We start from the raw sequence: 124,067 nt of genomic DNA, 5'->3' as shown, positions 1-124,067 counted from the left end.
ACACAGCCTCTAGGGCGCAATGTGGAATTGTAAGAGATGCAATTAAGTCTCTACGTAGAGCCTAGCCCTCTACCGGTTCTGAAGGATTCATCGAGTGAGGGCCTGACGCCTGACGTTCCGCTACGTCGGCTGTCAAGCTCGGCGGAGGAGCTCGACAGAGCTACTCTTAGGTTACTCTGGAGCAATATAGCAAGCCGACCCGAGGCCTCTCTGTGCCTACCCGTTTGAGGTGAGAACACAGGAGGAGACTGTGTCTACACGAAGGCTATAGAACCTTGTGAACGTGTTAGGGGTCGCCCAGCCCGCCGCTCTACAAATGTCATTTAGCGAGGCGCCACGAGCCAATGCCCAGGAGGATGCAACACTCCTAGTCGAGTGTGCTCTCAGCCTGAGGGGGCAGGGCACACCCTGAACCTGATAGGCCAGGGTAATTGCATCCACTATCCAGTGGGCCATCCTCTGCTTGGAGACGGCATTCCCCTTCTGCCTGCCTCCATGACACACAAAGAGCTGGTCTGAGGTCCTGAAGCTTTGTGTCCGGTCAACGTAGCATCTTAGTGCTCGGACGGGACAAAGCAAAGCCAGGGCTGGGTCTGCCTCCTCCGAGGGCAGCGCTTGCAGGCTCACCACTTGGTCCCTGAAGGGAGTCGTGGGAACCTTGGGCACATAACCAGGCCGGGGCCTCAGTGTTACCTGGGAATCCGCCGGGCCAAACTCTAGGCACGAATCGTCGACCGAAAATGCGTGCAGGTCTCCTACCCTCTTGATGGAAGCCAATGCAAGCAGGAGCAGGGTTTCCATTGAGAGAAATTTCAGCTCTACTGACTGCAAGGGCTCAAAGGGAGCCTGCTGCAGTGCTGTAAGCACTAGCGACAGGTCCCAAGAGGGCACGGAAGGGGGCCTAGTGGGATTCAACCTCCTGGCGCCCCTAAGAAACCTGGTGATCAGGTCGTGCTTCCCCACCGACCTTCCTTCTATGAGGTCGTGGTTAGCGGATATGGCAGCCACGTAGACTTTCAGGGTTGAGGGGGACAGCCTACGCTCCAACCCTTGCTGCAAAAAGGAGAGCACGACTCTGATCGGGCATCTTCGGGGGTCCTCTCCACAGGAGGAACACCAATCAACGAACAGGTTCCATTTTAGGGCGTAGGCATGTCTAGTAGACTGCGCTCGCGCCGAAGTGATAGTGTCAACTACCCCTTGGGGTAGGTCACTTAGAACCTCCGCGTCCCGTCCAGGGACCAGACATGTAATTTCCAGAGGTCTGGACGCGGGTGCCATAGGGTGCCCCGTCTCTGAGTCAGAAGATCCTTCCTCAGAGGAATTTGCCAGGGAGGGGCTGTCGCGAGGAGCATGAGTTCGGGGAACCAGGTCAGAGTGGGCCAATAGGGGGCTACCAGAAGGACCTGCTCCTCGTCCTCCCTGATCTTGCACAGTACCTGTGCGAGAAGGCTCACTGGGGGAAATGCATATTTGCGGAGGCCCTGCGGCCAGCTGCATGCCAGTGCGTCCGTGCCGAGTGTGCCCTCGGTCAGGGAGAAAAAGAGCTGGCAATGGGCTGTCTCCGGGGAGGCGAACAGATCTACTTGAGCCTCGCCGAAGCGTCTCCAAATCAGCTGAACCGACTGGGGGTGGAGTCTCCACTCTCCGGGAAGCGCAGCTCGTGAGAGCTCGTCGGCCGCACGGTTGAGCAACCCGGGAATGTGAATGGCACGAAGCGACCTCAGATGCTTCTGACTCCACAAGAGGAGATGACGGGCGAGTTGCGACATGCGACGGGAGCGTAGACCGCCTTGCCGGTTGATGTACGCAACGGTCGCAATATTGTCCGTACGGACCAGCACGTGTTTGCCACGTAGGTGCCCCTTGAGGCGGAGCAGGGCGAGATGTACTGCAAGCAACTCGAGGCAGTTGATGTGCCAAGTCAGCTGGGGGCCCGTCCAAACCCCTGAAACTGCCTGTCCGTCGTACGTGGCTCCCCACCCGGTGGTGGAGGCATCTGTGTGTACCACAGCATGCCTGGAGACCTGTTCCATGGGTACTCCTGCCCGTAGAAATGAGAGGTCTGACCACGGGGTGAAAGTCTGGCGGCAAGCCGGTGTTATCTGAACCCGGTGAGAGCCGCGAAGCCACGCTCTCCTCGGGACTCGGCCATGAAGCCAGTGTTGAAGCGGTCTCATATGGAGTAGCCCCAGCGGTGTAACCGCCGCTGCTGCTGCCATATGCCCCAGGAGCCTCTGAAATTGTTTCAGTGGGACCGCTGTCCTGCTCTTGAACGTATCTAGGCAGTTCAACACTGACTGAGCACGTTCCTGCGTGAGGTGTGCTGTCTGGCTGACCGAGTCCAGTTCCATACCGAGAAAAGAGATTCTCTGTGTTGGAGAGAGTTTGCTCTTTTCCCAGTTGACCCGAAGACCCAACTGGCTGAGGTGTGCGAGCACCAGGTCGTGTTCGCATAACTGAACCCGAGACTGTGCTAGGATGAGCCAGTCGTCGAGGTAGTTGAGAATGCGAATGCCCTGTTCTCTGAGGGGAACAAGGGCCGCCTCCGCGACCTTTGTGAAGACACGGGGGGAGAGGGACAGCCCGAAGGGCAGGACTGTGTACTGATATGCCCTGCCTTCGAACGCGAACCGCAGAAAGGGTCTGTGGCGCGGAAGGATTGAGACATGAAAGTACGCGTCCTTCAGGTCGATCGCTGCAAACCAATCTTGGGAACGGACACATCTGAAAATGTGTTTCTGAGAGAGCATTTTGAACGATAGCCTGTGAAGGGCTCGGTTCAAGACGCGTAGATCCAAGATCGGCCGAAGCCCGCCGCTTTTCTTGGGTACTATGAAGTACGGGCTGTAAAAGCCCGTCCTCATGTCGGCTGGAGGGACCGGCTGTATCGCTTCCTTCGCCAGCAAGAAAGCGATCTCTGCACGCAAGATGGGAGCATCTGCGGCCCTGACAGAGGTGAAGTGGATACCTCTGAACTTGGGAGGGCGCCGGGCAAACTGAATCGCATAGCCGGAAGTGATGGTCCGAAGGAGCCAGCAAGATGGGCTGGGAAGCTCTTTCCAGGCTCCCAGAAAGTGAACAAGCGGCACAAGGGGGACCACCGACGTACCCGCGGGGGAGCAGCGAAGAGGGGGGCAGGGGCCCCGCCTCGCAGTCTCGTTGCCGGACCGGGGCGGGGTCAGAGCGTCTGTATGTTGAGTGTGTGAGACGCTTACCTGCGCATGAGCCGATGGTGCGTGAGTAGTCCGTCTCGCCGTGCTCTCGAACCGCCCATCGTCGCTCGCTGGCGAGGGTGGAGGACGGGTGAGGCGCAGGGGTGACCTGCGCATTCCCCGCAGTCCCACTTGGGGACCCAGAGATAGAGAAATTTGCTCTTTTGTCGAGTATTTGGCGGGGACAAATAAACAAAAGATTCCCCGCCCGGCCCTCCTCCGGGGGAGGGAGTGGTGCGGTCACCATCTCCCGAAGAGCAGCATCCTCCATCTCTGGGTCGCCCGTCTCAGGGTCTCTTGTTCTTACGTTTCCCACTGGTCTTTGTGTGCGTGGCCATCACCCGGCGCCAGGAAACGGCCGCACCCAGAAACGCACGGGGAGAAAGGCATGTTGCCTCGTCTTTAAAAAGACGCTCAACCCGTGGAGCTCCTTTAGAAATTCACTCTTTTCGGAAATTGCTCTTATAGGAATTTGCTCTTTTAGTGCTGAGGCGCACAGGGGAGATGGCCGCAGCAACACAGAAGGTGGATGGTGAAGACCAGCTGTGTGCTTCCACTCGACACGGAAGACCACGCCGCTGAAGCGCCGTGCCGCCAACGCAAAAGAGGAAAAAGGAGGTAAGTGTTGCTTCTTGACTCGTCCCACAAAGAATGGTCCAGCTCCGAAGCGAAAGCTTGATGATGCATGCACCTGCTGCGCATTATATGCTCACGCTGTGATCAGCCGCAACTGGCTGCAATCATGCATGCCAATATTCATTGGCTCGTTTGTATACACACAAAGTAGATTGGTCTATCCAGGCGATATCCCAATTCGTCGGTCTCGACGAGACGTCGAAGGAACCGACTGATAGGGAACCCCCAGTTGCTCCCCGGGTGCTGGAGCAATGGCTGCCCACTGCTCCGGCATGTGTTCACAGTGTGTGTGTGTGTGTGTGTGTGTGTGTGTGTGTGTGTGTGTGTGTGTGTGTGTGTTCACTTCTCACTGCTGTGTGTGTGCACTTGGATGGGTTAAATGCAGAGGACCAATTTAGAGTATGAGTGACCATACTTGACAATACGTCACGACTTTCTCACTTTCACAACTTTCATTATATTATAAATAACTTTGCAAGTACATGAACCTTTTACCTAGGCTAACCTTAACCTACGTCTACTAATACTCTAAGGAGTGTTAGTTGACATGTAGTTGGAAAGTTTAAGCTTATAGTAAATAGACTAAGTGGACCATCAAAATAAAACATTATATAATGTAAAAAATAAATGTAATTTGATGTAGTCCATTATAAAATAAGTAGATTTAATATGGTGGCCATTGTGTGTTATAAATAATCATAATCTTAAAAGTTATAACTTCAAATACTCAAGTATTATAACGTATTATAATTGTTGTTATGATTATTCATGAGATGATATAACATAGTATAAGGCTTTTTATAATGCATTATGCATTCATTATAATGCCTTAGAAATACCCTTATAATGTATTATTAATAAGGGCTTCATAGAAATGTTTTTTTTTTAAATTGAGTTACAGAGATACAGTTGAGGTATAACTATTTGAAAATCTGCAACCTGAGAGTACAAAAAGTCTGAATATTAAAAAATCACCATTAATGTTGTCCAAATTAAAGGAGTAGTTCACTTACAGAACAATAATTTACAGATAATGTACTCATCCCCTTGTCATCCAAGATGTTCATGTCTTTTCTTTCTTCAGTTGTAAAGAAATTGTGTTTTTTCAGGATTTCTCTCCATATAATGGACTTCTATGGTGCCCTCGGGTTTGAACTTCCAAAATACAGTTTAAATGCAGCTTCAAAGGGCTCTAAATGATCCCAGCCAAGGAAGAAGGGTCTTATCTAGCGAAACAATGGGTTATTTTCTAAAAACATTTACAACTTATATACTTTTTAATCTCAAAGGCTCATCTTGTCTAGCTCGGCATTTGCGGTTTAAAAGTATATTTAAAAAGTAAAAAAAAAGTATATTTAACCATATTGATACATTTACAGTAGGAAATTTACAAAACTATCTTTATGAAACATGATGTTTACTTAATATCCTAATGATTTTTGGCATAAAAGATAATTTGATAAAATCATTTATTTTGACCCAGACAGTGTATTTTTGGCTATTGCTACAAATATACCTATGCTACTTAAAGTGTTTTTTTTTTTTTTTTTTGGTCCAGGGTCACATATGATGTTGTTCCTGTGGATGATTGTTACAGTTGTTAAAGCAATGGATATATTTTATTTATTTTTAATTTTCTCTGTGGAGTACCAGAGGAGATATTTTGAATAATTTTCATGCATTTCTTTGCAAATTGTTTCCTCTTGTGTTGCAAACAATACCATACGTGTTTGAAACGACATGAGGGTGAGTAAAAGACTGTTGTAGGGTGAACTATTCTTTTAAAATGTGTTTAATATCATGTGAAGACCAGGGTTGGGCAAAATTCTGAATTGAAGTTCATGAGTTGGAATTTGAATTTATTTGGCCACACCTAAAAACACTACGAATAGGAATTTGAATTGTAATGAGAGAAAGAGCAATATATTGAATTACAAATACTATCTATCTATCTATCTATCTATCTATCTATCTATCTATCTATCTATCTATCTATCTATCTATCTATCTATCTATCTATCTATCTATCTATCTATCTATAAATATTTTTTGACATAGCATGAGTGTGGACATGAATTGACATCATTTTTGCACATTATTTCTTTCATGGCAAAGCTGAATTTTCAACAACCATTTCTCCAGTTTTCATCTATCCATCTATCTATCTATCTATCTATCTATCTATCTATCTATCTATCTATCTATCTATCTATCTATCTATCTATCTATCTTAAAATGTATCTATGTCTTAAAATGTTTTATGAACTTTTCCAATAAAATTATCATGAATAACAACACTTTTTGCAATAATCTTTCCATTATAGTTAATTTAAATGTGTCTCCTATAATATTTATACTGGAACAGCATCCTGTTTTTTTGTTTTTGTTTTTTACCACAATTTGATTTCTGTTCAAATTCATGAATGAGAAAAAACAAATCATACACATATACGCACACAAGTACTTTATAGACTTTCTTCTTCAAATATGAGTTCACATTATGCAAAAGCGTTCCACAGAATGCTTTGGAATGTTAAAAGTGATGGAAGATTGATGGACATGGAATACTTCATGTTCTGAATTGTGAGGTGTTGAGTTCTGACAACCATCATTTTACCTCAAATTATTATAATTAGAGTCTATAACAGACTGTTCTGTCACCAAGGTCCTTGTTTTTCTCTACTTTGTATGTTTATATTATCCATGAACATTTACATAAGAAAGTTATGTTTTTAAGAAACGGCTGGATTATTTTTTTTTTTTTTTAGTAGAGCTTGACTGGATTTTATATGAAATGAAGTGTTGGTTTTTTTTGGCATTACATAATGTATATTATATAATTTTGGCGTACTCCATTGAGATCAGTGAATCTTTGCATCATGAAACTATTATGATGCAATGCCACTTAAATCCAGGAACAGGTGTTTTCACCTTGTCTGACCTCTCTGACAACAACAGTTCCCTCCGAATTGGCCCTAAACAGTGACACCTGCAGTGGCCACATCTGTTTTTGACTGACCCCGTCTGTCCTCAGGCTCTTTGATAAAACAGGAGGAATGCAGACAGTCCAGTTTCCGACCCATCTCATCCTTGTTCCACATTGCTGCGTCTAGAAATTCATGGAGCAGTGAAATGGCTGCTCTAAATCTGTACATCAAGATAAATAAAACTGGTCGGTTTGGTGCTTCGTGTGAGGCATCTGATGGAAACTGATTCATGCTCAGATTTGTTTCAGCGTGCGATGTGCTGCAGACAAAGACAAAAACAGCTTACAGGTTGAGGTGGGATTTAGAGATTTTCATTTGTAAGTTAGTCTACTTTAATGTTGCCACTATACATGGGCATGTTACAATATGCACTAATGCCTTATGTAATGTCTGTGTGGGAGCTATGGAATTATGTTATTATGATTGAGATAGCCAGACACTGAAGTAATAGATTTATTTCTTGGCTGAAACTCACATATGTTGTTTTTAAATAATTCAATTAAAATTATGTTTATTTATGAATTATGCCAAATAAGTAATTTATATTTAATACTAAAATAAGTTTACTTGCAACTAGTCACCTGTAATGAAATGGTTAAATTCATTTGACGAACGTTATATATTTGAGGCCTGCTAAGAACTCCTCTAATTTTAAAATATTTGTTCAGGTTATTAGGATAAGCAGGGGCGTCGCTGTGTCGTTCTGGGCCCTGTGCACTGACTCAGCTAAGGGGCCCCCGCTGTACTACGTTCCGGGGGGGGGGGTTGATCCTCGGGGGCCCTCCCCACACTTGGGGCCCTGGTAATTTAGTCCCCCTTTTCCCCCAACTACGACGCCCCTGAGGATAAGTTGTGACTGTGGCTTATAATAGTAGCTATATTTTGGTTCATAATCTAAACAGGGTTCTCACCACAAAGAAAAACGGTCGTTTTCATCGTGAGCGAAGAAATAAATTGTTTACAATACGATAGCCTCAGTATAATTCTCCTGATGGATGTACAGAAAAGTAACGCCTCCATCTCTCAGGTGAGCCACGCCTTCCTGCTTTGTGATTGGAGAAGGCGCTCTTTCCTTCGCTGTGAATGGCTAACGCAGCTGTCACTCATGTGCTACGTGTCCACAATGTGATACTTTACAACAGGTAAGGCTACCTGAGTGACACAGGGAGGGTTTTGGATACACCGCACGTCTGGATGTACCGACAAGGACGTTTATAATAAACCCGCATATGTGTATTCGTGAATAAAAATAAACTTAAAATATAAGATTCGATATTTGCATAAAGAAATGGCAAGTGTAGGACTGGCCGTTGGCGCTCCGAATACAGAAGAGAGAGCGGTTTTCACGCAGCTTAAACCCGTGCGGATGTGTAGCGCGGATGGGCCGGAGGACTCGTCTGTGTTTGAGGACGTCAAACCCGCGGTGAGACTAGAAATAAACCCTGTTGAAATGGCTCAGGTATGACAGACGCTTTGTGGTGTCTGGCTTTAACTAGGAAAAAATATTTAAATATCTAAACACCCCAAAAATATTGTAGAACAGATGCACTGTAAGAGAAAGCACTTGCTCAGTAAGAGAAAATAATCTGTCTTGTTCATTTTTATTAGTAGCCTAGTTGTATTCGTATTATTTATTTAAAGGTATTAAATATTAGTATTGTTAATAAATTCCTGGAAATATTATATTACATGCATCGCTGTCAGATAGTGTTCTTGGTGAAGTGTGCAATGCATCTTCACATAAAGGTCGACTAAATTGCTGTATGTTTGCTGTAGCATTGCGTTTAGATGTATTCATTTAGCATTATATGTATGAAAAATTACTACTACAATTTTTTATTAGTATTAGTATTGTTTATTATTACTATTAAGATCAAAAACAATAAATCTTATAGTATGTTTAATCATATATATTTTTACATAATTTCAGTCATTTAAGGAATCAGGATTAGATTACTTGTCTTTAACACAATTCGTTATTTTATGCAATAACACATTTTTCTTTAAATTTGCATGTCGGTTTTGCAATAAACACTGATGTCATATTGTTCTCTTGAATAGTCTAGTTTATCCTTAACTCTGACTTTACTTGATTTCGAATATATTATTACAGAAGAATGAGAGATTAAAACCTTTTACTTTTTTCAATACTATGATTTTAGCACAAGGCCTTTAAACTACATTTTAAGAGCAAATTATATGTAATATAGAGTGTGCTTGAAAGCAAAGGAATCATAGACCATTTACTTTACTACATCGTTGTTTTTCTGGGGTACAATGATATACAAATGCTCGCAACTTCAGTGCACAGCTTGAAGTTAAGTAGAAAATCATGGTGTCATTTAACACAGGGTCAGTTTTACTCAAAAGTATAATATTAAGGTTGCCCACAGAGAAAATTCAGATTAGAATTTATTTATTGAAAAGAATTCTCTATAGTTTGCTTTTTGACTTTGGCCGGAGTGCCTTTAAGGTATCACAATGGCCATAAGTATCTGCTAGACATTTCAATGATGTTTTATCTTGTTTTAATGATCATACTAAGCCCACAATGACAAATGGTTGGGTCTGAAAGGTAAATGTGCTCTGTTGGATAGTATGGCTTCCTAACTAGAGCACTTGTTTATGACTGGCTGAGCCAATGACTGATGACCTTGTTGCACTCCTTCGAAAGTTCGTATGGCCAAAGGGATCATGCAGGTTGTCGGCTACATTGAAGGAAACAGCCTGGACCTTCGCATGGCGTCTGGTCCCTTGTTGGTGACGAAAAGCACAGACCCATAGTAATTCTTGGGAAAAGTACCTGTTATTAAAGGAGTCATAATCATCAAATGAATTAATTAATCAAATTAAATTAGATTGCTAAAATAATCTGAAACCAGCAAAAGTCACGATTATAAATACAGATTATCTTAATTGCATGATTGATGTGGCACATCTAATCATAAGATATGTCTCTGCGTCACCTCATTTTGCGGTGTCACGCATCTAATTTTCTGTCGCAAAACCAGCAGTTTTGCTGTGAAGAGCAGTCAAGATGGTTCCTCCACTAGTCATGGTCCTGAAAAGCCAAAACAACTGTTATCTATTTCCCCCAAAGCCATAAAACATCATTTTCGTCTCAAAGGTTTTGTTTTCTCTCGCTGCTGCCCTCGGATGATTTGTGCTGTTATGGCTCCAGTAAACAGACAAGAAGCCTATCACTCTAGTTTTATGGGGATCTGTGGACAAATCTCCATCTTTCTGAATTCCTTCTAGGTCATAAAGGGCGATTATTTCAAAGGGAAAGACCTTTTGTGTTGTAATTAGGAAAAAGGTCTTTGGGCTAACAGGCTAATTGGCAAGCTACGAAATCTAACGTCGGAGAAAGAGTTCGGGAAGACTCGTTTGCCGTTTCCCGAGTTTTATGTGCTTTTTTAGGAAAAATACGATTGTTATTATTATTATTTTAATGAGTAGGATATTTGATGATTTATTAATTGACAAGCACGCATTCTAAAAGGAATTTTTCAGCTAAGAATAAAAATTCTATCATCATTTACTCACCCTCGTGTCATACTTTTAAAGCTTATTTAAAATAAATGATGATTTTTTTTAACTTTTATTATTATATGGACCAAACGTTCACTTTTTATTTAGTTATCCTTTGGCTGAAGAAATAAAGTCATAGAGGTTTGGAACAACATGTGGGTGAGAGAACTGATGGAGAATTGTCATTTTTAGGTAAACTATTCCTTTAAAGAGTAAATGAGATTTTAAGAGCCGTATTTTTAACGAACGTTAATACTGAGCAATGCGGAAAGCTCCGGCTTATTTATCTCAAAGATTATATTTATGCCTAACTCGGCTCCCAGCCGTTATCGGTCTCTAAAATACATAACTTAGAAGTTGTAAATGTTCTCCAATCATTAACTCAGTTCTTGGGCCAGGGTTCAGCTGCTGTTCATTCTCCTCACACAAACCCAGTGAACAGAACCGGGTCTCTGAGGCCAACGGAAGCCATAGCCAAGGGCGCTTGCCTCTCTGCCAGTACCGCACAACACAAGGCCTGTTTGTGCCCAGGACTAAGGGCAAGGGCGGTACGCTTGCCAGGTCTGGAGATAAATCGAAAGCTATTTTCCATTAATTACCTGGTTTTAACTTTCCAAAGCTGGCCTGATGGGGATGAAGGTGGAATTGTTGACGTTAACGTATCTGCGGCGATATGAAAAGCTGCAGAAGCGTCAGCATTCATTGTACATTCCCCGAGAGTACATGACCTCACATGTTAGGGTATGAGTTACCTGAAAGGATGAAGATATTTGTACATGAAACCACATCAGTGGGTTGTCAAGGAAATGCTTTTTGACAATACATGCCTTATTGTTGACATAGCTGCCACTTCAGACAGCTGGACATTACAGTGCCTTTGAAATGTTTATTGTCAAATATAATGACTGCAATAAGGTCCACAATAAAGGCAGCTGTGTGTTTTAAAAGGGGTCCGAATGTCTGCAATGGCATTACAATTCTTAAAAAAGAGGACTTATATGCTTAGTTCTTGGAAACATTAACAAAACCACTTGTGATTAGCACTGCAGTCAAATAAAATAATAAAACATAATTTGCTGTGTAATATGTGTATTAGAAATATGCTTGGGTAGCACATGCTGCAGTCATTGCAGATTGTGTAAACACGGAACGTTTTGTTCATGTTTTTGCATGTGCTAACCATTTCATCATCACACATTTGACTTGCCAATTGACTGGTTTGGTAAATCTGGTTCTTCATTATCGCACAAATGCTCTCATTTATCAGTCTCGGGTGTTTACGGCACCGTTGCACCTGAATGGCTCTCTAGGGTGCACTCGTTTTTAGACTTCTATTTTTGTACATTGTTTGTGCCCATATCTGCTCTTGCTATCACATGTCACTGTTTTGGTTTTGCTTTGTGTTCCAGTCCTTCATGGCCGCCACACCTATGAGGTTTCTGTTTACTCTGTGCTGCATTGGACCACTGTGCAGAGCTGCTCCATTGAACTTGGCTTTGTGTGCACGGTTAAAACAGGGAATGATCTCCCACTGCTTGTACCAGGCGCTGCAATCACAAATCAACTGTGAAAGATTGTATTTGAAAAGAGATCTGGCAAGAATATAGTATCTTTTTAACAGCTGTGGTGAAGTGAAAAGGGTAAAATGGCAGAGCAGACATCTCAGTTTGACGGCAGCTAATGCAATTAACAAAACGCACAGAAAACCTATCCACGTGGACTGTGTGCAATTAAAAATAAAAACATTCAGTGAACTTAATGAAATTCAGAAAATCATTTGCTTGCAATTAAACTAATGCAACATTTGGATTTCAGTTTCATTTCTGGTCTTGTTTTACTGGACGTGAAGAAAATTAAAATAAATTGCTGCAACAAACTGTTTTTAGGTTTCAGGTGGTTAGAGAGGCTATTTTCTGGCATACAAGAAGTTATAAACAACTTATATTTATTAAAGGTGCCAAATTAATTAAAGGAAAATAAATGCATTTAATTGAAATAAAGTAACTTTCAACTTCCAAGGCCAACGTCCTTTTTACAAATTTAATTTGATTGCACAAAATAACATTCAATTTTGATCAAATATGTGACCCAGGACCACAAAACCAGTCAATTTCCAAAACTGAGATTTAAACTTCATCTGAAAGTTGATAGATAAGCTTTCCGTTGATGTATGGTTTGTTAGGATAGGACAATATTTGGCCGAGATGGAACTATTTGAAAATCTGGAATCTGAGGGTCAAAATATCAAAATATTGAGAAAATTGCCTTTAAAGTCTAAATGAAGTTCTTAGCAATGCATATTACTAATCAAGTAAACTAAGTTTTGATATATTTACAGTAGGAAATTTACAAAATTATATTAATGGAACATGACGTTTACTTAATATCCTAATGATTTTTGGCATAAAAGATAATTCGATAAAATCGATAATTTTGACTCATACAGTGTATTTTTGGCTATTGCTACGAATATACCCGTGCTATTTGAGACTGGTTTTGTGGTCCAGGGTCACATATTAAACTGAACAAGCCAAAAAAAAAGTATGTGCAAATCTTAACAGTTTTTAAATACACTGTACTGTATCATAATCATCTTCTGTTTTTTTTTTTTCAGACACGTTTGGAGATGGATAAATATTTGCCTCAGAACATTCCGCTGGTCACCCCAAACATCACGGATAAGAAGTACCGTCGGGAAAGTGCCTCAGTGGTGGATGAGTATTTTGCTGATGAGAAGCCAGCCCCTTACAGTCTCAACATCAACGTTATCCTCCCCAATACCACACACCTTCGCACAGGCCTGTATCGTCCAAACAAACCTCAGGTGCATCACATCAAAACTGAGCCAGGGGTGGATGAACCCTGTGGCATTCAGGCGCTCCCTGAATTCACCTCCGTCTTCAGCGTGCCCCAGACGGTCAACAGCCTCTTCATCAAACCCGACATAAGCGTCACAGACGAGCTCCACATCGGCCCTCAGCAGCCGGCGGTCTACCAGATGCCCGTCAGCAGTAGCGACCTCACCACAATGACCTTCTCCCAGAGTCATTCGATAAACGGAATCGGTGCATCCGGCAGGACCATGCTCAACCTGAACACAGTGGCCTTGACGACGCAATCCGGCGAATTTGTCATGCCCGAGCCGTTCACACACTACACTTCACCCCAGCCGCACAGTTTGCCTCCGTCGCCCCCCAACTCCCAACCCGGCAGTCCTGAGAACCAGGCAGAGCTCATTACCTCTGTTCCCCCTCCCCCGCCGTACCAAGCTAGAATTGGAATGAAGGTTGGACAGATGACCCCTCACTCCATGCTAATGGCCCACGGTCAGGGCGTCCTCACGGGACCCAGATACAACCGACGGAACAACCCTGAGCTGGAGAAGAGAAGGATTCACCATTGTGACTTCCCAGGTTAGTGTGCCATTCCAGTATATTATTTTGGATTACATGTGCCATGCCATCTTGAAGTTGGGTAGAGATTATCTACTAACATCTGGGCAATTTTTCTCTGTGTCAGGATGCACCAAAGTTTACACAAAGAGCTCTCACTTGAAAGCACATCAGAGGACTCATACAGGTAAGAAATCGAATCAACCTCTAAGGCGGATGATGCATGGCGCAACTTTTTGAGCAATGCTGCTGAGCTACTTTTTGGCAATGTTGCCAAACGATGTTGCTTGGGCACTTTACCATTGAAAATGAACATGGGAATCTGGATGCTTTAGGTCTGTTGTAGGCCCTCTGTCTCAACTCACCTGCAACATTGCTAAAAAGGTTGCCCTGTGTATCATCAGATTAACACCCTGAAATGAAAATGATGTCTTTAATTATTCACCCAAATGTCATTCCAACTCAGTATGACTTTCTTTCTTCTGCTGAACACACAAAGGGGAATTTTTTAAGAACTTTTCCATGCAGTTACAAATGCACTGTGTAAAAGTCTTCTGATGTTATACAATAGCTTTGCGTGAGGAACAAACAAAATATACTGATGTAATCTTGATATTCTATGTCTGATTTGTGAGCCAACGGTTAATTTGAGTGATTGATATGGTTTGCAAAAACCAGTCAAAATTATTAGTTTGTGAATTAATCCAAATTGCACTCTATGTGCACTAGTTTTGTTCATCCGTATTGAATCTAAATTCAGATTCTGAAAGTTCTCTTTATTTGAACCCTTATTGTTAAACTCTTACATATTCGTTTACATGTGCAATACATGTTTTCTGAAGAACATTTCCGCACATGTGTATCGTCCAGTCTGCTTGAATGTAAGCTTACGCATTACGGCACTGTTTTTTAATCGGATAGTTTCAGAAGGAAATATAGTGCATTGAGAGCTGGGGGTGAAAACTTTTGAATATTTCAAACTTTTTTTTTTTTTAAATTTTAGAATTTGAAGATCAGGGTAAATTTAATTCATTTTGTCTTCTGGGAAACATGTAAGTATCTTCTGCAGCTTCTGAATGGCAGTCAATTTTGTTCAAAAGTTTACATCCCTGGCTCTTAATACATTGTGTTTCCTTCTGAAGCATCAGTGAGCGTTTGAACTTTCTGTAATAATTGCATATAAGTCCCTTAGTTTTCTTTAGTGTGAAAAGATAGATCTCAAAATCATACAGTTATTGCTGGAAAGGGTTCAAATACACAAATGCTGAAAAACCAAGGAACTTGTGGGACCTAAAGGATTTTTCTGAAGAACAGTAGGCAGTTTAACTGTTCAGGACAAACAAGGGACTCATAAAAAAACTTTTAATAACTAAAAAAAAAAGGGAAGTAAACTTTTGAATGGAATCAAGGGTATGTAAACTTTTGGATGGGGTCATTTTTATAAATTCTATTATTTTCTGTTGTGAACTATATGTTAATGTCTTTTATGTGAAATATCTTATTCAGATCAGTACTAAGTAAAAGTTAACATGCATTTTATATGATCCCTCTTATTTTGGTAAAATAATGAAATTTTGCAGATTATGCAAGGTGTATGTAAACTTTCGACTTCAACTGTAAAGAATTAAGCCATCAATCCAATTATAAACAAATTATTCATGTGCATATAAACTTTGCTAGTTATCCAGTTGAAGGGAAATAGATTGGATTAATTAATAATGACTTACATTTGGTTTCACACGCAAAGCTATTTTAAGCCTTCAGACGACTTGGAATATAGTTATTCATAGCTCTTCTGAATCATTTTTTGATACTTAATTGTAATGATACTGCATGTAAACGGATGACAGGCACATTATTCAAACATTCTACTTTTGTGTTCTACAGAAGACAGAAAGTACAGGTTTGGAATAACAAAGTCGAGGTAGCTATTGTTCTAAAGTTAGAAGCAGTTGTTACAGCTTGACCAGTTGCAGTGTACCATCAACACAAAAACTACAAATGCAGCAACAGCTCGCCCAGGGATGACAGCCTAAGGACAAGAGATGTAGAAAGACAGAGAACAGGGCGGAGGGAGAGATTAATTGACTCCCTTTTCATGCTTTTATACACATTGTGTCTGCGTGCCTGTACAAGCCCTGCATGCTTTCCCGAGGGGGAAATCGCCAAGTGTTGGAGGAAAAACCTGTTCCTCCTGCTTTTTCTGTCTGCGTTCAGGGGGGGGAGGAGCGCACCGCCGGGAGAAAAGAACTTGGCAGTTTCAGTGTGTTCAGCTCGGCGTAAGATGAGACCCACTGCAATTCCACCGCACTTTAGAATGAAACCGAAATCTTACCTCCCAACACCAACGGGGTGTAATTTTGTTCACATGACGTTAAGCTGATTAAAGCACCTTTTCCGCCTAGTTACCGCTTTCTTTATTCTTTTCTGAGTATTTCGAGGTGGTCACAGAGAATGTAGAGGGATTCCCTGTAGCCTGAGGTATCATCATTGTTGTAGTCTCACTCACAGGCACCCTAGAGGTATTTTCGTAACTCTTTAGGCTTGTACGAAACGTATGTTCCCTTGTGGTATATGGGGAAATCAAGTTGATGTTGCAGCTGTGCCAAAAGTGTTAACATGGGCCTTACGTTAATTTTATAACAGTCAAGGCACATTTTTAGGCAACCAGAATTGTGGTAAAATCACTGTAAAATGTGGCCTTGTGTGGCTATGATAAAAGACACCAGTGTTTAAGAAAATTTACACAACTTCATAATCTTCATAAAGTTTTCAACCCCTGGCTCTTAATGCGTTGTGTTTCCCTCTGAAGCATTAGTGAGCGTTTGAACCTTCTGTAATAGTTGCATATGAGTCCCTCAGTTGTCCTCAGTGTGAAAAGATGGTCTCAAAATCAATTTCCATTGTTGGAAAGGGTTCAAATACACAAAAATGCTGAAAAACCAAAGAATTTGTGGGACCTGAAGAATTTTTCTGAAGAACAGCAGACAGTTTAACTGTTAAACAATAATTTGATCAAAGTCAGGGGACATTTTCAGGCATGACCCAAGTTGCAAGTATATAATAAATTGGGCTGTCAATCATCAGATGATTATCACAGTAAATTAATTGCAGTTATATATAAAAATTTACTGAGAAAAGCTCGCCAAATTAAAGTAATTCAAATAAATAGAATATTTTGTGGGACCTGAAGGATTTTCCTGAAGAACAGCGGACAGTTTAACTGCTCAACAGTAATTTGATCAAAGTGACAAATTAAAGTCATTCAAATAAATGACATTATTTTGGCAAACAAAAGCATTGAATATGTCACACATCACTATTTTTCATCTCAGACTATAAAAAGCACTTTTGTAACAAGACTTATACATTTTTAAAAATGCATTTGAGATTTTTATTTTCCAATTTTTATAGGTTTTTTTTATAATGAATTCCATTAAATTGAAACATAAAATTCACAGAATACCTAATAAAAATCATTTGTAGCAATAGCCAAAAATAAATTGTATGGGTCAAAATTATCGATTTTTCTTTTATGCCAAAAATCATTAGAATATTAAGTAAAGCTCATGTTCCATGAAGTTATTTTGTAAATTTCCTACCATAAATATATCAAAACTTAATTTTTGATTCTAAGAACTTAATTTGGTCAATTTTAAAGGCAATTTTTCTCTATATTTAGATTTTTTTTTTTTTTTTTTTGCACCCTCAGATTCTAGATTTTCAAGTAGTTGTATCTCAGTCAAATATTGTCCTATCCTAACAAACTATACATCAATAGAAAGCTTTGTAAAGGGTAAAAATGGGTTTTGTGGTCACTTTTGAGAAAGAAAAGGTTTAATGAAAATGTCCTGTAGTCCACCTGGCTTTTTAATATAGACTGTAGTAATATAAAATATCCAATCAGAATTTAGATTGAGAACTGTTTTCTGTAGGTTTTTTTTTTTTTTTTGCATTTTTCTCAAACATGATATAACTAACAACCAACATAATATCATTTTACCGTGATTCAAAAAGCTATTTTTTTTTCTGATGAGCTTGTGGTGTTTCACCCTCAGTCCATCTGCATGCTATGTTTATGTTGTCACAGGTCAGGTAGTCATTCCTCAGGTGGACGTGGTGTGGAGTTGTATTTCAAAAGATGCTGGGGGTTGGGAATGATCCCGCCGCACTGAAAGCTGTCAAACAACCGTTTAAGAGCTCTAGAACATTCCGTGCTGACAGATGAAAGTCAGAACAGGTCGATAACACTTGTAATTTTGATGTCTGCAGGAATGATCTGTTCTATTCATGTTGAAAAAGTATGTCAGGATGTACTCACTGTGCTCTGACAAAGCAATTAAATACAAGCCGGCAAAACTTGTTGTTAGCTTTGTAATCTAAGCAGCTAGCTTGCGTTATGCTAGCGGCTCTTCAAAAAAAAAACTGTTTGGTGGAGCATATCTAAACATGCTTTACAGGAATGTTATAGAATATATTCTAGAAGCCTCACCCTATGTTCACTACCTAAATCACTAGCTTTCACAACATTCGTGATGATTTTTCAACTAACTGCTTCGAGAGCAATTGGTGCGTTTGTGAAAGCCCTGCATTATCTTAGTAATGGAACTTGTTGCCCACCTTCCTCAAACAGAAAGCCAGTGATAAAGCCTTGCAATGATGATTTTATGGGTATCCTTGTAAGGTGATTATTAGCGATTGTCGTTATTGATTAGCATTCCTAGTGGTTTTAAGTGAATCTGGTTAATACTGATTGTTGTTCTTAATATGTTTATAATGGTGAAATAGGTGATGTGTGCACGTGTGCAGTAAAATGCTTTAGCAATATCAGGTTAGCCGTTGCACAACCTCCAGCTAACCAAATAATATCTGTTGTTTGAGCTTGTAGCCCTTAATTCCACAAGCTTAAGTGTTTAATGGGGGGCATTCACTTGTTCAAGACCCTGAGCTATTGGAGACCTTTGTCAGATTGTTAAGAGTAGCTATGTTTGTTCATCTCCTTTTGAATTTTGGTTTCACGTATTGAAAAAGGAGAGGGATGAGCGCTAAGCTAATAGAGCCTGCTTTCAGCGCCATTCGGAAAACTAAATTTGGGCTCTCTGGTTATTTCTGAACACTGTGTAGTTTCACTGTGGTGAAATTAGTAGGTTGAACTGAAGCATTGTGCTTCAAAACAACAATTATTGTTTGATGTTATGTGGTTAAACATCTCTTGTAGAAAACTAGTGTTTATTGGACTATAATCAGAGTCCAAAGTGGCAAATGAAAGTTAAAAATGTCTTTGTCGAGTAAATAAAACGTCATTGGCTGGCAGCTTTATAAACTTCATGAGAAACTGCCACTTTCTACATAGAAATTAGTAGTTTTATTTAGAAAGGATGCATTAAATTGATCAAAAGTGACTGTAAAGACATTTAAAAATGTTTCAAATGATTTCTACTTCAATCCTGTTCTTTTGAATTTTTTATTTATTAAAATGTATTTTTTTAAAAACAGTATCATTTCGTTTCGGCAAAAATATTTAGCAGCGTGACAATTTACCATTGATTATAAGAAGATGTTTCTTGAACACCAAATCAGAATAATTTATAAGAAATTTTGTGACACTGATGGCTAAAATTATATTTGTAGCAATAGCCAACAATACATTGTATGGGTCAAAAGTATCAGTTTTTGTTTTATGCCAAAAATCATTAGGATATTAAGTGGAGATCATGTTCCATTAAGATATTTTGTAAATTTTCTATCATAAATATATAAAAAACTTAATTTTTATTTAGTAATATGCAATCCTAAGTACTTCTTTAGGACAACTTTAAAGGCAATTTTCTCAGTATTTGGATTTTTTTGCACCCTCAGATTCCAGATTTTCAAATAGTGATATCTCCACCAAATATTGTCTTATCCTAACTGGTTTCCTGGTTTTGTCTGGTCTATGGTCACATATTGAATGTCACTGTGTGCAATCAAATTAAATTTGTGAAATGGAAGTTGGCTTTGGAAATTGAAAGTTAATATATTTCAATTAAATGTATTTGTTTTTCTTTAACTAATTTGGCACTTTAATAAATATAAGTTATTTATAACTTCTTATATACCTCTCTATTTTGGCAAAATACCTAAAAATAGTTTGTTGCAGCAATTTATTTTCATTTTCTATGCATCTGGTAAAGCAAGACCAGAAATGAAACTGAAATCCAAATGTTGCATTAATTCAGTTGCATGGAAAAGATTTTCTCAATTTAATTAAGTTCGCTAAATGTTTTATTTTTGATTCCATGCAATCCAAGTTGATAGATTTTGGAATGGAAAGCTTATTTATTCAGCTTTCAGATGATTATAAAAATCTATTTGCTCCATATGACTGGTTTTGTGGTCCAGGGTCACATATGGATTTTTTAAGTCGTGGATGATAAAAATAGATACTATTGCAAGGCGGGGTTTTGAAAAAGGCTCGTCTCATGTTAATTCAGGACAACAACATAGCTATACTAAATTAAGATTTATTTAAAGCATTGAACTCAAACTATTGCACATGAAAAGCAAGCGAACAAAAGCACCTGCTTACATGTGTCAGTCAAACTCTAGTTGTCATGAAATAACATGTTACCAAAAGAAAGGCTGGGATTTTAGTTTGACAGTTGCTGATGGAACGCATAAAAGATTTGAATGATAACTTAAAAATGTGTCATAAACAAGTTCTCTGTTATGATGTTTCTCTTTACTCTTTTCATCACGCACAATCATACAGATGCACATTACTGGTACCGTATTTGGTATAAATTTTGCAGTGGTAGTTTAGGGTCGTATGTGTTGAATGACCATTATCGGTTCACTCCGTACGTGGCTTTTCAGGATTCAATGCTGTGGCAAACCTCACAATGTCAGATCTTATCAGTGTGTTAAGCACCATGGAAATGACTTCCGTGTTTACACATGGGAGTTGTATTACTCTCCAAACCACAAGCGCATACACGTCTAATTCCTCTATAACTGCCATTTAAAAATGTCACGATACACACTGTAACATGTTCAAGCTGGACTTTGTATGAGCCTGGTCTTTAAAACGTCACCTTGGGTTAAATTTAATGACATGATTTAGTTTGGTGAAGCTTTCTGTTTGCCATAAGTTTGTAATAATAATAAAAAAAATATAGTTTTTTTATATTTAATCCTAAAGCTGAATTTTCAGCATCATTACTCCAGTCTTATGTGTGACATAATTCTTTAGAAATCATTCTAATATGCTGATTTGCTGTTCTAATGAAATCAAATGTAGCACAGTTTCCACAAACACATTAAGCAGCAAAAACTAAGCATCGAATCAGTCATTAGAATGATTTCTGAAGGATCATGTGACACTGAAGACTGCAGTAATGACTGCTGAAAATTCAGGGAGAAATTACATTGTATGTCAAAAGTGTGTACACCCCTCACATTTCGGCAACCATTTTGGTACATCTTCTCATGGGACAATATTATAGAAATTTATATGACTTGGATATATTTTAGAGTAGTCAATGTGCAGCTTCGACAGGTTGTCTTCAGCAAAAAGTTTGCAGGCTTTCTTGTGAGCCAGCTTCAGATGAGGCTTACTTCAGGGACGATGCCTATGCAAACCGACTTGTTGCAGTGTGCGGCGTATGGTCTGAGCACTGACAAGCTGACCTTCTACTTCTGCAACCTTTAAAGCAAAGCTGGCAGCACTCATGCATCTGTTTTTTGAAGCCAGGTTCTGCACCTGACGCACAGAACGAGTGCTCCGCTTAGTTGATCGCCCCTTGCATGGCCTGTTCCGAATGAAACCCATCTTGGAAAACCTCTGTATGACCCTGACCACTGTAGTGTAACTCAGTTTCAGGGTGTTACTGAACCTCTAATAGCCTTGGCCATCTTTGTGGAGAGCAACAATTCTAATTCTCAAATCCTAAAAGAGTTCTTTGCCATGAGATGCCATGTTGAACATCCAGTGGTCAGTATGAGAGAATTGTACTTAAAGCACCTAATTTGAACTGCTCTAATACAAGATACACAACTTTGTATGGTCCTGTCAAGCAGAAAAAAACAAACATGATGAATAGAACATGTGGCTTTGCATGGTTAAACATCATACTGCTGTTATCACTTAGGGTGTACTTACTTTTGGTGCCAGCTATTTTGACAATAATGGCTGTATGTTGAGTAACTTTCAGAGGACAGTAAATCTATACTCCAAAATATATCCAAGTTTCATTTCTATAGTATTGTCCCTTGAGAAGATATACTAAAATGGTTGCTGAAATGTGAGGGATGTACTCACTTTTTCTGGTGAGATACTGTATCTTTTATAGCTAGATCAACATGATCTAACTTTCTTTTGTGGTTTTCTATAGGTGAGAAGCCTTACCGGTGCAGTTGGGAAGGATGCGACTGGCGTTTTGCCCGCTCTGACGAACTGACGCGGCATTACCGCAAACACACCGGCGCAAAACCCTTCAAATGTGTCGCCTGCAGTCGCTGCTTCTCTCGTTCGGACCACCTGGCGCTGCACATGAAGCGCCATCAAAACTAACGAACTTCGCATCCTTACTTTTTCAATTTTTGTACCGGTTTTATTGTTCTAAATATTTCACATTTATGTACGAAGATCAAACTATCGCAAGCTCTGCCGTACCAGCACTCCAAGCATTTTACATTGTCATGAAGAGGACTGGACATCACAACAAAGAGCTCCAACAGAATGTATACTACTGTACATATGTTTTGTATGTGTGTATGTCTGTAGATTAATGTGAAAAGATGTTATGAGGTTTATACTTGACTTCCATCCACTTTGACTAAATTGTTGCTTTAGGACTGTCTTCCTAATAACTTGAAATGTAAAGTCTGATTAATGTAAGTCTTAATTCCAAGGTTATAGTTGATTGTTAATTTTAGATGAACAGTAACACCCTATTTATGTGGAATTTCCCCCTCACAAAAAGGTTGTTTGCTTTTGTGTAAGATGCTACGATAAAAAAAGTAGTAATCTTAATGTTTGCTGTTCTCACAGTTGTGTATCCATGGATACAGATCTTTATGAGACTGTGTAAAAAAAAATAAAAAAAAGCGCTCTCAGATCAGTCATCTGTTTGACATTTCGGCTCTTTGAATGACAGAAAAAAGCTGATGAATGAGACAAACAAGCTCACAGAAGCATGTGAGTATGTGTGCCAAATTTCCAGAAGAATATTAACTACTCATGTGTATTTCACAAGACAGTTGATTGTTTTATGCAAACCGAAATGCAGCATTGTCATCTAAAACTTACAAGAAATGAAGTTTCCCAAGAACAAATTATTCATGTTAGTTGTGGACATTGTAGCATTTGCTTTTTGTAATTCCCTTTAGACCCGTCTTGGGTTCTATGCAGCATAGTGGAGCGCAGTTCATAAATGCTTAAAAGTTCTCAAGTTCCCTTTATTTGTCCTTCACTTCTGAGGGGAACTCTTGTGGATCAAAATACTGTACATACTGTAGTTAACGTTAAACTACTTGTAAATACCTTACTCTTTGAAGATAATTGTTTTTGTTAGGAACAAATGGGATTGTTTTGTCTTGAACGTTGGTGAATTGAGTTTGTAGATCTTGCGTACTAAGTGATCAGTTTAACATTTTGTATGTACTTGTTTGAATACAGAATTTTGGAAAATAAAAGAATAATTACATTTCATGTTGTAGTTTTTTGTCAAACAGTTACGGTCAAAAGTTTACATCCTCCTTTCAGTTGCAAAATGTTAATTATTTTACCAACATAGGAGGGATCATACAAATTGCATGTTATTGTTTATTCAGTACTGAGCTGAATAAGATATTTTACATAAAAGATGTTTACATATAGTCCACAAGAGAAAATAATAGTTGGATTTATAAAAACGACCCCGTTCAAAAGTTTACATCCCCTTGATTCTTAATACTATGTTGTTGATCCACAGCTGTTTTTTTTTTTTTTTTGTTTAGTGATGGTTGTTCATGAGTCCCTTGTTTGTCCTGAACAGTTAAACTGCCTGCTGTTCTTTACAAAAATCATTCAGGTCCCATAAATTCTTTGGTTTTCCAGCATTTTCCAACAATGACTGTATGATTTTGAGATCCATCTTTTTACACTGAGGACAACTGAGGGAAGAAAGAAGGTTCAAATGCTCAATGTGCCAGAAGATCAGGGTAAATTTAACTTATTTTGTCTTCTGGGAAACATGGAACTATCTTCTGTAGTCACTTGACTTCCATCCACTTTGGAACAGAAGAGCATCCAATTTGACGTTAGAATTCATAATGGCGGTACTCATCGTTTACTCAGACAAAAAGGTCTATAAAAATAAAAATTGGATATATTTTAGAGTAGTCAGTGTGCAAGCTTGGACAGTTTGTCTTCAGCAAACTGTTTGCGGGCTTTCTTATGAGCCAGCTTCAGATGAGGCTTCCTTCTGGGACGATGCCAACTTAATCAAATGAAAAAAAAATATGATATTTAGGAAAAATAAGAAAAATGAACACATCTCCATTCTGTTTAAAAGTTTTCACCCCCCGGCTCTTCATGCATCGTTTTTCTTCTGGAGCATCAGTGAGCGTTTAAACCTTCTGTAATACTTGCATATGAGTCCTTCAGTTGTCCTCAGTGTGGAAAAAATGGATCTCAAAATTATACAGTCATTGTTGGAAAGGGTTAAAATACACTAAAATGCTCGAAAAACCGAAGAATTTGTGGGACCTGAAGGATTTTTCTGAAGATTCTGAAGAAAAGCAGGCTGTTTAACTGTTCAGGACAAACAAGGGACTCATGAACAAATATCACTAAACAAAAAAACACAGCTGTGGAACTTTTGAACAGGGTCATTTTTATAAATTAAATTATAATTTTCTCTTGTGGACTATCTAGACATCTTTTATCTGAAAAGTCAATACTAAACAAACAATAACATGCATTTTGTATCATCTCTCTTATTTTGGTCAAATTAACATTTTTCAGATTCTAAAAGGGGAATGTAAACTTTTGACCTCAACTGTATGTTGTATATGATATGAATATACCATATGTTTCTTGGAATCTAGGCTAAGAAGGTGACTTTTGCTTAAGCGTCTATGTATATCATATTGTAGAAGACAAATTAAATCTATTTTTAAAACTAGTAAGGTATTTAAAGATTGATTATCTTTAGTCTTCAAACCATTGTAGTTAATTATTGTTCTAACCTTGACTTAGTCATAACTGCTGAGAGAGTCGGCCTAGGGCCTAAGCTATATAACAAGGAGTTTTTAAACTGTTTAACTGTGAAAACTGTGAAAGCAAAACATGTTTCCAAAATTCGCCAACTTTTCTCTTAAACAGACACGCCTGTTTTGTTAAGTATTAACTTTCAACTTATATTGTTAAACGTTGCATTGTTAAAGCAGTGAGTCAGCTCACAAAATAATCGTACTAACAATTGCAGTTAGCGAAGGACTAAAATTGGGTGGGGAGCGACTTTTAGCTGAAATTGATGCTAATTACAGTCTGACAAGATAATTTACTGAATGAAATCCAGTCTACAATAACAGACGATGACTTATGAGGGGAACACCCATTTTACTATAGTACAGCATGTGTTCTGTGGAAATGAAAATATGTAAACCATTAAAAACATAGTGAGAGCTACTGCTCGGAAGAAAAGTAAACCCGCTGTTGAGAATATGTTTAAAGCCTATAGCTCATTCCTGAGGTGTTAACTGTGCTTAGCGCCGCAGCGAGAATCTAGTTAAAACTTGCCCTGCTTCTTTAAGCCTTGAGAAGAGAGAGCTGGTCAGATAGTCTTTCACGTGTTTTTAAATATAAAATAATAATATTTCAAATGGGTTAAATGTCATATGTGACTTTTGTTTGCTAAAATTGCTCAAGTACGATCAATAAAAATGCACAGCTCAAAAAGCCAAGTCTAAACCTTGTAATTGTGTATGTCAGGGTCAGTGACGTGTTAATCATTATTGCACCAGTTGAGAAGTGAGTGTCATAAAGATTGTGTTTTGACCATAATTTATCCCCCCAGACACTGAGGTAATATAATTTCAGGAACAAACAAAAGGCTAGCACCACTTAATGTGAACTTTAAAGTCCTGACCGAGTTACAACGTTGGACTTTGACTTGGTTAGACCATGCCGGGCAATTTTATTGACAAAACGATAAAATATTTCACCATAATACATATATGCCTACTTGATATAAGTGGAATGTTAAAGGGTTACGAAACCCCCCTGTTTCAGCACTGGCTACTCTCACCACAGTTTTGAAAAATGCTGCAGAAGTGGGCGTGGCGCGCTCACAGCGCTGCGTGGAGTAGAGGGGAGATCGGGGAGAGAGACCACACAGACAACTTTGGGTTCAGACAGTTTCATTTCGCTCCCCACGAGTTTAAAACACAAATAAATGTGCATTCTTTTGCACTATGCATCGAAAACCTATATATGAACACACTGTTGAACCACTAATAACTGTTAAGGCTTATTTTGGCGCGTTTATATAAGCCTTTTGATGGGTTGCGTCAAAGAAAAACCGCTTACACTTACTTTGTGAATGAATCGTGTGTGCCGGACTCCTTCACTCATGAACGTTCCTCTCAGTTAATGTAAGCGATCTCAGAGCCATAGAGAAACAAACGGCTCTGGGCGATCTCATAGACTGAGACTGAAGCGCCTGCCACAGCAAATCAGCAAGCGCTGTCGTGGATAATTAAGCGAATCGACTTCGCATAGGATAAGAACACGCAGCGACATGGATATTTACGAGACACCGACGCGTCATCGATGTACTATAGTCCATCGCCACGTCACAAAAGCTGACGTCAGGACAATGTAGATTTTAAACCCGGAAGATGAAAATAGCGCAAAAAAGCTCAAAATTAACCAGTTATCTCTAACAATTAATATTAGCAGATGCCAACGTTGCTTTCTATGATGTGCAACACAAACACTTCTGCTAAAATCTCAGAAAAAGTTGCCTGGGGTTTCATAACCCTTTAAGGCACTAAAAGAGGACACTCACATTTTGTGAGGCAGTACCACGCACTTCATTTGCACCACTAGAGGGCGCCACACGAATTCAAGACGGCTGTTGCAACTGAACCTGAAACAACAGCAGGACATCTCACTACCGCCACATGGTTGCACAGTTGTGGAAGTCATTGAAAACCGATTTGTTTTATTTAAATCATTTATGCATTTGAAAAAAAAAAAAAAAGAGTATGGGTTATTTCTGGCGTATACACGTGGAATATACATTTAAATATACATGTCAAACCTCCTAAAAATTATTTTCCAACCTAAGGTTTTAAGTACTTTTTCTGATTTTCAGGTTGTTGTTTTTTGTTTTGTTTTTTGTTTTCAGATTGAGACACTTTTGTTTCTCAACCCTGGACAAAATGGGATTGGTTTACAAAGGATTTTACACAGAACTTGTTATAAAGCAAACATCTACTGCTCATGTGTCCCTGATAAAAAATTGAATGATAACAAATGTAACATTTATCATATTTTTCACATTTTTACAGGACTGAAGCTAAAATACACAAATTGTGTGTTTATGGTCTCTTTATTTTTGTAAAAAAAAAAATAGTCTATTGTCCACAATTCTGTTGTTTTAGTCCTTAACATGTTAGACAGTAATCAGCAAGAAATGTCTTCCCTATATTTGTCCCAAATATATTAATGTGACAAAAAGTGTGTGACAGGGTTGAAGACTGTAACACATTTGAAAGGATGCATTGCCTTTAATTTTAATTTTTGGGTTTGTTTCTCTCTCATGTCGTCCTCTTATTTCTGGGTCAACATATCTGCATGCCCAACACTGTCTTTCTGATGCAAATGTGGGTGCAATTTCTGATGTAGGATGCTTTCAAAGTTAAAGTGGACATATTGAATCACATATTCTATTTATGATAAAATATATGATTTTGTTAAGTATATAGTAGTCAGCATTTGAAGTGGATCAAAAAAGCCCATCAAAGTTGTCCTAAGACAAAAAAAGGGTATTGTTTTGGTTTTAGGACAACTTTGATGAAAAGTTTTGATCCACTTCAAATGTTGACTACTGTATATTTGCTAAAACCATGAGTATTTTATATTTTTTCATTAAAATTATTAATAAGTGAAGTAAGTAACCCAGATTTTCACAAGTTTACAACCCCGTAGCAACGAGAAATATATATATTTGTGACGGGGTTGAGGTTTTTCACTCAAAATGGCCACTGCTCCTCATCTAGTTAGGACAGTAGACCATATATGGCAGCAATAAAACAAGTACATTGTATATACTTATAGATTAAAATAAATTATTAGTAAAATAATTTAATTTTATATAGTATATGATTTTGGTAAGTATATGGTAGTCAACATTTGAAGTGGATCAAAAAAGTCCATCAAAGTTGTCCTAAGACAAAAAAGGGTATTGTTTTGGTTTTAGGACAACTTTGATGAAAAGTTTTAATCCACTTCAAATGTTGACTACTTTATATTTGCTGAAACCATGAGTATTTTATATTTTTTTAATTGAAATTATCAATAAATTAAGTAAATAACTCGACCCCGTAACAATGAGAAATACATATATTTGTGACGGGGTTGAGGTTTTTCACTCAAAATGGCCCCTGCTCCTCATGTAGTTAGGACAGTACACCATATATGGCAGCAATGGATTAAAATAAAATGTTGAAAAATAATTTAATTTTATGTGACGGGGTTGAGTTGTTAAGCTTGACAGTACCCTCCCATGCCTCAAAAATATGAATCCAAAGTATGATACTACTAACCATTTTCTGCAACACTAATAAAGAGACTTAAATGATGTCATTTCTGGTAAATAATGTCACATATGAGCAGAGTCTAAATTATTATGGGTGTAGAATGGTTAGTGTGATGGGGTTGAGTTTTTATAAAATATCTTGCAGTTTTTTAGAAACATATTTTTCACAAGAAAGGAACACAAATAAATGCTTACATTATTGCCAAAAATCAGACACAATTTGTTAAAGGGGTCATCGGATGCAAAACTCACTTTTACATGTTGTTTGAACATTAATGTGTGTTGGCAGTTTGTGTACACAACCACCCTACAATGATAAAAATCCACCTAGTGGTATTTTTTAATCTTTAAAAGTAATATCCCCTTTTTAAAATCAGGTCATTCTCAGCTTCTTGGCGGTGTGACGAAACACCGTCAGAGGCCACTCCCACGATAGTTGATTGACATGAGCGCCTTACCTTAGACCCGCCCTCACCAAGCTGAAACAGTCCGACTCCGATCGCCATTGTGTCGACTCAGGTGCAGGGGAAGACAAGAATGTCTCAGATTGAGCGATTGAGGTGTTCTGTTGTTGAATGTAATAATGAACATAGCAGTCGTCATTTACTCCCAACATCTGAGCCGCTGAAGACTGACGTAAAGATTAACGTTACTTCCGTTTTCTGAAGGAAAGCGCCGATCCCGATCTACATATGCGATCTACTATGTTCGTGTGAACCATTCGTGATGCAGCTTCACACACAGCAGAAGTGAGTATAAGGGTTTTTATGTATCTTTGCAAATAGCATTTCTTAATAATGTGCTAGTTAGCAAGTTTTGCAGCTAAATGCAGCTAAAGTAAACATTGCGGCTCATCATCCCGCTGCAGAGAGGGGCGGGGAGAGCAGAGCTCATTAGCATTTCGCAACAAAATAGCTTGCTTTAAAAAGGGCTGATTTTGACAAAGTAAAAAGAGTGTTTTTTACACTACCATTGAGAAATTTTAACCAATGTTGTAGACTTTTCATTAAGACCCTAAAGAATCATAGTGGAAATTGGGCATCCGATGACCCCTTTATTAATTTTTTTAAGTACAAAATCAGCAAAGTGCCTTAGGGACATGACAAAATGCTTGGTTTTAGGTAGATAGTACATTATTTTATGCTAAAAAAATATATTTTTATTCATAATAATGGGCATACCAAAGTACTTTGAAAAGCTTTGAACAATTAATTTTGGTGAACCACCACTTTAGAAACTCTAAAGATTATATGTGAGAATATATGTGACCCTGGACCACAAAACCAGTCTTAAGTAGCAGAGGTATATTTGTAGCAATAGCCAACAATACATCGTATGGGTCAAAATTATCTTTTTTTTTTTTTTGGCAAAAATCATTAGGATATTAAAGATCATGTTCAATGAAGATATTTTGTACATTTCCCACCATAAATATATCAAAACTCAATTTTGATTAATAATATGCATTGCTAAGAACTTAGTTTGGACGTTTCTCTATATACATTTTTTTTTTTTTTTTTTTTTTTTTTTTTTTCAAATTGTATCTCAGGAAATATTGGTCTTTCCCCAACAAATCATCAAATGGAAAGCTTATTTATTCAGCTCAGTTTAAAAAAAATGTTCACTGGAAGTTCATACAGGAACTTTACGTCCTAAATTATAGTGATCTTCATAGGATAGAGATCCGTTTTTTTTAAATCAGTTACAAAACAATTAGACAAAATAGGCCAATCCTGAATTACACCACACAAGACATCTTGCTGCACCAAAAACATTTTATTCTATAAAAGGAGTGGGTAATCACAACTGTACAGGGGGAAACTGACTTTTAACACCATTCCTCACAGTATCAAAAAGCTCACGTTTTCCTCACTGATCTTTACACACTTGTTCTGTACAAATACAAAAGAAATAACATTAATTACTTGTTTTGTTATAATGATAACTGCATTGCACTGAGTAATATAGTACTGGCCCATAAGTTACTGCATTCAATATAAAATACCTATGATTCTGAAAGTTTAAAAGAGAATTTAAATGATAAATCACACTTGCACACATAACACTCACACGAAAACCAAACCCTTTCATGATTCGAGCACAAAGTCGCACACTATTTTAAACAAATCAGATACGAGTGATGAATGCAAACGTGCTCAAACAAATGAGGATGTTAGAAATTTCAGTCGTGGGCACTTAAACATTGATAAGGGGCCTAATCTTACAATCGCACGCCAACTTATTGACAATTTAGGATGATATGAAGGTTGTCTTTTACCAGCATGTCTTATAGTAGTTAGAAATAGGCCATGCATGTGCTACGAATGGCCATGGTTGCACACATTTCATGTGGATTATCAGTGCTTATAGGCCACGTCTGTCAGGGCACCAACGCTTTGACATGCTCACCGACTTTACAAAAAAAAGAAAAAAAAGAAAACTACTCTTCATGCAACACTTTAGGGGTGTACAACACATAGGGGATTCATTTCAAGCGATTAAAAAAAACGCAAAAATTACATTTCAAATAAAATGAAAACAAGTATTTCACATTATCTAGTCAGTGTTAAAAATAGAAATCCACCCGTTACATTTATTCAAGAACTTTGTAGATTATATACAGTATGTACATTAACTATTTAATTATTCATTGTCTGTATGTCTATGAACAGTTTTCTTTAAAAAAAAAAAAAAAAAAAAGGATCGCAATCGAATGCATATACTCTTCTAGAAAGATGTGCTTAGTAACGTTTTCGAGAAGCGAGAGAGCGATACAAAATCTTACGAATGCATTGCTCTCTGAAGGTCGTGCAGCTGCTGCGGACATGCACTTAACTCTCAAAGGCTGGAATCGAACAAGCGTTGCTTCTGAACAAAAAGGCTTAACGCGCACTTAATCGGGTGCTAGCGATTGAAATTATGACCATGGTTATGAGTGTTAGCTAGAGGGAACAAATGCGTCAAAGATACCCTCTCCTCACAGATTTATGTGGACTGTGCCCGTTTTCTTGACATTAAAGTAACATCAACAGCATTTTAGAAAAAAATTAGGGGTGTTTTGCATATCATGCATATCAGGGCAGGAGCTGTTAAGTTTTGTCACTGTGAACCAGGTGCAAATAGGGATTTTCAGGGTGTCCGCAAAAATAGGGGTCCCAATATCGAACCCTGAGGAACTCTGAAAACCTGTTGCGCAAATCACATTTGCACGTTACTTCAATTAAGGCTCTGATGGGCTAGAAGTACGAATGCATCTAGACATCTCTACTATTATATCTCTGATTATGTCTTCTTTACAAATATGCAAACAAGTGTGCTTATACACAGACAAACAGACACACACACACACGCGCGCACACACACACACAGCCCAATTTAGTAAGCTCCCATTACCCTGCGAGTTATGTTTCTTTTTTCGAACTTTTTTCACAGCCTTATGAAATAATATCTGAAGGTTAGATAAAGATAAAGAACACCTTTGATGGGTGTTAATTCTGTTAGACGCCATTAATGGCCATAAAAAGAAGAAGAACAACAAGAAAAAATACTGTTTTTTGCGCCAAACTATTTTTGGGAAGATGCTTAGACGACACATACTAATCAAGAAACAAAATGTACAAAAATTCACAGTCTTGTCAGCTCCCTGCCTCTACTTCTCATTCGGGTTAGGGTAGATATCAGAAAAGGACCCCAAATGATTTGTTAAAAAACAAACAAACACTAAAAGAGGGCATGGTACATCTTCAGCTGTCTTTACACCAATTTCCATCCCCACAGAAACGATGTGTATACAAATTTAGTACAACAAAAAGTGGATAAAATGTAAGAATTCAACAAGGCAGCTGTAGATGCATCTCCAACCCACCCATCTCATTATCTCATTAAAACGATCAAATTTATTACATACTCTACTTTATCCCCTCTCCATCTTGCATTCATCTTGCATAAAATCCTTAACTTTCTGTACTCGTTTTAAGAGAATCACCTCAATGAGGGGTAGCTTCCCCAGTCATCATTCTCTGTTATAGTTATAGCAGTGCTGCGTGCAGTTTGCCTTTCTTACAGTCCCTTCAAGTAACGGCTAATGATCAGGCATTGAGATGGCGGTGGAGGTCATCAGTGGACGGGTGGTTTGCGGCTTCTGGAAGCATGGCAGAAAACTGCAGCCATGTTCTGACCAGGAGGGGTAACCAATATGGATGTGCCACCCCTTGTACCTCCATATTTAACACATAGGTTCACTTCTGGAGACTGGGGAGGTGATGTCAACAGCATTTGGAACCCCCGGATGGGCGTGCATGTCTCCTGAGGAGCAGGCAGGGAGGTGAGGGCTGGGGAGGGAGGGGCACAAAGAGTTTCACATCATGACGTGGCGCCGCCGGTGAAGTGCCAGGTGGTCCGAGCGGGAGAAGCTGCGGTCGCAGTCGGTGCAGCGAAAGGGTTTGATGCCGGTGTGCTTGCGAAAGTGCCGGGTCAGCTCGTCAGAGCGGGCAAAGCGCCAGGTACAGCCCTCCCATGTGCACTGGTATGGCTTTTCACCTGCGAAGTCATCAACCATGTCAATCAACATGATATATACTAATGCCTAGCATTTATTTAATCAAAGATATAGAAACACTGTGAAATACTATTACAATTCAAATAAATGTATGTTTCCCATGTAGTTGACTTCAATGGTGCCCATGAGTTTGAGCTTCCAAAATGGTTTCAATGCAGCATCAAAGGGCTCGAAATGATCTCAGCCGAGGAAGAAGGATCTTATCTAGCAAAACGATTGGTTATTTTCTAAAAAAATGTACAAACCTCAAATTCTTGTCTTGTCTAGCTCTGCCATGTGTATGCATACTTTGTGTAATCCGGGTTAATACAATTAGAGTATGTTGAAAAACTCCCATCTCATTGTCTTCTCCAACTTTAAAGTCATCCTACATCACAGAGCTACACAAGACGAGCATTTGAGGTTAAAAAAAAGTATATAATTTGTTTTTTTTTGTTGTTGTTTTTTAAATGACCAATCGCTTCGCTAGATTAGACTCTTATTCCTCGGCTGGGATCGTTTAGAGCCCAGCATTTAAACTACATTTTGGAAGTTAGGGATGTTAACCGATGACCGTTTGACCGGTGGTTGACCGTATCAACGTTAACCGGTCAAAGTTGTCGGTAGTCGGTTAAAAAAAAAGTGCCGGTGCGTCTTTTACGCATTCTGAAGGTGCCCGTTTTATCCATTGGTTTTATCATGTTGCAGTCTATTAGGCAACATTCCGCATAAGATGGGCTTAGATTTGGAAATACATTACATCTACATTTCAGTGGTAACCGATAAGGTGATGATGATCATCATCTTTCTTTATTATGGTTAGCACTGTTACCTCAACTAATGCGGCGTCTCTTCGGAGCTGTCATTTTCTTAAATGAGCCGTGGCAATGTTTCAAATGAGCTTCTAACCTAGACAAACGCCTTTATTTTCAAAGCGATCACCTTGTACCCAAACCATTTGAAACTAAGGAGCCATTTGTCCTACGATTACATACAACAAGCTCTTCGGCGCCGCGTTTGCGGGACTCATGTTTCGCGCTGTCGGGGATTTTAAAAAAGTGACGTGAGTGGCAGTGTGTGCGGGAGGCAGAGCGGCAGAGAGATGCGACAGAGTTGCGAAATTGCAGGCGCGGCTCGAAATGGCTGTTATTTCAAATAGCGTACCATATTTTAAACTAATCGGTTAACCGGTTTCAACCGGCTAATGAGGCTCGGTGGTCGGTCAAGAAATTTTTTAGTTTTCGCCAACCCTAGTTCAAACTCATGGGCACCATTGAAGTTTACTATATGGAGATCATTGCTGAAATGTTTTCCTTAAAAAACATAATTTCTTTACGAATGAAGAAAGAAAGGCATGAACATCTTGGATGACAATGGGGTGAGCACATTCTCTGTAATTCCAGTCTTCAGTGTCACATGATCCTTCAGAAATTTGCTGATTTGGTTTATCATCTTAACATTTCTTATTATTATCAATGTTGCAATTAGCTGTGCTGCTTAAAATGTTTGTAGAAACGTACACATTTTTCCACGATTGTTTGATATATGGGCCATTCTACAGAATTGGTGCAACAACAAAAAAAAACATTTAAGTATTAAAATCTTAGATGTTCACTAAGATCCTTCTATTGTCTATTGAAACCCACAATAATATGTGACCCTGGACCACAAAACCAGTCTTAAGTCGCTGGGGTACGTTTGTAGCAATAGCCAAAAATACATGGTATGGGTCAAAATTATTGATTTTTCTTTTATGCCAAAAATCATTAGGAAATTAAGTAAAGATCATGTTCCATGAAGTTTTTTTGTAAAATTCCTAATATAAATATATCAAAATGTGATTTTTGATTAGTAATATGCATTGTTAAGAACTTAATTTGGAGAACTTTAAAGGTGATTTTCTCAGTGTTTTGATTTTTTTGCACCCTCAGATTCCAGATTTTCAAATAGTTGTATCTCGGCCAAATATTGTCCTATCCTAACAAACCATATATCAATAGAAAGCTTATTTATTGAGCTTTCATATGATGTAAACATCTCAGTTTTGTAAAATTTAACCTTATGACTGGTTTTGTGGTCCAGGGTTACATATTTAAAATCTTAGTAAGTTCTATATATTTAAAACCATAATTTATTGGGTACTTTCAACTGGGAGGTGGCTGCCCCAAACCCAGATTTTTGTATTTTTTTTCCATTGTTGTTTTTAAAAGAAACTTTTTGATTCTCTTAAAAGTAAAGTTAAAAATATATATTTATTTTACATTTTCTTTGTAAATTAGGAAACTTAAATGTAAAAAAAGTGTGTCACATTTTCATGTCACTACCAAACAGACTGATTTTAACTAGACCCCTACATTTATGATCAGGAAATATTCCTGTCTCACTCTCTCTCATAGCTACAAGGTGTATAGATAGGTCCCATCATTTTGAGGTAAATGTGTTCAAAAGTCTAAAAAAAGGTGTTTAACTTTAAGGAAATGCCACTACCAAACACTATTTTTCTATATTTAAACACTTTTTTGGAAGTTATTCCATATAATTTAGTTTTATATGTGTACAACTGTTCAGAACTGTGCTAGCTAACCATGTGCTGATTAGCATCTTTGAGCTAGGTTCAAAAGTATCTCAAATTGTCACTACCGAAACAGTCATGACTGAAACGTTTGGAAGAGTTTCAGTAGTGACATCTTTGGTTTTTTGGGTGTTATTCTATAAAATTGTCACTGCCAAAACAGTCACAGCCGAAACATGTCATCATTGTTTCGGTAGTGACGAAAGGGAACACATAATCATCATATTTGGAGGAAATAAACTAAATTTTACTACAGTTGTGCACATTTTTTTGTATTTTAGTATCTTTTAGTAGTGCTTTAGTTTGCAAGTTAAATTCTGTAATGTGACGTGGTCACAACCAAAGCATTACTGCCACTACCAAAAATTTATGTTTTGTCAAAAATAAAGTATACAGAATTATCTACTGAGATGTTATCTTGGTTTTTGGTTTAATGAATCCTTAACTTTGAAATCAGTATGATCAACTTTTTCTCTTTTACAAAGAAAATTGGATTTAAAGTACAACAAATCTCATTAATCAAACTTGAAATATTGTTAAAAATGTAATTGTTATTGATTTACCACTGAAAAAAAAATTATAAAATAGCAAAAATACATATATTTACATTCTAGATGTAAGTGAAATCTTAATAGGCCAGTATAACCCTTCTAATTAAATTATTATTACTGTGTTTCGGTAGTGACAGATTTGGGGAAAGGACAAATATTCCAAAATTTTCTGAAAATACAATATGTGACCCTGGACCACAAAACTAGTCTTAAGTCGCTGGGGTATATTTGTAGCAATAGCCAAAAATACATTGTATGGGTAAAAATTTTAGATTTTTCTTTTATGCCAAAAATCATTAGGAAATTAAGTAAAGATCATGTTCCATGAAGATTTTTTGTAAAATTCCTACTGTAAATATATCAAAATGTAATTTTTGTTTTGTAAAATGCATTGTTAAGAACCTAATTTGGACAACTTTAAAGGTGATTTTCTCAGTATTTAGATTTTTTTGCACCCTCAGATTCCAGATCTTCAAATAGATGTATCTCGGCCAAATATTGTCCTATCCTAACAAACCATGCATCAATAGAAAGCTTATTATATAGAAAGCTTTCATATTAAATCTCAGTTTTGTAAAAATTTTACCTTATGACTGGTTTTGTGGTCCAGGGCCACATATAGGAATTAACTGCACAATTACTAGAAATGTGTACCTTGGATATTATAAAATATGCATACATACAAAACTTGTGGGAAAAGACCCTTTTTTTTCAAGATGTAACTCTGACTTTGGACCAATTCTGTAGAATGGCCCATATAGAAAAGGCTAAAATAAGAGCAGATTTAAAATATATATATTTTTTTAACATTATACATTGTATGCGCCCTTGCTAAATAAAAATAAAAATTTCTGTTACTGAGCCCAAACTTTTGAAAACTTTATATTATTTAAAAGTTTGTGTATTATTTGTGTATTACACATATTTATTTGAGCTGGATAATGGCATTACTGCTTTCCCCACAGCTGATTTTTAGATTAATTAAATACACTTTGCTCTTTCACAGAGTCACGCAGTTATTGAACTAACTGAATCAACAGTGAACTGATTTCAACTGAAAAATAACCTTTTACTATTGACTTGTTTAGAGCTGCTTCACAGAAGAATTGAATTCTGTTTGCATCACTGAATCACTATGTTCTTGTTCATCACTGTAAAGCTGCTTTGAAATAGCCTTGTATTGTATACAGTGCTATACAAATAAAAGTGATTCGGCTATATATACACAAGGAATAAAGTATACCTGTGTGTATTCTGCGATGGGCTTTCAGATGCGAGCTCTTGGTGTAGACTTTGTTGCAGCCGTCATAATCGCACATGTGTACGCGCCTTCTCTTCATGTCTGGTGAGTCAGGGTCAACTTGGATGTCAACATCTGTATTCATGCTGAGAACAAAATGACACGTTTTAAGTTATTAGGGTGTGGCGAGCAGTTCAAGTCATACATAAACCTATCCGATAATCTAAGGATTAAGAGAGCATTTTTGCATGTGAAGGCAAGTACAAACATCTTCATGAGTACAACTGATTAATCTCACAAACATCCTTGGGTTTACAGAGATCAAATTAGACGAGTGACACAATAGAAACATGTATTGCGACACTCTTAAAGGAGAAGCGTGGCATTTCTGCAGCACTAACGGCACCATAACAATAATAACAACTTTTCAAAAAAGTTTCCCGAGCATTCCTCACAAGAATCTAGAGGTTAAGTATCACTGCATGGTGTGCCACACAAGTCCTGAAAGGTGAAGCCAAAACATTTCGATCGCCCCCAGGTGGCTGGACCCAGTATAGGTCACAAACGAAATTATCAAATTACACTTTGTCATTTTAGATGGTTCTTATCATGCTGATGTATGTTCAAGTATTTGTTTTTCTAATAAGTTTGCTTTAGTTAGTTATTTGATGCAAAAAAAAACAGGGTGTGGTGCCATGATTGTGAGTTTGGGCAGGACTTTCTTATACCACGTTTTCACCTCACGATCACTGCGCAGACTCTGGCTCCAAATGATGGCATTTTCACAAGATCACAGCTGCCATACTAAGAAGTTTAGGCTTCATTTTTCTATAGTGGAAGGACGTGGAGACGCATCGTCCATCTTTTTTTTTTTTTACAGTCTATGAGTGATACCAATGGGTTTCCAGATTAATCACCCCTTCTTGGGTGTTTCATTTACTAGCCTACATGCCCTTATGTTTTAGTAATTTATGCAATATTTCAAGGTACAGTGTGTTTGACAATAATAATCAAAACGCACAAAAAAGCTGATGAAAAATAAAAAAGTTCCACTTTAAAAAAGCTTTTTTGAATTTTTATTTGATTTTATGTCTCATTCCTATGTTATGTGTCCAAAATTACATTTCTGGAACTAAATATTCCAAGTTTTGTCAGATACATTAGACATTCCGATTTAACCAGATCCTATATTCTTTATATTTGGAGTTTCTGAAGAATTTTTGAGACTTTTGCAACTTTTGAGTTTGTTTCATATGGTTTGATCTCGGCCAAAAACTTATCCTTTTGTTTTGGAAGACAAAAGAAGTTCCAACTCTTAAATTATGGCTGACAGAGTTGACGGATACACTACATCTGAAAAGAATCAGGTATACCCTAATAGACAAGATTTTGTTATTTGAAAAAATTTGGTCTCTTTTTATTTCCTTTCTGCAAACTTGTGATTAATATGTTTACTATGCCTTTAGTACCTACTGGTGGGTGGTTGGGTGGGGGAAAGTGTATTTAATTTTTATTTTTATGACTATTGGTTGTTTTGTTTTTTCTTTTTTTGAATGTTTAAGTTTTATATGTTTGTATTTAAAAAAAAAAAAGTGTATTTACAAGTGAATGTTTGCTAAAATTTCTAATAATATAAATATTTAAATCAAATACATATAATTTTATGTTAAATGTTAATTTTGTGTTCATTTAGTAAAATGCTGTAAGTAGTCACTGACTTTATTTCTTTATTCATTTTTATTTAGTGCTGATTTTGCAGTAAAAAATTGTGCTTTGTAACACTTTTAAATCCATACCACTTCTATTTAAAAATATATAGATATACACTACCAAATGTTTTACCAAAAAGAAAATTTTAATGCCTTTTTTATTCAAAGTACAGCATGAACAGTAAAATTTTGAAATATTTTTACTATTTAAAACAACTGATTTCTATTTGAATATATTTTCAAATGTAATTTGTTCCTGTGATTTCAAAGCTGATTTTTTTTTTGTGTCATTACTCAGAAATCATTCTACTATTCTGATTCGCTACTCAAAAAACTTTTTTTTAATTCTTATTATGTTGATTTTTTTCAGGATTCTTTGATGAATAGAAAGCTCAGAAGGACAAAATTGATCTGAAATAGAAATCTTCTGTAACACAAATGTCTTTATAATCACTTTAGATTAATTTAAAGCATCCTTGCAAAATAAAAGTATGAATTTCTATCATTTCTTTAGAAATCATATCATATTCTTTAAAAATGATACAGAATCCAAGCTTGTATAATGTTTCAAAGGCTTTTTATTTCAGATAAATGCTAATCTTTGGATCTTTCTATTCATCAAGGAATCCAGAAAAAAAGTACTCAACTGTTTTAAATACTGATAATAATAAGAATAATAATAAAAATCTCTCTTAAACAGCAAATCAGCATATTAGAATGATTTCTCAAGGATGATGTGACACTGAAGAATGGAAAATGATGCTGAAAATTTAGCTTTGATCACAGGAATAAATTACATTTTAAAATATATTTAAATAGAAAACAAGTGATTTCACAATTTTACCTTTTTTGCTGTATTTTGGATCAAATAAATGCAAGCTTGGTAAGCAGAAGAGACTTCTTTAAACAACATGTGTTCATTTTATTTTTTTTTGTCATTTTATTTCAAATATGCAAGAAACATGTCAACAAGACAGCAACAAAACAACGATCTTCCTATATATATTCTTTTCCTTTCTTTTTTTCTTAGCATATTTGAAAAGGAGTGGAAAAAAGTTTACACTTAACATCTTACGGTTCATTTTTGAACATCTTACGGTTCAAAAACTTTTGACTGGTAGTGACCAAGCCATAGTCTGAACAATTACAGATGGGGTTTGAGAAACCTGTTTGGAAACGACCATTATTTCATTTACAATTCAATTTAAAAGTACACATTGGTTAATGCTTGGTTTTACATAAAAACCTATAAAAAGTGCGCAGGATGCCAGGTAACATCTGTTCTAAAAATCTAATTTTATCTGATTTTAAATGATAAAAACAATAGAATCAAATTCTACCCTCTAAATACTATGCATGCATCTGGCAGTGTAGAAACGTAACTCAAAATGATTCTGGGGCATCACAAAAGTATGACAAATATATTTAAATAGCACCATGACAAGACCCCCTGGTGCAACAATCCTAACTGTCCACCAGGGAGGGCTGAAGAGCAGGCATGTATGTGTACCTAAATTCCATACAGCTGGAGAGCTTCCAGTTCAATGCCGATCTCTCTCCCTTTCCCTTCCCGCTCCAGTCCCCCCTCCCCCTGCAATGTTTTTTTTTTTCAGCCTGTGTCTCTCTCCCCTCCTTTCCTTCCTCTCTCTTTCTCTTTCTCAGCCTCTTCCTTTCCCCTCCCTGGCTGCGAACCAGTTCACTCCCTTTCCCCTCTTTCTCCCAACTCATTTCCATCGAATTTTCTCTTTGCCAGCAATCATCTGACCGCATGTCCGAACAATTATACACACACACCGGCAAAAGACCCTCTTGTTCTCCATCCTGCCCATTACCCTGGCTCTTCTGTCTGCCCTTCTTTGCATTTTACTCCCTCTTTCAAAGGTGTGACGACATTGCAAGTTATGTAACACTGTTTACACCCAGTTTAGAGAGAACCCTGCCCAGCAACACACACTCACACACACCCAACTGAAGAGGATGCATCCAGCTTATAATCAACGCAAAAAGAGCCATGGGCCTCCAGTGTGCTGAAGGTTACATAAGGGTACAGAGGAGTGGTGCAGTGATGCCATTAGACCAGGATGCCAGACATTCGTCTACCATATCTCCCAACAAAGAGATATACAGATACAGAATGGATATGCAGATACACTCTTTCTCACCTGGGTTCCATCCCTTGTGTACTGAAAGAGGCTGATCCAGACTCTGTGCCACTCTCAGCATCACTTTCAGACTGATACTCGACTGGAGAGGTTGAGCCAGGCTTTATACGCACTGAAAAAGAAAAGAACAATACATTTTAGTGAATTTCAGCATTTTTCACCAGTCAAAAGTTTTTGAACAGTAAGATTTTTAATGTTTTTTTTTTAAAGTCTCTTCTGCTCACCAGCCTGCATTTATTTGATCCAAAATACAGCAAAAGCAGTAATACTGTGAAATATTTTTTTACTGCTTTCTATTTGAATACTTCATAGATTCCTGTGATCAAAGCAAAATTTTTAGCATCATTACTCCAGTCTTCAGTTCAATTCAATTCAAGTTTATTTGTATAGCACTTTTCATGATGCAGATGTACAGAAAATGTAGGATCCTACAATATATTTAGTGCCACATGATGCTTCAGATATCATTCTAATATGTTGATTTTCTGTTTACATTTTTTATTATTATTATCAATATTTAAAACATTTTTCAGGATTCTTTGATGAATAGAATGATCAAAAGATCCACATTTATCTGAAATAAAAATCTTTTGTAACATTATACACTACACCATTCAAAAGCTTTTGGAGTCAGTATATATATATATATATAAATTTTTTTTTTTTTGGTGAAAGTAATTATAGAAATGAATACTTTTATTTAGCAAGGATGTGTTAAATTGATCAAAAGTGATAATAAAGACAGTTACAAAAGATTTCTATTTCAGATAAATGCTGTTCTTCTACACTTTTCTGCACTATTCATCAAAGAAACCTGAAAAAAAAAAATACTCAGCTGCTTTCAACATAATAATATTAATAAATCACAATTTTACAATGATTTCTGAAGAATGATGTGAGTGATTTTCAGCTTTGAAATAACAGGAATAAATTACATTTTGAAATATATTCAAATAGAAAACAGCCATTTTAAATAGTAAAAATATTTTTATTTTTTTACTGTAGTTTGAATCAAAAGAAAAGCAGGCTTGGTGAGCAGAAGAGACTTTAAAAGGCCAAAAAAAACAACATAAGAAATCTTACTGTTCAAATACTTTTGACTGGTAGTGCATTTTCAAATTTTAATTTTAAATTTGTACATATTTTTATTTTGTTGTTGTTTTTGTCTTTTACCAGGTTTTTAATATGCTTTTTGTTTTTTTCCATTTAAGTTACTTTAGTAAACCAAGTTAAAGTAAATGAAAATTAGACATGCTGCCTCTGCAACTAGCCCAAATGAATACTTTTTTTTTTTTTTTCAGTTAACTTTTTTTTCTGGTTTTAGTTTAAGTTATCCAAATATAGATTAGCTAACAAGATTATTTTTGTAATATACAACTGACATTTTCAATGCATCTAACTGCATGTTGTCACAAGAACACCGTGTTAACAACACTAATTTAAAGTCTCACAATATAACACAGGAACTTAAGCTGTATGCAAAAGAGTCATTCATTTGGCAATCAGTTGGACTATACTAGTCACACTATTGTTCTGATCCACTAAAAAGAATCATTTTGTGGGGAAAATAGATTTAATAGTATTGTATGCATGTAAGAATGCACATCATTAACATTGCTGACCTACATTTGGCTCTTTTTATTTTTTTTTAATTGAAGTGGTTCTGAATAAGTTGTGGTAAAATAAAATGTTTCAGACCCTACCAATGAGCGTCTTTCGTACATCATTAAAAGGTAGGGATGCACCGAATGTTCGGCAACCGAAATTATTTGGCCGAAAATACCAATAAGTGAAAAGGCCTAATAAATTATACTTAACAATGACGTGACATGATCAAATAAAGGCGCGCACTAATGCAGCCAATATGTCGGCAGTTTGGAAGCATTTAAAACTGTCAAAGAAAGACGCAAAAATCATTACAAGCACCGACCGCAAGAGACCGTTTAGTATCGCATCGCATGTCTTCCATGAGAAGAGAAAGGGGTGCTGGTTACTGTATGCTGACTTAATGGCCTTAAACCATTAGTAAATAAACTAAAAAACATTGTCTAATACACTCACAAATTATATTTATTCTGACAGCGCTGCACAAGTTTGTTAGCCAGGGTTCAAAGTCCAAAGCGCAAGGAAAACCTGCGTGATGAGAATCATTCATAAATCTGCTACTGTCAGCAAAAAGTTGTACTGAGGTCTTCTTGCGGGTTTCCACCAAAATAAAAGTCAACATTCATAAATTTTAGTATTGTAATTTTACTGTTGTTCTGCAAAATATAAAATAAAAAGTAAGACAAAAATAATGATAATACATTTATTATAACATTCTTCTTTGCTCAGCAAGGCTGCATTTATTTGTACATTAAAAACACATGCCTGATTCAAGAAGGGTGTCTTAAAAATTGGCAAATAATATTATTTTACTAACTTACTAATTTTACATTAAATTGTGCTTTGTTGGTAGGCTATAATGTCTACTAGAATGTTAAAAATGTTCAGTGTTAAATATTTTTAAATTGTTGTTTTGTAATAGATTTTTGTTCTTTGAAAAGCAAGATATTGGGTTTAATTTATGCAATGGTGAAAAAAAATGGCAAAAAAAAAAAAAACACGAAAAACCACAGCTCAACCTTGTGTGTAATTTTGTTCGGCTTCGGCCAAGAATTTTCATTTCGGTACATCCCTTTTAAAAGCAATTAAATTTGGTTGAAATGCTGGTTGAAACTTGTTTTTAAATCCCAGATCTTCAATGTGGTCTCTTACTTTAGAACCCCACTAGTGTTAATTTCGTCAGACGAGACGAGACGAAATATGTTCGTCAACGACCTTTTTTTTCATGACTAAGACGAGACGATGACAAGACTGCACCACTGTCCAAAAACGCTGACTAAGACTAAATTAACATGCCTTATTGTTGACGAAAAAAGACGAGACGAAAATGTTTTGCATAAAATAAAAACTAAGATAAAATCTCTCTTCATTTTCGTCTACAATCGTCTCTGCTTTTTCATCAGCTGTTACGGCTTTAAAATATTCAAACTGGCTGGCGCTGAGCCAGAGACGGACGAGCTCTGCGCTTGTCATATAATCACAACTATGCAGTGTTTTTAACCACATAACGCTTATTTTAGGTTTCAGACATTTAAATACACATAAGTACTAGTAAAAGGAGACATTTAGAGTTTGTAAAATACACACATAGGTCTATGGAAGCAGCAAATAACAATCTATTCAAATATAATTTGCCGATGTGTTTTATTCATATCACATACACATAGGCTAAGTAACTAAAAAGTTCACTCTATTCCTCTTCTAGTTCACCAGCCACCTACTTGCATGTATTTCGGGAGAAACGGATGAATGAATATGTGCTGTAAAAACGGCTGACAGGACTTTCTGAACAGCAGCGCGAACAAACATGGCCGCGCCCATCTCACGTTACAGATTACGATCCAGATCATTTATATAGGGTTTTAAACGACGAAACATACTAATTCACACATATTTGTGAATCGTAATATTAGATAGTTCATGGCATGGTAAGCAAGTGTGTGAGTATTCTGGATAAAAAAGGAAAAAACGAAATAAAAGCGATCTATCTGTCATACAGTGTTATTGTGTCTGTGTTGTGTCACGTGACAAGCTTGATGCGTCGCCATGGAAACAATAAGGACGAAAGTTCTAAAATAACGGTCGCTTAAAAAAAACTCACTCTCAGGGGTCCGCTAGAATATTTTAAACTCACCACTGAAAGGGTTAATCATTTGTGAATGTGTCTCCTAAATCAGAAATTGAAAACCAGACACGTTTAACATTTGCATTCAACAAAAATCATTCAACAAATGTATTTTGTCAGGTAATTATGACATTTAACCAATGTTTGAGATATGTGAAACACTTTTTTTACTGAAATGTGTATCAGTAATAATCTCAGTAATAATGTGTTATTTTAAAAAAAGACTACAATTTTTTGACTAAACCTAGACTAAATATATATTGAGTTCTTTTTTGACTAAAACTAGACTAAAATTAAAAGACTTTTAGTCGACTAAAACTTGACTAAGATACCTTGAGTTTTCTTTTGACTAAAACTAGACTAAAATGACGAGACTTTTAGTCGACTAAAACTTGACTAACAAAAAAAGATATGTGAATGACTAAATATGACTAAAACTAACAAGGACATTTGGCACAAGACTAAGACTAAGAATAAATTAAAAATAGGTGACGAAATTAACACTAAACCCCACTGTATATGTTGTTCTTCCAAGGCTCAAAATGAAATAAGGTGTGAGTAGAGCACTGGGTCCATTTCTCAAACAAGCCATTAAATCAAATACAGAAAACCCTTCCTGCCTAAAGTTGAATTCAAACAACATCACTTCCAGGACCTAATATGATTCAGACCATTATTTTAAATTCGTGAGAAGTCTTCTTTGTGTTTTTTGGCAACCAGACAGTTCTCAAATCCACAGGACAAAGAAAAAAAGAAAAAAAAAATTACAAGTTAAATTCATGTTATATTGACAAAGGGTGTGGATAGTTAAGTGCTGGCCTGAGATCTCTGGACGTGACCTTTAACCCGCCACAGACTAGATGATTTGTAGAAGCCCTGGAGTATTCAAAGATTACCTTCTGAATGAAAGGGGGAAGGGTGCTGCCCATTCATTAATCGTCTCATTTCTCCAACCCCAACTGCCTCACATTACTCAAAAGACAAAAAAAAGCCTATATACAGAGATACTTCATGTACAACCTCTCACTGGAGACATTTTGGGGTGCTGTTTAATAAAGCACACTGCGTCCTCCACCTTGGTAGGTTTCCCATAAAGTAAGTCCAAAAGAAACTGATCTACTTTGCGGTCTCTTTGAAGATGGTCCCCACCCAAATAACACAATTCACTGACCTTCATAATCTTCCCATTACGTTCAACTGGGCTTCAACCAGTGGAGCTACACACAAAGTTAATAACTGAAAAAAACAGCCAAACACAACTCCTCCCTGAGTTCAGATTTTGGGTTGTATAGTGTGTTAAACAAGCATTAGTTTTTTTTTCATAGTTTTATTTGGGTGGGGTTCTCCTATTAAAAAACATTCAACGCATTTCATTCAGCACTTTTTTGTCTTTTAATGTTCTTATTACGGTCCAAGACCTGCATGGTGTCTTTCAGAGGAGGTTGAAAGCCGTGAGATTAAAAGGGCAATGGGAAGAAAAAGACTCAAGTGGACCAAACCAATTGGCTTTTGAGAGGGGTGAAGGATGGAAAGATCCAAGTTTTGGGGAAGAAACCCAAATGTCAATGGTTCCTTTCTCAAAAATTTTCATAGTAACCAGTTTCATCTTGGGGCAAAATATGCACCAAAGTTTAATACTTGGGGTTAGGCATTTAAAACAAACCTCTATGACTGAAATTTTTTCAATATTTTGATTTTTTTGCTCCTTCAGATTCCAGATTATCAAATAGTTTTCCTATCCCAACAAACCATACATCACTGGAAAGCTTTCAGATGACGTATAAATCTCAATTAAAAAAGGTTTTGTAGTCCAGGGTCACATATATATTGTATTTCCATTTCTTATGTACTTTGATACAGGTTGAGAAATATTTAGTGGAATATTTGCTTTTTTTTTTTTTTTTTTTAAACGCAATTTTTTTTTTTTCATTCTTTACTGCTGAATGATCCTTAAAAATATTTCCAATATGGTGATTTGGTGATATATTTTTTTCGGTATTCTTTGATGAACAGAAAGTTCAGAAAAACACTGATTTAAAACAGAAATAGACAGTTGATCAAATTAATGCATCCTTACTGAAAGATTTTTATTTTTTTCCTTTAGAAACTTTCAAATGGTAGCACATTGTATGGTTGTCTTTCATTTAAGTGGACCAAACCAAATTGGCTTTTGAGAGGGGTGAAGGATGGAAAGATCCAAGTTTTAGGGAAGAAACCCAAATGTCAATGGTTCCTTTCTCAAAAATTTTCATAGTAACCAGTTTCATCTTGGGGCAAAATATGCACCAAACTTTAATACTTGGGGTTAGGCATTTAAAACAAACCTCTATGACTGAAATTTTTTCAATATTTTGATTTTTTTGCTCCTTCAGATTCCAGATTATCAAATAGTTTTCCTATCCCAACAAACCATACATCACTGGAAAGCTTTCAGATGACGTATAAATCTCAATTAAAAAAAATTTTAAGCCTTATGAGCGGTTTTGTAGTCCAGGGTCACATATATATTGTATTTCCATTTCTTATGTAATTTGATACAGGTTGAGAAATATTTAGTGTAATATTTGCTTTTTTTTTTTAAATGCAATTTTTTTTTTCATTCTTTATTGCTGAATGATCCTTAAAAATATTTCCAATATGGTGATTTGGTGATATATTTTTTTCGGTATTCTTTGATGAACAGAAAGTTCAGAAAAACACTGATTTAAAACAGAAATAGACAGTTGATCAAATTAATGCATCCTTACTGAAAGATTTTTATTTTTTTCCTTTAGAAACTTTCAAATGGTAGCACATTGTATGGTTGTCTTTCATTTAAGTGGACCAAACCAAATTGGCTTTTGAGAGGGGTGAAGGATGGAAAGATCCAAGTTTTAGGGAAGAATCCCAAATGTCAGTGGTTCCTTTCTCAAAAATGTTCACAGTAACCACAGTTTCATTTTGGGGCAAAATATGCACCAAAGTTTAATACTTGGGGTTAGACATTTAAAACAAACCTCTATGACTGAGAAACACTAATAGTCCCTAGCAAGACCACTAATAACCACAGTAACTATGGCATTTGTGGGAAACACTGGCTACTAGAGAGAAGTTTTATAATTTGTCCTGCTTAAAAGTTAAACACCATGTCAAAAGCTGTTTGTTTAAAAACGGACAGGCTTCAGAAACCTCAAAAAACCTGTTTCATATTGAAACTGAAACACAGCGTGTACTCTTACTTAGCAATTTCTACTTAATAACACCTTTTTAATACAGACCGGTAAGATTTGCTTGATTATCTCCTTTAATTAAAAGTTTAAGCTTGCATCTGCCTCGCCCTGAAATCATCTTTTGTGTCTTTTATATGTACGTCCATATGTGTGGGATGAAGCCGCGTCTGTTTGCTGATAACTAAATGCCAATGGCACGAAACTGCAAGAGGGCGAGACCAAGGGTGTGACCGCCTCAAGGAAACGGGCGGTAGAACTGAAGGACAGATGATCAGCAGTGCCATATGAACAGTTTGAAAAAAATGGAGACCCATCCCAGGCTCAAATTTGCTTTCTTGCTTTTGACCCACTTTGTATGCACAATGCCTACAAAAACATTCCTACTCAATAAGAGCATGCCACTCTATTGACCATGGATGGGATTGTAAAGTAATTAATAATGGTTTCAAAAAACTGATCTTGAGCTTTTACATCTTAACACATGCAAGATTACATGTCTTAAGTACCATGGGAATATTTGTAGCAATAGCCAAAAATACATTGTATGGGGTCAAAATTATCGTTTTTTCTTTTATGCCAAAAATCATTAGGATATTAAGGAAAGATCATGTTCGATTAAGATATTCTACCGTAAATATATCAAAACTTAATTTTTGATTGGTAATATGCATTGCTAAGAAGTTCATTTGGACAACTTTAAAGGCGATTTTCTCAATTTTTTTTTTTTTTTTTTTTTTTTGCACCTTCAGATTCAAATTGTTGTCCTATCCTAACAAACCATACATCACTGGAAAGCTTTCAGATGATTTATAAATCCAATTTTAAAAAAAATTAAGCCTTGTGACTGGTTTTGTAGTCCAGAGTCACATATATAAAGTGTATAGAAAGTTTTATCATTGAATTAAAGCAGATTTGTATTTCCATTTCTTATGCATTTTGATACAGGTTGAGAAATATTTTGTGGAATTTGTTTTTCCATTCTTTATTGCTGAATGATCCTTAAAAATATCCTTAAAATATTTCTAATATGGTGATTTGGTGATAATTTTTTTTCAGGATTCTTTGATGAACAGAAAGTTCAGAAAAACACTGATTTAAAACAGAAATAGACATTTGATCAATTTAATACATCCTTACTGATTTTTCTTTTCCTTTAAAACTTTCAAATAGTAGCACATTGTATGATTGTCTTTCATTTAAAAAAATACAAAATCATTAAGACATTAATAAATGAATTTAAACATTTAATGTTTAATCATTTTATATTGATTAATATTTAATAATTCAATACATTTTGTTAAATATTTAATTGACTCACAATTAAGTGGTTTGATGCACTAATGTTGTGTCATGTCTTTTAATTTTCCATTTTTCATTGCTGCACGATCCTCCAAAATATACTTCAAAATACATATTTTTTCAAATTTTCTCAACAAACATTCCTTATTATAATCAATGCCAAATATTTTTGTGGAAACACACATACATACATACATACATACATACATACATACATACATACATACATACATACATACATACATACATACATACATACATACATACATACATACATACATACATACATACATACATACATATATTTTTTTTTTAACAGACATTTGATCAATTCAATGCATACTTACTAAAAAAAGAGGGTTTTTTTCTTTAAACTTTCAAATGGTAGCAAATAATTTTTGGTAGTCTTTCAACATAAACTAGGAAAAAAAAAACTACAAAATCATTAAGAAATTAATACATTTAATGTTTAATCATTTTATATTGATTAATATTTAATATTTCAATACATTTAATTAAACATTTCACAGACTCTCAGCTAAATGGTTCTGATGCACTAATGTTGTGTAATTTATTTCAATTTTCCATTTTTTATTGCTATTGCATGATCCTCAAAAATATCCTTAAAATATATATTTTAGTTTCTAATATGCTGAAGAAACATTTCTTATTATAATCAATACTGAAAATGGTTGTGCTGCCAAATATTTTTGTGGAAACACATTTTTTTTAGTATTCTTTGATGAGCAGAAAGTTTAAAAAAAGCACTGATTTAAAACAGAAATAGACATTTGATCAATTGAATGCATCCATGCTGAAAAATAGTTTTTTTTTTCTTTGTTTGGTTGTCTTTCATTAAACAAAAACTACAAAATCATTAAGAAATTAATAAATTAATTTAAACATTTAATGTTTAATCATTTTATATTGATTAATATTTAATATTTCAATACATTTAAAACACAATTAAATATTTAACTGACTCACAGCTAAGTGGTTCTAATGCACTAATGTTGTGTAATTTATTATTTTATTAATAGAACCAAACGTCAAGAAAAGCATGTGATTATGGTATGTTGTAAATATCAAAAGGGTAACACTTTACAAGGTGCCATTTGTTAGCATTAGTTAATGTATTAACTGATGAACGAACAATGAACAATACATTTATCACAGTATTTATTAATCTTTGACTAATAAAGGCTGTAGAAGTATTGTTCACTCTTAGTTCTAATGAAACTTATTGTAAAGTGTTACCATCATAACAGCTCAGAATAAGAACAGGTTCATGATTCTCAACTCACTATTAAAGCTATTATGTAGATTTATGAGATGTAGATTTATCCCTTTCAGTTCAATGGTCAGAGTACAACTGGCTGGGACCTGACACTAAAACAATGTGTGCCATGCTACATTAAAGAACAGAATGATGAAATGAGACTTTAGTACTACTAGCATGCTAATAGGACACAGCCATATTACATTGGCAAAAATAGTTTTAAAACAAGACACAACTGAGCCGCTGCGCATCTCCATTCGTTTATGAACAAACGTACATTTTTAAATGAATCTAGTGAGTCAATGAATCAATTACCCATTCATACACAGTCACTTGCTTTATTCCTGAATGAATCAGGTGTTCAAACGAATCAAATGAATAAATGATTCAGTAATTAAATCAGTGACTTGCCGCCACCTACTGGCAGATTTAGTTTCATTTTTTAAGTATCTTTTCAGTTATTTAAATCATTTAATATTTCTGTATTCAAAATTTTTATATAAAAAAACCCTATAAGCCACTTTTGTGTTCTTCTGTGCCACCTCTGTACTGAAGACTCATTTGATTGGTTGAGAAAGCCGACTTAAACTTACAGTTATTATTATTATTCTTCTGAGGCGAAATAAATCGAAATATATAGGTTGTCCTAAAAATGACGATTAAAACTGGGAAAAATCCCAGAGACTTACATTGACGGAATGTTCAAATGAGCCAAGAATATTCAAACTCCAACTGTCAAAATTCCCAGAATCCCTTTAGATATCTACTATATCTAATCCATTCAGACTCATTCAAACTAACTTGCTAATCATGTTAACAACATAGTAACATGCTAATCATGTTAGTAACTTGCTAATCATGCTAGAAACATGCTAATTATGCTAGAAACATGTTAGAAACACACTAGCAACTTGCTAATCACGCTAGAAACATGTTAGAAACATGCTAGCAACTTGCTAATCACACTAGAAACATGTTAGAAACATACTAACAACTTGCTAATCACGCTAGAAACATGTTAGAAACATACTAGCAACTTGATAATCACGCTAGAAACATGTTAGAAACATACTAGCAACTTGCTAATCACGCTAGAAACATGTTAGAAACATGCTAGCAACTTGCTAATCACGCTAGAAACATGTTAAAAACATGCTAGCAACTTGCTAATCACGCTAGAAACATGTTAGAAACATGCTAGCAACTTGCTAATCATGTTAGAAACATGTTAGAAACATACTAGCAACTTGCTAATCACGCTAGAAACATGTTAGAAACATGCTAGCAACTTGCTAATCACGCTAGAAACATGTAAGAAACATACTAGCAACATGCTAATCATGCTAGAAACATGTTAGCAACTTGATAACCAAATTAGAAACATGCTAACAACTAGCTAATCATGCTAACTACATGCTAGAAAAATACTAGCTACTTAGTAATCATGCTAGAATCATGCTAACTTGATAACCATACTAGAAACATGCTAGCAACATAGTAATCATGTTAAAAACATGCTAGCAACTTGCTAATTATGCTAACAACATGTTTGCAATATGTTAATAATGCTAGAAACATGTTAGCAACTTGCTAATCAGGGTAACAACATGCTCGCAACTTGCTAATCATGCTAGAAACTAGCTAATCATGCTAGAAACATGCTAGCAACTTGTTAACCATGCTAGAAACATGTTAAAAACATACTAGCAACTTGATAATCATGCTAGAAACATACTAACAACTAACTAATCATGCTAGAAACATACTAGCAACTAGCTAATCATGTTAGAATCATGCAAATAACTTGATAACCAATGCTAGAAACATGCTAGCAACATAGTAATCATGTTAGAAACATGCTAGCAACTTGCTAATCCTGCTAACAACATGTTTGCAACTTGTTAATAATGCTAGAAACATGTTAACAACTTGCTAATCGTGCTAGAAACATGCTAGCAACTTGCTAATAATGCTAACAACATGCTAGCAACTTGTTAATCACGTTAGAAACATGGTACCAACTTGCTAATAATGCTAGAAACATGCTAGCAACTTGCTAATCATGCTAAAAATCTGGCAACAACTTGGTAATCATGTTAAAAACATGCTAGCAACTTGGTACTCATGCTAGAAACATGCCAGCAACATGATAATCATGCTGGAAACATGCTAGCAACTTGGTAATAATGCTAGAATCATGCTAGCAACTTGGTAATCATGCTAAAACATGCTAGTACCTTGCTAATCATGCTAGTAACATACAAATCAAACTTTAAGCTTATAAAACTACTTTGTCGACTATGTTAGACTGAAAACTTAAAACCTATAAACTTCTTAAACTTTGTAAACTTTTTAAATCTTTCAAACTTACTGGTCCGGCTTTCTCAAGCAACTTACAGTTTGTCTTGTTCTTATGCTGTTGTTTTAATTAGACATTTTAAAAAGCTTTGACATAAAAGATGACATACTTTTAATAAAGTAGAAAAACTACAAAGGTGAAAACAAAATTCCCCGTTAATTCACGTTAAGGAGTCAAATATCCGCTCGTAATGGGAAGGCTCATTTTTGATCAGATTTTTTGAATATTGATTAGAAGGTGATCCTAAAATTTGGACTGTGCTCCTAAAAAGAAAAGCAAGCCTAGAGTCTGGTATTACCTGATCCCTCCGACCGCCCGTCGCTTCCGATGAGAGGTACTGTGATGGCGGCGGTGGCCACTCCGTCTGTGGGTACGGTTGTGTAGACCACCGGTAAGGACTGCACCACCACGGGGATGGTCTGCAGCTGCCCCATTTTACTGGGCATGTTCACGGAGGGTATGGTGTGGATGACATGCAGGATCTGCTGACCTCCAACCCCTTGCGTGGACGCCAGGATGGAGCCCGGCGACAGCACCGCTGGGATGGTGGCGCTCGCCGTGATGTTCTGAGGAGGCAGGTTCACAGGGGTGGAGGTTGCCGTGGCTACCGGAAGGGAGGGGCGTGGCTTGTTGAGTGACAGATCCACGGGTTCCGTCTGGTCGTCATCGTTGTGTTGGGTGCTGATGTCACGGAGCGGAGGAGGCGAGGATTTGATTTTGAGGTCTGTAGGCTCAGGACAATCGTCTAACGGCTCTTGTTTCTGTAGGAGCACAAAAATAGAAGAAAACTGTGAGGAAAACGAGGGAGATAAGGAACAAATATGGAAGAGCAAACGAGGCGAGGAAGGAGATTACAAAGGACAGAAAGGAAAGGGAGGGTATGGAGCGCTCATGCTCAGCTGTGCAGCAGCTCCACAAAACACAGGAACAATGGCTGGCCAGATTGGGCCTCCGCGCTGCAGAGGAGAAGGCCTAAACCTGGCTCCAGTCCAGCTCAACACAGCCAAGCCCAGACACACATTTACACACACATATGTATGTGTGTGTGTGTGTGTGTGTGTGTGTGTGTGTAAGCTACACCCTCTTAACTCCCTCTGCAGCAAGACTTATAAGTAACCTTAAGGCCTGTGTGTTTATGCCTTCGGTGAGGTAATAAAACAAATGAAAAGTTTGAAAATAATTCCTGAATGACACTTCATGCAAACAGAGTGGTTGGTGTGTTTTCAGCATCGGCAAGGGAACACTGAACTTAAAATGTTAAACTTGTGCTGCCCTTTCTGTGCAAAACTCATAAGCTTGATGCTAGGATGTTGTGGGTGGTTGCCAGGGTGTTGCTATGTGGTTGATAAAGTGTTCTGGGTGCTTTTTAGCACATTGCTTTGCAGTTGTTGGATCTAGTTCTTTTTCAATGTAAGTCTATGGAAATTTTTAAAGATGTAAATGGATTCAAAAATGTTTTTTTCCTTCACATCTTGCTAGCTGTAGGCACCAATTAAATTTTTTTTTAAAATTGTTAATATTTTTAAATAAAATATTTTTTTCAATGGTGGCAGTCAACATCTTGAATTGGCATTTTATCTTATTGTTGTTTATTCACTTGTTTTTTGACGGTCGGATTACACTATTGCCTGATTTTGTTTTATTTCGTCGTCTAAAGTAAGATTTTGCTCTCTTTTGTCGTCAAAAGTAGTCTGAAACAAATCACAACTGAGCCGCTGTGCATCTCCATTTAAACAGCGTTGTTTCGTTTATGAATGAACGTGCGTTTTTTAACAAATCTAGTGAAATGATTCAATTTTCCATACATAAAGTCACTCGCTTTATTCAGGAATGAATTAGCTATTCGAACGAATCAAATGAATGATATGATTCAGTAATTAAATCAGTGTTTTGCCGCCACCTGCTGGCAGATCCTTTCAGTTATATAAATCATTTAATATTTCTGTATTCAAAATTGTATATTTAAAACATTAATCTCAACATTAATCTCAGCCCTAAAACTTTTATGTAAATGATTGACAGTTTTTTTTATATTATCTGTTTTTTATAACATCGGCATCGGTTATAGAAAAACCCATATCGGTCGATCTCTAATCCAATTAAACACTTTAAAAAAAAAAAAAAATCCATAAAATTTACAGTTAAAAACTGGCAGCTATGGTTGCCAGAATTTTACCCTACAAGCAGCTTTTCCAAAAGCTGAGAAAAAAAACACTAATATATAAATATATAAAAGGTGTGCTGTGTCATTCACAAAAACACTAAACACCATCATGGTAACACACGATACTGAAATAATGCAATAAACAATAATTTAACAAAATTAGATGTATCATACAACCTTAATGAACATAACTGATAAGAAAAATATAAGAAGAAACACTTATTTCAACATTAAAAAATTAAATGTGAAATGAAACAGGGAATTCTTGCAACGTCTATTTTTTATGATTTTTCACTCTTTTTCACTTCCAAATACAGTATTTTATCGCAAAATTGCAATGTAAAATATACAGTAAGTTACCGTTCCCTTACGAAAATTAACCATGGTTTTATTTTAGTAAAACTATAGTAACCATGTTTTTTGGCGCATTGATCACCATTTTGCATAACCATAGTTTTACTACAAATACCATGGTTAAACTTTAGTTAGTGTAGCAAGACCATGGTTAAATTGTGGTTACCATGGTTTACATGTGTTTTTGGGGGGGTTTATTTGAAGCTAAACAATGGTTAACTTTCATAAGGCTTAACCAATTAATAGGTTTTTACTGTAGCATTTTTACAGCCTTTTGCTATTAAAATCACAATCATTTTTTAAATTAGTAATAGTAATGCCTGCATTAATATTAAGGTAATACGGATTTTGTTGTAATGACATCTTTCAGCTTGAAGCTGAACTTTCCAATTCACATGCTTAAATGACATCATCAAAAACGTAAGCACGGCAAATTCTCATGACGTCAAGCATTGAAAAAAAACAACAAAAAGTCAAGACAGGTACAGACAGAGGTTATGCAGCAGAGTTGTGTAACTGGAGGTGTTAGGATTAAACGAGTGAAGGAAAACGAGAGCGAGTGGGCCGGGGTGGGAGCGAAACACAGAGAATAAGGGAAGAGTGGGTGGGAAAGGCCTCCGGTTGTCATGGAAACTGGGAGGTATATCAGCTGACTCACTTTCCCTCTCTCTCGCGATCCCGCCCACCTCTCTTCTCAGTCTCTCTACGGTTCTCCACCCTGCCACCTCACTCTCTCTGCATCCCCACCCTTCATCCACTCCACCTTTCTCATCATCTTGAGTTGTTTTCCATTGCTCAAACTCAAAGAAATCACGTAAAGATGTAGCGTTGGAGTCGGGAGAACGGCATCGATAAGTGACCCAATTATCACTAGCGTGCTGTGTGGGATGTTAATTGAGTGTGTTCAATATCTATTAGCAGTTGTAGGAAACTGTCTAGGCCTGCGGCAGCAAGTAACTGTGGTGAGAAGGACAAGCCTTGTGGTTGTCATTATCAAAACCAATTGCGTTTGATCTGTGAGATCTTTTACGACAACATTCGTATTAGCTATACTAGGGCCCTATGATTTCCGCAATGTGGAAAACGCAAACAGAATTGCGAGATCCAGTCATTAAAATGGAATTTACTGTATAACGTAAAAATGTTATGGAATTTACCTAATTTTGAAAGGATAAATCAAAAGTAGGTCAGTACATTTGAATCAAAACGCAATATGACTAGCGTCTGTGAATATTAAGCTGCAAAAATACTATTTAAATATGAATCCTGCATGTTCTGTCTCTGTGTGAATGAATGGTGCAGATGCGCTGTTTTGTTTACTACAATTTAAGCCTCTGTCGCCTCAATATACAAGTACATGAACACATAATCTCTAGAACTCCTCTTAAAGTCACTTTCACAGTTTCTTGTGAGAAAAACTATCGTTATATCATACAAGGTCTTCACAGCAACCCGTCAAAATAAAAGTTTGGTTTAACTTAAAGAAACTGTAACAAGTAATATTACTTAATGCAATGATAGTATTACTACTACTACAAAAAATATTATTATTAAAACATTATTTAAGGAATATGTATAAGAAAAATTATTTACCAGTTTACTTTGCAGAAACACAGTATTCCTGGACTATAAGTAGTAAATAAAATAATAAAAATATCTATTTTTAATCAATTAATTGATTATTACAATTTAATGAAAGCATTAAAATGGAATCCAGACAATTAATGGAAAATTACATTTGAGAAAAAAGAAAGAAAGAAAAAGCCTTAAAATTGTCATTTTTGTTAAACATTTAATAAACAGCTGATTTAATTGTGGAAGTTTCGTGATTTCTATTAATTAGACATGCTTTTTATTTAATAAAATTTAATTTAACCATTAAGACAGGAAAAAATTAAACAGAATTTGGGAAAAAATAATAACTAAAAAAATAATAATTTCCTAGGGTCCTACTATACGTAGGGGTCGCGTTAACTAGACACAAACAAAACAAACTAATTGCGAGAAACAAACTAAAAAAAATTAAGGTTTCTTCTCAAAATCAACACCAAAGTCGCCAGTGATTGGCTTTTTTTCTAAATTAAACATACAACTTTACAGACGTTTGCTTAGGTCTCCAGTGTAATAATAATACCTATATGACCAAAATCTTTAAATTAATTACAATTATTAATACCAGGATTTTTGGTACCATAGAAACTGTATACAATCCAATACAGTTATTTTTGTTGTAAATCCAGCTTCCAAAATGTTCATATGTGACCCTGGACCACAAAACCAGTCTTAAGTATGGGTCAAAATTATTGATTTTTCTTTTATGCCAAAAATCATTAGGATATTAAGTATAGATCATGTTCCATGAAGATAATTAGTAAATTTCCTACCGTAAATATATTAAAACTTAATTTTTGAATAGTAATATGCATTGCTAAGAACTTCATCTGAACAACTTTAAAGGTGATTTTCTCAATATATCGATTGTTTTTGCACTCTCAGATTCCAGATATTCAAATAGTTGTATTTCAGCCAAATATTGTCCTATCCTAACAAACCATACATCAAATGAAAGCTCATTTATTCATGTATAAATCTCAAAAAATTGACCCTTATGACTGGTTTTGTGGTCCAGGGTCATATATATATATATATATTTCATGACCTTGGCTAAGAGTGGATAAGCCATGTCTATAGATGAACAGTTGCACACTCCATACTAAAAGCCCAAGTCGCAGCAACAGTAACCTACAGGTCACACTGTGACATAGTGTTGCATGACGTGTCAAAACAAAATTATTTCATTATAATTAACAATTGTGACCGAACAGCTGCCTCCCCTTTATTATTATCGCACCCCAGCCTTTAAATCGCCACCCTTTATCATGTTCCTGACAGAAGTGGGTGTGTGAAGGAGGACAGGCACAGTAACATCCAGAACTGGTGGCAAGTGATGAGGCACACCTGAAATAAATGTAGCTTTGTCACCACAGCTATTAAATGCAGAGCACACCTCTCCTCGAGAGACTGGTCAGTTTTCCTCATGTATGCACACTGGTGTCCTCACAAGTCCAGGAGGAAAGCGAGGAAGGACTGGGAGCATACAAAGCTGCCGTCAGGCTCCCTTTACCTGGGCTGAACTCCCTCGACAGTCGACACCACCTGCCATCGTGTCTTCATTGACAGGACACCAGCTCCCCGGTTCATTTTGGACACTTTACTCCCCACTTTTGAGACTTTTTTTTTGGTAAGTTTTATTTATGTTAAGTACAGCCTGCTGCCACACCCACTGTGTCTGCCATTGCTCCTCCCACTTTACAAAGCCAACTACTGCAGTACAAACACACACAGGTAAAACACAGACAATCCAATCAAAGCCAGCAATTAACTTATCAAGTGTACGTAAACATACAAAGTGAACAGATCAGTCCAAGTAAGAAACAATTGGCATAAACATATGAGCGAAGACAGAAGAGCAACTACTAATGGTAAAGGTTGGCAACGCAGAGAGAACCGCTCCCCATTTCTCACTGTGTAGAAATGCAGAACAAATTGAGAGAGTGAGAGAAAGAAACTAGAACTAGAGTTTCCGGTGAAAAATCCTTTCGTTTTAACAATGTTAGAAATGATGGACTGATGGTAGTACGACTCTCTGCTGACCTTACCGGCGACCATTAACAGGGAAATTGGCCATTAATAATATCCCCGTGAGAGTTCATTAAGTTTACATTCCACCACAGTACTGAGAGATGAAAAAGCTTTGTTATAAATCAGGTTACTAATTAATTACAACAGACATCTGCATTCCTGTCTTAGATAATGAAGTTGTACGCATTAATGACAATTGTTTTTACAGCTTACTAAAACAGCAGAAGGTAAGGGCTACTTCTGCTACTAAAGTTCAACTTTCAAAGATAGGATGATGGTTTTGCACTATGCTATACACTAACTACTAACACATTCAATATCATGTAGACTTCAAGTACTAGTGTTCTTAAATGAGTAGTTCACTTCCAGAACAAAAATCTACAAATAATGTACCCACCCATTGTCATCCAAGATGTAACTGACTTTGTTCTTTAGTTGTAAAGAAATTGTTTTTTGATGAAAACATTTCAGAAATTATCTCGACTTCTAGGGTGTTTGCAAGTTTGAAGTCTGAAATTGCCGTTTCAATGCGGCTTCAAAGGGCTCTAAACGATCCCAGCCGAGGAATAAGGGTCTTATCTAGCATTTTATCAGCCATTTAAAAAAAAAAATGTATATACTTTTTAATCTCAAATGCTCGTCTTGTCGAGTTCTGCCATGCGCATGCATACTCTGTGTAATCCGAGTCAATACAATTTTAGGGTAGGTTGAAAAACTGCCATCTAATTTTCTCCACCAACTTCAAAATCGTCCTACATCGCTGTTTTAACTTTATTTGTAAGGCTGCTTTATCTTCTTTGCTCGTTTACTTTGTAAACACTGGGTTGTTACTTCTGCAGTGATGTAGTATGGTTTTTAAAGTTGGAGGAGAAAATGAGACGGGAGTTTTTTGACATACCCTAACTGTATCGACCAGGAATACACAGAGTACACATGTACATCACAGAGCTAGACAAGACAAGCATTTGAGGTTAAAACGTATAGAATTTTTTTTTTGTTTTAAAAATGACTGATCATTTTGCTAAATAAGACCCTTATTTCTCAGCTGGGATCGTTTAGAGCCCTTTAAAGCTCCATTTAAACTGCATTTTGGACATTCAAACTCACGGCCACCATTGAAGTCCACTATATGGAGAAAATTCCTGAAATGTTGTCTTCAAAAAACAATTTCTTGAGGCATGAACATCTTTGATGAGTACATTATCTGTAATTTTTTGTTCTGAAAGTGAACTACTCCTTTAACATCCTCACAGCCAAATGTCAGTCCGGTTGTCTGGAGCTCTGCTCACTATGCTGGAAATGAACATTTGGCACATGCTGCTTAAAAGACCTAAAGCGGTAAGACTTCTGTCTGATTACATCAGAAACATAAATAAAAGCCCATTTGTTTTGTCTCTCCAGTCCACCTTTAAACTGTCAGAATGATGACACGAGAAAGTCTACAATCACTGACAAAGACCCCAGTGTGACCCCAGGTTCATAAACAACCTCCACCCCTAATAACTCACTTGTCCCATTCCAGATATGTCCACTCAATGTCAGCAAGCAGCCTGGATTCAGGTTTGATGCGAAAACTACCCAAAACTCAAGCTCAAGAGTTTCTGAAAGCTTCAGGTTGCATGTTGTTTAGTCAAGGCTTTAGTCGTTTAGGATTCTGCAGGGTGTGGTGTACAGATACGGATGATAAAATATAGGAGTGGAAGGAAATGGCACTTGCTGAGGGTGATATTAGCAACGGAGTTTGCGGCCCTGCCTAGCATTTGAAAGGGAGTGCCATGTAGCCTCTCCCACAAACAATTCGCCAGCTACCCACCCTGGGCCTCATCGACCTACTAGGTTACGGTCTGCGAAGACCTACCCAATAAACTGAATTGCATTGGAGTGCACAACTGTGAAATACCTGGCAACCGTCAGCGAGCCCCTAACTTCCTTTTCACAACTGCCTCCTGCCGTATCAGATTGCGCAGGTGAAATAGACAACAGATCTTAACGGCAGCTCCAAGGTACTTTTTCCCCAAACTGGCAGCAGCTGCTTTCGTCTTTTCCCCCAGTGGATCTTTCTACAGATTTTTGACCAGTGGCAAAGCTGTTCTATAATAAACACAGAGTTGACTCTCTATGAAGCGCCCGTCTGAGTAAAAGCACATTAGACACAGAGAAGGCTGTGTGCGTGTGTGAAGAGGATGAAAATAAAAGGGTGTGGAGCACATCTTTGTGCCTAAATTTTCCCGTTAGCTCCAGAGTGAGAGCATGTTGGGCATGTATGGTTGTTTGTGGATGCGAGCATGTGTGAAACCCTGCAGGTACGCGGTGTTCCGTGTGTGTCTTACGGCTTTAGGAGTGTATAGTAAGGGAGTGGGAGTGTTGTGAGGGGGTGGGGTGGTGTGTCAGTGTGTGTGTGTTCAGGCAGAGGGGTGTGGGGAGGCTACATCACAGTCGTTCCCACTCCCGCCAGAGCCTCGTTGCCATGACTACAGCAGAACGGAAGCCTCCCTCGATATATCCTATTAGGGCCTTGGCGAGACTTAGAAGGAAAGATTGAAGGACAGAAAAGGAAAGGTACAAAAAGATACCCCAACAAAGTGATGGGGAAAGACGAGTAATATTAATACATAAAATATTATGTTATGACTCCTTATGGGAACTTCAGGCTGTAAGATACCATCCGGCAGAGGGAATTGCCTGTTAATGATCACATTCTTCATGTCGTCTTGTATATTTAGTAATGGAAAAAAATTCTATTTCCAAGTTCCAATTGATACTGATTAGTGGAGCTGTCTTCAAAGAAATTATTTTGCTCTTTGCTGGTTTTAGATGCATATGGGTTGCATATCTGCTGCATGTTGAACGCAAAAAAGGAAGTCCTTTTCAAAAACAAACTTCAGTTTGATTGGCTGACTTGGTTTGATTTGGCTACATTTCCAGAAGTTGGGGTGCGTGGGTTTGTATCGGTCTGTGAGGAAAGTTTATAAGTTACAGAATTTGTTAGTTTGCAAGGTTTATGGCAGAAAGTAAACATCACACAAAATTTATTTTAGAACGCATTTGATTGGATGAAACAAATGTGTAGTACAACATTTGTCATCAAGATTTTTTCCTAGAAGAAATCAAAATTTTCAATGCATGTCAGCAAAGGATGTCTAAAAGCAGATATGGACTGAAAACACAAAATTCTATTTTATTCTATTTGTCCCTATAAAAATCAACATTTCGTGATTTTTTTTGGGGCTTTTAGTATGAATATATTATGAAGCGTTAAAGTTTTCTGTAAGCAAGTGTGCTCCAAAACAATGACAAAATTTACATTTAGAAGATATAAGCATTCAAAACTTACAGCCTATAACTTCCACCAATATGGATCAACGATTTTGATGGCATCACCCTGCACCCTGCGCTTCTCATCAAACATTCTGTCCACTCAAATGCTCTCTAAAATCCGACACATCACGCCTCCTACACTATTAAGAGATGCTGAAGCTGCGGCTGAAATCGGTCACTTGTTCACAGAATTTGTATTTTCTGTATGGTAAATGGTAGGGCTGGGTATTGTGACCAATTTGGCAATTCGATTCGATTCTTATTTTTATGGTTTCGATTCGATTCGATTTCGATTTCGATTCGATATCGATTAGCTATCAATATTTCATTTAAAATGTTAGTTTTGCAGACATGGGATCCATATTTTGATATAAATGCTGGTAACTGAAACTCTCCTACTTAAGTTTATTACTGAAATACACATCTACATTAATAATAGGGTGCACACAGTTGTTTATTTTAAACAACTTTTATTTTGAATGAACACTTTAACAAGAAATCATAAATATGTGCATCCATTGTACACCATGTAAACAAACTGCAAAATGCACATTACTGTAAAAAAAAATAAAAAGACTGTAAATGTGCAACAGTGAAATCTATTAAGAACTTCAAACATGTTTAAGAAATAAAACATTTTTCTAAATTCAAAACAGGCCCATCATAAAGCCCTTGTCTGCGTATACAAAACATTCTAACTGTCCATAAAACTAACAGTTCTTAACTACAGCCTAATCATTTTTGATCACCAGATTTTTCTGCAAAAAAAGCAGCTGATCAACATGTTCTGATCTGATCTAAGGCAGCTCCTTTGCGCTGTGATTAGATCACCAGCGGTTGAGAAAACTCTGAGCAGGAACACTAGTGACACCTTCAGGACGAGAGGTGAATATTCATATCCTCTTACGTGAAGCATGCGCATTAAGAATCGATTCGGGGATTTCCCGAATCGATATCGTTGCGTTAAACTGAAGATCGATTAAAATCGGAGAATCGATATTTTTTACCCAGCCCTGGTAAATGGTATGTAGTGCACTATATAGGCGATAAGGAATGATTCATACTAGAGGTCGACCGATATATCGTCCGGCCGATATATCGCGCCGATATTTGCCATTTTTTAATATATCGGCATCGGCCGATATCCGTGTTTAGTAGCGCCGATTTAAAGTCAGGCACGTCTGCGGGCAGCCCCGTGTTATTGGTGCGGTATATCACTGTGAAGGACCCCAAGCCAAAACTTTTGTAAGATTCAATAACATTTCTGAGAGATCAAGGTAGGGATTAAATTCTGATATTTCAAAGTCCCATGGCCATATATGTACTATATATTACTAGTAAACTATGAAGTTTTGCTTTCACTTAGTGAAAGAAAGCATAGAACCGTCGGTAACTGGCATAATGCTACAGCTGGTTAAAGGTTTGCTTACTTGCAGTTAAGTTTAAAGACTGTAGTCTAAAATGATCAGCAGCTTGTTTGCTAACATATTAGCCCCAATGTTATAAATTCTGTTTTTTTTTTCCTGTATTGGAGTCAGAGAATTTCACGCGTGGGGTGGAGAACGCTGCGGCTCTCACAAACAATGCAGCGTTGTGATTACTCCGCCCCACTCAGAGACAGCGATGCACGGAAGGAGGTTATATCCGCGGGTTGGGTCGGGTAATAAAAAATGCATTCGTATAACTTGTGGGTGGGTCGCGCGTGGATGAGATAAATCAATAATGATGTAAACATTAACTACATTTTCTAAAATCTAAACCTGAGTTATGTGGTCAGGACCGTGGCGCCAGCTTCCTTTTAAATATATTTTGATGATTGCACCTGACCGCGCCGTCCTCTACGTCACCTCAGATACTGCGAGTTTATAACTATGGTCACGTCCAGATGTAAGTAAAAGTTATTTTTTTCAGCACAGATTTGGCTTAAAAGCACGAGTGATTAAGCCTATATATCAGGGCTCTAGAGTGCGACCAATTTGGTCGCATGTGCGACCTAATTTCTCAATGGTGCGACTAAAAAAAATCAAAGGTTGCACCGGTGCGACCAGCCGTTCGAGGGGGAAAAAACGAAACTCCGTCACTCTTAAAGTCTCCCTGTTGCTCAACAACAGACACACATTAGACCCATATCGTGGTCTAAACCAATCAGAGATGAAGGACGGATCCCGCCCCCCCTCTGATTGGCAGTGGTCCAGATATTCCTGTACGTGTGTGTACGTTTGAAAATGCATGTGATGCAGTCAGGCTGTCTCTGCATTGTCAAGCGTTTACAATACCTCCTCCGCAAAAACACGGACTGGATCGCGGACTCCATTCATAAAAAAACGAATTTACTATGGCGCGGAATGCCACGTAATACGTCGATTTCTGGATTGATAAATCAAAAGTTGGTCTGTCACTTCATTCAAATCGCGATATGGACTAGTGTCTATGAAAACTGAAAGGCAAAAAGACCGTTTAAAATGAATCCTGCATGTTCCGTTTGCCTCTATGTATTAATGGTGGAGCACGCGTGACGCTCCCGCTAATTTTTGGCATTTGCATCTCACATGAACAGATAAACTCAATCTCCAAACCTACTGTGTCACTTTTACCGTTTCATTTGAGAAGGAACCAAGGGGCAACCTCCCGCTCTCTCTATTGAAACCAACACGGAAGTGTCTTAAAATGCAATTCATCGACTGGCCGCTAAAGGCTGGCTGCAAAAGAGAGTCAGTCCCATTGACTCCCCATGTTAAAATGCCCAACTTTACAGCAGAAAAAAGTATGTTTACAGCCTGGTTCAAAAAATGGTTTTGGTCTATATAGCTAGTTTTGCCCTTCATGTCAACTGTGAGGGGGATGAATTTTTTTATAACTCATCCATTTAATTTATATTAAGCCTTAAAGTTCAGCATAATTAAGGGCGTGGCCATTTGAGTGACAGGGGGATTGCCGCTGCTGTCACCACTGTCGCGCTAGGCGGGCGTGGTTTCAGCAACCAGCTCCACCCACGTCCCGCCTTTTTGCCCATTTTTGATTATCCGGGAGTGACGCGCGGTGACGCGATTCCAAGATGGCGACGGCCGAATCCCGCCCACAACAGGCTTCAAAATAGTGCTTCAGAATCCTACGGGTGACGTCACGGACACTACGTCCATATTTTTTACAGTCTATGGAAGGAACATATCATACTGTACACACAGGAAGTTCACGGCAACCTGTCAAAATAAAAGTACGGTTTAACATGAAACAGAACAATATTAGTCCTGTATTACTTTTGTACAGTATAATATAGGTGTTTATATATTCCTATTTATAAATCATATATATGTTTGCCAAAAATTAAAAAGGTTTATTTTTCATTTGATTAAAAATAAATACATGTTTATGCTTTCATTTGATTATGAGAAAAATTAAAACAAGAATTTCGAAAAATAAAAATAAAATAACAATTTTAAAGCCTTATTGTTCAAAATGTTAAAATAGAGAGTTTTGGACTTATTTTTTCACTGAAATGTTTTCGTTATTACACAAAGTAGGGTAAAGTACTGGGGAAAAAATATGCTTCAAATAAAGAACTTTATATTGACCAGATTGTTAGTTAATCATTTACAAGTCAATATTGCTTATATGGACAGGGATTAAAAAATAAATAAAATAAAAAAGTAAAAAAAAGTGAACTTGTAAAACTTAGGGTTGTGACGATGAGGAAATTTCCTAGGAACGAAGACGAGAGCATGCACTATAATTAAAAACTGAACATAGCTACAATGCGTCATATTTCATTTATCACGTGAGGGGAACGAGAGGAGTCGAATTTACAGAAAGAGAATGGCGGACGATTTAGTGTCAAAATGCTATGCAAAAGCGCCCGTTTGGCAATATTTTGGGTTCAAAGTTTTTTTTTTAGTAGTTTCGTTGTCGTCCATTCAAACAATTGACGCCGAATTGCCAATACCGGCAAAACTGTTATGAGCTGTATAAGCTATTTAAAAGCAGAACAAACGAGGAAAAGAGCTCTTTATTGCCAAACAGGCGCTTTTGCACTGCGTTTTGACACTAAATCATCCGCCATTCTCTTTCTGTAAATTCGACTCCTCGTTCTCCTCACGTAATAAAAAAAATTTAATATGACGCATTGTAGCTATGTTCAGTTTTTAATTATAGTGCATGCTCTCGTCTTAAGTAAATTTATAATTATATTTTCCATTTAATTCAAATAAATATTTAATAAAAAAAACGAATAGGCATACTTTAAAAAAAAAAAAAAATGTGGGGAGGGTGTCACGGTGGAAAAGAGATGTCACCGGTGTTGCGTCTTAAAACCGGTAACACCGTCAACACCATCTATCGTGGCAAGCCTAGTAAAACTGTGGTGTTAAATGTGATGCGGTTGAAAATTTGGGTGCACCTAACTTTTGTGCTAGTGCACCTAAGAAAAAAAGTTAGGCGCACCAGTGCAACCAGTGCAAAAAGTTAGTCTAGAGCCCTGTATATACACTGTAAGTCTGCAGCGATGTGAAGATCAGCTGTTAAAATGAACCATCCATTCATCATATCATCATGCGGTTTGCTAAATCTGAGAAAAATATAAGTGCGGGTGGGTGGCAGGCGGATTACACTATTGCCTGATTTTGCTTTATTTCATCGTGAAAAATAAGATTTTGCTCTCTTTTGTCGTCAAAAGTATTCTGAAACAAGTCACAACTGAGCCGCTGTGCATCTCCATTTAAACAGCGGTGTTTCGTTTATGAATGAACGTGCGTTTTTAAACGAATCTAGTGAAATTATTCAATTTCTCATTCATAAAGAGAGTCATTTGCTTTATTCAGGAATGAATCAGCTGCTCAAACGAATCAAATGAATGATATGATTCACTAATTAAATCAGTGTCTTGCCGCCATCTGCTGGCAGGTCCTCTCAGTTACGTGTATAAATCATTTACCCCCGGTTTCACAGACAAGGCTTAAGCCTAGTCCTAGACTAAAATGTAAGTCTGAGCTGTTTCAGCTGAAAGAAACTTGCACTGACTGATCTTAAAATATGTCAGATTTTTTGTTTTGTCTCAAGATGCACAACAGTAATGTTTTTACCTAAGGAATATTTCTAAAAACTACATAAATGTCCTAATTGAACAATGGCCTAATCCTGGTTTAACCTAAACCCTGTCTGTGAAACCGGGCCTTAAAGTTTAACATTAATCTCAGCTCTTAAACTTTTATGTAAATTATTGACAGTTTTTATATTATCTGTTTTATATATTTAATACTTGGTCAGTTTGATTTGTTTGGTTAACTTTGGTTAAATCTTTTATAATAATACTGTGCAGTGCACAAAATCAAGATGGTTCATTGTGTTCATTGTTCATGATGTAAAGTTTAGAAATTATGTGCATCCTTTTTAGATTGACATTTTAGCATGCAAATAAAGGGGAGAACTTCAAGATATCGGCCCTAAAAATCGGCCCTAAAAATCGGCAGCACATATCGGCCATCGGCTGACCCTGACCTCTAAACATCGGCATCGGCATCGGTTATAGAAAACCCCATATCGGTCGATCTCTAATTCATACAGTGTAAATATGCTTTCCATTGGGGCCAGAGAGAGAATAACACGGAGCAAAATTAATGCGGACCACAAAACATATCGGACACATTTTATTTCTACACAAATTGATATTTTATATATAAATAATACGATATGGATGAGACTGTGGCTTGTCATGCGCTGTCAAATCGGTGATATAAATGAAACGCTATTGGCTATTTAAAAAGGGAGGCGGGGCTGCTGGATATGTCCCGCCCTGTCTTCCTGTTTCAGTTGAAATTACGTCAACACATTGAATAAGCCTGCGTGTTTCAAAGCACTTCAGTGGACCTTTAAAATGTCTAAATGTTTGAATTAAAATGTCACAACTTGATCTTCTGGTAAAAAAAACAAAAAAACAAAAACAAAAAAAAAAACGTACGTACACTCTTAAAAATAAAGGTTCCTAAAGGGTGTTTTTGCAGTGATGCCATAGAAGAACCATTTTTGGCTCCCCAAAGAACCTTTCAGTGCACAGTTCTTATAAGAACCATTTTGAAGAACATTTAAAAAATATAAAGAACCTTTTCTGCATTTGAAAGATTCCATGGATGTTCAAGGTGCTTCATGGAACCATTGATGCCAATAAAGAACCTTTATTTTTAAGAGTGTATCCTGGACTTCTAGAGTCGTTTAATTTACATAAACCCCCCTTGCTTTCCTTCAATCAACTGCAAGCTCACATTCACACCTCCCTCCATCCAATCAACAACCAATGTATCAAAGAAATCCCCACCCTAGTTTTTTTTTTCTTTTTTGACAATTCACATTATATGGAAAGAAAAGATCAAGTCAACTACTATTACATGCATTTGTAGAATACATTTTGCCTGAACATTTAGATATGCCCTGGCTTCATCTAAAAAGTGAAGACCCAAGTTCACCCAGTCTAGAGGAATCCTGAGGTCCACTGACTTCATTTTCGAGACACTACAACCACACCCCTTTCCAATAACTTCAAGCTTCATACTCTCCATCCCACTACGAAGTTCAACCCCCACACACACATATGCCACATTACAAAAGCTCTCTCACCACCATACACTCCACCTCCTCTGGCTCCGACTTGATTTGTATGGATGGCATCTCCTCAACAGGCTCAGAGGTGGCTGCAGTGGATTTCTTCGGACTCGTCTGACACTGTGAAGGAGAAACAGAGAACACTTAAGAGCTAATCAGAGCGTCAAGTTGTAGTTTTACCAACAGAATCCTAACCGCCAAGCAGATTTGAGAAATCTACAATTTAAGTTCGTTCAAAATTGAATTTGAAAGAAAAGTTAGTATGAGGCCACAGAGAGAGAGAGAGAGTTAATGATCCTCACCAGACAAATGTGAGAAGAGTCAGAAGACAGTTAGTCTCTCTTAAGCTCAAGTTAGTTGGGGGAGGAGGAAACAAAAGAGATGATGAGTGGAAACCAAGTACAGGTCAATCAAATGTTGGGGGATGTTTGAAGATGGAGAGAGAATCACAGAAATTGGAAGACATCAAAGAAGAGAAAAGCAAAAAAGAGTACTAAAGATATTTTAGATATTACATCTACGGTACCTTTAGAAACTAAGGTGTACAAAACAGAAGGTTAAAGAGGAAAAAGATGGTTCTAAAGACTGACCAGCTGGAGAAAGACAAGAGGAGAGAAATAGTGAACCAGCAGGGAGGAGTAGTCAGCAATCCTGCGTCGCCTCCCTCTTTGAGCAGAGCAGAGTCACACCCAATTCTTTAAGACCGAATAGCAGGAGAGAGGCCAGTCTCATAGAGAAGAGCAGCAGTATTAGTGGAGAGAGAGAGAGAGAGAGAGAGAGGGAGAAATGTGGTAATGCTTAGGCATGGGGGTGGGAGTGGGGGTCATGTGACCCAGCTGCAGTAGATTCCACAAAGAGGTGTGGCCCCCCATAAGCTGGGGTGTGGCCGCCCTCAATGTGCCCCTCCTCCCAACCTGGCACGGACACACGGTGAACACATGCACTGTGAACAAACATATATGCATTCCTTTTGATAGCTAATGTTGTCTGAGATGGCTGGTAAACACTAGTGTTACCCAACGCTTCATACAAAACTAAATGTCAGCAGAACCAAGTGGCTTTGGTGAGTAAACACAACTGTGGTACTCACAAAAAGGCCAGGAACTTTAATTGGAACTGCCACATTTAAGACAAATGCCAAGAATGATAGTCTGACACCTTTTGATGCAAGTAAACGAGAACCACAAAGAAATGGAAATATTTTCAATATTAAAACGACATGCATAATTTCTAATTGCCACTGAATAGTTTATCCATAAAAAGTTCTCTAAGCCAATGAAATCGGGGGATGGGTCTCTGCAGGGGGGATAGGATCTTACACCACACGTCTTCCCATCCATTAAGGAGTCCTGAAAAAGGCTGAAGACCTTTGTCCTGGAAATGTTATCAGTTTACCTATGATGCCTCAGAGTTTTTCTTTAACTTTCAAACTCTAATTGGCAACAGAACTGTAGAAAATTCATTGCATAGAGCCACCAAGATGAAAATATAATGCGTGCTTATGTTTCTGTTTTAGCTGCAGCTAGACTTGATATTCACAATGAATGGCAAATATTGAATGGTCTCAAATATTCAAGAAAAAACATCAAAAGTTTACATACACCTTGTAGAATCTGCAAAATGCAATTTATTTGACCAAAATATCATGGATCATACAAAATGCATGTTATGTTTTTAATTTAGCACTGACCTGAATAAGATATTTCACATAAAAGATGTTAACATATAGTCCACAAGAGAAAGTAATAGTTGAATTTATAAAAAATAAAAAAATGACCCTGTTCAAAAGTATACATACACTTGATTTCTAATACTGTGTTGTTAACTGAATGATCCACAGCTGTGTTTTTTTGTTTGTTTGTTTAGTGATAGTTATTCATGAGTCCCTTGTTTGTCCTGAACAGTTAAACTGTCCACTGTTCTTCAGAAAAATATATGCAAATATGCTCATACGCAACTATTACAGAAGGTTCAAACGCTCACCGATGCTTCAGAGGAAAACATTATGTATTAAGGGTGGGGGTGAAAACTTTTTGAAGATCATGGTAAATAGAACTAAAGGAAAAAAAATATTATATTTAGGCAAAATAAAGAAAAAGTACACATCTTCATTCTGTTCAAAAGTTTACACCCCTGGTTCTTAAAGCATCAGTGAGCGTTTGAACCTTCTGTATTAGGAATCAAGTGTATGTAAACTTTTGAACAGGGTCACTTTTATTTTCACTATTCTTTTCTCTTGTAGATTGCATGTGAATACCTTTTATGTGAAATATCTCATTCAGGTCAGTACTAAATAAAAAATAACATGCATTTTAGATGACCCCTCTTATTTTGGTAAAATAATTAACATTTTACTTCAACTGTAAATATCATCTTTTAATTTATAAGTATAATGCTAAATACAGTTTCAAGGCAGGTAAGTTACTAAGTTCCTAATACACCCACAGCTGCCAGAAAGTGACTTTTGGACTCTGTCTGCAAGTTATGCACACAAGGCTGGCTCCGGCAATATGGAAGTATGCAAGCACTTCAATGATTGAGAGTAGTATTCGCCTACTGGCAAATCCTTTGGAGAGATGATGATGTATATCGTTGAGGAAGCATTACCAGAGTATGTGTGCGTATATATATGTGTGTGTAGAGGCTCCCCTGGGAGCTTGTGCTGTGGGTAGTTCCAGGAATAAAAGAGGGTGGGGTGGGTGTGACCCCAGTCCCTCTATGCCCCAGCAGGAAGTTATGGAGAGGGGGGGGGTTCTCATTACTGAGAGAGGGAACATCAAGGATTAGAGAGAGGAAAGCACAAAGTAGAGAGGATAGCAGAGAGTCGAAAACGAAAGACTGGGGAAGATGTGAAGAAGAGAGGGAACGATTGGGGGTGGAGGGGGAGAGGAAGAGAGAACCATTACAATCTGGGTCATGGCGTTCTCTCTCACTCAGTCGCTCCCAAGCCCCCGTGGCAACCAGTCCCCGCCCCAGTGCGGCGTGGGTAGAGTGGCCGTCTGGGACTGCATAGCTCACCACGCACACCCTTCTGTCCATCCCTTCTTTTTTAAAGAGTTATACTTTGGTAGAAATTCTATTAGAAACGAACAATCCTCAACGTGTTTGGCATTTTAAGAGATACCAAATCTTGGTTGGGAAAAGAGGTACCTACAATCCACATGATATAAACCAACTAGTGCGATGCCAAAGAAGAAAGGAAGCCACGGCAGATTTATTGACCATTGCATTTGTTGCAGAAACAGAAGCACTACAAACCCAGCCCTAATGCCATGACACATAATATCTCTTGGGCACTTCATCAGGGGCTTCCCAGACTTGAATCCCAGTTTTTTCAAACCTGAGACAACTAAGGTCAGCAAAACCTTGTTGAACCTTTGAGAATGTTACTCGGGGACTCACTAGGACCAGAAGGGGCTAAACTCATAATGCGTGAGGCCCTGAGAAGGAAGTAGGACTTCAGCTCTGAAGGGCCGAAAGGGTGTTCAAAGCCGCTTGTTGCACAATCATGTAACCCGAGATTGGACGCTGGCTCGTGCTTCATACCACGGCTAGGCCCAACTGGACCCCCCTAGGAGGAGTGTTTGAGAGGGTGCGGGAGAAGTTCTTGCAGAGGGGGCAGGGGAGGTGTGGGCTGTTCTCTGAGCAGTGTGGGACAGTTTTCCTAGCAGCGGGGAGGAAAGGCAGGGCCTCTCCACCTCCCCTGCTGTTGTGTAGCTAGTTTCTCTGACCGCTGTAAGTACACAAGTAAAACCTTTGCCCAAATTCCAAAGTGCAGGAGCTGCCCCAATCTAGGACCTTGTCCTTTCATTGGATCATTGAAGCAAATGGAGGTGGGAGGGAACCATTCCAAGTTTGAGAGGAGATGTGTTGACTCTGTGTCCAAAATTGTTCTGACAGACAATCCAAGACTCCTTTTTCCATCAAGAAAAATGGGTATCTCTTAAGATTGTATTCCAGTGTTATTGTAGATACTCACCCAATCAGACCTTGCACATTGAGGGGTCAATAAATTAACTTAAAATTTCAATCTTGATGTTACCTAACTACACTAACTCATGTTTTAATTGTTTTGCAGTTTGTAACATAGCTATCCTTCAATGTACACAGTCTGCAAAGTTGGTAATCAAAAAAGTGCACGATAAATAAAGATTTTGCTTCTCGAAAGAGTCAACTCTGAACCGCTTTAATGAGTTGTCATATTTTCGAATCTTCTGCCTATTACCGATATACATCACTAGGTAACATATTAGCCTAATATTAATTAGTGCGTCAAGAAGACGCTGTGTTCTGAGCTGTGAAAGCAAGTTTGTTTTGTTTTCATTGCCAAAAGATGATGATGATGATGATGATGTAAAGAATCAGTGGTTACAAATTATTTTTCCACAGCAATACAATTCAAACCTTTTGTTGTGTGCTCGTTATTTTACCGTGTACTGTTTACTCTTCAATTTTGGTGAGTCCAACACGGGATTCGCTAAACGCTTGTCCATTAAAAATAAGTCTGTAACTTCTTTATTTGGACCAACAAGCGTCTCCCAACCACAACCTGTAAGTATGATTAATACTTAATAATCTCACAACAGACTTGACCAGCTGACCAATCAGAACAGAGTAGGCTTATGGAAGGGAGGGGTTTACTGGCCTTAAGCTTAGAACTGCGTTGACCAAATTGTTTTGAAATCATTAAGAACTGACTCGAATATTAAATGTATATTCTGAGAAAATTACAATGTTTTCTGACCTTAAATGCATTTAAGCCAATTGTAGGGGACTTATATTAGGACACTTTAAAATACCATATAGCCTACTCTTTAAGTATCATCTGAAGGCCCACAAAATAAATAAATAGCAGGGTACTGGGTTGTATTAGCCTAGGGAGCACTCTGCACATAAACATTCACACACACATTGGTCTACAGAGTAGCACAATGGCCCATAACGCCAAATAAGGAAAAACAGATAGATCAGCTTCCTTCTCATCTCAGAGTAAAAACAAAAAATATGACAACAGAAACTGACTTGGGATCAGATTTTGTGACATGGTGCATAGCAAAGCTTGAGAATACAAAGGAACAATAGTGATGTGAGATCTTGTCTCCAAGGATCCGACTCGTGCTTACCTCAGTGTGAAGAATCCTGGCTAACATTTTACCTAATCTGAATTAGTAGGCGAAAATCTCGTTTGCTTCTTCATACTTTTTTGTTTTTGCATAATTTACATGTTGATGCACATTTGCACTAGTTTGCAGGTTTTATGTCAATCATTAGTTTGCACACTTTCACTGACAGTGCTTTTTTGCATTTAGCTTTTCTAAAGGATGTCAGGTAAGCTGCTTGGCTAACTGATCTGACACACTTTCGCATTCAGCGAGCAAAGTTAGTGGTATATGATTTTCTGGTTTAAACGAAGAATGTTCTCATCGACATCAACATAAATTCTGAATGTAATTCTCATGAATTTCTTTCCCAGATTGTGTGCATTCCTATTGAAATGACTGTATTTCCCTGGAGAACATCTGCCAAACAACAGAGAATGTGACCACACCCTAAGACCCAAGACAGGACCATACTGTTTGACCAATATATGAAGTTATCAACTATTTATGGTAAAACTATTCTGCAGAATTCAGCACATTCTTTTTTAGATTTGCGGAATGAAGGTATCTATGCATTAAAATAATGATGGCTCATGTAGCACTCAGAAGAGTATACCAATTTCTGTCCAATAAAATTAGCAATAGAAAGTAGCAAAACACATAGCCCTGTTGAAAAACCAGCATAGATTTTGATGCTGGGATGCTGGTTTTAGCTGGTTTATGCTGGTCCTTAGCTGGTCAAGGACCAGTATAAACCAGCAAAGGACCAGCTTAAACCAGCATAGGCTACCAGCATCAAAACCTACCTAACCAGCATATGCTGTTTTTTTCAACAGGGACATAAGCATAGGATACATAAGCTAAAAGCTATTTTATATATAAAATAGAAAGAACTCTACAATTTGTTCCATCCTGAAAGGTAAACTGTGCTTTTGAAGCTGTTCAAAATGTTTCTGTGAATAGTTTTCTGTGCTCGCTTTTGGTCTTGTAGCTTTAGACATTTCTCCACTGTCATCTTTATGTAAAGTAACAGTATCTAAGCACCCATCTTTGTTTTTTTAGGAAGCAAGCTCTTCCTACATGTAAAAACTCGGAGCAGTTGTCATTTTTGACAAGTCTATTTGATCTAATTCTTATAAGCTGTAAAATAAGTTGTGGTTTGAGGGTGAAGTGAACCAACCTCTAAGGGAGTAACTGACTGACAAGTAAACTTACTTTGTCATTGCTTTTCTCAGAGCTGCTCCAGTGCGAACTCCATGCACTGCCAAATAAGGTGTTCGAGGACCAACTACGAAAACAAATGAGATGTTCCTTTAGTGTTCATGGAAGAAGACAGCCTCTCCAAGACTTGGGGGGGGATACTACTCTTTGTCAAGAAAATAAGGTCTCTGGTTGCGTATGCATGTGCGGATCCGTGTGTACGTGTACATGTTTGCCGCTGCTGTTTAAATATGTCAGAACAGTGTAATTTTAATGCAGTTTGTTGGGGCCTGGGGCACGTCTTGTTCTGTGTACCAGCCAGTGCTGTCACCGCATCCCTCCATGTAATCAACTCATCGGTCCAAAAGCAAAAGAGGAGAAAGAAAAAGAGTGTGTGAGAGAGAGAGAGAAAGAAAGGAAAAGAGAAAAGAGGCAGAAGGGGAGGATACACATGTAAGGTCACAGCTGCATGGGGTGTGTGAGGGGGATGAGCATGTAGAGGGTTTGGTGACACACACAGAGCACAGGCTGTGGTGCAAGGACTCTGTCCTACCCTCTGGTTCTTTCCGTTAGCCTCTTAAAGGTACAAGCCCTCCCTTTGGCCAAAGACCACCCTGTGTGTCAGGCTTCTCTCTTTAAAGCACTATGCCCTTAGGAAGTTCTGCTGTGCTACCAGTAATAGTTTCAGATGGTACTACCGTAGCACTTTGATATTAGTCTAGATTTTGTCAAAAAGAATCATAAATCACTGCACACTAAACGTGGTGTCACATCAGTGAAATTTTGGGAAATATAGAGTTTTGCAGGCAAAAAAGGCCTGTTGTCTATTTCAATAGGGTAGTGATGTATGATGCACAGCTCACATAAAAGTCACTTTTAAACCAAGCTGTTTTCAATGTGGCACAATGACAGATTTGAACCAGTCGCAAAATCTGTGTGGGAAAACATGTTGCAGTCAAATGAAATTTCTGATCGCATGGATTGATACTAGGGGTGTAACAGTTCACAAAATTCATGGTTCGGTTCGACACGACACGACACAGTGGTCTCACGGTTCGGTACAGTTTCGATACAGCAAAAAGAAAGAAAGGCCAAAGAAATTTCTTTGAAATTTTGTGCCAAACAACAGTCGCATCTCAGATCAGCGGCAGGAGTCTGATTTCATTTATCACGTAAGAGATTTCGTTTCGAAACCAAATACAAAAGCACCTGCTTTAAAAATACTTTAGACTTTAGATAGGGTGACCATATTTTAGTTTTCCAAAAAGAGGACGTAGGACATTTCCAAAACTGTGTTCCAGAAATATGTCATTTCCATTCCATTCACCGTTATGCAGATTAATCATAAACACGGCTAAAAAGCTTCCTAGCACAGTGGTCATCCTTCACAAAACTAATATCTACACTGTAAAAAGTTTTCACCAGTTTCAACTTAAAAACTTAAGTTTAGCAGCTGCCTTAAGATTTTAAGTTAAATCAACTTAAGTCATTTAAACTCAACGAATTATATCAACTCATTTTTATTGTAATAAGTTAAAATGACTTGTAGTTTTAAACTGATTTAACTTAAAAAAAAATAAGGCAGCTGCTGAAGTTGAATCTGGTGAAAACCTTTTACAGTGTACAAGCATTTCAGTCAAACACAATTTACGCAATATTTCAAACTTTTAACCCAAGAAAGAAAAATCAGTCCGCCCCAACAGTTTTAAATTAGCCCAATTCCGTGGAAAAAAATGTGGATTTGGCAACCGTACATCCAACACGAGCTGCACCCAGAGCGATTTAAATACTCTGCATATTGATAGCGACTCTGTGATGTGCGAAAATTCTATTCAATATTAGAATGTTTGCGGGAGCGGAATTAAGAAAACAGTCCCGCGCAAGGCTTTGATACAAAAATGCACACAATGAATGGCGACTGTAGAAAGCAAAACCCGAATCCCGGACATTTTGGCCAATTTAGGGAATCCTAGCAGGAGGCATTTTCTTAAGTCCAAAAAGAGGACATGTCCGGGGGAAAATAGGACGTATGGTCACCCTACTTGAGTAAAGTTAATTTAACTCAATGTAGATGAGTTTATAGTACATCATCTGTACATTTTTGTTCTGGAGGTGTACTAATCCTTTAAAAGCAAATAAAAGTGAGGAAAAGAGAGAAAACTCTAAGGAACTACCTCACCGTCACAACCCTACTAGAGTAGTGTGTTTTTTTCGGTGGGAGAGGCAGACGTCACGTTGCCTGTTACATCGTTTGGGCTGACTTGTTGAGCATAGGGCCACTGAGAACATTATATTTCACCCACTTTAAGCACTTTTATTTTCCAAATGTAATAGGATTAGTTCAACGAATCGTTTGGTTTGTAATGCGTACCGAACTGAAAGCCTTGGTTCAAGAACAGTTCAATACGAATATGTGTATCAGTACACCTCTAATTGATACTAAAATGACTAGATTTCGCCTGCGAAAATTCACCAAACTACGGTAAATGTCACTGCTGTAAAATAAAATGATGTACACTTAAATCCATTCAGCAGAATTTTGTAGTGCAGACAATGCAAAATCCAGTTCCTTTTACAAAAATACAAAGTCTTTAGATTCAGCACTGCATCAAACCAAAGCAGAGACTTAGAGACTGGCCTTGAGCGAAGCCTCTTCTCTTGGCTGCCTACAACTCCACCCTTCCTCTTCAGCGAGACGTGTGAGACAGCGTCGTGTCACCCTCACACACACAAGTCTTGGTGGAACAAAAGGGCTGTGTGCAACAAGAAGGGCCCTGCCTCAGAAGAGTCTGCTGGGGGATGAAATGAGAAAAAGCAAGCAGCGAAAAGAGAAACGTAGGAGTTTTCGAGGTGAGAGTTGAGACCAATATAAGAATCACCTGAATAAGTCAAGGCCAACTCAACGGCTTTAGCAGGAGACACGGCCTACAAATGGTTTGAAAAGGGTCTGAAAGAAGGACAACCCACTCTAATTCAACACTTAAACAATTCATTTCAAGGAATTGTTCTCAGGAAAATTTAAGTTCTGCTATAAGTTAATACTTAGCAATCTTACATGACACATGAAGTGTTTAAGTCATTTTGATGAATTCTAGTTTGTTCATCACACAAATCAAAGCCTGAACATCTCCAGAGTAGCTCTCAAGTCAAACATGGCACAGATGGATGTCAATGAGGTTTCGCTAGAGTTGACTAGAGTTGCTCCGATCAACCAGGTTCCAATCACTATCTGCTGATAATCGTTCCTTTTCTTATAAGGCTATTTGTCTAAATATAATGTGTGACCCAAGACCACAAAACCAGTCATAGGATACAATTTTTTGAAATTGGGTAGGACAATATTTGGCAGAGATTCAACAATTTAAAATGAAAATCTGGAATCTGAGGGTGCAAAATAAAAAATCTAAATATTGAGAAAATTGCCTTTAAAGTTGTCCAAATGAAGTTCTTTGCAATGCATATTACTTATAAAAAAATAAGTTTTGATATATTTACAGTAGGAAATTAACAACAAAAAAATCTTAACGGAGCATGATCTTTACTTTACATCCTAATGATTTTTGGCATAAAAGAAAAATCAATCATTTTGACCCATGCAATGTATTTTTGGCTATTGCTACAAATATACTAATGCTATTCAAGGCTTGTTTATACATAATACCTTATTTGGTCAAAATTCAGTAAAACTCTAATATTATAAAATGTTATCATAATTTAAAATAACCATTTTTATTTCAATATATTATTTTAAAATGTGTTATATATATATATATATATATATATATATATATATATATATATATATATATATATATGGGGGAAAATGACCAGAGCATGCCTATAAATAATATTAGCCTACATGATAAAAAAAAAACCTGCAAAAAAATAAATAAAAACAATCCTGATTAAAGCACCCTTGGTACCAATGGGTCAAAGACGAAATTGATTTAAACATAAAAACAATATGAGTAATAGTATTTTACATTGTTGTTATTTTTCCAAAAAATAAATGTAATCGCATTTTTGTTTTTCTGAGCAAAAAATAAATATCATACATTTTTCCCTAATTTACAGAAGACACCCACTAAAATGTCATTCAGTGTAAATCTTATCAGGCATATTTACAACAAAAATTAATGTATTATATTTAAAGACAACTTACTTACTTTCAGCCCAAATGCTAATTAGTTGTAATTCTATGTTTTTAAAATTTGCCACTATCCTAGGTTTTGCCCATTTGTCAGTAAGATTTTTTTACTCATCTAAACAATAAAATTTAATATGACCCCTTATTCTTTTATATCTTTTAATATGTACAAGTCAGAATACGCATGTTGTTTGAATTGGAATGAAATGGAATATTGTAACATTGAATGACAATGTCAAATTATTTCAACCAAATTTTGACATTTTATTCTCCAAATACTTATTTGAAACCTAAAAGTAGACACTTTACTTACATTTAATGTGATATTACTGCACCTGCTGCGTCCATATTACGGCAGCAAACTTCCTTGACTATTACACCGGAATGGGAATGTAGTTTCTAATCTTATCGGCCTAGAAAATCACAGCTTTACATTTTCCGCCGGTCTTAGTACATGATATAACTGCAGAAGAGTCAAGTTTTAAATAAGACAAATACCGAAACTCATTGGTTATTTTTGAATGTGATGCTATTGGTCTAATAGGATTCAATGATCTATGCTAAGCTATGCTAAAAGTGATATCGCCAGAACCGGAGAACGGCTGAATGGATTTCCAAACGGTAAAACTCAACTTATTAACTCGGGGGGAGTTGGAGAATGAGCCTATTTCCAAAAAAAGTGGAGTGTTCCTTTAAGATTTCCTTTTGGCTCGTTTCTGAAGCTTGACAGGGATGGTCACAATAAAATGAAAGCTCTTCAGAATTCTTCTTTTGTGTTCCCCTTAAAAACAACCTGAGGAAGAGTAAACAATGACATAATCGCCATTTTTGGATGTACTGTTTCTTTAAGAACACCTACAGTGATGCTTGGGAGTGTACATTGGCTGCAAATAAATTGAAACAAACGCACACATAGGACTTTCTCTTTATGGTTGGCACAGTCACCATAGCAGTGAACTTGGCCTTATCTCACCACACCCTTCTGACGCAAACTCTGCTGCTACTTCCCATAGCCCTCCCCACCCTAAAACACACACTCACACACTCACACACACACAATAGTCCTAACATGCTCATTCCTTTACCTCCAGCTCCTTTCCTCAAAAAAGAAAAGGTCTGTCCAGCAGAAATTATGTTTCTTCACATGATGCTTAACTGAAACGCAGCTTTGCTAATGTGATGCAAACCTCAGTGTCTCAAGCTATTCAATGTCCGTGAAGCAGATGAGCACCCAAGACAGGAAGGAAGAAGTTTCTCTCTTTTTGAAAGCCAGCTCATCTCTGCTGCAGAGCTGCGCCGAGAGAAAAACAGCAAGAGAGAGCTGGTGATGTCAACTTTAAAGGCACAGGGGCAAGCTGCAATTCCCAAAGAAGATACCTGAGTGCATAGTCTGTACTTCCCTAGAAGAATGTGCAGGTTTTATGCCTCGCTCCTTATAATTAAGCTACTGTAAAAGACTAATGCAAATGTCCAGCATTTGCATACGTTTAGAGGGGGCTACAGGAACAAAGGTTCGACACTAGTTTTCCAAATCACTTAATTTTCACATTCTGAGCAATGGCTTGCATGCTGTTTCCAACATCAATAGTCACACACACACACACACACACACACACACACATTGAGACACACCCTCCCCACCCTGAGCACCCCACCCCCGCTCCCTCTTTTTCATCGCAGACAGTTTGGCAGAACTGCAGGGGTTGCTATGGGGACGGGATTCTTTCCCTGGTTAATGATTGTGCCGCAATGGTAGGGGGTCATTCTGTCACATCGCCTCTAATCTGGGGAGACATGGACAATATCCTTGCAGTCCCGTACCACACACACAAACAGCCCCCAGAGCCCCCGCTCATCCAAAACCTCACCTCTAACTTGGCTTACTTCCTTTAGGTCTGGGAGCTAATCCACATAACGTTGCATGTCCCCTTTAACCTCTCACTTACAAGTCTAATTTTCCCTCCAGCCAGTACGCTGGTGCCTCACTTCCTCTCCTCTCTCGGACAACCGAATCCTCCTCAGGCAGCTCTCAAAGTAAAAAAAGACCTTGATTGTATCTGAGGTATAGTACATTCATTTCTTCCGCCACAAGGAACATACATAACCTCTAAAGAAAAAGAAGCACCCTAAAAAGTCTTTGTCCTTGAACTCCTTTTTATTTCAAAGTGACATGAAATGACAATTTGGCTTATTTAATTCTAGGGATGCATCAATGCCAATTTATCCAAAATGAGGACGATACCGATACTTCCATTTTTCATACTTGCAGATTACAAAATTACAGATACCTGTATTTTTTATTGCATTTTTTACATTGGGTGGAGAAACCAAAAAAAATGAGTATATTACATGGTCAAAAAAAAAAAAAGTTGCTGTTATCATTGTTTCTGACCCCTGTAATCTTTTATTTCAATAAATAAGAAGGGAAGCTCAGAAATGAAATTTCTTGGCCGAAGCCAAACAAAATTACACAGTGGGTCAAAGGCTGAAAGCCGATTATCGAACATGGTTTTTCCCCCCCATGCATTTTGCCAATTTTTTTCACTTTTGCATTAATTAAATAACCAATATTTGCTTTTTACAGTTTTGTCTTGCTTTTCAAAGAAAACAATCAATTACAAAACAACAATTTTTTGTTACTTAACACTGAACATTTTTAACGTTCTAGTAGATGAACAAAGCACAATTTAACTTAACATTAATAAGTTATTCAAATAATATTATTTGGCCCTTCTTGGGGGTGGTATCAAAATTGGAATCGCTTATTTATAGGGATGCCCCAAATGTTCAGCAACCGTAATTATGCTTACGATTAAATTTCATATTTTAAATCACCAATGAAATCTGACAAGAGCCGTCTCATAAATATGGTTCCTTGTGCTGCAATAGCGCTAAAAGAACGTCTCAGAATGCTGACTGTTTTTATAGCAAGTGGGACTTCTAATGACTTTACTAATCAACGATTAGCTCTTTCATTAAGAAGGCGGGGCTTCGCGGCTATAATGAGCATTGCATTTTCCCCATTCAAAACTATACGAGTGACACGTCTTGGGTATTCTATAGGCTTTGATAACAGTGATATTAAGTTTCCTTGGTTACCGTCGTAAACAAAGCAGCGCAGTGCTTATGAATGCTACATTAAATGCATTATACAGAGGCAATGAAAAGAAAACGCCATGTAAACATTTCTAAAACAGTCAGTTTCCCTCAGAGATACATTCATATAAACCCCCATTTTAACACTTAGGATAATATTTCCAACATTTGACGCATTGTGAATAGTGATCTTGTTCTGCCTGATAGCTACAATATTTTTTTTCTCTTTGCGTTCATCTTCAGCGTCTCGGATTTTTAAAAAGTTTGTAAAAGTTCTGCACGCTTGACATTTCGAAAAATGATTGCATGCAGTTTGTGTGCAAGTCTGGAACAGAGATTGGTTGAAATATGTCCGGTTGATCAGTGCATAGGGTTGTGACGATGAGGAAATTTCCCCACCGGTTAATTGACATGTGACAACACCGGTAATACCGGTATCACCGTGGGGGTGGGGGTTTCCTAGGAACGAAGACGAGAGCATGCACTATAATTAAAAACTGAACATAGCTACAATGCGTCATATTTCATTTATCACGTGAGGAGAACGAGAGGAGTCGAATTTACAGAAAGAGAATGGCGGACGATCAAAACGCTATGCAAAAGCGCCCGTTTGGCAATATTTTGGGTTCAAAGTTTTTTTTTTGTAGTTTCGTTGTCGTCCATTCAAACAATTGACGCCGAATTGCCAATACCGGCAAAACTGAAAGTGAAAGCATAATACGCACGCATTTGTAAGCTATTTAAAAGCGAGGAAAAGAGCTCTTTATTGCCAAACAGGCGCTTTTGCATTGCGTTTTGACACTAAATCATCCGCCATTCTCTTTCTGTAAATTCGACTCCTCTCGTTCTCCTCATGTAATAAAAAAAATGAAATATGACGCATTGTAGCTATGTTCAGTTTTTAATTATAGTGCATGCCCTCGTCTTAAATTATTTATAATTATATTTTCCATTTAATTCAAATAAATATTTAATAAAAAAACGAATAGGCACAAAAAAATGTGGGGACGGTGTCACGGTGGAAAAGTGATGTCACCGGTGTTGCGTCTTAAAACCGGTAACACCGTCTATCGTGGCAAGCCTATCGGTGCATCAACTCAACTGTACAAATTGAATATAGATTAATCATTGTTAAATTAACAAGGCTTTCACGTTGGCCCCAGACTATCGATTGTCAAGCCCTGACATAACTCTTACTTTTTTTTTTTTTTAATTGCTTATAACCTGGTTTAACCTGACTGTTATGAAGCTACCAGACTACTTTGTGTGCAAAGAAAACAAAAATACCGCCTTTATTCAATTTCTTGTCTTCCGTGTCAGTCCCTTATATATTATTTACTGAATGCTTTTTCTCCAGAATAACTTCATAACATAGTCGAGTGTTTAAAATAACCTTTTAAAAATCAAACATGGTTTCATATCACAGAATGTGGCAGAAATTATACTATTTTATAGTATTATAAAGGCTATATAGATTTAGCATTGCATTATATACTTTAACCTTATAAAAATACCCAAGATTGCTTGAAGAACACAGATAAACCATATATTGTAGCAATCGTATGTTTATTGTCTTCAAGTTTCCTCAGTTAAAATTTCTCTATCTGCATTTTATTCAGCTACAGTGATAACTGGATACCTTTGTCCATATTAGGGATTTCCTGGAGTGTCTTCAGTAGTAGTTTATGCGCAAGGGCGCCCTTCAGCTTCCAGTATGAATTAAACAGTCACTACATTACATGTGTACTCAGCAATGCTCGCAACACCATATTTTGGGTAAAAAAGGCAAGATAATATGTTTCTCTAAAGAAACAGGATTCCCATGAATTGTCGTCATTACTATCGTTATCGCAATTAATACCAGAAATTATTGTGATAAATTTAAGTCCATATCACCCATCCCTAGATCAAACCCTCTTATTTCTCATACTTCATGATTCACCACTTTTTTTCTCACTAAATATCCTGGAAATATGTCACGTAACAGATGTAAAATGGGTTGTGAACTTTGCTTAAACGCAATGTTAAAACTGGAGGACCAAAAACATTACCTCAAATTTGTCTAATTTGCTCACTAACTTAATACTGAGGCCTTTCAGAACCATGTGCTCAGTCAGTGAACTAAAAATGGTGGATATTAGTATAAAATATAGACGTATCAAAAACTGAGATGACAAGAAACAGAACGGAAGTGAAGGGGCAGATGGTAATATTGAAGGCAATGGTCCTAAAATTGTCATTTCTCAGAGCTCAAGCTAGGCCTGGGTTATTGCATTTAGTGAACTGTCATTTCTACAGATGGCGTAGAGGGCTGATTCATTTGCAGTTTCCTCGAGAATATACCATTTCCTTTTCTCAAGAATATAAAAAAAGCTTGAAAACCTCATAAAACCCCTTCAGCATGGTAAAGAATTTAGCCTCTTCTTATAATACTGTTCAGAAAGGCTAACACATGCAGAAAAATGTGAATGCATCTGTTAAAGCTTGTCAATTAAGCCCAAAGTGTGTTGTGGACAAGATGCAGATTTCATCATCAGCACAAGAACACCTACATTTTTTTTTGGAACTAATTAGTCCACAAGTTGCCAACAAGTGGCCGGGCCTGTTTTTCAGCACTCAGAAAAGAAATGGAGATGACAAAACAACAACAACAAACTACTGGAAATGCAACAACCACAGATGCCCACATTGATGGGAGCTTGTGTGAGGGGGTTAAGAGACACATGCAACTCTTAAAAAGACAAATTTATCGCTTATAACTTCTGGAGAGAAATAGAGCAGACACTGGACAAGGATGAAATTGTGTGCATGCTATCAAATGCAGTATAGTTGGAAGAATGGATGTATATGCTCAACATTTGTTTAAAAAGTGACACAACTGTGGATCCCATGCAGGCAGAAGTAGAAACAAAGTCTGATTCCCAAGTCTGTCCAATGAACAACAGGAAAAACTTCAGATCTACAGGTGTAATGTTGACCCCAGGCCATAGGGTGTAAGAATATAAAGGGATTTAACACCTGACTTAATTGTGAGAGTCTTTTATGATCCACTAATACAAGGTCATAAAAGACAAGCTGGACTGTACCACCTTTATGTGTATTCACACACTGTATTCAGAAGGCCTAAAGGTGTCAGTGGCACAGTAGTAGCCTCTCTAACTTCCTATGGTTAACATTCTTGAGAAAAGAGTAAAGAAAATGAGCTTTTAAGCGAGGGCAATGGTCAACAAAGCATGTGATGTTGAGGCGTCACACCATATTGTTGACTTACCTCAAATATCTAATGAGGAAGTGTCCTACTTCATTTGATACAGAATCAAGTTTATACAAAACAGAACACTGACTAATTTATGTTGCACGTTTAGAGCTAAGCTTCAGGACAGGTTAAGGGTGTGACACTTAAAATGCAGTCAATAACACAAGAGGCAATTTAAGACAGGGAGTGAGTGGAACTGCTAGGCGTGCACCGCTGCCACCCTGCAAAAACACAACCTCAGTCACACCCAGGGCCGACTGCACCCTTCTCCTAAAAATAACTGTGCTCTAGGACAGTGGCAGTCCCTAACTGTCTCAACTCCTAAAAACAGATGCACTTCACATCACCCCCAGCTCGTTGGCTTCATTACTTTGCCAATGGATGCCTCAACCTATAACACCCTCCTGAAGCAATGTCCCCCTGACAAACCCCAAAGGATGAGACCTGCAGAGGGTAGCCGAGTGTTTAACCACTTTGACCAAAGTTTGTCCATAGATGTTAATGATTACCAGCTGTTTGGCACACCCAGAGCACTCTCTGTTCCTCCAATGATAATGCCTCAGTCCACTCACCTCCCTGACTCCGTCAATAACAACTCATGGAGGAGACTCTGCTCCCAAGAATGAGTTTAGCTGAAGAATATGCCATATTATGTATAAAGTATAAAGGTGGTGTACAATTACATTAATTAGGTCTAACAGGTAGCTTCACAGCGGTAGAGATGCAATAGACCTCAGTTAGCTGAATTTACACCGAATTTAATGCGGGTGAAATGAGGCTGTGCGGAATAGAAACACGTTTCAGCAGCTAAACAAACAGTATAGTGTTTAAAAACAGTACAATCCATTGAATGCACTGTACGTCTATGCCTTACAGCCTTGTTTTCATTCCTGTGAAAAATTAAATATGATGTATCCTGACTAAGTTTAATATCTTAAAAAATGTGTCTGAAAAAAAACCTGAAAAATATTTGGCCATTTTAATCGTATGTAATAAGCTGGATGTTGGATCGATATATTAGGCAGGCCAATCATTTGCAAATGATTTGGCTATTATTGAGATGACAGTATCCCATAAGCTGACTATTTTTACATCTTTTGCGAATATTCAATAATTCTGTGTACATCTTAGTTTCTAATTCTCAAATCCATTTGTAAAAGTATTAGGGATGCACCGATACGAATCGGCCGATCATGCTTGCGCGTTTTGTCAGTAAAGCCGGTTCTGTAATCAGCGGTAAATGCCATCAGGTGCGTGATTTCACGTTGAGCCATATATACTACACACAGCCGTTGTTTACCGACGAGCTGCGCAAATCAATGTTCATTATCAGTGTGAATGTGCGCAGCTCGTCGGTAAACAACGGCTGTGTGTAGTATACGGCTGTGTGTGTGTGTGTGTGTGTGTGTGTGTGTGACCCTGGACCACAAAACCAGTCATAAGACTGAATAAATAAGCTTTCCATTGAAGTATGGTTTATAGGATAGGACAATATTTGGCCGAGATCAGCTATTTGACAATCTAAATATTGAGAAAATTGCCTTTAAAGTTGTCCAAATGAAGTCCTAGCAATGCATATTATCAATCAAAAACTAACTTCTTAACTGTTTTTAACCTTGTTAAAACCTTGACCTTTACTTAACATCCTAATGATTTTTGGCATAAAAGAAAAATCGATAATTTTGACTACTATGTATTGTCGGCAATTGCTACAAATATACCCATGCTACTTAAGACTGGTTTTGCGGTCCAGGGTCACATATATATATTCTGAGTAACTGACCATTCATTCTGTAAACCATTTTCTGAAAGACAACCAAAGGACCAATCAAATTGCAAAACATATTTTGTGACACTGACAAGCTGACCAAACATACCTGCACATCTTTAGATATCTTCCTATCAGTGTAACCCATTAAAAGTTCTAGTACATACTTTTGTGCAACAAAAACAACTGAAACCCAATTTAACACATTACAAATGTGACCCCCTCCTTACTTGGCATCATGGGATGTTCATGACAGTTTTCAGTAGCCTACAGTCCTAACTGAGTGCAACCAGCTGCAGTCTCTTATTAGACAATGCTGATACTTAGCCCTTTAACAGCTGAAAGGTGATGACAAAGCCAATACTAAACAGCATTATAGGGCAGCGACAACATAACAGATTTTCTCATCCCATGCAAATGTAAGGCTGCTGCCCCTTTAAGAAAGCAGCTAAGATGGTGTCTCTCCAGCGAACTGCATTCGGCGCGCTTCCTTCCTGCCTTCGCCGCTTTAAAACAGCACTGCAGATAAGCGACGACTCTGACAGATGTGCCACACACTGACTTTGTCACAAGTTGCACAAGTATTTCAAATGCACCAGCGTTATCGTTAGGAGGCTTTCGGATAAGCACGGGCTCAGAGCCGCATGCACAGGAGTGAAGTAATCACCCAGCAGCTCAGATATTATCGGCTCATTACGGTTAACGGCGAGTAAAGCGAAACCGGGTATCTGCTCATAGATGAGGAACTCAGGCGGAGTCCTGCAGAATGGAAACCGGACAGCGACAGCCGTCCAAAGCCGCTGGCTATGTTGCAAATGAGTCGATAGCGAACGATAAACGGACTTACTTTTTTGTTCCGAGTCTCCGTGTGCATCTCGGTATCTAAGCGGCGGTGAAGGGGTGGAGTGGAGGGGGGGTCGATCGGATCGGGCGGGGTGATATTTGAATAACAGTGAGCTCGATGTCAGTTTTTCCACCTCAGTATTAGAGGAGAAAGGTGCGCTCGTTGCCTCGGCGGATCACAGAAATCATATCCCCGGCGTCGAGAAATAAACCCTCTTTCCGTCGCCCCGGTCGTCTTTCACTGTGTGTTTGTTGCCGTGTTTCAGGGTTGGGCTCGAGCTGTGAGTCTCTCCTCCGCCTCTCCCTGCTGCTGACCCCACCCTGCGTCCCCACCCCTTCACTGTGTCAATCACAGCCGCTGTGTGCGTGTGCAGCCCGAACCAGCAGCGGCGCCCAACGCGCCACCATGATAATAGAACCTCAGAATCAACATCATCGCACCCTGTGTCACCTAACCTAATGACGTCAAGTTGCACCGGATGTTCGGAGCTGCTCAACTATTGTGGTCTTTTTGCAGGAGCTAGAGATGATGCCCCATATGTGTTTTCATTGTTTGCCTCGACTTGTGACATGTAACTGAGTGTAGAATGTTACTTAGCTATGGCTTGGAAACCAAAAATGCCTTTAAAGTAACCTAAAGCATACAAAGACTTTATTTAGAGCCTCATTAAAAATATATATTTTTATATTTATTCTTTTTTAGTGGTACTTTTAGTGGTAAAGTGGCTGACATTTGGTCAGATATATTGGCGATACTCACGTGTCAACAACAGCATGGATTGCACAGTTCATGTACTACTGAATACGTTGTTCTGCTAATTTATGCTGTCTAAACTCCTGACAAAATGTGTGGAAGATGCTAAATCATATAGAGAAGGACTTAGTAAGCAGGAAAGGGAGCAATATTTTGATAAACTAAAAATTAATAGGCACAATATGTACAATATGTTAGTTTTTGCTGCTAGAGGGCGCATTTTCAAAACAAACAAAGAACCAAAGGCAAATTTGGTGAGTCCATGAAAGAGTGTGGAATAATGGGAGATGAGCTAATGGATGGATGAGCTAATGTATTAAAGACTAAAGGTCATTGCACACTGAGTCCGAAATTTATATGCGTTTTTTCGGTTTTCTCACATTCGTCATCCTTTCCTATCAAAATGCTTTTTACGGATGAGAAAACGCAGAAAATCGAACCTGATCCGATTTATGACAGACGAAAGTTTCGGAGGCAGTGTGTAAACTACTCATATTTATCGTATAATTTGTATTTATTTTATGTCCAAAAAAATTCTGACAATGTGAAATTTCGTACTCAGTGAGCGATGACCTTTAAGGTCACTGTGGTACGAAGCAAAATGAGCGATTGCTAATGAAGGATGACCATGATACACAGCTTATGCATATGTAGGAAGAGCAGCACTGTTTTATCATAGATAAAACAAAAGTTCTGTTATAATGCTACTCTGTGCGTTCGCCACCTGTCTAATAAAATGCATAACATACAGGGTTTCTACAAAATAAAAACTTGAAAGTGGATGACATCATATCCTGGGGGGTGTTCCAAATAAGTCAGGCTTATTTCAGTTAGTCTGATTTATTGTCACTTGATTTGGCTCAAAATAAGTCAGACTAACTGAAATAAGCCTGACTTATTTGGTAAACTTGGTTTATGGAACACCCCCCAGGTGGCGCAATGACATGGTCCGTTACGCTAGTTAAAATTGCTTATTTCTTTCTAAACATTCTTCTAAACATTTGGGATAATGTAAGTAGGGTTGCACGGTATACCGGTACTACGGTAGTATCGCGATACTAAAGCTTACAAATACTCGCGGTGCCATTGCATTTTTGAAACGGTAGTATCGTCCATACGGTAGCACCTTAATATATGTTGTCTGCACGGCAGGAACACGGTTTAAAACGTTCATGCACGCCAGCAGAAACATTAAGTTGATTGCCAAAATGTCTTTCTGCTGTGCTTTGTGTAGTACAGGCTGTGTATACGCTTTATGTGCTATTCAGTGTTTCCCGACGCTTCAGTTCAGTTGAAATGAGCAGCTGCACGCGCACGTCGTTGTTCACGCTGCAGTTTCAGAAGAGAGGGCGTGATTCAGACCGTCTGATGTTATTTAAAAAATAGCAGCCCAAGAATCAATTATTAAACATGAAAATATTTTACTAGAAAGAATTTTCGTATTTTTATTTATTTGCCCACTTTAGAACAAGTGTAATAATTCGTTTCTGTAAACATCTTTGCAATCACGAATGCAATTCCATTCATTAACATGGTGGTTTTGCACTTGGTTCTTATCAATCATTATATATATATGTGTGTGTGTGTGTGTGTATTTTAACATTATAAATGAATACGTTTTAATATACAACCTGCTTACTTGGAAATTTTAAGATGGCAGCAAAAATGCTCGTGACAGTTCAGCAATATGACCCAAGCAAGATGTTTTTGTTTCGTTTCTGTGTTCGAATCTGAATTCGCGTTGGTTTGGGCGAATCACTGATTCACTAAGCCATTCATAAAAACGAGTCATTTGATTCACTCCTGAATGATTCAGACGTTTTGAAAGAATCGTTTGAATGATTCGATCATGAACATTGCTGCCACCTGGTAGCTGTTTTAAGTTTCCCATCACATTACATTCTTTTCCAACATATTTCTATATTCAGAGTTTTGTATTTAAAATATTAATCTTATAACATTATGTAATTATAAGTAGAGTCTAAATGTATAAATACCACATCTAAATGTCACTTCATGAAGCTTCTGTGCAATGCTCAGATGAGTTTTGTTTACATGATTTCATGGATAACAATAGCCAGTCATTCATTCACATTAATGAAGAGAAAAATCTTGCCTGTTTTCATTTACATCTTTTTATTTATGAATTTATTCATTTTGTAGAATTGAATTTTAAATTAACAGAATACTGCATGGTATCGTGATACTACTTGGTATTGTGATACTTCAGCTGGTATAGTATCGTAAGTCATTTTTATGGTATCGTGACAACCCTAAATGTAAGTACACAAGTCAGGAAATTATATAACACTGTTCTAGTGGTTTTTTAATAAAAAAAAATCTTACATATTCTGCATTTAATTAAGATATTAGCCTAATGTTTAATCTACCTGGCCAGAAATTATAAGAACAAACACGAATGTTGTCAAGATTCTTGCCCTGAAAATCCTGATTCAGTTTTTTGCACACTTTCCCTTGATTTGTTATAACGTTTGGTCCAGCTGATTAGTACAGCCCAAAACATGACAGTAATTGACCATTTTCAACAGCAATAATCATCAAAATATCTGAGTTTCGTTCAGTTCAGTGGCATTGTTTGCATTCAGTGCCACCAAAATGGCCGACTGATGACACGTTGTATAGCAAGAGTTTTCAATCTGGGGTCCAATGGACCATTTAAGGATATTTGAAAGAAAAAAAAAAAAAATGAACACTCGCTGAACTTGATGTGGTTACAGTTTTAGTCTGCATCTGTGGAATTGAGGAGATTAACAATAATTATTTTATTCCACTGGCAGTCATAGTTTTCAAACAGTATAAGTAAAAGATAAAGTTAAACTAAAACAATACATAAAGATCACTGCCTTAATTCTGTCACTGAGCTCTACAGGCAGTCATCTTGGTTTTTGCTCTGATATGCATTTTCAGCTGTTAGACCTTTTCTGAGAGGTGTGTGCCTTTCTAAATCATACTCATTCAAATGAATTTGCCACAGTTTAACTCCACTCGAAGTGTAGTAACATCTAAAAGCAAAATGAATGCTCCTGAGCTAAATTTCGAGTGTCCCAGAAAAGGGTACGAATACTTAGGCAACGGGATCTTTTCAGTTTTTTATTTTGAATAAATTTTCGCAAATGTTAAAAACCTATTTTTTGCTTTGCCATTATGGAGTAGGGAGTGTAGATTGATGTGGGGAAAAAAAGTAATTTAAAGTAGTTTAACATAAGGCAGCAACATAACAAAATGTGAAAAAATTAAGGGGTATGAATAATTTCGCAAGGCACTGTATTTTCCCGATTAAAACTACATTTCCCATAATCCTTTCAACCTAAACTGAAGCCTCCATACAGCTTGGGATCCTTTGGAAGGCAATACAGAGATGCAGATGCTATCCTACAGCTGGGAATAGCACAATGTTTGATAAACATCCCCCACAAATAACATATATGGACGGTCATATGTTAATATTGTCTTGGCTGTGATGTCAATATCAAGATGTGATTACATTTATTTATTAATGAGTCAGGCACAGTGCTTAAGGGCACAAAAAAAAGCCAAGAAGCAAACTCATAACATTGTAGGACTTTATTGTCCTTTAAAAGCTATTTTTGTGAATTTGAGCAACATTAATATATAAAATATTATATTTATTTATATAGGCATACATTTAAAAGTAATTAACAGGTTCGATATAGTGATGATAACTAGGTCAGATTTAAAACTGTCATCTCAAATGTTTTACCGTTAACTACGTTTCCCAAAATCCGTTTCACCTACACTCACTTCCTATTGAAACCGGAAGTTAACAGTGCAATGGGAAACATGAAGTGATAAGGAGCAAAGAGCCTTACAGTGTGCGGTTTCTGTATGCAAATTACACCTATTATCATCAGCCAACTTTTTTACGTGTAAAAAAAGTAAGCCGTTTTACTTACAGATTGCGGGTGTGGCGTCGGGTCAAATATAGTCGGCACTCTCCCTTCTTTCAGTAAGAGTTTACTTGCATAGCCTGCATTAAATTGTGACAAGTTCACAAACGAGTCCGGACTGAAATGCGCTGAACAGACTGTTAATGTGGGACTGAAACGATCAGGAACGTCGGTATAGAGAAACTTCAGCCATTCGTTTCTGATGCTGGGATCCTTTGGGAGGCTGTGCAGAGACACAGGCTCGATCCTACAACCTGGAAAGACACAGCGTTTGATGGATTTCCCCCACATCTAGAAATAAAAGACAATAATACTGCGTTCTTCTGATCCTCAGAAATAACATTAACCTTCTTATAGTTTCTCCATGACTGGGCAGGCCATAAATGTGGGCGATCATATGTTAATTAGCTCATGGCTGTGACGTCAATACCACGACAGTTTCTGGGTGACCTGTTTTGGCAGCTTAGTTTTCATAAATGGGGCTGCTAGGGTGACATGTTTTATTCATTTATTATTCAAAGAGCAATAACATGTTATCACAAACAAGAAAAGGAAAATATAGAAAGATAAATAACAAAAAAAGTTTCCAGGGGGAGGAAAGTATAAAAAACTTTAAAAGTTCTTAAGGTGAGACACTGCAGGTGAATAGGGTAAAAAAAAAATACAAATAGTTATCAGCTTACTTACCCGGTTAATTGATTACATCGATAATTGCAAGCATTTTTTCTATTACAGTTTTTCTAAAATGTTAGGTTTAAATATGCAAATGAGGCAATATTTAATGAAATGTGTGCTAATTTGCATACATTCTTAGTACAAAAATAAACACTGGATGAAGTTAGTTTCAAAATTCTTGTTTAATTTTATTTATTTTTTTGACATGTTAGAGTCAAATGTTTTTACAGAGAGGATTTTCGGCATCTCATTTTGTCACTCTATAATTAAGAAAAGATTTAGAACAGACAGAAAATAATGTATTTTTTTACCATTTTGGGGGGAATAAAATGTTGCATAAAATCAAGCAAATTATATATGAACAAATCCCTCTGTAAAAACCTTCAGAATATAGACAGGAATAAAAATTAAATGTTTGGTGTGTATAAGAGCTACTGAAGTGGAGATTTCTGGCTTTTTTTGAGAAAATGGCCTTTAAAAATATGGATTATAATTTAAATCTGTTGACATAAATAGATAAAGTGCTATAAAAGAAACACTTAACATTGTTTTTTGGGTGTTTTCTTTCCACTAGTCTGAAAAAAAAAAAAACTTTATGAAACACCAAAAAGCCCAAAATCTCAAACTTGACAGGTGCATGAAAAAAATAGTGTCTCCCCTTAAAGCTTTCTTATTCAGAGTCTCAAATACTGTCGATATAAATACATCTTTCAGTCAACATATCCATAAAAAAAAAATATTATTAAATTTACACTTATGAATGTGAAATGTGGTCAATAGAATAAGTAAGTTAATTAAGTAAAAGTACTGTTCCTCTTGGTCAGGATAGTCAGTATTAAAGCCAGAGACATTTTCCCATAAGATTGAACAAGGTCTTAAACACTGGATATTTTCGCTAATAAATTTTTGGATCTTACACCATATTGTAACTTGAGTATGTACAGTGCTAAAATAAGTAATAATAATAATAATAATTGAAATTTATTGCTTTTTCAATTTTTTGTAAATAATAATTTGCTTGATAAAATCTGTGAATGAGCTTATAAGTACTTCTTTAATTGTATTTCTAAGATGATATTTCTGTGGTAACAACCATACTTTTCTCCAGCAAATCAATTTTCCATTCAGTAAAGAGACCTAATCAGACAAAACATAAGGTACAGTAACAATTTCTCTTTGGAAAAGACTGAAACCGCAAGGGAAGTCTTGTTTTGTTGTAAAATTGTCTCTTTAAATCCTAAAATGTTTACCTTAGTTTCTGTGTTTGTAAAACTAAAGAGTTGTGTTTGGTGAGGCTGATGTATTTTTGTTTGAGAACTGACAATCAACTAATAAAGTTTAAACTCAATATAACTTGAACGACCTTCTCAGTTTATTACCGCATATAAAGTCTTAAATGTTATAGTTACGCTAATTGCAAAGCAGTTAGACGCTTCGCTTGTCCTTTCAGTTGAACTACATCTCCCATGATCCTGAAGCCGAAGCGTTCTTCCTGTTCAAAACAGGAAGTGCGGTTATAGTGTAAACATGAAGCGGTAAGGCAGCATTGGAAGGTGTTTTAATGTTTGATTTTAATCTGAAACTACTTGCATATTAAACTAAGACTGCATTCTGATATGGGGAGACGTATTTCTTCAGTTTCATATAAAAAGAGCTGATGTCTCGTGTTTATGAAGCTAATCACATCACCAGCTGATTACGATGTAGCTGTGAAGGTTTATCGATGAAGACAAACGCTCACATTTGCGCAATGTGGTTAAACGTGCCTGACGTTTTTTTTTTTCTACCTATATGTAATGATTTAATGTTGAATGTGACCCTGGACCACAAAACCAGTCTTAAGTAGCACAGGTATATTTGTAGCAATAGCCAAAAATACATTGTCTGGGTCAAAATTACAGATTTTTCTTTTATGCCAAAAATCATTAGGATATCAAGTAAAGATCATGTTCCATGAAGATGTTTTGTACATTTTCAACCGTGAATATAGCAAAACTTAAATGTTGATTAGCAATATGCATTGCTAAAAACTTAATTTGGGCAACTTTTCAGTTAATTTTCTCAATTTTTAATTTATTTATTAAACTTTTTTTGCACCCTTAGATTTCAGATATTTAAAAAGTTATATCTCGGCCAAATAGGGTCCTATCCTAATAAACCATACATCAATGGAAAGCTTATTTATTTAACTGGTGTATGATGATTCTCAGTTCTTAATTAAAATGACTGGTTTTGTATTGGACATTTACTATACCTTATGAACACAAGAGTGCAGTGATTGCAAGAAAACACCAGAAATTAGTATGATGTCTTTAATTAATGCTGGCTGGATAAATTAAATTGACAAAGAATTAACAAAAGCAAATGAAAATATGGATGCATTTGGGGAGGAAAGAATTTAAAGTTAATTGTATTTTGGATGAAAATGTGAAAAACAGATTTTATTTTATTTTTTTCCAGGATTACTCGTCATGCCTGCAATGATGTGCCCATCCCTGAAGAACAAGAAACAGAGGGCCAAAGACAACTACACAATCTGCTGCTACAGCAACTAGATACAGATGTAAACATTGACCGGTCAGTTAACTATTACCAAGAATTGTGATGGATTTTTAATTAATTTTTATCTGGTGCACACACATTTCAGTAAGTTGGTTTAGATCAGGGTTCCCCAAATCTTACCCTGGAGGTCCAATGCACAGCAGAGTTTAGCTCCAACCCTGATCACACTCACCTACCTGTTATTCTCTAATGATCCTGAAGACCTTGATTAGCATGCTCAGGTGTGTTTGATTAGGGTAAGAGCTAAACTCTGCAGGAAAATGGATCTCGAGGTCCAGATTTGATGATCCCTGGTTAGATGTTGGTGTGTGTTGGTTGTTGTATGAAATAATGGAATTATGTTTTTTATGTAAACTGGTTAATATTTGTTTATTAATATGTTTAAATAATTATTGTTTATTGTGCATACACAGTGTGTGCATAATTATTAGGCATGTTGATATTCTGGTCATATTTTTTTTACCAAGCACATTTTACCAATTCCAAGCCACATCAATCTTAATAACTATTATTTATTTTGTATGTAATCATTTATAAGTGATATATAATTGTCCATGAAGGCTGGAAGTGAAAAACTCCTTATATTCAGATGTGCGTAATTATTAGGCATGTTTTCTTTTACAGATACAATGAGTCAAATTTAACTCAGACTGAAAATTAAAAAAAAATATGAAATGCCCATGAGAAGGATGCAATTCTAATGCAATACTAGAATTTGCAAAGTTGAGGCATGACCATTGGACAGTGAAATGCTCACTGGGTCTGCATGGTCAAAAAAAAAACAGGTAGAGAAGAAAAGACACATGTAACTGCAAAAAAAAAAAAAATGAAGAATTAAGGTTAAGAATTAGGTTTGAAACAGTCAGGAACTATTTATTCTGCAGTGGCACTATTTTCCAGAACTGCAATACACCTGGAGTCTCCAGAAGTGGAATGTGTCAGGTTCTTTGCCTTTGCATGGGTAAAAAATCCTAAAAAATGATCCTCACTTTATAAGAGTAACATGCTGAAGTGTTGTAAAACACGTGAATACTGTTTTTGAATGACCAGCGTCACATTATCTTGTACCACTTGAAGAATTTATCTTCCAGAATCTGGCAGTACGTTTTGGGAGTTAATTTTTAGTCCGTCTTTGCCAGACAGACTTTTTTAGGATAGGAGATAGACTAAAAATGAACTCCTAAAACTATATAACTGTACATTTAAAATGTATTTTATTCCTGTGATCAAAGCAACATTACTCCAGTCTACAGTGTTACATGATTCTTCAGAAATCATTCTAATATGCTGATTGGCTAAGGACTCAGCTGTTCAGATTGAGTTGGGCAGGTCATTCCACCAAGAAGGGTACATTTAATGTAAAAGTCTGTGAAAGTGATTTTGTGTCTCTTTGGTATGGCACAATAATGCGCCGCTCACTTGCAGAACGCAAGCTTCTAGAGAGCACATAAGTCTGAAGTAATGAGCCAGTGGTGGTTTTGTAGGCAAACATTAATGCCTTGAATTCTGTGCTGGCAGCTATTGGTAGCCAGTGCAAATTGACGACGAGAGGTGTGACGTGCATTCTTTTCGGCTCATTAAAAATTAATCTTGCAGCTGCAGTCTGGATTACTTGTAAAGGTTTGATAGAACTGGCTAGAAGACCTGCCAAAAGAGTGTTGCAATAGTCCAGCCTGAACAGAACAAGAGATTGAACATTGAGTTGTGAAGCATGTTCCAAAAGAAAGGGCCTGATCTTCCTGATGTTCAATAAAGCAGATCTGCAGGACCGGGCAGTTTTAGAAATGTGGTCTGAGAAAGTCAGATGATCATTAATTACAACTCCAAAGTTTCTGGCTGTTTTTGAAGGAGTTATGGTTGATGTGCCTAACTTTTATTTAGCAAGGATGCTTTAAATTGATCAAAAGTGATGATAAAGACTTTTACAATGTTACAAAAGATTTCTGTTTTAGATAAATGTCTTTTAATCATAGAAATTATTGTTTTTTTTTTGAGCAGCAAAACAGAATATTAGAATGATTTCTGAAGGATAATGTGACTGGAGTAATGAATAAATGGTCAAATAAATAAATACATTTTACTGTTTTTGCCGTACTTTGGATCAAATAAATGCAGGCTTGGTGAGTAAAAGACACTTTAAAAAAAAAAAAAAAACATTAAAAGCCATACTGTTCAAGTGTATATATTCACATATTTTCGTATTTATTTGTCATAGGTGTGTCGCTAAGAAGAAATGCTTTGCTCCAGCAGCAGTATACAAGCCTTTTGGGGAACAGGCAGCTGGTGTGAGGAGTCTGTCCCAGTTCCAGGCCTTGCAGGATGGGGATCAGGAACTGGCCGCTTTGAGAGAGCTGGGTCTTACAGATGCTGAAATAGAGCTGTGGAGATGCAGGGATCAACCAGAAAGCTCTTTGAAGGTCTGATCACACTTATCTTAATTTGGATCTTAAAGGACTAGTTCACTTCCAGAACAAAAATGTCTTTCTTCTACAGTCAAAGAGAAATTATGGTTTTTGAGGAAAACATTTCAGGATTTCTCTCCATATAATGGATATGTATGGTGCCCCCAAGTTTGAACTTCCAAAATGCAGTTAAAACTCAGCTTCAGAGGGCTTTAAATGATCCCAGCTGAGGAAGAAGGGACTTATCTAGCGAAACGATCATTTTTTTTTTTTAACAAATTGACAGTTTATATACTTTTAACATCAAATGCTCGTCTTGTTTCGTCTCTGCAAAACGCTCACATAGTCGGTGTGATTCGTGTCTATACAGTTAGGATATGTCAAAAAACTCCCATCTCGTTTTCTTCCCCAACTTCAAAATCATCCTACATTGCTGCAAAAGTACCGACCTAGTGTTCACAAAGTAAACATACAAACAAGATCAAACGCCCTTTACAAAAAAAGGTAAAACAGCGATGTAGAAGTTAAAGACGAAAAATAGATGGGAGTTTTTCGATTGTCAATTTGTTTTGAAAATTGATAAGACCCTTCTTCCTTGACTGAGATCATTTAGAGCCCTTTGAAACTGCATTTAAACTGCATTTTGGAAGTTCAAACTTGGGGGTACCATACATATCCACTATATGGAGAGAAATCCTGAAATGTTTTCCTCCAAAAGCATAATTTCTTCACGACTGAAGAAAGAAAGACATGAACATCTTGGATGACAAGGGGGTGAGTACATTATCTGTACATTTTTGTTCTGAAAGTTGACTACTCCTTTAAGTTTAGCATGACATATTCTAAATGTAAATGAGGTTTTGAATGAAGGATTGTGAATTACGAAGGGTTGAGAATGTCATCTGTAAGTCACTCAATGCAATATGACCCAATTTGTAATTTTCTCAGGACAGAGGGGTTTGTGTGGCACCTGAGGTGAGGAATGAGCGCCTGCAGGGCATCCGGGATAAAATGGCAGCACATGCGGAGCTGCTGTCCCGTCCTCAGCGTTTCTCAAACAGTCGGCCACTTTCCCGTAGGGAGATGGAAATTGAAAAGGCTATTTTTCAAGGCAGCGACCGCTGCAGCTTCCTCACTGCCCTTTACCATAGAGGTTAAGAGAATACTGTAATTCTAGGTAATTTTCCCTTTAGGCACTTTTCGTTCCTGTTTGAAACTTTGATGGCTTTTCTACCCACAGATGAAGAGTCACCAGTTTGCCAGCAGGGGGCGACATCCACCAACGCAATGGACCATTTCTGTAAAGACTTTCTTGAAGACCAGAACAAAAACAAAGATTGCTTGCCTCAACCAAAAATTGATACTTATATCCAGTGCAAATCACCAAGCTCTAAAACAGACCAATCGCAGACTCCAACAGTCCATGACTCCAGCCAAACCTCAGAACCAAGCTCTGTGTCAGACACTGCCAGCCAACCACAGTCTCAAGAAAAAAGTGTTATACCTATGAAAGTGACATTAAGCCAGTCCATCGGCACACTAAGTGCAGCTGCTGCCCAAGGGCATGATGGGCCTGTTACAGTAAGTGGAAGGATAGAGGAAATTTCAGATGAAGAGATCAAGAACAATCGGGAGACAGAAGAGGGCATACGGAATATTCCTCGATTTAAGAACTACCAGAGAGGAACGCCGTCTAATGTAAGTGTGGACAACAGCAACATAACTGCTTTAGGAATGCTACAAAATAAATAATGCATTAGTAAGATATCTTTATAATATAATACACTAATTAGAAGTTGGGTTATATTATATTGTGTCGTGCCTTATTATACATAAACTATTCTTCTCGTTTATTTGATCAAAAATACAGTTAAACAGTCATATTGTGAAATATTGTTAAAGTTTAAAATAACTTTTCTATTTTAAAATGTGCTTTATTTCTGTGATGCAAAGCCTTTTCAGCATCATTCCTCCAGTGTTCAGTGTCACATGATCCTTCAGAAATCATTCTAATATGCTGATTTGGTGCTCAAGAAAAAATTCTTATGTTGAAAGCTGCCTAATATTTTGTAGAAACTACATTTCTTTTCTTTTCTTTTCATTTTTCCAAATTCTTTAAAGAACTGAAAGTTTAAAGGGTTATGAAACCCCAGGCAACTTTTTCTGAGATTTTAGCAGAAGTGTTTGTGTTGCACATCATAGAAAGCAACGTTGGCATCTGCTAATATTAATTGTTAGAGATAACTGGTTAATTTTGAGCTTTTTTGCGCTATTTTCATCTTCCGGGTTTAAAATCTACATTGTCCTGACGTCAGCTTTTGTGACGTGGCGATGGACTATAGTACATCGATGACGCGTCGGTGTCTCGTAAATATCCATGTCGCTGCGTGTTCTTATCCTATGCGAAGTCGATTCGCTTAATTATCCACGACAGCGCTTGCTGATTTGCTGTGGCAGGCGCTTCAGTCTCAGTCTATGAGATCGCCCAGAGCCGTTTGTTTCTCTATGGCTCTGAGATCGCTTACATTAACTGAGAGGAACGTTCATGAGTGAAGGAGTCCGGCACACACGATTCATTCACAAAGTAAGTGTAAGCGGTTTTTCTTTGACGCAACCCATCAAAAGGCTTATATAAACGCGCCAAAATAAGCCTTAACAGTTATTAGTGGTTCAACAGTGTGTTCATATATAGGTTTTCGATGCATAGTGCAAAAGAATGCACATTTATTTGTGTTTTAAACTCGTGGGGAGCGAAATGAAACTGTCTGAACCCAAAGTTGTCTGTGTGGTCTCTCTCCCCGATCTCCCCTCTACTCCACGCAGCGCTGTGAGCGCGCCACGCCCACTTCTGCAGCATTTTTCAAAACTGTGGTGAGAGTAGCCAGTGCTGAAACAGGGGGGTTTCGTAACCCTTTAAAAGAACAGTATTTCTTATTGGACCAAATTTTTGAATGGTCATACAGTTGAGGTCAAAAGTTAATTATTTTACCAAAATAAGAGCGATTATACAAAATGCATGTTGTTTTTTATTTAGTACTGACCTGAATAAGATATTTCACATGAAAGACATTTACATATTTACACATTTACAAGAGAAAATAATAGTTGAATTTATAAAAATTACCCGGTTCAAAAGTTTACACCCCCTTGATTGTTAATACTGTGTTGTTACCTGAATGATCCACAGCTGTGGTTTTTTTGTTTTGTTTTTTTGTTTAGTGATAGTTGTTTATGAGTCTTTTGTTTGTCCTGAACAGTGAAACTGAAAAATCCTTCAGGTCTCACAAATTCTTTGGTTTTTCAGCATTTTGGTGTATTTGAACTCATATGCAACTTTTACAGAAGGTTCAAACGCTCACTGATGCTCCAGAGCACAATGTAAGAGACAGGGGTGTAAACTTAAAAAAAAAATCAAGATGTGTATATTTTTCTTATTTTGTTAATTTAGTACTGTAACAAAATAAGTTACATTTAAGTTACATTCCCTGATCTTCAAATATAAAAAGTTCTCAAGCCCCGCCTCTTAATGCAGTGTGTTTCCTTTTCCTTTTGTTATGAGTGCCTCAGATGTCCTTCGAAAAAGAACAAAGAGTTTGTGGGACTAAAGGATTTTTCTGAAGAACAGCAGGCAGTTTAACTGTTCAGGACAAACAAGGAACTCATGAACAACTATCACTAAACAAAAAAAAACACAGCTCTGGATAATTCAAGTAACAACACAGTATTAAAAATCAAGTGTATGTAAACTTTTGAAAGGGGTAATTTTTATAAATTCAACTATTACTTTTTGTAGACAATATGTAAACGTCTTTTATGTGAAATATCTTATTCAGGTCAGTACTAAATAAAAAATGACAAGCATTTTGTATGATCGTTCTTATTTTAGTAAAATAATTAACATTTTGCAGATTCTGCAAGGTGTATGCACATTTTTGACCCATAACTGTTAAGATGCTGTGAAGATACTTCAGACATCAGAATACATTTCTCTCTCTCTCTCTTGTGTTTGTAGGTCCTGTGTGTGAAGAACATGAGTCCACGAGCATCACTGGCTCAGCTAGTTTCTCTCTTTTCGAGGTTTCAGAAAGACGACACACAGCCCATTCTATACCGATTGCTGACTGGCCGACTCAAGGGCCAAGCTTTCATTACATTTCCTGGTAAGATAAAGGCTTTACAAAAGTTATACATTATTATCCCCCATAACAAACCACCATACAGGGCTTAAAGGGATAGTTCATCCAAAAATGAAAATTGGATGTTTATCTGCTTACCAGAAGGGTATCCAAGATGTAGGTGACTTTGTTTCTTCAGTAGAACACAAACAAAGATTTTTAACTCAAACCGTTGCAGTCTGTCAGTCATATAATAGCAGTCAATGGACACCAAATGTTTAAGAGTAAAAAAAAATACACAAACAAAACCAAATTAAACCCTGCGGCTCGTGACGATACTTTGAGGTCTTGAGAGACAAAGCGATCGGTCTGTGCAAGAAACTGAACAGTATTTATATCATTATTTACCTCTGATCCGACGAAACGTTCAGCTGCATGGAGCCCGTTCACAACGCTCGATGCGTCAACGTGCTTTGGCAATGTAGTCGGTGAAAAGTCAACACTCCTAGGTGAGTTCGCACAAGGAAACGTAATCTTTTAGTTCATAATCGGTTGCCAGAATCAGGATAAGCACAAGTAATTACCACTTTGAGAGGCCAATATACAGACAGATCACTTGCGCGCATGCATCTACTATGGCAGATCACATTGTCGTGTCACATGCCGGTTGTTGTGAACGCACTCAGGACAGTTGAACGTTGCTATGAATTACAGGTAAATAATGATATAAATACTGTTCAGTTTTTTGCACAGACCGATCATTTTGTATCTTAACACCTCAATGTATCGTCACGTTTAATTTGGTTTTGTCTATGTATGTTTTTTTTTATTCTTAAAGATTTGGTAACCATTGACTGCCATTATATGACTGACAGACTGCAACGGTTTGAGTTAAAAATCTTTGTTTGTGTTCTACTGAAGAAACAAAGTCACCTACATCTTGGATGCCCTGGGGGTAAGCAGATAAACATCCAATTTACATTTTTGGGTGAACTATCCCTTTAAATTCACTTTGTGAATTTAGTGTTATATAATATAACAGGGGTCCTTAAAATAGCAGGTTGTTGTCCAGTTCTGGACCCTGGCTTGGTTATTGCTAGCACCATTTTTACCATTTCTACAGTTTAAAGTGAATAACACATCAAAACAACAGATCTGTACACACCACAATCCTATTTGTTTTTTTATCTAGAGCCAAACGTGCTTCATTAAAGAGAATGAAAATTCTGTCATTAATTTCTCACCCTCATGTCGTTCCAAACCTATAAGACCTTAATTCATCTTCGGAACACACATTGTGACCCTGGACCACAAAACCAGTCTTAGGTCGCTGGGGTATATTTGTAGCAATAGCCAAAAATACATTGCATGGGTCAAAATTATTGATTTTTCTTTTATGCTAAAAATCATTAGGAAATTAAGTAAAGATCATGTTCCATGAAGATTTTTTGTAAAATTCCTACTGTAAATGTATCAAAATGTAATTTTTGATTAGTAATATGCATTGTTAAGAACCTAATTTGGACAACTTTAAAGGTGATTTTCTCAGGATTTAGATTTTTTTGCACCCTCAGATTTCAGATTTTCAAATAGATGTATCTCGGCCAAATAGTGTCCTATTCTAACAAACCATACATCAATAGAAAGCTTATTTACTGAGCTTTCATATTATATATACATCTCAGTTTTGTAAAATTTAACCTTATGACTGGTTTTGTGGTCCAGGGTCACAAATAAGATAGCTGTCTATTCTGGGTCAGAAAGGTCTTGGTCTAATTTGTGTTCCAAAGATGAATGAAGGTCTTACAGGTTTGGAACAACATGAGGGTGAATAATGACAGAATTTTCATTCTTGAACGAAGTATCCCTTTAAAACCCTTTCTGCTCCAAGCACATTGCTTCTCTTTGCAGTAAAGTGCTACTAGAGCTACAGTTGACACAGTTATTTTAACAAAAGTTGCAGAAACACAGTGAGCACCAAAATAGATTGATACTTGTGCTCAGACACTCCAGAAAGCAAGTATGCAACAAATACAGTTATTTCTATGTCACACATACGACTTTTTCTTTTACAAAGTACTGCGGCTGCCCAAATAGTAATTTCTATCTTTTCCAAAAAAAAGTATTGTCCAGGGCTCAATTAAGAGGGCACTTAAATACCGCTGTTATATAACTGGATTTACTTCCTTTTTGTGTTTCACAGACATCAAAAGTGCCCAAGCAGCTCTAGACTTGTTAAATGGCTACAAGTTGCTTGAAAAGCCACTGATCATTGAGTTTGGCAGAGAGAGAAGTAAAGAAGCAGATGCACAGACTGATGAACCCTCTGTAGCTCCCAAAACCCCGAACCATCCTGCAACGAGAAACCTGCCTAACTGTATTTAATAGGCATTTAATATTTGTAAATATTTTTTAAATAAAAAAAACATTGTAAATGATTGATTTTTATATGCTATTTATTTGCTAATAAAGTCACGTGAATCTCTTAACAGTCTTGTTCTCAAAACAAGCCTCATAAGGTAAATGTAATTCTACTGTTCACCAACAGATGTCAGCATTTCTCCATTACTTAGTAGAAGACGGCAAACACGCTGTCTACTTTAACAAACTTGATGGGAAAACATTAGTATTACAAACATAATTATTCTAAAATATATTCCAAGATGATTCTACAATCACAAGCAACAGCTGCTGTAATCGTTCACCTCTGATATTCTAAAATGTATACAAGGTTGTGATCGAAGTCAATGAACCCTACATGTCCAAAAGAGCCAATTACATTTCAGTGTGATGTTTGCTACTCTCTCTTTCCCACAGTTCAAATCAAGTTAAAATCAATGCAGTCGAGTTTCAACTGAAGTGCTTCAAGTGCCTTTACTGTAAATCATTTGTTTAAATGATAGCATCGCCTCAACATAATCAAGTTACACAACATATTGTTTTGAATGTGTGATTGCCAGAACAAAATGTCTATATATGAGGACATTTTGGAGGTCTTATTAAAGCAAAAATAACAAATATGCACTGTTTTCATTAATATAACAAATACTTTAGTAGAAATAGCAGGGGCTGCCCTAATCATGCAAATTTAAAAAAGAATCATTAAATGATAAAAAAAAGCACTATACTCTTTTATCTCTCTTTACACATTCATAAAAAGCAATCCCCAAAGTCCATTTCATGCTTAATGAATAGATTGGTTCTTATAGTTCCCTCTTCCTATTTTCTATCATAGTGTACTTTAGTAGAAAAAAAAATACAAACCAGTATAAATGCAGTATTTAAAAAGTATTAATTATTAGCTATTACTTGAAAATAATTTTGTCGTAACAGTTTTCATTCTGAAATTGGTAGTAAATTTCACAATTAATTACAAAAAAATAGCAAGTAATACATTATTTATACATTTTTTATGTAGAAAGACAGAAGTTGTATTTTCTTGAAAAAAACAAAGAATTATTAATTACTTATAAATAAAAACCCTCTGTATGTATACTGAAAAAAAAATTAAAAAAATATATATATATATATATATATATATAATTTAGAAAATATTAATTGTAACAATATACTTCCAGTTAAAAGTTTTGGCACAGTAAGATTTTGTAGTTTTTTTTTTTTTTTTTAAGTAGTCATCTGCTCACCAAGCCTGCATTTATTTCATCCAAAATACAGCAAAAGCAGTAATATTGTGAAATATTTTTGCTATTTGAAATAACTGCTTTTTATTTAAATATATTTGAAATTTTATTCCTGTGATCAAAGCTAAATTTTCAGCGTCATTACTCCAGTCTTCAGTGCAGTGTTGTTTTCGTCAACGATGGCGATGACGACATCATTTCGTTGACGCCACTTTTTTTCATGACGATAACGAGACGATGACGAGATAAAAATGGCTCGTTGATGACTAAAACATGACAAGACGTGTGTGAGTTTTCGTTGACGAGACGAGAATAGACGAAAATGTTAGTGGGTGGTCTGTCAGACGTTTAAAATGCATGACATTTCTGCTTATTGTGCATGCCGATCAAAACCTAAAACGTATCTGCCGCTATGGCAAGCCGTTTTAGCATTAAATACTCTTTGCCATACTAGTATGGCAAGCCGTTTTAGCATTCCATCCTTGTTTGTCTTTTATGTTTTAAAACATTCCTTCATTATTGTAATTATTGGTGAAAATAGTCGATCCGGAAGCTCACATTGTGTTGAACTATAGATCTGCTATTTTCAGAACTTAAAAGTGACACTACCCAACAGCAAAATACTTACTGACCTACATTAATTTGTTAAAAGACTACTTTTTCCTCTTTTTTGACTAAAACTAGACTAAAACCTTTTTGACTTTTCGTCGACTAAAATTGGACTAAAACTATCACATATAGAAGTGACTAAAATTTGACTAAAACTAATAAGCATTTTAGTCCAAAAGACAGGTGCGTTCACACCGGACGCGAATGAAGCGGCAAGCGCGAGTGATTTACATGTTAAGTCAATGCAAAGACGCGAATAGCCATCCAGCGGCGCGAATGAGGCGGCGCGAAACACGCGAATGGCGCGGCGCGCATTGAGCGTTTCAAGCGATTGCCGCGCGAAACGCGCGAGTTCAAAAATCTGAACTTTGGCGAAAATCCGCGCCGCGTTAACCAATCAGGAGCTTGCTCTAGTAGTGACGGAGGCAGAAATCCGAAACAACAATGGCGGACAAAATCACCGTTGCTGTCTGTGGTTCCTCGGAGCTGTACGATACATCTTTGGACTTTTGTAGAAACAGGAATAAAAGGGATCTTGCTAGGAATAAAGTGAGTGAAGAGGTCGGACAATCTGGTTAGTTTTAAAAAACGCTCTTTACTCAATTTGACCTACATATACATACATATTGAGACTACAAGCAAGCTAAAGCTGGCAAATTGAGCTCATTCACCTATTTTACAAATACTTTCCCGCTGACGAGTGGCAGAAGCCCCTCCCTTGACGCGAATTCGCGTCTGTTGTGAAGAAAATGTCACGCGCGAATGACGCGAGTAAACTCAAATGTTCAAGCGTTCAATTACGCGCGAATAGCGTGTTTTTTCCGCACCAGTCGCGTCCGGTGTGAACGCACCATTAGACTAAATCTAAGATGGTTGTCAAAAACAACACTGCTTCAGTGTCACATGATCCTTCAGAAATCAATACACTGATTTGCTGTTCAAGAAACATTTATTATTATCATTATAGGCTCTATGCACGCGTACTTCCGCGTTTGACGCAAGGCTGCTATTCCGTTTCCGGTTGGAGAGGTTTGAAGCGGAGAAAAACGCGATTATGGCAGAGTTGACGAATTTTACTCGGTGTTTGCAAGAGTTGCCCAAATGTACAATCACTGATGTGCAGTACAACGCCACAGAGCAAACTTGAGAAAGGTTTCAAGTTTTATGTGTCTTCGTATCTGTGCAATTATGAAGGTAAATTCAGCTAACCTGAACCGCCTGAACTGAACTGCTATTATTTTTTTACGATTCGTCCAGCAGCAGGCGTGTTTGTAATTTTGTCTGAAAGTGTCAGGTAAAATCAGGGCCACAAATGAGATCTCGGTGAAAGCTCACTGCTACCGCTCTATGAGGAAAGCAGAGACTCCACACCAACTGAGAGTAGAGTAGCTTAAAAGTGACGTTCAAAGTTCTGTTGGACATGTTCAGTCCAGTTCAGTTTTTACTTTTCTAACGTTACCACTGTTCAGCTTGGATAACCACAGCTGTTATCTTAGCTAGTATGGATGATTATTGTACAAAATAATAAGAATAAAAAATGTCATGCAGTTCTACGACAGATGAATAGCACTGCATTATCACTGCTAATTATAGCTGAAACAGTGGTAATGGAGATACAAGGCGGCAAAGTTGGTTTTATAATCACACATTCTTTAGGAAACGTGCGGAAACTTAGAAAAGTGTTAAATTTAGCAGATGCTGTACACTGCGGCACACAGCAGTGGTGGCTAGAGGGGCTGTCCTCCCGTCTTTGAAAAGATACTTTCATACGTTTAGATGTCATTTTATATGTTTATTTAATATAATAAAGCAAATAAGCATCAACAATATGAGTGGAGTCTGTTTTTGTGACTAACGTTACCGTAGTATAGAAGACAATACAAGTTATTAGAAAAAATAGTACACAGCACTCTACAATCGCGCCGGAACGGAAGTAATCCAGCATCCTTATATTCCACCGGAAGTACGTCATTCACCGCCGTGCATACAGCCTATTACCAATATTTAAAACAGCTGATTACATTTTTCTTTAGAAAGATCCAAAGATCAGCATTTATCTGAAATAAAAAGCTTTTGTTACACTATACACTAAGATTCAAAGTCTTTGAGTCTTTTTTGGGGAAAAAAAAATATAGAAATTAATACTTTTATTAGGCAAGGATGCCTTCAAATGTATAACGTTACAAAAGGGTTCTATTTCAGATAAATGCTGTTCTTCTGAACTTTCTATTCATTAAAGAAACCTGAAAGAAATCCCAGACGTTTTCAAAATATAATAATAATCATAATAATACATGTTTTCGAGCTGCAAATCAGAATATTAGAAAAATTACTGAAGGAAATCCATCTTTAAAATCACAGGAATAAATTAAAATTTAAAATATATTCAAATAGAAAGCAGTTATTCTAAATAGTAAAAACATTTCAAAATTGGACTGTTTTTGCTGTGTTTTGAAACAATAAATGCAGGCTTAGTGAGCAGAAAACTTAAAAAACATAAATCTTTTGACTGGTAGTGTACTCTCTTATGTTTGTCTCACTATTGTAATGTTCTCTTAGGTTAGGTTCTGTAATATTTATTTATTTGACATCTTTTTACTTATTTTACTGTCTTGTTCAAAATGCATCCTTCTATGTTTTTACTCTAATATACAGGTGCTTAGATAATTATCCAAATCATCACATATTTATAATAGTGCTTCTGAGGCTGCTAGCCTCGCTGACCTGCCTATTAAGAGATGTTTACTGTATCTGCTGAGCAGAACAAAAATAGAAGCGCTTTATGGAAAGAGTTCAGGGCCAAAGACTAATAAACAACTCAAATCTTTATTTAGAAAGTGAACATAATCATTCAAGTGCTCAAACTGAGCGCATAAAAATTTGATCACTGTAATAAACAAATTAAAACAATATTAATAAAACAGTCTTAAAAAATAACATTGCAAAATGCTACAAAATACAAAACCAGTTTTTAAGTGCACTTAAAAAGGTTGACAGCTAAAAAGTCTACATCAAATATTAGCTTTGCATATACATTTGATTCTGTCTATCCATATTATTTTTTGAACTTTCAAAAAAAGAACAGCAATGTTTGTTGAGAAGAGAAACCAAACGCATTTGCTCTTTGTCTATGCCTCTTGTGCCTTAATCCAACACCCCGTCTATTATAAGAGTCTTTCAACAGTCCAAGCATTAATCACTTCAGTGCTTTTAGGAAAAATTAGTAGAGAATGACTAGCACAAATCCTCAGACGTAGCCCGTAACGTCATAACCAGCCGCTGTGTTCTGCCGAGCCGCTTTCCTGGAATCCTGAGCTGGCGCAGTGGAGTGGGTATCAGTGCTTGTATGGCTGTTCAGGGTTTGGTTCTTGTTGGCAAGTTTGGGGTTTGTGTTTGAATGTTGCGTGGCTGGATGGTAGGCCATCAAATGGGATGTTCCACGAGGTCCGGTGCGGTCAGGGTAGGGGTAATGGCGTCTGGTTCCCCTGCTACCCTCCATATCGTCACAATAGGATGCACTCAACAGCCCTCCGCCTAGCATGGACAAAAGCGAAGAAGCCAAGCCCACGTATAGGCAGTCACCTATCTCAAACTTAAGACTGGATGGAATGTTCTGCATGTAGAAGCTCTGCACCAACTCATGGGTCTTCCAAGACACAGGGATCAATGACAAGAGCCCTGCCAGGAGGAAGAGGGAACCGCCTACCCCAGCCACCTTGCTTTTGAACGAAGAGCCATCCATGCAGACGGTGCACTGCATGCCGATGGTGGACACCGCGATGGCCATGACGGAAAAGATGGAGGAGATGACCATCATGGCTCTGGCTGCTTGTAGATCAGTGGTGAGCCCCAGAAGGGTGTTGTAGGTCTCACATTGGAAGGCTCCGGTGCTCTGGTAGACGCACTCCATCCATAAACCTTTCATGGTGACTACCGCCGTCACGATGTTGGGGCCGATGTGTGCCGACGTTGCCCAGTATGGCAGAAGAGTGGCTACAAGGGTCCCAAGCATGCCAAAAAGGCCAAAAAAGAAACCCATCAACTCCAGCGCTGCTGTCGCCATGTCGCACACAAGACAAACGTGTTCTCCGAAAGCCAAAAAAACTTGATTACTGTAAAGGAAAATAATACACACTTTAGCCCAGTAAATCTATTTCTATCACTTACTTTGTGAAGAAAGTGTATTGAAGGTGCACTTGTAGTGTATTTCAAATATTAAAAGTATATTTTTTAAAAACTACTTGCTGATAATATATTAATGAATCAAATGCCACTTAGACGTACTTAAAGAGAGAACACCTCTATCATTAAATGTCACCCTGGACCACAAAACCAGTTATAAGTAGTATGGGTATATTTGTCGCAATATCCAAAAATGCATTGTATGGGTCAAAATTATCGATTTTTCTTTTATGCCAAAAATCATTAGGATATTAAGTAAAGATCATGTTCCATTACAGTATTTTATAAAATTCCTTCTGTAAATATATCAAAACTTAATTTTTTTAATAGTCATATTATGTATATTATGCATACTATATATATGTCAATATATTGAGATTTTCTCAATATTTAGATTTCAGATTCCAGATTAAAATATTGTCCTATCCTAACTAACTATACATCAAAGAAAAGCTTATTTATTCAGCTTTCAGATGATGTATAAATCTCAATTTAAAAAAAAATTACCCTTATAACTGGTTTTGTGGTACAGGGTCACATTTGTTAACACACTGATATTACATTTAAAGTTAATACATGAATACAGCTGAATTTCAAATACAAATACATTTGAGGTCAAAAGTTTACATACACCTTGCAGAATCTGCAAAATGTTAATTATTTGATCAAAATAGGAGGGATCATACAAAATGCATGTTATTTTTTATTTAGTACTGAGCTGAATGAGATATTTCACATTTACACAAAAGACATTTACATATAGTCCACAAGAAAAAATAATAGTTGACTTTATAAAAATGGCCCAGTTCAAAAGTTTACATACGCTTGATTATTAATACTGTGTTGTTACTTGAATGATCCACAGCTGTTTTTTTGTTTAGTGATAGTTGTTAGCTTAAACTGCCCGCTGTTGTTCAGAAAAATCCTTTAATACTCACAAATTCATTGGTTTTTCACCATTTTTGTGTATTTGTACACTTTCGATCAATTTTGAGATCCATCTTTTCACACTGAGGACAACTGAGGGACTCATATGCAACTAGTACAGAAGGTTCAAAGACTCACAGATGCTTCAGAAGGAAACACACTGCATTAAGAGCCAAATAAGCTGAATTTTCCCTTAAATGTTGGCTTATTTTCTCTTCTGGGAAACATGTACGTATCTTCTGTAGTTTCTGAAGGGTAGTACTAAATGAAAAAAACATTTTCAAAAGTTTATGTAAGACCTGAATAATTTTTCCGAAGAACAGTGGGCAGTTTAACTCTTCAGGTCAAACAAGGGACTCGTGAACAACTATCACTAAACAAAAAAACACAGCTGTGGATCATTCAGATAACAACACAGTATTAATAATCAAGCGAATGTAATTTTTTTTTTTTTTTATTATTATTTTCTCTTGCATTAACATGCATTTTGTATGATCCCTCTTATTTTGGTCAAATAATTAACAGTTTGCAGAATCTCCAAGGTGTATGTAAACTTTTGACTTCAACTGTATGTTTGAATATAAAACACATAAGTTTCAATAGAAATGATATTAAAGTACATTTTAGTTTATTATAAACTCCTGTCAGTACATTTGGAAGTGCACAAATGATAAAATTAGGCATAACAATGTACTTTAGTTCTACTTAAGTCTAAAAAGTTCAAATTTAAATACATTTAATAAATCACATTAACTAACTGTAAAAATATTACACTAAATTCACACTTAAGCATATTATTTTAAACTATATTTTCATAAAAAGTAGTCCTTTCCAAAAAAAGTATACTAAAGTATAATTCTTTTTCACATGAGGCACAAGTGTACTTACACTACATATGTTAATGAGCGAGATGTTTCCAGTCGTTCTTGTGCTCCCACAGTCCTACTATTTGTGCTCCTACCATCTCTGTTGCTCTGTAGATATTAGGAGCTGACCCTGTCCATGTACACATAGGCACCTCTAGAAAAGAGAAGTTAAAGATTTACTCGTTACTCACCCCAAAACTGACCTTTTCAGTGTTCGTCGCAAAAACAAGGCCACTGTGGGAAAGGACAGCGTCAATCACAGCCAGTGAGTGTTATTTGCTTTTTTAGGATGTACAAATGACTCAAATGTTATTAGATGTTTTGTGATTTATAAAATGCTAAATACATACACTACTATGACACGTTTTCATAATATTATATTATATTGTACTTTATGTATTTATGTAGCCCAGAAACTGTATGAATGTCGTAGCTATATATTTAATATCAAACAAGTAGGAGTGCTGTGTTTCAGCATAGAGCATGAGGGTATGGCAAGCCGTTTTAGCCTAAACTATACTAAGCGTTACTCGTCGTAAAGGCATTTTTACAAGTAACAGTTCAATTAGAGAGCTCTATAATCCAGTTCCTACTAATAACAATGCCAATTAGAGAGCTCTTTAAATCAATTTTTACTAGTAACAATTCCAATTAGAGAGCTCTACAAATAAATTTTTACTAGTCAGATATTTCCATTGACTTTCATTCATTTTTAATTACAGAGCTCTCTAATTGTAATTGTTACTAGTAATAATTCAATTGTAGAGCTCTGTAATTAAAAATGAATGGAAGTCAATAGAGACATATGACTAGTAAAAATTAATTTGTAGAGCTCTTTAATTGGAATTGTTACTAGTAAAAATTGAATTAAAAAGTTCTGTAATTGGAATTGTTACTAGTAAAAATTGAATGATAGAGCTCTCTAATTGAATTGTTACTAGTAAAAATGCAATTACGATGAGTAACGCTTAGTATATTCTAGGCAAAAATGGCTTGCCATATGAGGGCGCAGCACGACAACGACCAATTTAGCTTTCAAAAGTGCAAATTACATAAAAAAATATCAATTACATTTCGACCATTAAACTAAAAATGCCCCTGGTTTCGATTTCAGAAAGCATGAAAAAACGTGTCCTAACCTTAGTAAAAATGGAATTAGAGAGCTCTGTAATTGGAATTATTACTAGTAAAAATTGATTTAGAGAGCTCTCTAATTGTAATTGTTACTAGTAATAATTAAATTGTAGAGCTCTGTAATTAAAAATGAATGGAAGTCAATGGAGACATATGACTAGTAAAAATTAATTTGTAGAGCTCTCTAAATGGAATTGTTACTAGTAAAAAATTAATTATGGAGCTTTCTAATTGGAATTATTACTAGTAAGAATTGAATTATAGAGCTCTGTAATTGAATTGTTACTAGTAAAAATGCAATTACGAGAGTAACGCTTAGAATATTTTAGGCTAAAACGGCTTGCCATATGAGGGCGCAGGACGACGACGACCAATTTAGCTTTCAAAAGCACAAATAACAAATGGTGCGAACATACAACAGTTTAAAGGTGCCATAGAATTGGAAATCTGAATTTACCCTGGCATAGTTAAATAATAACAGTTCAGTACATGGACATAACATACCATGAGTCTCAAATACCATCGTTTCCTCCTTATTATATAAATCTAGTATTTGCAAAAGACCACCGAAAAATAGGTCAATTCCAACATAACAGACTGTTAGGAAACATCCCCGAGATTGTTAATAGTTATGCCTCCAACATTTGCATCGCCAATCATCACTAACATCAGCACATCAGTTAAACAAGGCAATCCACTGAAGGGACACAGTTAGCTTAATGCTAGCGCTAGCCTGTTACATTGCAATAAGTAGGATTTCACTTACCACATAAACAGAGAGATGACTGCGCTTATGATGGTAAATGATGGAGAGTTAACTGCCTTGATGATGGCGAATGATTTACAGATTTTGAGAATCACTGAGGAGCAGCTCAACTTGTGTGGTAGGAAGAACTCCCTCTGCATTGTAACTTTACACAGAGCACATGCGATCACAGTAATCACACTAAAATATCCGCGATTCAAAATGGCAGATTCAACAAACCGCATAATAAAAGCCGCTAGAGCTCCTAATTAAAAATATATTTTTATCCATGTGCCAGCTATTGAGCTCTGTGAAACAGCCAATCAGAGCAGAGCTCATTAATATTCATGAAGCTTCCAAATAACAGAGCATTTCATTCTAGGGGCAAATCGTAGGTTGTAAATGGACCTGTAAAACCATTTCTGGAGATGTTTTGCCCTTTCCTATGCCATATATCTTCTATGTAGATATCAGAGAACAATTTAAAATATTCTCTCAATCCATTCTATGGCACCTTTAATAAACAAGAAGTCGATATTGATTAACGTAAATTTTAATCCTAATATTGCCAGATACCTTGTCTATTTATGTCAACCAACGAAAATTTTTCAAAACAAACCACAGCAGAATCATATGACTAGCAGAATCAGTCCATCATGCTAGCATTGTTGCTGAATCAGTAAACGAATGGTTTGATTCAGAATGATTCAATAATGACTCGATCATAATGTGTTTTTAACGGCTCTGCTGACGACCAATCAAATTCGATGACGGAACTCTTGCAAACAAAATTGAAAAAAAAAAAAGTAAAGTATATAAGAAATACATTTAAAGCTAAACAGTTCACAGAAAATGTGTTCTTTTAAAACAAATGAAAACACAATAGTGTATTTTTATTAATTGTGACCATGGACCACAAAACCAGTCATAAGGTTAAATTTTACAAAACTGAGATTTATACATCACACGAAAGCTCAGTAAATAAGCTTTCTATTGATGTATGGTTTGTTAGGATAGGACAATATTTGGCCGAGATACATCTATTTGAAAATCAGGAATCTGAGGGTGCAAAAAAATCTAAATACTGAGAAAATCACCTTTAAAGTTGTCCAAATTAGGTTCTTAACAATGCATTTTACAAATCAAAAATTACATTTTGATATATTTACAGTAGGAATTTTACTAAAAATCTTCATTGAACATGATCTTTACTTAATTTCCTAATTTTTGGCATAAAAGAAAAATCAAAAATTTTGACCCATGATATGTATTTTTGGCTATTGCTACAAATATACCTCAGCGACTTAAGACTGGTTTTGTGGTCCAGGGTCACAATTAATACATAACATTATTGCATAATTTATTAAAAGTATAAGCCAATCCTGTCACAGACCAACTATTTGCCACAGGACAAGGAGATTCATTGATTCATTCTTCTGTCTGATTTGCTATAAAACACATTTTTATTAAATAGACAACAAATAATTACACATTAATACGCAGAAAATGCAGTGTAACAAACATACTTAAACGTACCTGGTTGGTTATTTCATCAAATCAACAAAAAGTGTTTACCGTGGTAGAAATATCACATCACAGAACAGTGCATGTGTGTGTAAGTGTGTACAGATACAGTTTGAGCCGGTTTCAACAGAACCCTTGCCTCAATCTCAGTTAAATCACCTCACTGTAATGAGATTATACCAGTAATCCAGCCTCTTACTGGAAGGGTCAACCACGAACCAGCAAAACAATAGATTCATGTGACAGGATATATTTGTTCACTTAAACCACCAAAATTACCAAAATGCACATTATAACTTTGTAGCTTTAATTTATAATGTTTTAAGGTTGTAACATACTGCACTGAAGGTAAAATTAACTATATTGGGGAAAAATGATGAGGCCTATCTACTCACCATATAGCTATGAGAGAGAGTGACACATAAATATTTCCTGATCATAAATTTAGGTTTGTAGTTGAAATCAGTCTCAGCCAATGGACTTAAACATACGTTGTTTTGGTAGTGACATGAAAATCCGGGACATATTTTTTTACATAAAGTTTGATAATTTACAAAGAAAATATATCAAAAATCAAAAAGATCCTTTTATATTATATTATTATTATTATAAGTTGAAATTTAGGGGTTAGGGTTCGGGAAAGCCACCTCCAAATTGAAAGTACCCAATAAATGATGATTTTAATGATATTAGGCTTACTGTTTTTTAGTTGTGGGACAGCAGTTTAGACCAGTTCTGTAGAATGGCCCATATACATTTTTTTTCATATACTTTTTTTCTAAAAGTTCTCTAAAAAATAATCTAGAAATCAAATGAAATTACTTTTTAAACAATATTAGTCAAATTTGATAAATGTTATTAAAATGATTAATGATTGATGAAATGTGACTGATATTTACTCTGGTATCTACACTGGGTCACAGTGAGGTCTCTCAGGTCAGGGGTGAGATGAAGGTGCTGTAGTGGGAACGCCGATACTGTGTTTGGACCCAGAGGATGAGGTGCCAGTACAGAGGGACAGCGGAGGAGCAGAAAGGGTGAGAGGAGTGTGTCTACAGAGGTGCCATCCACACACACCTCCGCAAATGAGCTCAGAGGTGTGGAGATACACACAATGCGGGATAGTCTGAGCTTAAACGTTTATTCCCAAATCAACACCTAAGAACTTTGACTCGTATGACCTGAAGCTAGACATAAACACTGAAATAAGTTGTATTGTGTTATTTTATAGGAGGAAACTTAATATAAGAAATACTAATAAAATGTTTGTTAGTAAATCTGACAGTTCTGTTTGTTTGGAAGCTGCATTTCCAATGAATAATTTGGTAAATATGTATTAAAAATGAATATTAATTATGACTTTGGGAAAAAGAGTAATATGTAGCAAAATTAAGTCTTTTTTTCCAAAATATGTGACCCATTAGGGTATGAATCATTAGGGTATTAAGATCATGTTCCATGAATATATTTTGTACATTTCCTACCGTAAATATATCAAAACAATATCAATATATATATATATATATTTTTTTTTTTTGCACCCTCACCCTCAGATTTTCAAATAGTTGTATCTCAACCAAATACTGCCCTAACAAACCATACATATAAAGCTTATTTATTCAGTTTTCAGATGATATATAGATCTCAATTTAAGAAAACTGCCTCTTATGACTGGTTTGTGGTCACATATCGAATATCAAACCATATCATACAGAGTATAAGTCAGTTTCCAAAGATGTCCCATCACATCACCTTGTTGTTCTCACCATGTCACTGTTGAGCTCATTTGTGGAGGTGTGTGTGGATGACACCAGTCCTCACACCTTAATGGCCACACTTCTCTCACCAGCAAAAACAATAGATTCATGTGACAGGATATGTTTATCAACTTATACCACCAAAATGACTTTGCACACTTTAACTTTGTAGCTTTAATTTATAATGTTTTAAGGTTGTAAAGAAATTGTTTGTGTGTAATATGCAAGGTACACATTTCTAGTAATTCTGCAGCTAATTCTTATATTGTATTTTCAGAAAGTTTTGGAATATTTGTCCTCTCCCCAAATTTGTCACTACCGAAACACAGTATAATGATAATTTATTAATCTATTTGTTATTTATTATTGGGTTATATTGATCTATTAAGATTATGCGTACATATATACAGTCAAGCCCAAAATTATTCATACCCCTGGCAAATTCTGGCTTAAAGTTACTTTATTCAACCAGCAAGTTTTTTTTTTTTTTTTTTTTTTATTAGAAATGACACAGGCGTCTCCCAGAAGATAATAAGACGATGTACAAGAGGCATCACTGTGGAAAAAAATATCACTAATCTTTTATTTACATTTGAACAAAAAGTGGCATGTCCAAAATTATTCATACCCTTCTCAATAATCAATAGAAAAGCCTTTATTGGCTATTACAGCAATCAAAAGCTTTCTATAATTCCTGACCAGCTTTTTGCATGTCTCCACTGGTATTTTTGCCCATTCATCTTTAGCAATGAGCTCCAACTCTTTCAGGTTGGAGGGTCTCCTTGCTATCACCCTGATCTTTAGCTCCGTTAGTGTTACGGAAGCAGACCAGAAGACTGAGGTAAGTGATAATGATAATAAGTTTATTTACAGCAGAGCAGGATGATGATGATAGCGTGAAAAGACCGGGTAAGTGAACAGTTCTGGATGAGTTTCTTGATGTGTAGATGGATTCGTGAAGACAGTATATCTTTTCCTTTCCAGGAACGACGGGAGGAGGACCGGTGAAGGTGGAAACACTCAGACACACACTGCTGGAGATCCGTGAACAGATTTACGGCTGACACACCGCTGACTGGAGACTGAGACGAGGCTTCGACTAGGATGGACGAGAACACAGGTAATTATCAGAAGGTACGTTAGAAGGTAAGTATAGCAGGGAATTGAGATCACAAGAGTGAAGCTCAATGAGTCCGCTTCGTGCAAACGAGCCCGGACAATGATGACTGTGTGTGTGGTGCTCTTATGGTGAGTTGCTGATTGAGTGCAGGTGCGTGGTGATCAGAACTCAGGTGATTGTGATCGGGGTGTGATTGTGGGTGCAGAACCTGACCAATCCGTAACATTACCTCCCTCCCCAGGGCCCGCTCCTGAGGGCCGAGGCCTCCGACGTCGTGGTGGTCTACCTCGTCCTCGAGGAGCTGGACACTCCGGATGGTTACGGTGGAATTCCTCCATGAGGGCTGGATCAAGATTGTCGACTCTGGGTACCCACGACCTCTCTTCTGGTCCGTAGCTTTCCCAGTCGACGAGATACTCTAAGTTGCCACCACGACATCTGGACAGAAGAATCTCACGGACCGAGTAGAAGGATCCCTCTTCCAGAACCAAGGGGGGAGGGGGTTCCTCTTCTTGGTCAGGTTCTGTGGAGGGAATGACAGGTGGGTGAAAAGGTTTAAGCAAGCATACGTGAAATGTGGGGTGGATACGGTACTGTGGAGGTAGTTGGAGCCTGTAGGTGACGGGGTTGACCTGTTCCACGATGGTGAAGGGGCCAACAAACCTGGGACTCAATTTCCTTGAGGGCAGGCGCAGACGGATATCTCTTGTGGAGAGCCAGACTTTCTGCCCAGGAGCATATGTGGGACCTGGAATCCTCTTCTTGTCAGCGGAGGTCTTTGTTCTGCGCACTGCCCTTTGAAGATGGTGGTGAGCCTTGTCCCAGACTCTCTCGCTCTCCCGGAACCAGTAATCCACTGCGGGCACCTGTGATGGTTCGCCATTCCAGGGGAAGAAAGGTGGTTGGAAGCCTAGCACGCACTGGAATGGCGTGAGTCCTGTGGTGGGTTGCCGCAGTGAATTTTGGGCGTATTCAGCCCATCCCAGGAACTGGTTCCAGGAGTCCTGGTGACCATGACAGAATGTCCGGAGGAACCGCCCCACCTCCTGGATCTTCCTCTCCGTCTGCCCGTTGGTCTCAGGGTGGTATCCAGAGGAGAGGCTGACGGTCACACCTAGGAGTTTCAGAAATGACTTTCATACCCTGGAGATAAACTGCGGTCCGCGATCTGAGACGATGTCTTCTGGAATGCCATAATACCGGAAGACTTTATTGAAGAGAAGTTCTGCAGATTCCAGAGCTGTGGGAAGACCTTTCAAGGGTATTAGGCGGCAGAACTTTGAGAATCTATCGACAATGACAAAGATGCAGGTGTTACCGTCAGATGGAGGAAGATCGGTCATGAAGTCAACTCCCAGGTGTGACCAGGGGCGGTTCGGCACAGGCAAGGGATGGAGTTTCCAGGCAGGCAGATGACGTGGACTTTTGGACATCGCACACTCCTTACAACCTTGAACATACCTCCGTACATCCCTTGCCATGTGCGGCCACCAGAAGCGTTCCGTCAGCAGCGAGAGAGTGCTGTTGGCCCCTGGATGTCCAGTGCCCAGGGAGGTATGCGTAGAATGGATTAGATCTACCCGTTGGGTCCTAGGGATGTACTGACGACCTGGTGGACAGCCAGGCGGAGATCTGGGTGCTGGAGTGGCGACAGCCGGAGGGTTGGTCCATTCTATGGGTTGGACGATGAGGTCTTTTGGGAGTATGGTTGAAGGTGCTTCAGTTGAATCGTGGGAATCATGGATACGTGGCAGGGCATCTGCTCGGACATTCTTGGATCCTGGCCGGTAGGTTATAGTGAAATCAAAACGAGAAAAGAACAGGGACCATCTTGCCTGACGGGTACAGAGCCTCTTGGCATCTCGCAGGTACTGCAGGTTTTTGTGATCTGTTATGACTTGGAACGGATGGTTGGCACCCTCCAACCAATGGCGAGGAGCTCGCGGTTGCCGATGTCATAGTTCCTCTCCGCTGGGCTGAGCTTCCGGGAATAATAGGCACAGGGATGCAGCAATGGAGGAGTACCATGGTGCTGTGACAGGATACCTCCCACGCCGGTAGAAGAGGCGTCCACCTCCACCACGAAAGGGAGGTCAGGGTCAGGATGGATCAGGAGTGGAGCTTGAGTGAAAGCGTTCTTGAGGTTTTGGAAGGCTGCGGCCGAGTCTGGAGTCCAAAGTAGGGTCCGTGGTTTTCCCTTGAGCAGGCTGGTAAGTGGAGAAGTGATAATGCTGTAGTTCTTTATGAATCGACGGTAGAAATTGGCAAAACCAATGTAACTTTGGAGCTCTTTTATGGTAGTGGGTTCTGGCCAGGACACTACTGCTGCCACCTTCCCCTCATCCATACGAACCCCCTCCTGATCTATGATGTATCCGAGGAAGTGCACTGAAGACAAATGGAATGAACATTTCTCTGCCTTGAGGTACAGGTTGTGATCTCGTAGTCGTTGAAGGACCTCCGCAACGTGGAGGCGATGTTCGGCCTCACTCCGGGAGTAAATCAGAATATCATCAATATAGACGACGACGAAGTGGTGCAGGAACTGCCGGAGTACCTCGTGGATGAAGTTTTGGAATACGGAGGGGGCGTTGACCAATCCATAGGGCATGACCAAGTACTCGTAGTGGCCAGTAGGGGTCACGAAGGCCGTCTTCCATTCGTCCCCCTCACGTATTCTCACGAGGTTGTACGCGCTGCGGAGGTCCAACTTCGTGAACACCTTGGCTGTGCGTAGTTGTTCGAGGGCTGCAGGGACGAGAGGAAGGGGGTAGCGAAACTTGACTGTACCTTGGTTGAGTACACGGTAATCAATGCATGGCCGCAGCCCTCCATCCTTCTTAGAGACGAAGAAGAAACTGGATGCTGCGGGTGAAGTTGATGGCCGTATATATCCCTGATCGAGAGCTTCCTTTATGTACTCCTCCATTGCCTTGGTCTCCGAAAGTGACAACGGGTAGAAATTACCTCTGGGCAGTGGAGCATCCGGAACAAGGTCAATGGCGCAGTCCCATGGCCGATGTGGCGGTAGCTGAGAAGCTGTCTTGGGGCAAAAGACGTCCTGGAATTCAGAGTAGACTGAGGGAATCTTGACTGACCGTTTCTCTACAGGACTTTCGATCGAGGTGACGTTGACAGATATCTTTTTAGGGTTGGGACGTGGAAGATCTGGGAAACAGCGGTCCATACATCCTTTTCCCCACTTGGTGATTTCTCCAGTGCCCCAAGAGAGGATGGGATCATGAGCTACCAGCCACGGGCGCCCCAGAATGATGTCCGAATTAGCTACCTCCAGAACCAGAAACTGAATCTCCTCACGGTGTAGAACTCCGACTTGAAGGATGACAGGTTCACACTTTCGGTGAATATGTGTCCGTGAGTTAATCCTGTTGGTTATGGGTTGAATCTGGTAGATGGTAGTAGAAGCTTGGGTCTGCAGCTGGAGCTGGCGACAGAGGGTGTCCGAGATAAAGTTTCCCGCTGACCCGGAGTCGATGAGGGCTGCGACTGTAACACAAGAGACGTGGGTGGTTAACTGAACATTGGTGGTCAGTGGATGCATATTATCCAGATCTAAATGGATGACACTCACCAAGGATGACGCTGGACGTAGAGGACAATTTATACGAAAGTGTCCCGCAGCCCCACAGTACATGCAAAGACCCCGGGTCAGCCTTCTCTGTCGCTCAGCTGCAGAGATCTTGCCTGATTCCAGGATCATTGGTTCTGGTTCTGGAGGGCTGGCGGTTGTCATGGGTCGGAGGAGTGCAGAAGTGACAGACTGATCGTTATATGATTTCAACCGGTCAGAGCAACGAAGTGACTGCTGAATGAATTTCTCCAATCCCATCGAATCATCTAACGCAGCTAACTGCATCCGGAGATTGGGTTCCAGGCCGAGCCGGTAAGTGGTTAGTAGAGACCGCTCATTCCATCCGCTGGCAGCGGCTAGAGTACGAAAACGTAGGGAGTAATCTTGAGTCGTCATACTTCCGAAAACTTCCCTGAAATGAGAGATGAAGGTTTGGAGCGATTGCGTTGCCGGCCCGGCCTGCTGAAATAAGGTATCCGCCCACTTGAGAGCTGGTCCGGTAAGCAGAGATGTAATGAAGGAAATCCTTGAAGCATCTGTGGGATAGAGAGCAGGTTGCATTGTGAATACAAGTGAACATTGTAACAGAAATCCGCTGCACTCCTCCGCCCCGCCAGAGTAGGGCGCTGGTCGGGCCATGGGACTGGAATGAATGGGGTCGGAAGAAGTGCTGGGTGCCGGTGGTGCTGTGGGACGAACTGGAGTTGGCATGGTGGTATGACTGGCCAACAAAACTTTCCGGAGTGAGTCCACCAGCTCTTGAAATGGATCCATCGTGCTCATGCTGTTCGCTGTCTTGGTCCGGGCTAACTGTTACGGAAGCAGACCAGAAGACTGAGGTAAGTGATAATGATAATAAGT

General features: G+C 37.5%; 4 protein-coding genes across 5 annotated transcripts; 2 read left to right on the top strand and 2 right to left on the bottom strand.

The window, feature by feature from the left end:
- The first annotated feature begins 8,014 nt into the window (after positions 1-8,014).
- On the top strand, positions 8,015-23,117 carry klf5l (Kruppel like factor 5 like). 2 transcript variants are annotated; one of them, XM_073824894.1, is made up of 4 exons: positions 8,015-8,261; positions 12,984-13,782; positions 13,889-13,948; positions 22,134-23,117. In XM_073824894.1, exons 1-4 carry the CDS (start codon positions 8,127-8,129, stop codon positions 22,310-22,312), a joined length of 1,173 nt encoding a protein of 390 aa, XP_073680995.1. In that variant the 5' UTR covers positions 8,015-8,126; the 3' UTR covers positions 22,313-23,117. The 2 variants fall into 2 exon arrangements, with proteins under 2 accessions (XP_073680995.1, XP_073680994.1); XM_073824893.1 differs by having other exon boundaries at positions 8,015-8,297.
- A 7,194-nt stretch (positions 23,118-30,311) lies between these two features.
- On the bottom strand, positions 30,312-89,527 carry LOC141292527 (Krueppel-like factor 8). The gene is made up of 6 exons (XM_073824556.1): positions 88,677-89,527; positions 69,279-69,383; positions 53,496-53,958; positions 41,322-41,433; positions 37,454-37,596; positions 30,312-33,089 (listed from the first exon to the last, which is right to left on the bottom strand). The coding sequence occupies exons 1-6, from the start codon at positions 88,701-88,703 to the stop codon at positions 32,908-32,910; spliced, it is 1,032 nt and encodes a 343-aa protein (XP_073680657.1). The 5' UTR covers positions 88,704-89,527; the 3' UTR covers positions 30,312-32,907.
- Positions 89,528-95,545: 6,018 nt separating this feature from the next.
- Positions 95,546-105,586, top strand: rbm41 (RNA binding motif protein 41). Its single transcript, XM_073824950.1, has 7 exons — positions 95,546-95,565; positions 96,491-96,607; positions 98,808-99,009; positions 99,943-100,147; positions 100,235-100,692; positions 103,007-103,154; positions 105,313-105,586. Exons 1-7 carry the CDS (start codon positions 95,558-95,560, stop codon positions 105,492-105,494), a joined length of 1,320 nt encoding a protein of 439 aa, XP_073681051.1. The 5' UTR covers positions 95,546-95,557; the 3' UTR covers positions 105,495-105,586.
- Positions 105,587-110,477: 4,891 nt separating this feature from the next.
- Positions 110,478-111,440, bottom strand: cldn2 (claudin 2). The gene has a single exon (XM_073825185.1). The coding sequence runs from the start codon at positions 111,420-111,422 to the stop codon at positions 110,607-110,609; it is 816 nt and encodes a 271-aa protein (XP_073681286.1). The 5' UTR covers positions 111,423-111,440; the 3' UTR covers positions 110,478-110,606.
- Positions 111,441-124,067: the final 12,627 nt, after the last annotated feature.

This window comes from Garra rufa, chromosome 19 (assembly GCF_049309525.1).
Source record: "Garra rufa chromosome 19, GarRuf1.0, whole genome shotgun sequence".
Classification (NCBI taxonomy): Eukaryota; Metazoa; Chordata; class Actinopteri; order Cypriniformes; family Cyprinidae; genus Garra; species Garra rufa.
Note: the sequence above shows the minus strand (reverse complement) of the source record. Positions and strands in the feature narration are given on the sequence as shown.

Coding starts and splice junctions, on each gene's coding strand:
- klf5l (XM_073824893.1), top strand. CDS start 8,127: ATGGCAAGTGTAGGACTGGCCGTTGGCGCTCCGAATACAGAAGAGAGA. Junction 8,298..12,983: donor ACCCTGTTGAAATGGCTCAG/GTATGACAGACG, acceptor TTTTTTTTTCAG/ACACGTTTGGAGATGGATAA. Junction 13,783..13,888: donor TCACCATTGTGACTTCCCAG/GTTAGTGTGCCA, acceptor TCTCTGTGTCAG/GATGCACCAAAGTTTACACA.
- LOC141292527 (XM_073824556.1), bottom strand. CDS start 88,703: ATGCACACGGAGACTCGGAACAAAAAA. Junction 53,959..69,278: donor AGGAGGTGGAGTGTATGGTG/GTGAGAGAGCTT, acceptor GTGCTCCTACAG/AAACAAGAGCCGTTAGACGA. Junction 33,090..37,453: donor CCATCGCAGAATACACACAG/GTATACTTTATT, acceptor ATGACTTCGCAG/GTGAAAAGCCATACCAGTGC.
- rbm41 (XM_073824950.1), top strand. Junction 99,010..99,942: donor AACCAGAAAGCTCTTTGAAG/GTCTGATCACAC, acceptor TAATTTTCTCAG/GACAGAGGGGTTTGTGTGGC. Junction 100,693..103,006: donor AGAGAGGAACGCCGTCTAAT/GTAAGTGTGGAC, acceptor TTGTGTTTGTAG/GTCCTGTGTGTGAAGAACAT.
- cldn2 (XM_073825185.1), bottom strand. CDS start 111,422: ATGGCGACAGCAGCGCTGGAGTTGATGGGTTTCTTTTTTGGCCTTTTT.